The 144,179-nt window shown below is 40.1% G+C and overlaps 1 protein-coding gene across 1 annotated transcript; it reads left to right on the top strand.

Moving 5' to 3' along the window:
* Positions 1-13,511: 13,511 nt before the first annotated feature.
* Positions 13,512-82,368, top strand: prdm5 (PR domain containing 5). The gene is made up of 16 exons (XM_036591202.1): positions 13,512-13,751; positions 15,292-15,375; positions 18,478-18,600; positions 22,281-22,455; positions 23,099-23,276; positions 23,454-23,549; positions 24,171-24,292; positions 25,555-25,634; positions 31,668-31,752; positions 32,134-32,291; positions 33,380-33,473; positions 37,599-37,759; positions 42,617-42,710; positions 59,207-59,292; positions 70,770-70,874; positions 79,283-82,368. Exons 1-16 carry the CDS (start codon positions 13,653-13,655, stop codon positions 79,445-79,447), a joined length of 1,905 nt encoding a protein of 634 aa, XP_036447095.1. The 5' UTR covers positions 13,512-13,652; the 3' UTR covers positions 79,448-82,368.
* The last annotated feature ends 61,811 nt before the right edge of the window (positions 82,369-144,179 follow it).

The following is a 144,179-nucleotide window of genomic DNA, read 5'->3' on the forward strand; positions in this document are numbered from 1 at the left end:
AATTACCAGAGTCGTGATGCGGCAGGATTTACTGCCATCCTCCTTCGCCTGCCATGCCTGCAACCAATCAGACTCCGCCTCCTCAATTCCACGTACTGAATCCAGATGTCATTGCTGGGCTCATGATGGCTGGAGCTGACGAGACCAGGCTTACTGACACTTATACACAACTTTCCCCACAAATCTACTCCAACCTCAAACAAGCTAAAAGCATGCTTTCGGTTTACTCGTTTGTTTAAAGAAATCTGCAGAGTGGTGCAGAGCGCAGAAACTCTGGCTCTCGCACAACAAACAACCTGATTCATGGTGACCTTGCATTCACGATTAGATCCACGTGTGTAAGGAAATACGTACGCTCAAATAAATGGTGACATTCAATCCTGCATGTTAACAACCATGATATGTTATACAGTTATTCCTCACTTTTCCCTCTCCCTCTCTCTCTCTCTCTCTCTCTCTCTCTCACACACACACACACACACACACACACATTATACTGTGTAGAGACCCAGATGGGCCCTAAGATCTTCTTTGCCTTGGTATCCAATCCAACGGCCTTTAAAGCTGTGTCCCAATTGTATGCTAAACAGTAATACTACAAAATATCTGTAATAATGTAAGATTTTAACAGGTTAGTACGCAAAATATTAACAATAATGGATTTAGTTTTACTATCAGGACGTGAAGTGAAGCTTAAAGAGGACTTCCACCAATTTTTCAATATTTCTGCACATTTAAAGAGGAATTCCACCCTTTTTTCAAAATTTCTGAGTCATTCAGAGTGGTTTGATGTGAAGTGCTTCACTGTAGGCAAACTTACAGACTCAAATTTCCTTACACTGGTGGTGATGGGAACCAGGAGTCACAATGTGTACCACACAAATATACCTTTGTTATTTACTATCCAAAACTACCAGTGAAACTACACGTACCTTCAGAGTATTATATGTAATGTTGGTAAAATAGTGGAAAACCTGAAAAAAGTTTCCTTTGGGAATTATTTTGCCCTGTGTGTATCTCTCTGCCAAAATTAGATTAAAATAAATGGATTCAAATACGTTTTAAGCCAAAGCTTTATCACAAAACAATGGCTCAGGCATCAGGCAGCATATTCATAACCATTTCATGTAATAACTTTCTGTAAGGGAGCTTTCAAAGGTATTAAACTCTTCAGACGTCTGGTTCCTATCACCTCCACTTTGAACAATTATGAGTCTTAAGTTTCTCTAGAACCGAGCATTTCACACCAAACCACTCTGAATGACTTTGTTTACATCTTAACCATTTACTTGTGCAGACAGTTTGAACAGTCGGTGGAGTTGCCCTTTAAATCTTTAAAGTGAGGCTTGTTTAGACTGGTGGTGATGGGAACCAGACGTCTGAAATGTTTAATGTCTTTTAGAAGCTGCCTCACAGAAAATTATTACACTGAATTGTTATGAATATGCTTCCTGATGCCTGAGACAACAGCTTTGATATATATTTTTGCCCTAAAATGTATTTTTGTTTTAATCTATTCAGTGACATCCACTCTGAATGACTTTGTTTACATCTCAATGACTGAATTATGCAGAAACATTGAAGATTCAAATTCTAAGTAAAAATATACACAGTGATTTCATAAAAAGAGGTATATCTACCCTATCGTCAATGTACTGTTGCTGTTCATCATTGCTTTTCTGATAGATCATGAGTGGTGTAGTCCTATGAAAAAGCATGATTCTGGAGAGTAAAATATTTTTAAAAAATTCAAAACAAATTTATCGACCAGCAAACCCCACTTCTCAAAATCTTGATGTCAGTTTTTAGTGTTGAATCTTTTCACCTTCTTCTGAAGCCACAGTATTTGTTACAAGAGTAGTTGTTGAATACCATTTGCCCACTTAACCACACACTGGAAAAAGTACCGTAAAATTTACAGTAATTTACTGGCAGTGCAGTTGCCAGAGTGCTGTAAAATATTTACAGTAATAAACTCTGCTGCCAGCAAATTACTGTAAATTGCATTGTTTGGTATGTTACTATAAACCATTGCACCGCTCTAAATGCCCTGTTGAGTGAAGTCGCAGACATAGTTTAGGCAAAACGTAGAAACAGAACAAAAATAAAACAATCAAAATTCTTCAGTAATCCTAGGAAACTGGCCAATCAAATGATTTGAAACTCATGGAGAATGATTTTCCTCTCCCTGATTTTTGAGGCGAGTTTGAATATGGTAAAAAATGAGTTTACCAAGAGTTTTTTAAATCATCACCATTCAAAACATGTGAATAAGATTTTACGTTCAACCTTTAAAGCTTGAGCATTTTTTGAACATATCGCTGTTGTTGGAAGAAAACCTTGTATCTCCGTTTTTGATGTTATTCAGTTTTTGACATCATTTGAAGATACCTGTTGTCCTTTACATTGTATGTAAATTTCATGATGAATGGACTAAAAGAAATGACCTAAAATGACTTGAAAAAAAAGTCTGGTTCCATTGACTTACACTGAAAGTAAAGCAGGTTTTTTGCCTTCTACTGTAAAGTTATCATTTTGGAGATATGAGGTTTTCTTCCGACAACAGCGAGATATCATGTTTTAAAGAAAAGACAAGGTTATACTGTCAGGAAGACTACAGTTTCCAGTCGTGAGTAGCTCCTCCCATTCCACTTTGTGTTGCTCTGTAGGACAAGACCATCAGCGACCATCAGCACCAAACACAAACATGGACTGATTGTATGTGTGCATGTTGAATGGTTTTTGAGCTTGATAGTGCCCCATCTGTCAGTCAGACGGAGCCTGCGAGTGACACACAAGCACACCTTTGTTAGATTAGCCTCCATGCTGTTCCTGACTGATGTGGAAGAGCTCTGGAAGTGGCCTGGGATTGGTTCAGGAATCATGGCCTTGTAAGGAAAGAGGCTAATAAATGTGAGCCCTGCTGATCCCATCTTAATAAATATAATGTGGCCACAACTTACGTAAGTGTGGGAATGGGATCCTAATGCGTAGCCATGACTTAGTAAGGGGTGAGAATGAGATAGTTAAGTCCTGGATATGACTTGATAAAGTATGGGAATGAGATCATTAGGTCATAGTCATGATTAAGTTAGGCTTGGGAATAAGATCAGTAAGTCATTACCATGACTTAGTAAGGCATGAGAATGAGATAGTTTAGTTTTGGACATGACTCAGTATGGCACAAGAAAGAGATAGTTGTGGGCATGACTTAGTATGGCACGAGAATGAGATAGTTTAGTTGTGGACATGCCTTAGTATGGCATGTGAATGAGATAGTATAGTTGTGGACATGACTTAGTATGGCACGAGAATGAGATAGTTTACTTGTGGACATGCCTTAGTATGGCATGAGAATGAGATAGTTTAGTTTTGGACATGACTTAGTATGGCACAAGAATGAGATAGTTTAGTTGTGGACATGCCTTAGTATGGCATGTGAATGAGATAGTTTAGTTGTGGACATGACTTAGTATGGCACGAGAATGAGATAGTTTACTTGTGGACATGCCTTAGTATAGCATGTGAATGAAATAGTTTAGTTGTGGGGATGTCTTAGTATGGCATGAGAATGAGATAGTTTAGTTTTGGACATGACTTAGTATGGCACGAGAATGAGATAGTTTAGTTGTGGACATGACTTAGTAAGGCATGAGAATGAGATAGTTTAGTTGTGGACATGACTTAGTATGGCATGAGAATGAGATAGTTTAGTTGTGGACATGACTTAGTATGGCACGAGAATGAGACAGTTTAGTTGCGGGCATGACTTAGTATGGCACAAGAATGAGACAGTTTAGTTGCGGGCATGACTTAGTAAGGCATGAGAATAAGATAGTTTAGTTGTGGGCCTCACTTATTATAGCATGATATTATAGAATGAGCTGTCTCTACGTTGTGGCCATGACTAAACTATCACAACTTAATTATATCATTCCCACTCATTAAGTTGTGGCCAAGCATTAGGATCCTGTTCCCACCCCTTAGTAAGCCACTCATTATGTTCATTAAGAAGGGATGCCACCACAGGGGGCTCCGCCGGAAGCCAAACAAAGCTCATATGTGTGAATTTACACAGAGGGGTTCCCTTTTAGTCGCAGTAAGCGTTTTCAGACACATAATCTGTATCTCTGTCTCTCAGACACACACATACGCATGCACAGCATCCCTTTACCTCAGTTTATCCCTCGTCCTGGAACATTTGTTAACCACAGTTGCTTGCGGATTGCAGCCAACACTCACTCGGAGAGAAATGATAATAGTGCTATCAAAACAGGTCTTTTGCTGTAAAAGCAATTCACATTCGTGTCATAAAAAGTGGAAGAGGCTCAGATAGACTGAATAAACGCTCTCAAACTGCGCTGCAGCACTGCGGGACTGTAAAAGTAGAGGCTTTACATTTCGGAGGAGCGAAACTGGAAGAGCAGATCGATGGGAAGAAACGGCCAGGGAAAACAGAGAGCGCAATAAATATCCTACAGGAATATGCCGAATCCAAACGCCATGCTTTCAGCAATTATTGGTGAATTTTTACATTTGTTTGACTCTCATCTGGATTTCTTTGTTTTTGTACACTGTGAGGACAAAACTGTCTTTATTTTGTAGAGAATGAGAGAAAAAGACTAACAAGATGCATTAAAGCTATGTTTCACTGAGGCAACTGAGGTTGAGATTAGGGTCAGATAGCATTTTGTTCTGACAGCGACAAAATAACCTCCTTGTTTCTACGCTCATTGTCCATTTTATCAGTTCCAGTTACCATGTAGGAGCACTTTGTAGTTCTACAGTTACAGACTGTAGTCCATCTGTTTCTCTGCATACTTTGTTAGCCCCCTTTTACCCTGTTCTGGTCCCTGGTCAGGACCCCCACAGAACCACCACAGAACAGGTACTATTTGAGTGGTGGATCATTCTCAGCACTGCAGTAACACTGACGTGGTGGTGGTGTGTTAGTGTGTGTTGTGCTGGTCTGAGTGGATCAGACACAGCAGTGCTGCTGGAGTTTTTAAACACCTCAGTGTCACTGCTGGAATGAGAATAGTCCACCAACCAAAAATATCCAGCCAACAGCGTCCTGTGGGCAGCATCCTGTGACCTGTTTACATCTACAAGGTGGACTGACAAGGTAGGAGTGTCTAATAGAGTGGACAGTGAATGGACACTCAAAAACTCCAGCAGCACTGCTGTGTCTGATCCACTCGTACCAGCGTGTGACACTGTGTGTGTGTGTGTGTGTGTGTCCTAATTTTGAACTCAGATCTCAGTGACACTTTTAGAGAGCATTTGTGAAGAAGTCTCTGAAGTCAGAGTGGTGCACACACACACACACACACACACACACACACACACACACACACACACAGACTCCTACTCCAACCGCATAAACACACTAACATACCATTTCAGTTTGTGGCACTCGTGTGTGATTCTGTTCGTACGCAGACAGAAAAGGAAAGGTAAAAGTCGGCAGTGTCCAGGAGAGCAACCAGAAAAGCCACAAGACCTGGCCAGAGCTGTGGCTGACCGAGGCTGAGTTACTCTGATCTCGGGCTGACTCACTGACTTTACATACACTGCCAGTCAAAAATCTGGGGACATACACACACACACTCTTAATAAAGATGGTGCTTCAAGGGTTCTTTAGTAAAGAAAATGGTTCTATATAGAACCATGAACACTCAAAGGGTTCTTTGCATCATGAAAGGGTTCTTCAGGCTGATAGATGTTTCTATATAGAACCTTTTTGAAAATGGTTCTATATAGCACCCAAAAGAGTTCTTCTATTGTTACAATGTTAAGCTTGTAAAAATAGAAGAACCCTTTTGGGTGCTATAGAGAACCCTTTTCAAAAATGTTGCATGTAGAACCATCTATAGCACATTCATGCACATTCTCCATCAATCTGAAGAACCCTCTACAGCACCATTCTCTATCAGCCTGAAGAACCCTTTCATGATGCAAAGAACCCTTTGAGTGTTCATGGTTCTATATAGAACCATTTTCTTTACTAAAGAACCCTTGAAGCACCATCTTTTTTAGGAGTGGAGCTTTTAAACATGTTTTAGTACCTTTAAATGAGTTTAATTTCTTTGTTGGTTCGCAATTGTTCACATCCTTCTTTCTAAACACTGCATTACTGACAGACTAATTAATCAATTCATCCATCATCTTTACATATTTTACAAAAATATCTTTCTTACCATGTTTCACGACACTTTCCCACGGCCTTTGCACATCCACGGCCAAACAAACCAATAGCGGAACACAAAGAAATTGTTGGAGATATCAGAACAACTGACAGGCCTCCCCAGAGTCCAGACCTCAACATCACTGAATGTATTTTGGATTGTGAGAAGCAGAGGGAGCAACCAACATCTAACACTGAACTTTATGACCCATTTAATTCAGCATGTTTTTGAACTTAACCAATCAGGCCGCTCTCTGAAAGCACTGAACTATCACATGATTCCGTGTGCTGTCTTGATAGTAACGTATGCAGTGATACCAAAGTATGACGTGCAGTAAAATGATAATGGAGGGAGCAGATACCAGGCCACAGAATCATTCAGTGCTCTCTGCTTCTACACTCCACGCACACGGACAAACAAGAGCACACACATGCACGCAGTATGGTGGGGTTCAGTCCAAGTCAGGGTCACCGGAGAGGTCAGAAAGAGCAGTTCTGCTCCACCAGGAATGTGTGCAGCTTGCCTTTGGCTCTATGTTAGCTTTGGTGAACTCCTGAAAGCTTGCATCAGAATTCACTTCAGCTTCAAGTCTGTCACTTTTCCTTCTAGTGATCGATAACAGAACATTGCAAACATCTTTCTGCCACATTGTTTTAGCTCTCCTGAAAGTGTCTAACTCAGTGGTCAGCAAGAATGTGCATATGGGAACGTTGGTGCCCTCAAAATATATTTGTCATGTTTGTGGAATCTGGACAAATTGATGTTTTAATTTTTTATTAAATTACATTATAATCAATAGCGTTCACAATTTTTTCACAACTCAATAGTTGTGGGAAATGTTTATTGTAGAGAAATTTCATGTCTCAGATTTCTTTACAGTGGTGATGAAAGGAGTCACAATGTCTACAAATACATATATATATATATATATATATATATATATATATCCAAAACCACCAGTAAAACTACACTTGTCTTCTGAGTTTTTACGTAATGTTGATAATGATAAAATAGTGACAAAATCATTAAACAATATCCCAGACATCATGCAGCGTATTCAAACCATTTCATCATGTAAACCTTCCTTTTTCCCCATCTCTCAGTACAATTCTAGCTAATGCAAGTGTCTGTTAGGCTACCTTAACATAGTGAAACTTTACGCAACTAGAGGCATGTTCTAAGTTGCCTGCAGCATCCTTTGTCAGTTACATGAAGCAATTCAAAAACAAAGTTGCATGCCACAGCTTTTACTCCACTAGCAGCACATATTTTTGATTTTTGATACATTATATACGATACATGGCCTATGAGCTCATTTAACAGCTTCTGTTTTATTTTCTTGTACACTGACTTGGTGAAATCAGTCGTTTCGTAGTATGTCGTATGACTTATGGTGGTCATGTGACTTATTATCGCTTTTTTGATTGGCTGTTTCAGGTTCATGAAACTGGTTCCATCAAGTTGAGCCGCGGCTGAGTTTCAAATGAGTTGCAGGCACTTTACATTATGCAACTCAAGTGCAATTTAGTTTCATGTAGGTTTCAAGCAACTAAAGTTGCATGTGGGTTTCACCATGTAAAGCCAGCTAACGTAACAGTACTGGCAGTTAGCCTTCTCTTCCATGCATGTTTAGCTGTCCAGTGATGTGTTAAGCTTGTGTTAGCCTTCACGTGTTGGTAGTATTGTGTGATTGGAGGAGACCTAACCAGCAGGTGGAATTGGACAAGATGAAAACTGGGCAGTAAATGGTGTAATCTTACAACATTAACAGTGTAGACTCATTTAATGATTATGTCTGAAAATGGCTATGCTAGGCAGACCACTACAAACTGCCTATTAAATTAGATTACAGGTTATTAAGGACAGTAGTGCATGGTGACAAAAAGCCCTTCGTCCACCAGACGCAGATGAAAGCTGACAACATGACTGTAAAAATGTCGTATGGGCCACTGCTAAGATGTCTGTGTGAGACTTATTTTTTTCTTGTAGTTAAGGGGTGGTCGTGATTCCTCATCAGATGGCAGCAATTTTCTCACGCTTAATCTGCACAATGATCTCTGCCTTCTCCCGCTCTTCCCTCATCTCTGTATTCACTTCCTCTCTCGTTCGCTCACTCACTCTCTCTCTCTCTTCCCCTCCATTGTCCCCAGGGCCCCCCGATCCAACCAACTTTGTGTTCCAACAAAGTAAAACCATTAATTGCTAAGTCTGAACCCTGCAGGAGACGTGGAGTACCCGGCCACCCCCAGTGGGATTAAGAGTGGAGGAACAGGGGCTTCTTCTGAGGTTTTGACGTGAAAAGAAACACAAATTAAAAAAAGGCAGTCTGGCCTTGCTGAGATTGTTCAGTATCAGGCATTGGGTCCTGCAGAAATATGTGCGTTCAGAGGGAAAATCCTCAGCCGAGGGAGGCGTGCGTTGCCAAACTGAGGTTTCCCTGAAGAGAAAATATTTGCACAGAGAAAAAGAGGGCCTGCAGAGAGAGAAAGAGAACGAGAGATTCTGCCATGTTGTAAACCGAGTGTGGTTTTTCTGTCCGTTTTGGCTTGCAATTATTCTCTGGCCTGGTTCTTGGCAGCACTGACAGACAAGTACCTGGCTTCAGTGTTCTTCACACTGGTTCAGGAGGATTCTGGTTTCTGCTCTATTCTAGATTTCAAGGTTTGGTACGGTTCAGTCCTGATCGTTTTTATGATCCTATGGACCTGTATAAGCTGTTTTTGAATAATAATAAATGTTTTCAAGTGTATTCCTCTGTGTGCTGCTATATTTTTGTGCAACACCAGTGCTACCACCTAAAAAGCTCAGCTTATAGCCCTACATTAATGTTGCTTTTTCCTTCCTATGGCTAACCAGATATCTGTCTATGATCTCTTAGACTGGCTTTACACTGTGAAACATACATGCAACTTTAGTTTTATGAAATTAAATTGCACTTGAGTGTCCTGCAACTCACTTGAAACTCAGCCGCAACAGTTGCAATCATCTTAACTTCATGGAACAAGTCAATGTCAAAACTTCAATGACACATTACGTAATCACGTCAGACAACATATTTTAAAACATTTAATTTCACCTGATCAATGGAAAAGGAAATCTAAACAGAAGATGGTTTATTGGGTGATTGGAGGTTGGTCACTTTTCATTTTGCCAGTTTCTTGAGCCATAACAACAAACGTGAGTTTCTCAAAGCTGACGTTTCTGTATCTAACAGGATTAAATAGCCAGCTGACACTAATAGCTGTTTATATTGCTGCTTGTTCCAGCGTTTATTCTTCATACAATAAGAGATAAAAAGAACTCTAGATAGATAGATGAACGACCAAATATAGATATATAAAAAGAAAAACGGCAACGAGGGCTAGAAAAAATACGCAAAGATGATAAAAATGCTGCAAATACATAAATTACACCTCATGGATGACTTAGTAGTGAGAGGTTTACAGTGTATTAATAAACAGGAGCCGCTAATTTACCTAACTAGTGGAGCAACTGAATGTGTAGCATGCAGCTTTGTTTATGAATTGTTTCGTGTAACCGTCAGAAATGATGTTACAGGCAGATGTTTCAATATGTAAAGCCAAACTTACATCCAAATTATGTGGAATGCACACCCCTAATACTGAGGCCTTCACACATCCCTTTTCAAAAATGGTTCCTTCATCTATTAAAAAGTTTTTTAGGTGTTGTTCTTCTGTGATATCTCTCCAAAGAACCTTTTCTGGCACCTTTATTTTTAAGAGTGTGTGTGAGGACATGGTGATCTACTTCAGTAGCTCTGAGGCGACTGTGTCTTCAGCTAGTGAAAGTGTGTGTGTGTGTGTGTGAGTGTGTGATTGTGTGTAAGGGAGTCAGGTCTGGGGTCGCCGGGTCCTAATCGTTTCAGCCCTCCTTACAGCGGCCATGCTGACAGCGGGGTCACCAGAGGTCAGAGGTCACTGGGGTTGGGGGCAGGGGGCCACACAAAGACCACCATTAGAACTGCTGTCTTTCTCTGTCCATTACATACACACACACACACACACAAGTGAGCACAGCAAGACTCATGCATGCTCAACCACATATGCAAACACATAAGTCACACAGTTTGATAAGTTAAGATAAAATAATCATCAGGCTCAAGTTTAGACAAATTCATTCTACCCTCATCTCGGTTCTATGATCTGAGAGAACGTGAAGGGAAAGAGCTGGCAGCAAATTAGCATGTAGGACACAAAGACAAGGCAGTTAAAGGCAGCAGGTGAAGAGGTGACTGTAAACATGTGTTGTTGTATGTGCTTTAATTGACAAGGGAGCTTTGTGATGGCCTAAAAATGGTCCTTTTAGCAATACAGTGACTTACAAACATCAACTACACACACATAAACTTGTCTTTACACAAAGTTTGGGGGGGGGGGCATACATTTATCCCATATGTATATTGTCGCAGATGCATGAACTTTGCATGAACTTATATCTCCATTTTTTTCATTTTTTTGTACAACTTAAAAGTCTTATTCCCTTTATAAAGCCTTTAGAAAGTTTTACATTGTTTTAAAAATTCATGATAAATTTCATGATAATTAAAAATTCATGATAAAACATGTATCTCCGTACTTTTGTACATCATTTGAACACTGAAGCTGGCCTTTACATTGTGATGAATGGGGCAATGGAAATGCTTCAAAATTAGTTGGAATAAAATCTCTTTACTCACATTAAAAGTTGAGAGAGTCCCTAAATGTAATGTACCGTATGTACTATATGTACTATATGTGTATATATAAAGTATCTATATATAATAATAATGCCCCATATCTCATGTATATATATATATATATATATGTATGTAAGTATCTATATGGAACATGTTCCATGTAATACATGTAACATGTATAAGTATATAAGTTGATAAGTGTAAGTAATATGTTCCATATGTATTGTGTATATGTAGATGTAATAACATTCTATATGTATCATACAGTAACAATATGTTATAATAATATGTCCCATGTAAGTATCTGTGTGGAACAAGATATTCCTAATCCAAACCCTAATCCTAATCCTAATCTTAACCTGAGTAACCAAACAGGAATAGTTTTACTCCTTCATTTAATTTGTGGCCTCAGTATATTAATACATGGCCATGTCTTATTAAACAATAATCACCATGTCACCTTAGGGGCTCCGTATACTTGTGAGGAAAGCATCTACTTGTTTTTCCAGCAAAAGTCAGGATATGTTTGTCCTGAAAATGATAATAAACAAACTTTACTTATGAATCATTAAAATTAACCTTAATTTGGAAATGGCATGATTATGTTGAAAGAATATTTTTCTGAAATTTAAATGATCTGCTTAACTGATATTCACCTTTATTTCATTATAGAATAAAACTGCTTTTAACTTAGAAAATTAACTTTTCTAGCACAGTAACCTGCCTGTACACATAAGCTTGAGTAGTGGGCCATTATGTATAATATGTTTCTGGGTGTGCACTGTTGTAACCACTTAATCACCTTCAGCCTCTCTTCTCGTTCCGTCACATGGACGCACATCTATCGCGGGAGAATCAGAGTGTGATTTTGTGTTTACTCCGTTAGATCCACTCTCAAATAAACAAGCATATTGTTCCATCCTCTTTCAAGAAGCCAACAGTGTAACCAAGCCAACCAAACACAGTCACATGACTGTGGCCTCCACCAATCAGGACAGGCCGGACCTGAAGAAGTGGCTGGTCAGGAAGTGGCTGAGATAAACATGGGCGGCAAAGGGAGTAAACAAATTCGTGACTGCACTGACAGTGCACTGATTAGAGGAGAGAGGGGATTTGTGGATGGTGTGTGTTCAGTAACGCACTCTGATGTAAGCAAAAGCGTCATCAGAACACACATAGCACTTTCTCTGTGTTGATTACACAAAAGGCTTTCATGCAAACTAACATATAAGTAAATCAGAAGGAACAGGTTTATGTTTTCGGTCCAGGCTTAAAAGCCTGCACAGATGTGTGTTTACATGTGCGTTCATGAATGCCTGCATGTGCGTGTGCTTGTGTGCAGGCCTTCATCTCTTTCTCTCACGTGAGTTCATTTGGACAGCTGGTTGTCCACATGTTCTCTGATCTCTGGATAGCATATCCATTTCCCCTCACATCGCTCCTGGCAATAACCTGACTCCAATTATTCCTTGTTTGCTAGGCCTTTAGGTAGCTCCAATATGGAGAATCAGTATAGTACTGAGCTCACTGATGGAAGCTGCCTGTAATTTAGTCAGTGTTTAGTTTCTGTACAGTGTAGTAGAAGAATATTTAAAGGTTTTGGTGTCAGAAGTTGGAGGGTGCACCATAAAGTTGAAGACTGTACTGTAATATTCTATTATGTAAGTTAGGCTGCATTACAAGGACGTCTCGGTATTTGACAAAATTCGTCACCTCTTGCCACTGCTTTAAATAGCCATGTTTACACGCAAACAATAGTTTGGTTTCCTTCGTTCGGACCAACTCAGGAAATTATACATTTTTGAAAGACACATCAACATGTCAAATGTCAGAAATTCTATAAATTGAGACCAGACCATGAGAAACTTAACTTGTGGCCTCAATATATTAATTTGTGGCCACGCCTTTTAAAAAAATAATCATCATGTCACCTTAGCAGAGGAAGGTGTGAAGAAGGCATTTGTGAGAAAAGCATCTACTTTTTTGCGGCCTCAGTATAGTAATTTGTGGCCTCAGAATAGTAAATTGTGGCATCAATATAGTAGCCTGTGGCCTCAATATAGTCATTCATAACCTTAATATAGTAAATTTGGGCCTCAATATAGTAATTTGTGGCCTCAACATAGTAATTCATAACCTTAATACAGTAAATTGGGGCCTCAATAGAGTAATTCATGGTTTTAATCTAGCAATTTGTGGCCTCAGTATAGCAAATTGTGGCCTCAATATAGTAATTTGTGGCCTCAATATAGTAATTCATAACCTTAATATAGTAAACTGGGGCCTCAATACTGAAAACACAATTCAGTATATCAATTTGAGACCTCTCCTTAAAAAATCCTCGAGAATAGGTGTGAAATGCTCAGATAATTCCTAATGCAAAGTTGTATATAAGCGCATATAAACGAGCAAAGGTGAGACTGAAAGTCAACACATGATGCCAGAAGTTCTCAGTGCCTCATAAGCGCATCTTCAGTCCCGCCTCACTGAAGAATGCGTAGCCCCTGGTTACAAACTTCCCACCAATCACAGCGCCCGGAGCGCAAACTTCCCACCAATCGCGGCACCCTGAGCGCAAACTTCCCACCAATCACAGCGCGCTCTCCCCTCACAACTGGAGCAACATGGAAGCTCGAGCTGCGTCGGGATTCTGAGGTTGACGGTTGGCAGAAAACGGGCTCCGTTTCTGCGTGAAAACCGCCGAAACCCCCGCTCGCCCTCCGCTCGTTTCACAGTTTCTCCTCCCGTCAGGTCTTCGTCTGAAAGTAATGACAATGCTGGGCATGTACGTGCCAGACAGATTCGCTCTGAAGTCTTCCAAAGTTCAAGACGGAGTCGGGCTTTACACTGCGAGGCGAGTGAAGAAGGTTTGTTCATTTTAGACAGAGAAAAAAAAAACCAACGACAAAACCCACATCGACACAGGTCGCAGTGCTAGACAGCTGGGAGGACCAGAACCGTTCCGTCGGTGCATTTATTTGTATCATGTCGGCTTTTACTCAGCCTTCAAGCCAAGTTACTGCATTTTCTCAGTGACCGCTGACGTGAAGTGCCACGTATATGGTTATAGCGGACGGTAACCCTGGCTGAGATTTCTTCCCTTGCCGCTTGCTAACCTAGTTAGCTAAGAGGTGGCCTCCGTGCCCCTCTGACAGTCGTGTGCCTTTTCCACTACACACTTTCACAGACTTAACGCAGGAGTCACTCGTCGCGTCGACCACAACTCTACATTTTAAGGAGGCCGGACAGCGAATAAAACAGCTGAAAACGATACCTGTGAGGGGCAGCAGCAGTACAGTGGCCCAAACACTGACCTAGGTGTTCACCATAGGCTAAGAGTGGCTCCGTCTTCGCCAGTTTCTTATTCGAATTTTCCGCTCCACCTTAAATCGCACAGCAGTTACATTCTGGCGTTCGTAATGTAGCTAGCTGCTGCACCAATTAAAGGGGAACTCCACCAATTTTTCCAAAATTCTACATAAATAAGTGGTTAAGATGTAAACAAAGTTATTCAGAGTGGCTCCATTCTAGAGAAACTTACATAGTCAGAGTTGTTCACAGTGGTGGTGATAGGAACCAGACATCCACCTTCAGTCAAAATTGTTCACAGTGGTGGTGATAGGAACCAGACATCCACCTCTAAAAGCTCCCTCATAGAAAGTTGTTGCATGGAATGGTTAGATATCTGCTGCCTGATGTCTGAGACATTGTTTTATGATAGTGTTGTGATAAAGAATTGGCTTAAAATTCATGTGAATCCATTTATTTTAATCCATTTATGGCGGATGGGTACCCCCATCCGCCATAAATGGATTAAAATAAATGGATTCACATGAATTTTAAGCCAATTCTTTATGGTGTTGTGAGGCAAATAGTTCTCAAAGAAAATGTATTATTTTCAGATTTATCACCATTTTATCATCATCAACATTGAATATAACAATTCAGAAGATGTGTAGATTCACTGGTGGTTTTGGATGGTAAATAAAATGGCTGTGTTTGTGTTGTAGACTTTGTGACCCCTGGTTTCTATCGCCACCTCTGTAATGAGATCTGAGTCTTTACAATGAACCGTTTCCCACCAAACCACTCTGAATGACTATGTTTACACCTCATGGACTGAACTGTTGAGAAATTTTGAAAAATCATTTGAATTCCCCTTTAATATGGAGCGGAAAATTCGAATAAGAAGCTGGTGAATAAGAAACCCATTTCAGGCCCTTGTGTTCAGCTGAGAAACAAGCGTAAGGTTTTCCATTGACACGTTTTAGGCTTTACATCCCTCAATATGTCTTCACTTTCATTGATATAACAAGCAATACTTTTATGTTTGAAATTCCACAAACACTTAAATCCCAGGCAGCAGTGCCCTTCATGAGTAATTACCATCACGCTCTTGTGTTTCAGGGAGAGAAGTTTGGTCCGTTTGCTGGGGAGAAGAGAATGCCCAGTGATTTGGATGAGAGCATGGACCCAAGGCTGATGTGGGAGGTGGGTGGACTCAGAACGACATCCCATCAAATAACACCAGAGCCCATGCTTTGGAGCGTTTGTCAGTGGAAAAGCATGCTTACTGAAGATTTACATTCAGATTATTATTTATAGTACATGTCGTTGCTGTAGCAGGAAAACCACTCATCTCCAGAACAGCAGCTTTTCTGTGAAGGAGAAAATGTATGCACTTTCCACTGTTTGAGCTCAATTATCATAAAACTTTATTTACAGTTGTTTTTTTCAGTCTAAGGGCTTTATAAGGAGCCAGTTAGCATTCTGTATATCTGCTCATGTAATTTCAGATTTTGTAAGAATGGAAACAGCACTATTATCCTAAATTAGCCTGTCTCATTTGAACTTAAACAGAAATAGTTTAAGCACATTCATGTTGCATAATTGCTTTGGTAGAGTGCAAGTGCCATGCAGTTCATTGTCCTGCTTACAGATATCCTTACAAAAATCCAAATACCCAGTAGGTGCACGTGTTTTGGTACTTTATATATTATCTCCTCTTGTTAATTAATATCTCTAAACATACATTGGGTCTGCTCAGTACATCATTCCTTAATGATTATCCTGGTGTTGCCGTTTGCAGTGCTGATGTCGCAGAAGTCTGCAAAATGCAACCTCTAACCAGTGAATGTTTTATTATGAGCATCCTGATCTGTCTGAGATGTTCTTTGAACGTTGGGATGAATGAATATTTTACAGTTTGTAACTAAACCTACACAATGTACCAATATAGTAGGTGTTTCTGATGAAATGGCCAATGAGAATGAATATTTCATGTAGTATTTCTGTTTTTTTGTACACCCTGTGCCCTGTATGTCTGATCCCCAGTTCATCCCTGTATGTGCAGACTAGAATAGCATCGCTAAAATATAGATATTTGAAACTGGCCTCGCACTCATAAACTGTGCCAGCACAATACAGGGGTGCAGAGACGCTTGACTGGGTTTTTCTGGGCGATGGGTAATCAGAGCAGGCATGTAGACCAGGTTCCTTAAGCCATGCCTGTTGGCCTCCATCATCTCTGTAATAATGGCTCTGCTTGCCAAGCAGTTCCATGGGCGCATAGCACACAACCCCTCTGTCCTATGCACGCTGTCTCTAAGATGCCATCCGATATTTGCCCTGCGAGATTCAGGTTTTATTTTCAGCTATGTGACGTTTTAATTAGAGTCTAGATCATACCGGGCTTAGCCACATTACTCAGTGATTTATACATCTGCCTGTCTGAATGACACTCCGATGCAGTGCGTGCAGTACGTTTAAATCTTAAATTACAGTGCTGTGTGTGATTACTCTGATATATAGCCATGGCATGTAATCTTTTGCAGTACTGTCTTTCATGTGCTCGATGGTTTCACTGCAGCTGTGCAATTAAGAGAGACCGTCATTTCATAGTTTGTGAGAGCGAGACATCATTAGCCATCATTTCAGTCCATTAAAGCGGGGATAGTTGTGCAAAATAATCATTTGTATCCAAAAACAGAAGCTGGAAGAGCTTTGCTTAGCTTGTCAGAAGCAGCTGCTGAATGATATGTTATGTATTGTTAAATGTCTTAGTGTTGCTGTGTGCTACTGTACATGGGTTGCTATGGATGCAGTGATAACAGAAGTGAAGGCTGGTGTATTGCGAGTTTGGGTCCAAGAAACCTTTGAGATATTTTTTTCTGTTTTTAGAGAAAAAGTTTGTGATGAGGCTGATAAATAAGAATGGTTAGTATGGTAAAGGCATCTGTTGCTTATGTGGCGTTAGGGCTGCACAGTATATAGTTTGTAATATTGGCCTTTGCAGTACTGATATGACAGTACTGCAAAGGCCAATGCAGCAATTGCATTGCAAATGCCAATTGCATTTGCAAAGCAGCTTCACAAATCACAGTGGTTTTTTTTTTTTTACAGTATGCTCTCAGCATTTTCACCAATCACAGTTCCAGAAGAATTTTCATGGAATTTGATGAAGTTTTCATGTAATTCAACAAGTAAACATTTATCATGTTTGGTATCAGTGAACTGACTCTTCGCAGACTCCCTGTTTTTGAGGCAAAAGGTGTGAAGTGAAATGATGTATCTGGAGCAGTAGCATTAGCTGAGGCAAAAGCAGACAGAAGAGAGAGTGCTACTGGTAGGGAAATAAACACTCAAATATCAAAAGTGCTCTATGGAGTGAGGTTTAAAAGCTCGAGTAAAAAGGAATATCCGTGGAACTCTTTGAAAAGTTTGTAGTGTAGCTTGGCTATGGACACAAAATCTCCCACAAAAAGTCACAAAAAGTCTTCATCAAGGAGAGAAACTCTCAAAGTGTTGAGAGATTTTGTGTACATAGCCATGCGGTTAAAAACTTTTTAACTCAATGAAGAGGGCCATGGATATTTTTTTTCACGTCACCTACAATGGATTTGTGGCATGTGGATTTAATATAGTACAGTAACTGTAAGATACTGTGTCTAGTGGCGGCCAAAGGATGTGTCCAGTGTACAGTAGCCTGTAGCCTCTTACCCAAAAAATTGCAATACTAAGATGGTATCTTCATATTTTTCAAATATAGCATCATATTTATTTTTATATATAGTGCCAGATTTAATTTCATATATAGTGCCAGATTTGACTGAAATGCCCATCCTTACTTTTGGCCACTGAAGACTTGTATCCTTTATTACACCTGCTTTGAGAATCCGTTCTCCTTCCCTCAGTTCAAATTCCTACAGCTGCAGCTTTTTTCATAGCTCTTTTGACTAAATGCGCCTCTCAGTATGTATTTGGACGTTTCGGTCACAGTAATTTATTTACTCTTTTTGAACAGAATTTAGAATGGCTGTTAGTACTATAGGTTTTTCTCACAGTGGGGTTATTCATCCACCTACTCTAAATTAAGCATATTAATAAAGACGAGGTCATTTAATTTCAAAGGGACCATATCATGGAAATTTTTTCTTTACTTTTTTGAAGTAAGAATTTTGTGTTAGCATAAAGGACATACCATTCACTCCCCAGCACAAACAGTCCATATATATAGCTAAGTTGAAAATAAAATTTGAGTTCTTCTGTATTTTGATTAGCAGTGCTAAGCATCTTTCTGTCTGTGTGGTGCAGGTTCGAGGGAACAGAGGCGACGTGCTGTACATACTGGACGCCAGCAACCCCCGGCACGCGAACTGGCTCCGCTTCGTGCACCAGGCCCCATCTCAGGAGCAGAAGAACCTGGCTGCCATCCAGGTATGAGAGCCGAGATGAGCAGAGCTGGAAGACAGTAGTTCTCCAATACCTTATCCTACTGAAAACCTTATCTCTACTGAAAACATAGAGCCAGACTGATCCTGCTGATACAGTCCAGGACCCATATTTATCAACAGTCGTACAGAGCACTGGTCTAGGATCAGGGTCTGCTTTAGTTCGTGTTTTTGTGTTTACTACGGCAGAAAGAACAGACTCTGATCCCAGGCCAGTTTTCTGACTCTGAGAAGTCTGATAAGTATAGAGGACTTTGCATGTAAGACAAATATGGAAAATAGGCAGGGTGAATAAGTGAGGTAGAAAAAACAGAGTGAAAGTGTTGAAATGCCTGAGCTGAGTGTGTGGTTGAGTGGAATTCATGTATTTGTATATTGTATAATTTGGTGAGAAGCACTTAATGAGGACTTTTTTTTTGGTAACGCTTTCTATGAGTGATATATCTGTGAGAAACTACAAACACATTCATGACATGGCAGGAAATGAAATACTGGAAATACAAATTGTATTTTCGTCTAAAATACGCTTCACTTTACTTGTAGCTCACAAATACAATTTATATATTATAATATTACTATCAATTTTAATCTGTATCCGTAATGATGGGAAAATTTGAATTCTGTTTGAATACGTCATTATTCCATTCCCAACAAGAATAATTCATAAGTGGTTAACATCTTAAAATACCAGGCTTATTGCATTATTATATTATTTAGTACCTACATGGACTGGACTACAATGCAAACTGGCTAAGGTGGCGGGTGGTTGGGGGTGGGTTCAAAAGGAAGGTGGGTCTTCAGTGACGGTTGCAGACACTGAGTATCTGGAAAATTTTACAGATCAAAATTATCACAGCATATACAAAAATACTTTTTTTTAGTGTAGCTTGTTCTGCTAGCAGCACCACACTTGCTGGCGATCGCAAGGAAAAAGGCCAGACGTTTCTGCCTGTACATATTGAAACGATAGCTGTCTAACACAGCTGATTGACAGCTACGATGCTTCTGTTGCTTAGCCGCACAATGTGACTATATAGAACCATCTCCAGCACATCTGAAGAACCCTTTTATGATGCAAAGAACCCTTTAATCATGCAGAGGAGTCTTTGAGTGTTCAAGGTTCTGTATAGAACAATTTTCTTGACTAAAGAACCCTTGAAGAACCATCTTTAAGAGTGTACGGCCCCTACACAGAAAGGGGTTTTAATGCTGGTTTTGATTTCATTGCACAGAGCGATACAAGTTAGCAAAGTTGCTGTAACACAGTTTCTCAGCGTTTTTGTTCGGTACTCGGGCGCCGTGTGTTGGTAGTTGTGCGTACACAGAGCTGTGTGTATGGGCTGCGTTTCACGTGCAGCATGTCAGTTGGATGGAGCGTTTTGGTGCCTTGTGAACGTCATTAATGTGTTCATAGTTTGGTAAAAGCACAGCTTTCACTGTAAGTGTTTCCACTTTTTCATTTTGATCCTCCTGAGTCTTAGTTAGTGTTTGTCTGGGAGTAAGAAGGAAAAGGGGCAGCAGTTCCTGAGAAAAGAGAGAGACAGGCAGAGACAGCGCAGAGGAGAAAAGAGAGCAGGAGAGAGCGAGTGTGTTTGTTATGTCTGCTGTAGCAGTGTGTTGATGTAAAGAACTGTGTGTGTGTGACAGAGAGCTTTGAAGGTGTCTGTGATAAGGAGGTGTAATGAGGCCTGGACTGAGATAAGAGGAGAGAGACGCACATGCCTGCACACACCAACACACACAACACCTTTCATCTCTCTTTCTCTCTCTCTCTCCCTCTCTCTCTCTCTCTTTTGCTCTCTCTACCCCTCTCTATCTCTCTTTTCCCTCTCTGTCTTTCTGTTTCTCTCTATACTTATTTTTTCTCTCTGTTTCTTTCCTTTCTCTCTTCCTCTCTTTAACTCTCTCCCTCCATCTCTCTTTCTCCCCCTCTTTCTTTATATCTCTACTTATTCTCTCTCTCGTGCTTCATTCTCTCTCTTTTTCTCCCCGTCTTTAACTTTCCTTCTCTCTCTCTCTCTTCCCCTCTCTTTTTCTTTCTGTTTCTCTCTATATTTATTTTTCTCTCTTTCTGTCATTTCCCCCTCTCTCTCTCTCTCTCTCTCTCTCTCTCTCTATCTTTCCATCTGTCTCTCTCTCCCTCTCTTTTATCTCTATATTTAATCTTTCTCTCTTCTTTCGTCTTTCTCCCCATCTCTCTTTCCTCCTCCTCTCTCTCCCTGTCTTTTTCTTTTGTTTTCTCTATATTTTTCTTTTTCTCTCTCTCTTCCTTCACCTCTTTCTCACTCCATCTTTTTCTCTCTCCTTCTTTTTGTCTGTCCCTCTCACTCCCTTCGTCTGTCTCTCTCTCTCTCTCTTGTCTGTCTCTCTCCCTTCGTCTGTCTCTCTCCTTCTCTTTCTTTCTGCCTCTTGATATTTATTCTCTTTTTCTCCATTTTGTTCTCTGTCTTTCTCCCTCCCCATCTTTCTTTCTGTCTTTCTCTTCTTCCCCCTATTTCTTACGGTCTCTCATCTTTCTCTCCTTTCCCTTTCTTTCTCTCGCCTTCTTTTTCTATCTTTCTCTCTCACTCTCTGTCCCTCTTTCTTTCTCCCGCCACATCCATCATCCCTCCCATCATCATCCCAATTTTCTCTTTCATCTTCTTTCTTTCTGTTTCTCTTTAAGTTTTCTCTCTTTTCCCCTTTCCCTCGGTTTCTTTCTTTCTTTCTTTCTCTCTTTCTTTCTTTCTTTCTTTCCCTCTAAATTATTTTTTTCTTTCTTTTCCTTCTCTCTCCCTCTCTCTCTCTCTCCCTCCCTCTGTCTCTCTCTCTTCCTCTCCCTCACTCACACACACACACACACACACACACACACACACACACACACACACACACGTCATGACGTCATGAGTTGTTTTCTGCTTTCAGTCTAAAAGAGCAGTCTGCAGTAACATGCCTCAGTTTTGTCATTAACATTAAAGTGCTGACAGAAAGAATAAAGAAAGATGAGTGTTTTGTGGTGACTGCTTGACCTTTTCGGAGATGGAGATTTGATAATGGCAAATTTAGGATTTCCCAGAGCTTGACCTCTGACCTTAATCAAGAGAAACGGATGAGCTGCTTTCCTTCTCTCTCTGTGTGTGTTTCATTAGCTGTTCCTCTGTCATCTTGTCTGCACAGTATCACTTTGAAATGTAGAACCACAGTCACAGGAACAGATGGGTTTGATAATTATTATAATTATGTTCTCATTTCTGCTTTTGATCGAATGTGTGTGTGGTTATCTTCATTTGTGTCTTCATTTGAATAGTAAGCGCTGTGGTTAGTATTGCTGTAGGAAAGATCAGGGCCCGGTCATAGAGGAGGATTCCACCCAATACTCTTCTCATGTTTAGCTTAGATGTACGCTACACTGATGGAATGCAAAACGTTTCCTCTGTTGCTGCATACCTTCCTTGTTTTCACTTGCCAAACTTATCAAAACCTACTGACCATTTTATTCCAAGACAGTAAGTTGGAATGCAGTTTAAAAGGCCTTTTGTCTTTATCATGTTAATAACAGACCTGCAAGAGAAATTAATAAAAACAAGGTTTTTGTATTTAACCTTCTTATTTTTGTTCTTTTATATACCATGATGAAGTCCAAGGTCTCGGTTAGTTATGTAATGCATGTTTGTTGTTTGTTAGGATGGGGAGAACATCTTTTATCTGGCTGTGGACGACATCGAGACAGATACGGAGCTCCTGATTGGCTATCTGGATAGTGACATGGAGGAGGAAGAGGAGGATGAGGAAGAAGATGAGATCATCAAAGATGAAGACGAGAACAGCAAAGAGGCCAAGCTCCTCAGCACGGAGCCTGGTTTGTGGGCATTTTTGTGTTTTTTCACCAGGATAACAAACCTGATTGTGTATGTCAGTATGTTTGTCTTTGGACTAGACAGTGTGTTTATACACTGATGCTGCGTTTATGTGTTGGTGGTAGTCAGTCGCTGGTAAACTAGACATTCCATTGTTTTCAATGGAGCAATGATGGAAAATTCTGCCACCACCAGCAGCAACAACAGCATATCACAGCATACCGTACTGCGGCGATGGAATAAACAACATTTAGTTTTTGTGTGGACGCTGAATCTGAGTCCACACACAGCCAGTGTTATACATCCAGAAATTTAAAGGGTACAGAGCATCCTCCTGACTTGTCCAACTTAAGCCGCTACACAGTGTTTACCCCAGTTTAAACTAGGAATAAAGCAAAAATATAGGCTAATATAAAATATAAATGCAAGATATTAAAGGAAAGACTGTATCATTTAAAATGATAGAAAAGTAAAAATAAAAAATAAAACTGAAATAATTTAAAAATAAAATTATAAAAATGTAAAATACGTAAAATAAAAAGGGTCGATATAAATAAACGTAGCAGCTATGGTATTGCACACGAGAGTATTATTTCAGGTAATTATTTTAATAATTATTTGTAACTTGTGTGTGTGCGTGTATAGAGGCAGTAATAAAGAAGGAGGATCACCCGTGCCTGCTGTGTGAGAGCAGTTTCCCCAGTGAGGAAGTTCTGGCTGAGCACCTGCAGAGTCTGCACCAAAGGGGCAGTGCAGAGGAAAAGGAGTTCAAGTGCCGCAACTGTGGCAAAGAGTTCCCCATCAAACAAGCACTCCAGCGCCAGTGAGTACACACACAAAACTACATCATTAAAGACCAGCTCACACATCACTGATACCACTAAAAAGGATTTTCAGATTTACACCCTTTACTAGTTCTGTTCTTTATTTCTACAATAATTTGAGATGATTGAGACTCACAGTAGGGAGTAAGTTATATGAATGTCTTTGTGTTTTATAGCGTTCTCCACTGCACAGAGAGTCCGACTTCGACAGGAGATGCTTCTAAAGTTCACCAGTGTTCTCTCTGCCACAGCTCATTCTCCTCTGAGTCTAGGTACACACATGTGCACACAACTATATTATATATATATATTTTTCTTTTTAATTATACGCGTACATTGTATGCGTGTATGTTCAGGTTTGACCAGAGTGGAACATTTGATCACGAATACTGATTTTGAGGAGATATCAGTTCAAGCCAATATTATCATCATCAATCAGACTTCATGGTTAAAACAGTGCTTTTTGTCAGTTGTCACATATACGTCATGTCCTATGCAGACGTTTAAGCGGCTCTGGGCAAATTACATGTTTTGCTGATTTTTTAGGTGAATATAAGTTAACACATCTTCTACGGAGAACACACTTTTGCACGTTTTTAATGCACAGTGACTCTTTATTTGCTGACTTTAACATGTTGAGAAAAAATAAAACATAAATTGTAGCCTTTTTTATTTGGTTAATGAATTAATTATATGGATTTTACAATATGTTACACTCAGCAAATGAATAGAAATTGTGCAGTAACATTTGTGGAAAATGATTATATTTAAGTCTCTGTAACTTATTTTCACTTAGAATGTAGACAAAACATTCCATTTGACTGGGGGTGTTCAAACATTTGCGAACGACTGTACCTGTGTCTTCATGTGTCTGTATGGTTTTGCGTGTGTAGCTTTGAGCAGCACAAGGAAGCATGTAAAGGAGATGCCAGATTCATCTGTAAGGCAGAGAGCTGTGGGAAGAGATTCAAGAGCAAAGATGCTCTGAAAAAACACAAAGGCAACGTTCACACAGGTACACTCACTCACACACACAAACTTATAGCTTATGGCATTTGTTTCCCTGTAGCAGCATTTAGCCCTCACAAGTGTCTTTGCTCTGTGTGCGTGCGCTTCCCTCACTCTCTAATTACCCATAGCATATGACAGCTAATCTCAATTCTCCCAAACAGCCATGCTAATCTGTCCATTCAGCTTCAACAGAGAGCTGTTCTGCCTTGCTTTAGTGCAGGCAATAAATGCTAGAAGTCCTCTTAGTCCCTCTGTCTGTTTCCCTCTCTCTCTTTCATGTATTCTCTGTGAGCTGCCTCTCTCTCTCTCGTCCTCTTTTTATTGTTTGTCAAAGTTAAATAGAAATATCTGTGTTAATAGAGTAATTTAAAACAGCTTGAACTGAAGAGAGGGTCTTGATCGAAGAACCTGAGTCTAATCAAAGGGCCCTGAATCAGCAGTTTAGTGATACTATAGTTGTTTTTTAATGATGTGGTAATATCAAAGCAAATTAGTCATGCTGTTAATGCACACTTGAATAGGAACGGAATCAATTTACACAAATCCCTTAATAGAACTACTGCTGGGGAGTGCCTTTGGACGTAGTGAGGACCACACACGTATGCATGTGTGTCAGAGTATTAAACTGGTCTCCTGCAACCATTTAATAGGACATTTTATAGCCTTTAAAAATATTAGTGTAGCACAGAGGAGGCAGAAGTAAAAGAAATAAAGATCTTGTTATTGATGACGCACTTTTTCACTTCCAGCTCTTTAACTGAGGAAAAACAGTTAGTGATGGACCTTTGACCCCTGCTAAATGTTTGTGGCATTTTTCTGTCTTTTAACTGACCTAACTGGTCATATTTAACCATAGTTTGTTCACAGTACTGAACTGCAGTTACTGTGCATTTCTATAAACCAGAAATACAGGTTGTGACTGTGTTTTTTAAATTAACAGAATTTAACTGTTTTTACAGTAAGATGTTGTTGCACTGTACTGTAATTTCTGTTTTCAGAACAATACTGCAGTTACGTAATACAGTAGTCTTCTGTAGTTATCTTACTGCTGACAAAGGTTTCAGGGAAACATTACATACAGTTGCATTTCAGCTAAATACAACTATTTAAACCTAGACTCGACTCCTAGAATGCACTGTTGACACTGCTGTATTTAAGGAGTACAGTACATTACTGCAGGGTTTCTGGGTTCTGTACTGTGTTGCACACTGACCTCTAATTGTGTGTTTTTAAGTGTGTGTATTATGTATGTGTACACTTCTGCAGGTAGTGCTCGCAGGAAGCTCATATGCACCATCTGCAATAAGAAATGCTCATCCTCAGTCAACCTGCAGGAGCATCGCAAGGTCAGATACATCTCCTCCCCCTCCTGTCTCCATCCATCTCTCTCTTCTTCTATTCCCTCTATCACCTATCTCCATTTCCTTTCCCTGTGCTCATCTCTCCGCCTCGCTCTTCATTTTTCTTTCTACTCACTCCATCAATCTATCTCTTGTGTCTCTCTTGTGTTTTCATGCCCGTCTCCTATTCTTCTCTTCTCTGTCAGGCTTATGATTTTCACTGTCTCACATTCCAGCTTTCCAAATATATTTATCCCTCCCAGCATTTCTCTTGGACTTCGACAGTCACTCTCTGTCTCTCTCTCTGTCTCTCTCTCTGTATGTCTCTCTCACTCTCTCACACTATCTGCTTCTGCCTCTCTCTCTAGGAGGCGAGGTTTGTGTTGACGTTGTAACTTTTTTCCACTGGTGCAAGCGCGTGAAGAAAAGGTCGTCTTTTGTTTCACAAGCTCATCCCCACGGCCCCTATGAAATCTAAGAGTCAAAGAGAGCAGACTATCGGCTGTTAGCCCTGGCGTCAGGATTTCTGCTGCCTCCGAAAAGTCTTACGTAGTTCCCACAATGCAGGCTGAGACCAAACCTGCTTTTGAATAAGACCATAGACCAAGTCTTAAGGCCTTTACGCACCGAAATCAGGAATAAACAACACAGATTTGTTTTTTTCCTCAAAACCATGCCCATCATCCACAATGAACAACCACAAGCAAAATGGACAAAATGTATTCTTCACGGTAAAACATTTTCACATTTTGCTTCCCACAGAAAAGTGGAAAACATCCTGCTCTGGAAATGCCAAAGGGCAGGACTATTTCACAGCCTTGTTTGAGAACTGAAACTTTATAATTTCGCCCCTGCTTTTAGTCGTCCATTTGAGTTGCTTTTGGCTGCCGTCATGCCAAACAAAACAAGGTTTGGTCAACAATGCAAAAAATTAACAGGAAACACATAAAGTAATGTAATAATACTTGGCTATCAAAAAATTGTGTTTGGTGCGCAAGATATCAGTTATACATATATTTGAATAAATCTACTTGAAAAGCATGCGAATAAATTCAGACATTAAAACATTTATTCTTGGTTTAGTACACATAAATAGATAGAACTTAGTGCTAAACCAGCATGTTTAGGTTGAGATGCTTAATATGATTAAGCCCCTTTCACACATGCATTTTTAAGTGTATTTTGTACCTGACTGTAGTAGTTTTAGTAGTACTGCTGTGACAGTAGTCAGCTAAAAACACATGATATAAAATAGCTTGTTGTGCATCTTTGGCAAAACAGAGAATCAGTTCCTTAAGGGCATGATGTTTCCCCATTACAGGATACACTATCACAAGCTGCTGAATTCTCCCACAGCTCAGCCTGCTTTATGCTGATATATAGCAGCGGAGTGCAGCCTCGTCAGCAGCGGTTTATCCAAACAATGCGTTTCTGAGAACAGATTCGTTCTCCTTTACAGTCATCCTAATTCATCTGAAGCCTAAATGAGTTTACCACATGCATGCTGTGCTGGAACACATCTCGTTGTGGCCTAGTGGTTTGTCTTCCTCCATTGAGACAGCCCTGTAACATTCGTCCCATAGCTCACCCTAAATGACCAGATCCCGTCTGCTGCTTCTTTACCCAGGGGAGAATTAACTTGCTCTGATCGACATTAGTCTGCTCCAGAGTCTTCTCCTGATGACAGGGACAACATAACTCAGCATTATTAGAGTTACCTTCTGAAAGACTCTCTATAAGATGAGCTGTGCCCTTGATCTGTCCAACGTGCATAATTTGGCACTGAATGTTGCTCAGAGAAGTTTAGATGGAGTGACTCATTCAGACTAATCAGGCGCAAGCTTTGGGGTGAGAAACATACAGTTGTGAGACGTTTTTTGAAATCCTTGGAATCATTCAGATTTCTTCGTAAAAGCTTGCTAAAATGTGGTCCAATCGGTACATTTCACATTCCAGTAACTTTACTGTACGAGGTCAATGCAGGTGTTCCTCTATTGATTCTGACTGTTGCTCTGAGTTAACAACAGAGTGGCTTGAACACACAGTCCATATGTCATTGTACTGACTTCAGTCACAGGCCATTCAGGTAAGACATCCCAAAAATATATATGAATCCTGTAATCCTCCCGAGATGATCTTTTAGTCTGTGACCTTGATTGTTTAAAGATGATGTATATGACATTTTAAACATTAATATAGCAGCAAATAACTATTGTCTTTTTGAAGATACAGCGAAGTAACGATGTCCTAAGCAGAGAATGAAGTCACACCCCCTCTGTGTGTTCCATATTGAGCTTCTCTGTTTTTTGTTTTCATAGCTGGTCCGGCCGCGTGTGCACGTTAGTCCCGCCCTGTGAAAACGTTAGCCCTCCCTACGTTTTGTTTTGCCCTCCCCAGACAGTGACCACCCGCATAGCGTGCGTGCACAGTTTAAGGTGAAATGGGAAAATTCAAACAAGAAGCTGAGGCACCAGGATGTAGTGTTAACTGCTGTACCTTTTAAGGTGGAAACGGGCAAATTCAAACAAGAAGCTGACTTCAGCTTTATTGACTGTTGAAATGCATGGAAAGGGATGTAGATGTTCCCTCTGCTGGACAGGCAGGCAAGATTGACTCATTTTTGCTGTTTCACAGAATTAATAGGTCAGTGTTGTTTTGTCCTGTTTGCGAATGTTTGTGATAGCAACTGGTTAGCTTCACAGCAACAACTGCAGCGACAGGGTGCTAACCCACATCCTAGCTAATGTTTGTCACATTTCTTATTGTGTCATAACATTATGTCATGGTATTTGTCTGTACAACATTTGCAAAGGGTTTTATGGCCACAAAAATCTGAAAAAGCGTGTTAGCCTCCACAGTGCATGTTGATGAATTTGGGGGCAGAGCTTCTCAAGGAGAACTGAAGTGAGGGCTGTGTTTGTTTTGCTGTTGAGTTCAAATATCAGCGGTCGTTCTGCAGAACTGCATAGTGCACCTTTAAATAAATTGTTCAGGTTTTCCTTTTGTGCATTTCACTTGATTAGTTTATTGCAGGAGCTCTGTTCTAGAGCCCTGTTCACGCCTGACATTAGCATACGTCTTGGGTGATCTAATTATAAGTGGTCAGTACTAAGTACAGGAGTAAATGGGCTCCAGTGTGTCTTCAGTCTCTCCAGTCACCTTCAGAAGTGGTCAGGTGCATATATGACCACATAACGCATGTTGTGTGAACACTAAAGCGTATCAATGTGTCCCAGACCTCAATGAAGGACTGTCTGGTTAACTGCGTCTTGACAGCAGAGGTTAATGGAGCTGCATAGCAGAACGAACTGCAAATGACCTCAGTGCTTTTAATGCTCACAATGTAAGTGAACTATAAAGTGGACTCAGTTTTCTCTCTGGTCTTTTTTTAGCATTAATGAGATCTCAGACCAGTTCTTGTTCAGACCACAACTCCTCTAGAGCTCAGATCCTTTTCACACCACTCAGGCAGTGTTCTCTGATAAAACTAGCCTTTCGGGTGGTAAGTACCAGAGAAGTACCAGACATGCCTGCTGCTCTGCTATTGGCCGAGCTAAGGTGACTGGCTGAAGCGCATCACACAAAATTGGAAAAATGCATGTCTGCTGCCTCAAGTTCTGTTTTTTGCTGTGCTCATCACTGAGCTTCACCTGGCGAAAATCCATATGTGCAATAAAAAAATAATGTATTTAAAAGAGCGGATGTGAATTTTCATTCATTCAGGGTTCAGTGTGAAAGCAGCTTAAAACTCTGTGTTGTGTCTGCCAGTATTGGCCTTTACACACGGTAAAATCACACAGGCTCTCACATATTTTTGCTTTAATATGTCAGTGCTGCTGTCTTGTCACAACATCACTGGCAGGCTTTATCCCGGGTAGTACCCTATAAATGATACTTGGTGGTCTTGGTTTTCCCACTAAAGTGCTAGAAGATTTTGGCTGAGTGCGTACGGTATGCCTTGTGGTCCAAAAGTGGACTGGGGCCATTTTTTTTCACAGTGCCCAAATCAGACCACAAAACGAACTGCAAACGGACTAAACTGAGACCACTGAGAGGTGGTCCGAGTTCAGTTCATTTTTGGGGTCTTTTAGAGGCGTCGGAGTTCGTTTGTCATGTTCACATATGCTCAGAAAACCATCACTCAGTGGCTGCGTCCTTTTCGAGACACATGAAAATGTCAGGTCAGAATGGCTTTATGTCTCACTTTCCACTTGTGATCATATCACTCAGCATGGACGTTCGTGCCATGTGTGAACAGGGCCTTGGAGAAGGAGATATAACATTTATTATTGGATCTTAAGCAAAAGTTTAGAGTGTGTTCAGTCGACAGCTTCATTGGCAAAATCCATTGGCAAACGTCATGAATTTAATTAGAAATTGCTGAATGTAGAGCATCTCTTTGTGCTCGGAGGCCTAAAGATTTTCATTCCGTTTTTGTCCACTTAATAGAGTTCTGATCAGTCCTATTTCTGTCACCTCTTCCGCTCACTGCAGTTTTCACAGCCTCCATGTGGCTTTAACTGAGTGAAATGCATGTCTACATATGAAAGCTAATTTCAATGGGGCTGGCTAAAGCTGTCTAGCAAGTCTTTTCGCTTCTCAGATGGGTTTAGGCCCACATCCTCAGCCGGGAGGAGAGATTAGAGTGCTGCTATTTCAGCAAAGCTCTAGCAGAGTCCTGAACAGGAGGGTGAAAAGTGGAGCAAAAACAGGAGAAGCTGACGGTGGACTGTGCACCCTCAAAAAGACTTTAATTTCTGGGTTTTAACATCAAGAGACATTGTTTTAGCACTGAAACAATATGCTAAAGGAGTAGAAAGCCTATTATGGCTATAAAACCTGTTTTTGTTATCACACAAAAAGATGGTGCAGTCTTATAAATTGCAAAATAGCAATATGTTAATGCACTTAAAAGTTAACAGTTAAAGCTTGTGAAGTTTTGACAAGCTTTAACTGTCTTTTGTCCTCTTTGTTTGCCCACTAATTCAAAAAGCCCTCATTAGAGTGAAGAATAGAGCTCAAGAAATGTAGTATTTTTTGAAAGTATTATATTTCAGACTGTAATTGTGGAGACTCTAAGAAATCTTGTAATAATCTTAGATGTGGCTTCATTTTGCTGGAACTCCAAAATACATTCATCATATAAGGGTTCAAACATAAACCACTTCATTATACAAATATTACTCTATTGCAGATATATTTTCCCAAGTCTAAAGTGACACAGATTACTGACTACAAAAGCCCACCAGTCTTTTTATTATCCACTTAAATCATCATCTGTTGATTTTGAACCTAAAGTGTTTTTACTTAATTTTGCCTTTTAGTATTGAGAAAATATCACTTATTTTATCAGTTATATTCATGAAAGTCGTTTCATGAATTTGTGTGGTCCGTTGAAACCTGTGTTAATGTTCTTCAGCAGACATATTATCAACATTCTGAAGGATTATTGTTTTGGGCCGAGTTTCTGTTGAAACCGCTAAGATTTTGAATTATTTCTCCATCTGTAGAAATGTTTTTGTGTGTGTTCATGCTTGTGTATGTGTGTGGCTCTGAGGCACTTTCATGTCCTTCTGTGTCCTCCCTGGTGAATTGGTCTGAGGACATTTTCAAGGCTGTACACTATGAACGGGCAACTAAATCTCACTCAAGGGAAGCTCCGAAACAACCCTGAACCTGCAATTAAAATACCTCATACGTGCTCCAGTCATTATACACTTATGTCTCTCTAGACTCCAATGCTGCTGTATTTTTTGGCGATGTTCGATGAAATTTATTCTAGTTTTTGTTTTCTCAAGCTCATAGAGCCTGCGGATATTGTATTTTTTTAGGTGTTTGTCTGGTTCCTTGTACATTTTCTGACACTTTTTAGTGAGGAAAGTCTTAACCACAGCACTTGGAGCTCCTCTGCATTGCAAGTTCCCTACTTGCTGAGTTTATCAGGTGTGTTAGAGTAGGAAAGATTGGCAGACCGTTGGAATGAGGACCTTTACTCAAATGTGTGACTGACTGATGTAGTGAACTGTTGTCTGTCTGCAGGTCCATGAGATATTTGACTGTCCTGCCTGTGACAAGAAATTCATCTCAACCAATCAGCTGAAACGGCATATGATCACACATTCAGGTATCATGTTCCTATGGCCACACACAAATACAAGATAGCTGGGAAATGAGCAGTGGTGTAACTAGGATCTTATGGGCTCCTGGTTAGTTTACTCACAATTGCTGTGTCTCGTCCAAGTTGGTTTTCTAGTCAAGGCTAACGACTGGGGTATATTATTTATATTATTAAGTTTTCACATCTGCCAGTGGGTCGTGGATGTAGAATTGCATAGGTTATACAAGGGGTCCAATAAATATATTAGGGGCCTGGTTGCTGTGGGCCCCACTGCGACTGCCTCACCTGCACAGATGGTGGTTGTGTTGCTGGAATTAGCCATACACTATCTGTCTAGAATGTATGGAAATTGACATCTGAATGTTTTGATGTGTATGGTTTCTTCAGAGAAACGTCCCTACACTTGTGAGATCTGCAATCGCAGCTTTAAGCGCTTGGACCAGGTTACAGCTCACAAGATCATTCACAGTGAAGACAAACCATACAAGTGTAAGCTGTGTTGGAAAGCATTCGCCCACCGCAACGTCTACAAGAATCACAAAAAGGTACCTCACTTGTGCTACTACAGAACTTCAGATGCTGTATATGTTGCATTAATCTGGTCTCGTGGTTATCGTTATTGAGGTGCTTGAGCCTATCGTTGCGACCACTTATGGAGAGTTTAAAAATTACTATATATGTGTATCTATACAGCACCTTTACTGTATTGCTGCTACAGTTGCATCCTAAACTATAGATAGGCTGTTAGAATTACTGTGTTAAAAATCATGCGACACATTCAGTTCTTGTTGCAAAAGATAAACTTGTAGGGTATGTGTTGCAACAAGAGGAAACTATTATATGTTACCTATGTGCAAACTAGCACCACATTGCTGCTCAATAAGATTTTTGGCCACAATTATTTATTTAAATAAGGTCTTACTCCTTTACTTTTAAATAGTTTTATATAATTAGGTGTCCAGTTAGGCTAACACATGACCTCTGACTAAGAAGATCGTACTGGTGTGTGTCTGAAGTTCTCCAACAGGGAGATAAAGGAGAGGAATGGAAATGGGAGTGGAAAACAGAAGGTTGAATATACAAATGACAACCTGAAGAGATAAATAAACCTACAAGATGAGAGAGAGAACGAGGGAGAGAGGGAGAGACAGACCAACAGACAGACATAGAGGGTCAATGCAGTCAGACAGACAGATTGATGGGTAAATACGGAGCAGGATCTCTAAGCCTCTTATCTTAATGGAGATCGTCACTCCAATCAGCCACTGTGGAGCCTCAGCCAAAGCTGCTGGCGAACCCTGACCCCTGCTAACCCTAAAAGACCTTTGACCTTTAGTCCTACCGATAGTGCCCCAAAACCCTACACAGCTCAGTACTCAAAGCATTAGAGAGGAGGAGACAGAATAACAATTAAACATGTGGCCATCACATCACATCATACTACTACTATAATTATTGATATTTATTAACATTATTCTTATTGTTATATAGTAGTATATTGTCATCATGACCATACTACTACTACTACTACTTCTCTCTCTCTCTCTCTCTCTCTCTCTCTCTCTCTCTCTCTCTCTCTCTCTCTCTCTCTCTCTCTTCCCTGTGCTCCCTTTTTCTGTCTTCCCATCTACAGACTCACTCAGAGGAGAGGCCATTCCAGTGTGAGGAGTGTAAGGCTCTATTCCGCACTCCATTCTCCCTACAGCGCCATCTCCTCATCCACAACAGTAAGTCCCTCACCATAAATTGTGTATGTTTGTGTGTGTGTGTAAAATGTGTTTTATAGAATGTTATTGTGTTTTTGTTTACATATGTAAAGCGTCAGAGAGCTTCAGATTGACCTCTCAACAAATGTAGAATTTCCCCAAATTCCCACATATTCCCACTTTCCACATCAAGCCTGGGCTAATAGGTCACTTCAGCATTGCACCACATTCAATGACAATAATAACACAGTGCACAGCTGTGTTTTCTAGCAGGTTTTGTTACTTCCTTACCGTGAGGTGGATCAGAACAGGATTACTATTACTCAGGGAGCTCTGGGCTCAGCCAATTAGTCTGTTCACTCCACAGTTATTACTGTCAAGGCTGTAGCAATTGCACAGACTGTAGATTTATACTGGATTGATGTCACTCCACAATTATTACTGTCAGACTGTAAAAAGTAGACATACTTTAGATTCATACTGGATTAAAATCACTCCACAATTATTATTGTAGAAACTGCACATACTGTAGATTCATGCTGGATTAAAATAACTCTGCAATTATTGCTGTCAGACTGTAAAAACTAGACACACTGCAGATTTGTACTGGATAAAAATTACTCTACAATCAACTATAGGACCTCCCAAGATAAACTAGTCCAGCTCCAACAGGGATTTGGACTAACTGAAGAATCATCTCTGACAGTTTAATGTAGTCCACGATTAGACTAGATCTTAATCCTCACACCCACTTCTATTTTCTGTGTCAGTCCATTTTCCAGTCTGATTTCAGTAGTCACCTAGCCAACCACCCGCAAGCCCTCTCCCGCGGCCCAGGCCGTGGCATTGGGCGCTGGGGGGGGGCGTGCGCTTTCTGGGGTTACGTGGAGCCGCCTGGTCCAGGCAGGATGGAGCTGGCCTCTGCTCTGCCCAGTCTAGACTGATGACACAGAGATTATAGAGCTGCAGGCATTTCCTGCTGTCCTCCCCAGGGGCCTATCACTGCCCTCCCCAGTCACTGCAGGACCCGGTTATTGGGACTTATGCAGGGGTTCTCCATGAATGAGGGAGGGAGGTAGGAGGAGGAGGAGGGTGAGAAGATGAACACATATCTTGGCTGTACTAGACATCTCTGTGGGTGTATGTGGTTAGTGATGTACACACTCTTTACTGTGAGAAAATAACACACAGCTGTTGTGGTATTTTCTCATGAAGTTAAAGCTGCTGTTATGAGAATCACTTAAGTACTCTTTACTCTTTTAACAGGGTCAACTGGCTTACAGGGTCAGGCCTTCACATACGCCTCATAAACAGTTGTGTTGCAGACAAACTAATCAGTGAAACACAGATTTTATGTTTTAAATTTATGATTTCACTTTGGCAATCATTTTGAATCATAAAACACCCTTTGAAATGTATTCCTCTGTGTGATGCAAAAACACCAGTGCTGCCACCTTAAAAGATAAACATATTTTTTTTTACAAAAAATTACATTAATTGCAGTTTTTGTGTGAACAGGAGGCCGATTCGCAAATATTTGGATAAGTGTGGATGGGGCTTAGGCTATTGAGCTTTTGTGCACAAGCTAATAGGACAAGATCTTAATGAAAAGAGCTGCAAATCATGCAGAAGTGATGCTCACAGGCTTGCTTGTGCTCCCTGTGGCATCCAGGAGAAAGTAGCCATAGTGTAGCTATAGCATATGTACTAACTACTCTTTAGCTGGGATGCTTTGAAATACTGCCCTCTGAGGAGAAGTGGTATGTGTCCATACTATGCCTAAAGTAGTTGTACACTCATTCATTCATGCACCTATCATGCGAGCACCTGTTATTCCCACTTACTGAACACTTTATGAGCTCCACCTACTTTGTAGCTCTTCTCTATAGGTGTACAGTTACTGACTGTAGCCCATCTGTTAATACTCCATTTTTCCAGTCGCCACATCTCATTCATCACTGGTCAGTAAATGCAGGACTGCTGTTGACCATATATTAGTTAGGCAGTGATGACATGATAGTGCATGTGGGACTGGTACGAATGTATAAGACACAGCAGTGTTGTTAGAGTTGTAGGTTGAGAGTGGATTACCACCTAAAACACATCTAACCGAAACTGACCATCGAGGTCTAGCGGAGATTGCTGTACACCACCAAGGTGGGTGCGTGTAATAAAGCGGCACATGCAGCATTAAGACTCATTGTAATATTTGTTAAAGGGGATTATTGGAAAGTTGGAGATCTAAACTTTTATATATTTATTCCACTATTGTGAGACTCATTTACTTAATTGGAGCCATGATTTATAATTATAGCATAATGAACAATGTTTTTTGTACATTCTGGTTATATGATGTAATTTGTAAACCTAAACATTTGTAAATTTTTGTGTTTCTGAATAGTTTATTGGATGTGAGCCATGAAGGAAATGTTTCATTAACAGATGCCTTACACTAAGAGACAAGACCCTGGACGGTAGTAATAAGTGATCCAAGATGGTGATGTGTGCCTCTGATGGTTTTCAGAAATGGTCTGAGATCCAAACAGAACAACTTGATAAATGAAGGAAAACATTTTACAGATAACAGAATATTTGGTGTCTACTGTGTAGTAGAGGTGTCATGATACACATGTTAATACTAATTTTTTAATACAGGGCTGCAAGACTGGAAGTGCTGTGAATCGCATACAGTTAAATTTCATGCAATAAAATTTCAAGGGAGCTGCTAAGTGCGGATTCTGAAGAGGTGGAACAAACAACTTTCTCTATAGGGATGTTAATGGCCACCAACTTGTGCTTCTGTTTGGGTGTGGAGTCCACCTGTATTCGGTTGCAGTTTATTGGAAGAGATGGAGCCCTGTTAGAAGTTCCAATCTCACTCTTTTCCGCCAGAAGAGCCACGTTTTTATATAGAAACACAGGATCAGATTATGAAATAACTTGTAATGTTCAGTCCAAGTTTTGCCAATTATCCACCAAAACACTATTGTATTGTGAAATTTGTGTATTGTTACACCCCTAGTGTCTAGTCCTTTGTGTTGTTTGTCACAGAAGAGAATGTTATGTGATTAGCTGTGCCGATGACTGCTTTTTTAGTGCAATATATTATTTGGTTGTGTATTTTGTAGTGTTTAAGATGTATTTAAGACTAGTAGTAAGTCTGCTATTCTCAAAAAAAAAATTAGCTATTCTTATCTTACCTACACTTTTAAAAAAGATGGTTCTTCAGGGGTTCTTTAGTAAAGGCAATGGTCTGTTTAGAATCATGAGTTATATATAGAACCATTTCATGCTTAAATATGGTGAAATGGTTCTTCACATTAACGGAGAATGTTACAAGCTTGAGATTGCATCAGTAGAAGAACCCGTTTTGATGCTATATAGAACCATGTACAACACATTCTCCATCACTTTTAAGAACCATTTCACCATGCAAAGAACCTTTTAATGGTTCTATATAGAACTGATGGTTCTAAATAGAAGCATTCCCTTCACTAAAGAACCCTTGAAGAACCATCTTTTTAAGAGTCTCCTACATTATATGTTTGTACTGCACCACATATACTATGATGAAACATAGAAACAGGATTGAGACAGAGGTTTAAAAACAATTGGCTCTGTTTTTATTGTTTATAACTGAAAGCAGTGTTTTAGCAGACCTTTATGAGGGGCCTGCATGTTTTTCACCATCCACGTTTCGGTAAAAACTCCATTGTTGTGTGTCATTCTATAAAACTGAAAGGAGGGAGAAGCAGGCTTTTGAAGGGCACTGTGGCTTCTCTGCAGAGGTGGATGGACCCTTCATTCTTTATTTGTTTACCACCCCATTTTTCATTCCCTTTTTTTATTGGTCTCTATGATAGACGTGAGTGCAGACACCCATGTCCTTCACTCTGAAAAGAATAGTGTGTCTAAAAAAAAAAAGACAATAATAGAACAATTTCCAAAGCTAGACAGACACTTGGGGCAGCAAAGTGGCTGCCACAAAGCGGTCGGGACACAAAGTGGTACCCCCTGTCAAACGGCGAAGTTGAACGAAGCTTTCAGACGCAGAACAAAAGCAAGTCTCCCGCTCTTTGTGTGGAAAAAAGGGGAAATTGTCCTTTTGCGCTGACTCCTTGCGCCTTGTCTGTTCTTTCTGTCCAGGTGAGAGGACATTCAAGTGTGACCAGTGTGACGCCACGTTTAAGCGCAAGGACACACTGAACGTGCACATTCAGGTCGTACACGATGGACACAAAAAATACAAATGTGACCTGTGCGAGAAAGCCTTCGTCACTCCCTCTGTGCTCAAGAGTCACAAGAAGGTACTGTACATCCAAAGTAATATATGTAATATAAGAATTGTTATTAGCCAGGCATGTTTTCACATGGAATTTATGTGATCTGGTATGTAATTAAATAAATATTATTTCTGAATTTAATAAAATAAAAATATATACACAATGTAAAATGTACAATACAGATTTAGATTTAGATTAGTGTATATATAGCAGGAGGTGGTTTAAGTTCAGGTTTTACACTGAGATAAACAGTGTTTTACTTTATTTTGCACCTTAACAAGCATTGTTTGAGTGTTGCAAACAGAAGTGGACATTAGAAATTAATCCGCTTTTATTGCCACACCAGCTTAGTGGTTAGGGACTTTCTACAATGTGTTCTTAACAGAAAAGACAGTAAAAGAACACCACATACCTCTTAACTCATAAAAGACATATCGTTGCTGTCAGAACAAAACCTTGTATCTCCATTTTTGTCATTTTTCAGTTTTTGTTATAATTTGAAAATGCCTATTGTCCCTTTACACTGTGGATAAATTTAATGATGAATGAACCAAAATAAACAGCCCAAAATGACATGGAAAAAATTCTCGTTCCATTGACGTACATTAAAAGTAAAGTATGTTTTTTGTTTCTCCTGTAATGTTAGCATTTTGGAGACAACAGCGATATGTAAATCCATGAAGTACAAACAGGTTTTAAATAAATAAGACATTTAAGACATACAATGATCAAAAAAGCTGGAATTAAAAATGTAAAGTATAAAGTAACTTTCAAAATTTGCTTAGACAATACTCATCAGTTGGTGAAAGAAGGAGAAACAATTCAGCAGCTGAATTGTCTTGCAGTTGTTCTCACAAGAAGTGCAATAAACATTATGCACATGGGTATGAGTATTAGAGCAGTATGTATTCAGCTGGAAACTATTACTAGTAAAAAGATGTTAAGGAACTTCAGTTTCTTGACATTTCTGGACTTTGATACAAGTCTTAGCATTCGGATTAAATTACATTTATTCACATTTTTGTTAGCTAATGGCTAGCAATGACTGCTAGTTCTACTTGCTTATAGGACCTCTCCATTAGTCCATCAGTTAAGCTCAGTAATCATATGCATTCATTGGTTAGTAGGTCTGCTGTTGCTGCCCTTGAGTGGTCCCACACCCAGTATGGTTTCAGTTTTTACCCTTTAGCTTGTGATGAGTGTTTTGGATTCTTATCTCCAGGAGGCTTCATCTAAAACAACTGCCATTTCTGCTTGGTCTGTTTAAGTCTGTCTTTGTACTCCTTTACACTGATTGAATCGCCACAGCAGGTACAGTAATCCGGAACCCCACTGTAGCCTGGCTTCCTGTCATCTCTCGCTCCGAAGTGAAATACAGGCCGAGTTCAGACCAAAAGGCATGCAGTACATTAGCTGTGCAGAGCTTTCAAAGTATCAGACTGATCATGGAGATTAAAAGCGCTCAGTTTTGACTGTATCTGATCTGATTTTAGATCAGATGGAAATTAAACCCTTTCTTGGAAACCGACTAAAGGCTCTGGAGGAGTATTTTGTTATTATAAGAAGCAGCATAAAGATTAGGCTCATATTTAGGAGCATATTGTTGTTGTCAGAACAAAACCTTGGGTCCTTTTTTTTTAATCATCTGAAAATGCCTGCTGTTCTGTACATTATATAAATATTTAATCCAGAATGGACCAATAGAAATGGTCCAAAGTACATGGAATAAAATCTTGTTACATTAACTTACTAACTTACATTGGAAGTTAAAAGTTTTTTTTAAAGTTTTTTCCTTCTCCGGTACAGTTTTGAGATTGGAGGTTTTGCTATAGCGACGATATTCTGGTAGCATTGATTAGACGGTACTGCAGAGCTGCACAGTATAGGCAAAATATCATATTTTGATTATATTACTTCATCTTATAATTTTGTGATATGCTTAGTGATATTAAAATATGTTGTTGGCAATATATTATGGATTGTTTTCCTTTGTTGGAACTTCTAAATACCTTGATTCATCAAAATAATTACTGAACACTCTTCTGATCTTGTTGTGAATATGCTAATCAAAACAATCATAATGAAACAAAAATTTTACTTAATTGTTACGAACTTCTGCAGTTATCAGTATTGCAGTTACCAGTATTGCAATAACAGTGGACAGACTATATGTTGTGCAGTCCTACAGTATCGCCTTTTTTAGCTAACACGACTACACACACACTCACAGTCATGCGTACACATGTAAGCCTATTCATTTTTACAGTGTTCTTCAAAATCCTCTAAGCCTAACCTTAACCCTAAAACTCACCTTAATTTCAGTAAACAAAAAGATACTTTTCCCTTTCAGTTTTGAAGCTTAGAGCTTTTGTTTAGAAAAAGCAAATGAAACAAAACAAAAAACACTCACTATATTGGTAATTTAGCCCTCTATTTTTCCCCTCTGGATTTCTTACAAAGTCAGGGCATTTTTTTGTCCTGAAAATGTATGAAGTTAATTAATCACACACACATAGAGGGGGAGGGAGAGAGTTGTCGGTGAGATGCGGTATAATATTATCAGTTTGATTGAGCTGGTTTAAAAGGCTCTAAATGTTTCTCTTGCTGTGTCCAGCTCTGTTATCATCACTGCTTCTCTTTCTCTTACAAACAGCTTTCCAAACAAACTGTACACACTGCATCTGGTGGACATGTGTATATGTTTGGATCTGTTCAGGAGACTGTTTAGGGGGATGGGTTTTTATTGGGAGTCAGATGGACTTGATGAATGATGAAATCTCAAGCTGACCAGCCACACTTGGGCTTTATAAGGAAGAGATATTGTGAAGAGAGCTAGAAGAAAAACAGAAGGACAGTTTATTTGTTATTGGATCGATAAGAATATCGCTGTTGTCAGAAAAAAAACTCATATCTCCAAAATTCTAACTTTACAGGAGAAGGAAAAAACCTACTTTACTTTTAATGTAAGTCAATGGAACCAGACTTTCTTCCAAGTCATTTAGTCCATTCATCATGAAATTTACATACAATGGAAATGGCAACAGGTATTTTCAAATTATGTCAAAAACTGAAAGAAGACAAAAACGGATACAAGTTTTTCTCCTGAGAACAGCGATATTCTTATCTATCCAATAACAAATAAAGTGTCCGTCTGTTTTTCGTCTAGCTCTCTTCACTCTATCTCTTTCTTGTAAAGCCCAAGTGTGGCTGGTCATCTTGAGATTTCATTATTCATCAAGTCCCAATAAAAACCCATCCCCCTAAACAGTCTTCTGAACAGATCCAAACATGTACACATGTCCACCAGATGCAGTGTGTACAGTGCAGTGTTAGGTTTAGGGTTAGACTTATCACATGTAGATGTATGTAATTAAAATGGGACATATCATTACATACATGTACGTGTTATTTTCTTTTTTTTCATAATATACGTTGATGGTAGAGAGCTTTACACATACAAGAAATATCAAATAATAAAAATAAAAAATGTTCAGATTATACATCAGCTGTTGTTCTTTTCAGAAACTCGTTATATACAAAATTGTTACAAATAGATATCCAGCCATTATAGAATAAAACTCTTAATATGTACAATACATATGATAAATATTACTATAAGCAATGTAACTTAAATGTAATGTATACTTATGTCCTGACATGTATGTATGAAAACAAACCTCTGTGTTTGTGTGTGTCACAATAGCTGGGTTGAGGGAAGAGCGAGGGATGGAGGGAGGAGGGAGGAGGAGGGAGGGAAGTGGAGATGGGGTGGAGGAGATAAGGAGTGGGAAAGGAACTGAGTGGATAAGGGGAGGAAGAGAAGAAAAAGAAACTGAAAAAATGAGGGAGGGGAGGAAGGGTTGTACCCCTTTTTTTAGCTTTTATTCTTTACTCCCTCTCCCTCTCGCAGTCTTCTTTTGTGTTGGTTCATACTGGAAGCAGAACCACTCATTTTTAACCGGTTTTCATCTAGTAGGCTCCACTACCTTGTGTTAATTCTAACACAACAGTATACAAGTATATATTGGTGGTGCATAAAATTGATTTGATTTGCCGACAATATATTGTATTGTAGACAGCATGTTAGTTTACCCGCACAAATTGTAGCCTGTTGTCTGTCTGTGGTGATTTTAAAAAGGCGTGTGTTTCTGCTTTTGTTTTGTTTTGGATGACACCAAAACTACATTATTTCATTGAGGAAGGGAGATCAGCATGAAGTCATTATTGTGGTCCCATCTCTTTGTTTGATGGATGCTCAATTGGATTGAAATTGGAGTTTTAAGAAAGATTTACACACTTCCCTTTTTACTTGTCATATTGATAATTGTTTTTTCTTTCAATCAACTGGAGGATGTTTAAATATATTTTTTTTTCAATATTTCAAGTGTTTGGGGAACAGCAAGAACTTACTAAATGAAAAATAATACATTGTAATGATCTATTTACGGTAATTCCTGTATTATCTGTATTAAGATTTGATTACCACTTTCAACTTTGAGGCATTCTGAATATTAATTTTATTATAACTGCATTTTCCATGTTATATAGCTTTTTTTGGTCATTTCATTTACAAAATCATCTACAGCTCTGTTCATTGTGGATCTGGAGTGATTCTTCATTTTTACGGCTTTTTATGAATTAGTTGGAATCTCTGAAGTTGTAGAGTAGTAGCGTCATAATAGAATCAGTTTATACTTGTACCTATAACAAAATTGGTTTTATATGCATAAAAACAGTTAATTCGGTATCTTTAGGTTGGGCTCCAAAAAAAAAAAGTCAGTGATCTCAGGAGATTTCTCACACCAATACTAGACTGAACATCAGTAATTGTGTTAGTGTCTTTTTTCAGATGTCATTTCTTTTTTTCTGTTTGTCTGGCAGACACACACAGGAGAGAAGGAGAAAATTTGTCCGTACTGTGGTCAGAAATTTGCTAGCAACGGAACTCTGAGAGTGCACATCCGCAGCCACACAGGTCAGTAAAGCCCGTCCAAGCGTGTTTTTGCCCAAATACTGGGTCTCTTCACAGTACAGGGTACACCTAGACACTTAATAGATGTGTCCCTTTGTTGACTGTACATTAACAGTCAGATCTCCTTATTGTCAAGAACTTACGCACGCAAATGATATTATGCCAAGGATTTTGACATTTGAAAATGTAATATCTTCTTTAAAGTGATGGGTGAATAAACCAGTAGTTTAGTAGATCCGTGTTTTTCAAACAAGTAGTCTAATAGACCCTTAAGGCCAAATGACAGTCACAATGTATGCATAACTTTATCAACCAGCTTAATATAGCAGGTGTTAAATTATAGTATCTTGTCCAGTTTTGTTGACTTTATGGAAGTATGGCTCCCCCAAAGGGACACACGGAATGCTGCCGCCCTGTGAAGTTCTCAATGTAGAAAGAGTGACAGAGGGCCTTTATAATAGAGAGCCAGACATTCCTGTGTGCTGCCATAACAACCTGCTTCAGCCCAGGCCACACACACACACACATGCATATGTGTGTGAACTCACGCACACTTCTTGCCTTTCCCATCCCCCAGTTTAAGTTTTGTCTTGAAATATCTTTATATAACATCAACCATCTCGGTCTCTCTGGCCATATATTTTAACAGGTTAATACAATGATATAATCTTATATTAGGTTATATTATGCTATTAACCTGTTTTTCCACCTTTTGGCAGTCTCACATAGGGATGGGATGATGTGGATATTTCCTATCTTGATGTCAGTTGCCAAAATGAACTTTTGTTCATTATTGTTAAGATGAATTAATAATAATATTACCATATATATATATATATATATATATATATATATATATATATATATATATATATTGATAAAAGTATTGATGTTGGAAATTAGTTGTTGATTTTTAGTTACTCTTTTCCAAACTTGTGTTTTTGGTATAACACTTAGTCCTGTCAAGATTATAATATTGTAGCTGATCGTTAATTGGCATATAAATTGTTTTTAAATAAAAAATTATATTGTCTTTTTGTTCATTTTGCACAACTTCCCTTGAAATAAATATGATATTATCAGAGCAACCCACTTCTTACTGTTCAGACTATAACTATGTAAACCCGTTTTGCAGGGAGATGCAGCAGTAGGTTATTTACCTCCACTGTCACTTTTAAAAAGACAGTAATATGAATTATTAAAATGTGAAATAGTATGACTAGCATTGGGTTTTATACCATGGCATATAAATTAAACCAGTAACTGTTCCATTTATACTCACAGCTAAGGATTTCCTACAAGCTCTGCTCTTTTCTTTTTACAAATCTATCACAGACATCCCCATCAGAGGCTTAGAATTGAAGAATAAGCTGTAGATGTACGTCGTAGCTCCATCCTCTTTGATTTAAACCGCACAGGATTGTGTTTATTCCTTCAGACTCACCTAATTCATCTCAAGAACGGCTTGATCAATAGTTAGCATGCAGGAAAAGCAAGAACATTGTTGAATGCAGGTGGACTACAGCCTGAAAAAATACTGCTATAGACAGATGGATGGACTTAGGGTTGGAGAAGGTCAAGTCAAGCGATATCAAACAAAAAGAGCAACTAATAAATTCCCTCTCTTACTTTGGAATTTAACTCTATGAAAATATGGCAATTCTCAGTTTTCATGAAGCCTCAAAGCAAAACGTGGTTTTGAGAATGCTGAGAGTCCCCTCTCTGTGTTATTAGTCTCCTGTTTGACCACTGTAGACAGAATTAATGAGCTATATCAGACGCATTCTGGGCTTTTATGGGCCTAGAGGTCCTTTGTCTGTCCACAGACTAACACAGCCCACCCATTATTAACACTACAGCCCTTCACACGAAAACACACTCTTTCACGCACACATAAATGCATATAAACATGTCTGCTGTAAAAATGACAAATGAGAATGACAACAAGATAAATCTGTGGATGTTCGTATGTAGCGCACATGTAAGAATGTGTGTGTGCATGTTTGTGTTTTTATTTGTAAGTGTATAGAGCCTCAAACAAACTGTGTTTGTACAGATAAACAAAGAGAGGGGTGTTGGGGAATGCAGTGGGAGGGGTGGGAGAGAGGGATGCACCTCAGGAGAAGAAAAGAGGAGAGTAAAAAGAAGGGAAAGGAGAGAAAGGAGCACTCTAAAAAGGCATCCAGCAACAAGACCTCTGACCCTTCCTGCCTGTAAATCTGGCCCCCGTTTTTCTAGCCCAGGCTCCCTTTCACTTTTATTAGTGTTCCTCTCTCTCTCTCTCTCTCTCTCTCTCTCTCTCTCTCTCTCTCTCTCTCTCTCTCTGTCTCTGTCTCTCTCTCTCATAGTGTTTCACCCACTATGTGTGTCAACCTAGTCTCCTTTTCTCCCTTTGGAACCCAAATAAATAATAAACTATATAGGTTAAGCAGCTGCTGCACAAACCCTTACATGCAATGTTTAGGAGAATCTTACTCCACAAATTTGTGGTTCGGTAGAAGTGACAGAGCTTAGGAAGCTTTTAGAACTTTACTCGGGTCTGAAACTTTGATCCAAAACTGAATATAGGCCGAGAACATACTGCTTAAGTCTGACCTGACCCAACCCGACCCAGAGCAGCGAACTGTAGCATGACAACAGACAGAATCCCAACAAAATTCTGTCTGAACTTGACTGCAAGTTTTGTCTGACAAAATCTTGTCTGACAACCGTAGCCTGACAAAACACTGTTCCAACCTGACTGTAACCCAACATAATTCTGTCTAAATGTACCTCTAGCCTGAAAAATGGTTGGTGTAGTGTAGTGGGTAACACCTCTGCCTTCTACACTGTAGACTGGGGTTCAATCCCCCGCCTGGGCAAACACCCTACACTGTACCAATAAGAGTCCTTGGGCAAGACTCCTAACACTACCTTCACCTACCTGTGTAAAATGATCAAAGCGTAAGTCGCTCTGGGTAAGAGCGTCTGCCAAATGCCGTAAATGTAAAATATTTTGTACCAAGTTGTCTGACAAAAGTCTCCTGTGTAAATCTGTAGACTAACAAAATTTTGCCTGTGGCCTGACCAGACTGGAGCCTGGCAAAATTCTCAACTTGACATTAGCTTGACAGAATTCCCCCCAATCCAATTGTTGAAAAACAAACTCAATAAACTTTTTAAGATAGCAAAAAATCGGATCCTGACTGCAGACCAACAAAATTCTGTCTGAGCCTAACTGTGGCCAAGACATAATCTTGTCCTAACCTCACAATGTAACCCCCTACAAATTGTGTCTGAATGTGCCAGTAACCAGATAAAATTGTGTCTGAATGTGCCAGTAACCAGACATGATCCTGTCAGAATGTACCTGTAACCAGACAAAACTCTGTCTGAGTGTGCCTTTAGCCAGACAAAATTCTGTCCCAACCTGAATGTAGCCCAACAAAAATCTCTTAACCTGACTAAATTTTGTCCCAGCCTGACTGGAGCCATGCAAAATTCTGTCCCAACTCAACAAAATTCCATGTTAAAGTTACTGCAGTCTGTCAAAATTCTGTCCAAATCAGATTGTAGGCCAACAAAAGTCTGCCCAAACCCAACCACCACAACCCAACCAAGTTCTACTTGTGTTTTCTAAGAAAACACTAACGGTAGAAAAACTGAAGCAGACAGTAATGCAGACCAAAAACCATTAAAAGTGAGAGATGCACAAGGATAAACCCAAATGTGAAAGTTGAGCCTGACCTGAGCCCAACAAATATTTGAGAAACAATGTCCAAACCTGACTGAACCTGATGTGAATAGTGGGGTCCCATCGTTTTCGGACATATATTTCAAGCTCTAAAGCTTTAGCATTGTGTGGTGTTGTGGTTCTTATCTGAAGGACATCGCCGCTCAGGAAGTCAGTAAAGGATTAACGAGAAACACCATAGCGTTCTCCCTGAGCTCCCCTGCTGAAAGTGGTAAAGGCCAGTGCTGACAGACCTAAAGAGTTAATCCCTGAGTGTGTGTTTGATCAGTCTGCAGAGGAGTAGACTATAAACAGTGTTTGTTTCTTTAGCAAACACTCCCTCTAAAAGCTTAAAGCCAGGCTTATTCTTAAACCTGACTTCTTTAACTTATAGACACTCACCAATCTCTTCCAAAGCCCAGCTGTAGCTTTAATTGCAGGGAGATGCGTCCTAAAGAGTTCACATGCTAAAAACTCGCTGAACTTTGGTATCATGTACTTAAGAATAACTCCATCTATGATTGGACAAGTAAACCTGTCAGTAATTACCATGTTTAATTAGACAAACTGCATTTGTTAAATTAGTCTTATCAAAGTGAGGAAGAAACACGTTTAGAAATGCCATGTTTTTTTGTCTTTATTCTAAAGTGGCTGTTATAGCCGTAGCTTAAGCTTGAATACAAAGTTTACACAGATTTCCTCTTACCCCAAATTTATCAGCTAAGACTGAAGTTTGGAGTTGAAGTTGGCTTTTTTTGATTTTACACACATGCAGCTAACAAATAGCCAACAATGAACATAATTAATCCTCACTTTCTCGCCTCAAGTTGTTAAGTAATTTCCAGTAGGCTACTTTATGTGGTTTCTAACCCTGTATGGCATATTGTTATCTATAAAAATGCAAACTCAAATCAAACTTGACTGATCTTGACTGATCAGTTATTTGTGAGGTAAAAAGGGGAAGAAACATGCTATACAGCTGCTTCAGAAGGAAAGTAAACTCAAGCTCATCACAGATGGTTCTTGTTGTTTAAGGCTGTTTGTATAAGAAGTAGTCATATTCAAATTAGTGTATCAATAAATGTATATATTTTTGTGTATTCATCATGGGGACAAGCACCAGACATAGAATTTCCACTTTTGGCATCGATGTTCCTCTGTAGGTGAAGAAAAACTCATTTTAGCCACTGCGTCATGGACCGTACATGACAGTCACTGTATTAAGTGGTGGCGTAGGCTTTGGTTTAACAGATCCCAGAGCAGAGAGGATTTATTCACGAACACCTTGCCCATGTGCCAGCGGCCTGCCATGACTGTTCTTTTAGTCCAGTGTGTTGATGAAGTCATTCTTCGGCGCCACTAAGGATTGAGCTTGTTAAGACGGTCATTTGTTCTGCTAGAGTCAATCAGTCTTTCTTGCTGTGGACTCTTTTGCCAATGCTGTTCCCAGAATCTGTTTAATAGGCTGGTTCCCAAACCCAGATACTGGATGGCCACATCATTGCACTGCTTAGTTTTCCCTGATCTAATGCATCTGAAAGGAATCCAGCATTTTCAACCTAAAGCTAAAAGTGCACTAAGTGATTTTTAGCCTGATTTTAACCCCCATTTGCACCTTCCAACAAATATTCACATTCAGAAGCAAATTTCCAGCTTGATTGATGATGCTGATGATCTGGTGATGTGATACAGGAAAGTAGTCCATCCATTAGCCCTCTGTTCTAGCTCCCAGGTGATCAAAGGCCTTTGATTTTTTTTATTTTTACGGCTAAAAATATTAGACAGTTGACCTAACGGAACAATTTAGTGATTTAGACAACAGCTAATGAGAGAGCTAGCAGAGAGAAAATAAGCAAAGGAATATATCTGCGTGTTGATACAGGAGTTGCTTGGTAAGCTCTGCAGAAACGCCTCTTTTAACAATTAACAACAATTTAACAATTTCACGGCAGCTGCCCGTTTGTAGTAGAATGATTCTTCAGTTTTTGCTGCAGAACAGAATGATATCTGCATTTCCTAACTCCATATTTATCCATAGTTTGGATTTTTACTGCGTGTCTTGTGTGTACATGGAAGCACAAACAAATCCAATTTCAGCAATGCGCATGATAACAGCGAGATTTGGGATTTTGATGCTTATTTGTAGCCCAAACCCATTATGTGTTTGGTAATCTCTCTCTGCCTAATCATCTACTGTACCTGCCCTTGCCACAAAAAGACAAGAAAGACAAGCTCATTAGCTCTTCTGAAGAGGCAGCCTCCATTGCTGATCTGACTACCAAATCTACCGATTTTCCTCAGCTATTTCTAAAAGAATTTTTAAAATTTATTCTTCTGCATATTGCAGAAATTTTTGGGCTACTGTTTTCTAGCTTCTTAACACTGTGGTATATTAATCTCATAGCCCTTTTTCCCTCTCTGTGGTTAACCAAGTATCCGATTTTTAACTCTTACAGATACTTGAATATCAAAGTTAGTCAGAATGCATATTCCTAGTCAATTCCAGAACAGCATTTGATGCCTTACCCTGCCATATAATTTAAATCAGACTGGCTTAAGAAGACTTATTGAAGGACTGGATTTGGCCTTGTTTGATGATTCTGACAATAAATGTTTATATTAAACACATTTTTCTAGAACACTCCTGAATTTTTCAGAGTGTTTATTTCTGTTTATTCAAGAAAAACTGCTCAGTAGTTTCGAGTAAATGAATTTTCTGATCTTTTCTATATACAGGAAAATGTGAAAATTATTGTTCATGGCATCTGATATTATGATACAGAGGCCACAGATTATGTTTCTAGTGTATTCATTTAACTGATGAATTGCATCGGGTATGCTGAAGCAGGAAAGGCACTGTGCTGTGCAGAGCTATGGTCCGACAAGAAAGCTTTAGAACCATGTTTTAACTGTGGTAGAACTGGTCTTAGATCAGCGTCGAACAGCAGCATATTTAGACAGTGAAATATGGAGTGTGATGGAAAGGAGCAAGCGGAGGTTAGAATGTTTAAAGAGCCAAACTGGGGATGGGTGTTCCCCTTTAAATGCCCGTTCAGACACATCTGAGACTTCCAGTGTGAATGAATGTTTTGTTTGTCAGCCGGGGTCCAGCACTATGTCATAGGGCAGGTGTGTGTGTTTGTGTGTGTGTGTGCTTCTCCTTAAGCAGTAGGACATAGGAGCAGGGCTGTGTGTATGTGTGTTTGTGTTAAACTCACAAAACCGTGCACTGTCCTCATCAATGTGTGCGATGTAGCTTGCTAAAAAGCCGGCTTAGCAGGAGGACCTGAAGGAAATACTTACAGAATGCAGACACTGAAAATGACATCATAGGCCATGTCATGGCTGGGAAGAGACCCAGGTTTAGGTGTTTAGCCGGATTTGCATTTACATTACTCTAAAAATAAGACTAAAAGGCCTCTTGTAAGACAGAGATGTGTAGTGTGAGTGTGTGTACTAGGGCTGTCACAATACAAGAAATTTGCTTTTGATGCCGATACCAAAACATTTGGACAGTTTATTAAATTGAACACAGAAAAATATACACATTGTCACTTGTAACTTAATTTACATCTTTCATTTTCAAGTAGATTTATTTTATTTAATTTTAGGATTTATAATTCATTTTATTAATGTGAAACTCTTCAAATGTTAAATAAGTGACTATTAGTGCTGTAAAATAAATAAAATAGTGAATTGCAATAAATTGCAATTATGTACACAAAGTAAGTAAATTTCACAATTGCAAAGGTATGTTGTATTATGTTGCAAGAGTAACATTAAATTCCACAACACTAATAATCTGGCTGGCTATTTTCAGTAGCTAGCTAGCAAACAACCAACGTAACCGTCCAACAATAAAAAGCCAATCCAGCATCACTCCTGGGTCCCTTCAGGTCACAGAGCTGTCACCACCTTTGTACCAGAATGTAACTGCTGTACCATTTAAGGTGGAATGGGAAAATTCAAACAATAAGCTGATGGATGTCCTTATGGGAAAAAACGACCTTATCAGGTGGTGTAAGTAGTCATATTAAGCTGAGTCTGTACTGAATTAACATTAAAAGCACAATATATATATTTTTTTAAAAACACTGAGTTACTACGCTGTACTAATGATATGTGCATGCTCAGTAAGACCGCACAATGGGTAGGATAAATTGTTAGAGCACCAGCTCTCCTCAGTTCTGCGTTTCTTTGCTTTGATCACGGGCATTACCACAGCGGACGTCTGGGTTTGCTGTTTCAATGTCTCCATATTCAGCGATATCTTACTCCTTTCTTTCACTAACTTGAATAAAACACTGAATAAAACTCCTCACAGTTGTTTTATTTATATGCCAGTGGTCATGTCTCTGCCCATATCAGTCAAATTAGCATGCACAAATTGATTCACCTATAAACAAAATACAAGTCGTGTTAACTTATTTAATTAAAGAATTAGTCCTGAAAATTAGGCATGTGTGTTAAGTTTGTGTGTGTGGGTGATATCCCATTGTGTAGCTGGTAGAAATACATCAAGTAACATTATTTCAGCTCATTTTCTTATTAGGCACAGTGTTCCTTAAACTAGCTGTATAAGCTTACTGTCTTGCTCGGGTTAAAGGGGAATTACACTGATTACACTGTGTTATCACTTTTTTAACATTATCAACATAATATATAAAACTTAGAAGACACACATAGGTCTTGGACTTGGATAGTAAATAAAGTATATTAGCAATGTAGACATTGGGACCCCTGGTTCCTAAAACCACCACTGTAAAACCTCAGAGTTGTTAAGCTACAAAGAACCATTTGACACGTAAGATACCAAATAATATTTTTCAGATTATGGACACTTTCTTTTCTCTGACAGATGGTTTATGCAACAGTTAAATCCTAACAGGCAGAGACGTGAATCGGACACAATGATATTGGATGTCAGGACTGCAGTCTTGAAAGAGCACTTTATAACATCCATATGAGATACTGTATCAATATGAAATATTATAGTACAGTTAAGAAAGTTCTACATATGTGTTCAGTTTGGCTTAGATACAAAAAGGATGTGTGTGTGTGAGGGAGAGAAAGACCAACCATGTGTCTTTCTGTGTGTGTGTTGTGTACATGTGCGCGTATGTCTGATACTGTGTGCATGTACGTGTGTCTGATTATGGATAATTCCTCTGGATGTCCTCTCTGTAGGAATCTGTGTCCTCACAGTAGTCTTGGGTGTGCTGCAGTGTTCAGACATGACACATACTGTCTCTTACAGAGGGTCAGCACCAACATCTGCACATCTGAATCCTGAAACATCATCCTCCTTGCTCATGTGTGTGGTATTCTTGTATGGCCTCATCGATTCTGAGCTGGAATTTGGAACGTCATACGCAAGTAGTAGACTAGATGTAAACTGTGGTTATTTATGACCCCCAAGCTTCCAAGCTTTTCTATTGTATACAGTTCCACATTTAGTTGTGCTCTTTGTCGGTTTTCTCTGTGTGATCCAAATGTGTCCATGTGAGGACAGCTGTGAAGAGCCTTTGGAGCAGCTTTGTGCTGTATTAATGCAGTTCTTGTGTGTTTTGATGACTGGATGTTTTGATAGTTGGGGAAGGTCTTTGTAGTGTGGTTTTATGTGTGTACTGTGTGTGTGCACATATAGTAAAAGAAAATAAGTGGGGGAAAAAAAATATTTAGACAAAATGTGACACCTAAAAAAAACCATGCGAGCCCTGGTTGACCACCAAAAATGTTACCATCAGATAAACAGTGATTTCATCTTTGAGAGGTAGCATTCTTGCTTCAGATGTGAAAAAATCCAGTTTTTGATCATTGTGAGAAGACGTCTCAGCGCTACGGGTCTGAAAGGATATGTAGCTGTAAAGAAGACCTTACTGAGAAAAGGAAATAAAAATTTGTGAATCTAACAAAGAAGCTGCTGGAGTTCTCAGAACAATGGACTGCCAAAACCCAAAACCAAGGCCTCAACATAACTGAATATATTTAAGACTACTTGGGTCATGAAAAGCAGAAGAAGTAAATAAGGATGGCCCATGAATTTTGTACAGTACTGTGTGTACCTAGCAAAACGTTGATCTATGTAGCTTTTACCAGCTGCGTAGCATCGCTGACTCACTTTTATACTTTGAATTTATTCTTTGCCACTAGAAGTGCACACTTTCCACTTGTGACAGGTGAAAAACAAAAGTGGTGCAGTAATGTTAGGCTTTACTGGCTGCTTCAAGTACAAAACTGGCATAAATCATGCGTGCGTGATTAGACTATGAGTTGCTGATCGCTGATGATAAAATCATCAAATTAGTGAAATGTTAAGGCAGTATTATGAAAGCCTGCTGTGTCAGTTAGCAGGTCAAGTAGGGCATCACAGTGAGTGATCAAAAGCCACAGTTTATCTGCTAAAATGTTAATATTATGTCAATTCTTCATCCTACCACCTAACTCTTTCTGCGTGTGTAGACAGAAAAGTGTGTATAGATCTTTTCTATGTCTGGCTGAAGAGGAAGAAGCCAAGACTGAATCCCTGATGGACAAGGCTAATGTATATCAGACTGGAGCCATAGAGCTACAAAGCTCTGCGCATAACCCCAACGAAATGCTCAGCGGGCAAAGCATGCGACGGGGACAGCCATCTGTGCACCAGACACACACACACATGCTAGAGGGGTGCCAAATGTATCGATTGGCTGGCTGGGGCACTGGGGGCCACTAGGGACGGCTGGGGCTAAAGGTAGACTGTGGAGACACCCAGGGGTCACACACACATGGTGTCCCCTTACAGAGCATGTTAAATCAATTAGCCTCTCTCTTTCTTCATGCACACACAACTACACACATCAGCTAACACACATACTAATCCCTTAGTGACTACGCTAAATCAAAATAACAATAAGATGAAAATCCCATCATAACAGCATCGGGCTGAAACTGTCAAACTTCAGTTCGGCTGAATTAAATTGACTGTGTATTAAATTGGAATAGATTGTACTTTGAGACTAGTGTCTGGAGCCTTGCCTGATTCTGAGTTTCACATGGCCTAAGCTGTTAAGAGCTTGCATTGGTGCTCTGAGACAGGAAAGCCAGCAGTACAAATTAGCTATGTATATCCAAGCAGTAGAGCCTCAAATAGTCAAATGTGGCTTCAGTATTGTACCCCTGTTAGTCAATCCTAAGACCATCTGCTCCTAGCAAGACTGTGGGCTCTTTTTGGCTTAGCCTAATGCAGCTTTACAAGCTTTATAAAACTGCAAGTCTCCTCCACAGTCCCAGAATTCACTTCTGCACTGTGCCTCAATTGAATTGCCTCTCTAATGTCTTCCACAGAGCTGTTCTGGTACGAAATACAAGCTTGAACCCGATACACCACTTGTTACACAAAGGACAGCTTCTCTCTGATGTTCTCACAGCACATCTGGGGTTTAGATCGGCTTGTTTGTCAATAATCTGCTCTTTTAAGGATGGAGCAAGAATTCTGGAATGGCAGAAAGTTCAGGATAGAACTTGACCAAGGCCTGCTAAAGTGACTCTTTACAAACCTCAGTGCCAAAAAAGTTGGGAGAGTATGTTTTTTGCCATTCTTCCACTACACAAGTCCTCAGCTGCACAACTGTTGTATTTTGCACTTCGTAGGCCACACGTTTTCAAAGTTAGACAGGTCTGGATTGCATGGAAGCCTGTCTAGAACTGCACTTTGTTTACGCTACCATGCTGTTATAACATGTGCAGAACATGGCTTGCCATTGTCATGTTGGAATAAGCATGGATATGAAAAAGATGTTGGAGGCAGCAAAGGTTGTTCCAAAATGGGAGTGCATACACACCTACACGCCGTACCATTACAGACCCTGTGTTGCGACCCGTCTAGGGTAGGCCGCAGCATAAAAGTGTCTCCCCCAACTTCCCATTACCAACCCGCTAGACCAATCACACTCAAACTCATATTACAAGTCTCATGAGTTTTATTATGGGTTGTGGAAGCTTAAGCTTCAGAAGTGGTCTCAGCCAAAAGGAACAAAGAAAATTTTACCTCCCCTATCAACTAACTTACCTATACAAAGTAAAAGAAACAAAAATACAAAAACATAACCTAACTCCCTCAACAAAAACAAAGACAAACCCCAAAGAAAACAAGGCTACACCCCCTAGAGCTTCCAATCTAGAAGTCTGAGTCTTTTAACAAAATCCTTTTGACATCAGTTCATTTAAAATGAGCTTGAGTCTAGAGACGTTGGCTGTGTTTTGGAACCTTATTGGCAAATGCCTTATGCTGTGCACAGTCTTAACTTGCATTTAAGACAGTTTTTGCCTGTGTGATGCTGTCCATCGCAGAAGCATGCTGGTTTATAATGCAGTGCTGTCTTAGTGATTGAAGGTCTTGGGCATCCCATTGAGGTTTGTGGCCTTGCCCTTTGCACACAGAGATTTCTGCACGAATGTTTTCTTCCCTGAATGTTTTGATGATATGACGCACCATGAAGGGTGAAATACCTAAAATCTTTGCGGTCGCCCATTGAGGAACACTGGGCCTCGTTCAGTAATATCTTTCTGAGTTTTTTCTTAAGTTTGTTCTTGAGAAAGGTCCTAAGGAAAGGTCTAGGTCACATTTATGATGTGTCCTCAAACCGCAGAATTGTTCACACCTTTGTGCTCTTGAGTCTGCATAGATTCTGTTCTTGCCTAAGAATGTCATTATCTTTGTGAAAACTGTGTGCGTTTTAAGAAGATTTTTTTTCTTAAGAACAGTTGGTGAATGACGCTCATAGTTCTTAAACTTTTGGATTAGTCACCACACTTCAATTTTGAGGTGAAATAGAGCTGGAAATGGTGGGCAAGTGGAGTAGTGTGGTGCAGTGATGTTTTCTAAAACATTAGGTTTTTACTGTTGACATAGAGCTGCTTGGGCTCATATTAGGACTGCATGATAAGGACAAAATGCCATACTGTGATTGCTATAGGCCATGCTATATAACTCACCACGGTGGTGAGCCCTTGTTGTGACAAGGTGAAAGACTGGCCTGCATTATTTTGACCAAATTTGATTATTTGATGATGTGAATGCCTGGATTCATCAAAACACCCACAACAATTCCTTGTTGACATTTGAGACTCTAAAAAAAGCCATGTTATACAAAACCAACAACTCTTTTCTTTGTAATTAAAAGACAATATAGGCTAGTATTGTAACAATGATTAACAAACGGTATATTGTGCAGCCTCTACTTGAAATCTTGTGCATTTAGTTGAATTCTGTATTTTAATTACAGAGATAAAAAAGCAGTTTTTGAAACATTTACTGATTATGAAAAGATTATGTCTTATATTTATGCTAGGGCACAGCTAGTAAAGGAAAAAATGTGTCTTCCAGTTTTTCAGTTGCTTGGGGTCCAGTTTGCTGTAATTACACTGTCAATTTAAGAATAGAAATATGATCATGTTCCGCACAACTGATACTGAAGTATCTATATCAATAAGGCACTGAATTGAATTTAATTGAGCTGGAGATGAAACCATCAAAGTAATGTGAGAGGCAGAATGAGGGCTGCTGGGTTAAACTATCGCCATCATGTGTAGCTGGTAATTCCACCACAGATTTGCCTTGAGAGCAATCTTCAGCTTAATGAGGATCTTACCCTGTTAACTCCCCCGAAGCCGAGCTAATTAACCTTATTACTCACAGGAAAAAAAAACACATTTTTCAACAATCTCTCACTTTATCTAATTAAACAACATGTTTTTCTGTCCAACAATTAGTCCCTTAAGAGGTTACACTAACAACGTGAATTAGGAATTAGATTGTTGTGTAGTCAGCAGCGCACATACGCGGAACAGTTGGCATCTCTCTAAAGGCTGCATCTTATTAAGTTATGCTTTGCCATTTCGTGTTTCCTTGAGGATCTGTCCCAGTTGCCAGACGCATTACTTATTCCAAAGGGAGCCATTCTCCATCCAGCAAAGCCTTATTTCATTAGCCCAGAAAGAGCTGAAATTAGAATAAGGCTTTGTTTCATGGGCCTAGGTTCCTGTCCGCTTCCCAATGGTGACTGATACAGCCAGCGGAACAGAGGCCTGCGCAAGACAGAGATTTTCCGTCTTTCCCAAAAGCAGCAGAGTGATTCATTCCTTGCATGCCGCAACTGCAGTTTTTCGTACCTACCTTGCGTTAGATCCAGCACTTACTGGACACAGTAACACAGAGTTACAGGAACACTTTCACACAAGCACGCAAAAATGAATAATTAATTCAAGCTATGCAAGCGAATCTTATTTTCGACTTGTGTTAAAAAACTGAAACTGTGTGCACATTTCATAATTAATAGATAAATAGACGTAAAGTCCAGAATTACTTATATGTTACATTGTCAAACACTGAAGTTAAGATTGTTCGTTCTTTATTTCATAAAGTTGCCAGGGTTTTTTTTTTTTTTACCACAGCGGCAATATGTCGTCATGCTAACCGACCTCTTTTGGCTTTCAAATGAAATTGGCCACATAAGCATTTTTGTGTGAAATGCTAACATTGGTGTTTTTGTGTGGAGCATTTTAGTTAGAAACAGAATTTTATGTTCTGAATTTTCTTCACGTTTCTGTTGTGGCCCCTACAGATGTATATATGTCCATATAGCCTTTTGTACATGGTATAGTCAGCACAAAGCCATGCTTTACCTAACCAACAGCTCCTCTCTTTGTAATTAAAAGAAAGATGTTGAGTGCATGAGCATGCCCGTGCTCTTTTTGACCCCTGTGAAGTTTTTGCCAAGGCGAAAGTCATTTTTTAAGTTCGAGTTTCTATTAAATCAGGCATTACACCAGACATAGTCGCTAGCATCCGTAAGCAAACAAGCAAAATGACAAATTCTTGATGATTGTGAGGCGTCTGAGCTGAGTTAGCTCACAGTGCAGGCCTTCAGACCTCTAATCAGAGCTGCTTTTTGCTATCTGCTACCCAAATCAGCTTAATCTAAAACAGATCCACGTGTCCACCCCTCCTGTGATTGACAGCTTGTCATTCCCTGTTTGCAGCTCCATTGAGCGTGCTCAGATAGCATCTCTCCCAGTCAGAGCTGCAGGACTTTGATGTGCGATGGGGAGGGGCCTGGGTGACCCCGCCCACTGTGGGTCAGGCTAGGTGGAAATCAGGATGATAGAGGAAAGGATTAGTTTAGCAGTGCTGGCTCCATACAGAAAACGATTATGTATGTGTTTATATGCAATGTACTCAAAATATTGGTGAAACAGAGATAAGTATATTAAATACTGAAGCACATATTCTTTAATTAATCAGCCAACTGACAGCATGTCTGCTATAAGTTCTGGACAAATGTCATCTCTTTACTCACCCTAATTAATATATATATATTTTTTTTTTACCAGAGAGATATATGTGTGTTTGTCTACTTACGTAAAAACTGCTAGAATAATGGGCATCCTCCAATATCGGCCACCTCACTTCCGGTTAGAGATTGCCTGGCTTTCCCGTAACTCGTCTTTCTGCTTAAAGCAGCATGTTGTGTTTACAATGAGGTTAAGTTTGTCCGCCGTGGACACCTTTACTCTGTATAACACCATGGCCGAAAAGGTTTCACCTTAGATCAAAGAAAGCTAACCAGTAGGGACAAATATTTGTCAAAATGGTAACAGTGTTGTGTGTTCTGTGATTTTGTATATGCAGAACTACAGCCAAAACTGTTAGCAATGTTGTTTTCAAGTGATTTTTTTGTAAAAAATAAAGTTTGAATGCCCTACTAAGGCAGGATTAACTTTGTCAACTTTGCATTTCCTTACAGTGATTGGTGTACAGCGAGATAAGAATTACTAAATATGCGCAAATGACTGAAACTTTGGGGGGGGGGTTGCATGCTATGTATGTTAATTACCTGAACATGTTATTGTGATATCAGAACTATGATGAATTCAAAACAGCTGGCTTTGCAGCTTAGTTCCCATGTATGGACTAATTGACTGTAGAGAGAATATGTCTTTTATTTCAAACATGAAGAGAAATTCAGTTTTCTTTATGTCTTTATTATGGGTCCTTCAGTTTCGCTTGCCTTGACCATGCCTCAGTGCCTCACAACATGACTGTCCAGTTACAGTTTATAGCCACAGAGCACACATACTGTAGTTAACACTACAATACAGTGCTCCTTTCTGTTTTCAGTTATTCTGCTCTAGTTGAAGATGTTGAGTGCATTACAGAGTGCAAAAGCACCAGTTACAAGGCCCTGGGCAGTTGGACGTGTGTGTAAGCAGAGTGCCAACAGAAAATTGGCACATATTTTCTGCTTTGAAATGAAACTCAACTGAAATTAAATCTTTAAACTGGGGGTGAGAGATACAACACTATGTTGTCTTTATTGTGATACGATATGGTATACAGTACATATTTCTGAATATGTCAAGATTATCCTCCCTACTGATTGACAGAACAGGCAGAATTGTATTTTATCATTATTTTACCCATTTTTTTATTTTTGCCAAAAAACAACATTGTACTATTTTAAAATGTGGCACTACTGTATTTGTACATTCCAGCTTGTCTGCAAAAAATGAGAAATATTCTGATGCATATCATGTATTGAGAAAATGTCTTCAAGTGTCATGATTTGTGCCTTAGATTTTGCCATTCTCATACGCATCAAGTCCTCTCAGCTCACATCTTGGCTCTGATTAGATCCACTCCTGTCTGTGGGCTGACTGTCTGTAGGCTGACTGATGGCTTGACAGCTGTATTTAAACAAGGTGTGCTCCAGCGTTGTGATGATCATGATTATGTGTGTGTGTTTAGGTGAACGCCCTTATCAGTGCCCTTACTGTGACAAGGCCTTCAGCAAGAATGATGGGTTGAAGATGCACATCCGTACACACACTCGGGTAAGACCAAACAGTTCCGTCCACTTTCTCCCTCTCTCACACGGCCACAAATGCATAAACATTTGACCAACTGATGTTCCTGATGAGATGACCAACACATATGGACATTCATTCCCATGCACATATGTGCACACATGCACACTCTCGCTATGAGTATTTCTTTCTTTCTCTGTCTGTTCATCTGTCTCTCTGTCTGTGCTTGAGTGGTTCTGTTAATGTTTGGTTAAAGCAGAGGTTTAACCAAACATGCCTGAATGGATATGTTTTTCTGTCCTCTTGCCTTCCCACACTACCCTTAACTAACACCTTTATGTGTGTGAATCTGTTTAAATGTAACTCTTCATTTAATTTTGCCATTGGGCTTCAGGGTAGAACTACGAATGGTTCAGAGTCAGACTAGAAAATGGCATTAAAAACGAATAATTTAGCCTGTAAATACTTTATCAATGTGCTAACTTCGACAACACTAATATTAGCGCATATAAGAGTTTGTGTGTGAGCCTGATGGGGTTAGACTGAATGTAACAGCACTGTGTACAGCAGCAGGATTATAAAACTGGATATTTTTAGGCTCCACAGCATTTAGCTGGTTAGGAAAATGCCTCCTCACCGCAGGATGAGCTGTCTCAGAGTGTCTTTTCTCAAATACAAGCAAATGTACTTTTTTTTTACCAGATGGTGAAACAGGATTTGTACAGAACCCAGTTCAGTTTGAGGTAGGAGGCAAAGGGATGGCATTCCTCCAGGCAAAAAATACAGATAAAATATTACAGCTATCATTCTGCTATCCCCTCTGCCCATCTCCTTTAGATTAAAGGGGAATTCCAGTATTGAAAGATTTTTACATAATTCAATTGTTGTGGTAAACAAAGTCATTCAGTGTATTTTTTTTAATGCGAAATGGTGCACTGTAGCAAAACTTACCAACATTCTTTACAGTGGTAGTGATATATACTATCTATATATACTATAAATATATTTACTATCCAGTGACCCTACACGTGTCTTCAAAGTTTTATATATAACATTGATTATGGTAAAATAGTACTAAATCTGAAAAAAAAACTTGTGTAAAATAGTGCCTCAGGTATCAGATATCGTATCCGTAACCATTTCATGTAATAACTTTCTGTAATGTAGTTTAAGAGGCATTAAATGCTGTGGACGTCTGGTTCCTGTCACCACCACTGTGAACAGTTCTGACTGTACATTTTTCTAGAATGGCGCATTTCACTTCAAACCACTCTGCATGACTTTATTTACATCTAAACCATTGAGTTATGCAGAGATTTTAAAATATTTTATGGAATTCACCCCTTAAAGTGATATACCCTGATATAACTGTAAAACAGACCTGTTATGTGGTTTACACTGACATGTATATTAATGGTATTTCAGTCCATTATAGATATTCCATCCATATTAGAGATTTAAACTCCAAGTTGTCATGGATGTGTCAGGAGTATTCACGTTAAAAACACAACAGGGCAAAAAGATGTTTGCACCCAGGAGGTGCTTATGTAGAAAAATACATGCACTGTCATCAGAAAAAGTTTAATTATTTTAGAATTACAGCTTAAACTTATTTCTATATAAACAAATGCGCAGTTTAAAGACTATATAAGCCAAGGGATATCCGATAAGACTTTGGGATAAGACTTTGTCAGCGCTAAAAAAGTAAGTAAGGTACAGTTCCTGCCCTGTACTTTGAACCCACCATCTCCTTTGAATTTTTTTTACAATTCGACCACGGTGCATGCATGAGTGTCTGTGTGTTTGAAGGATATCCAAGAGTATGAAAAAGCTTATCTTCATACCCTTTGATTTGCTATGCTTCAGTAAGCTGGAGCTTACTGTGACTAAGCAAACATAGTCACACACGCTCTCTTGTGTGTAGGTAGTATCTCATCTTCAGCTCAGATGTGCTGTGTGTTCAGCAGGTGAAATGAGGACATGGCAACAGTTGTCCATCCCAGTTTGAACAAGGAAAGTGAAGATGCATTTGGATACAAAAGTGCCACGTTACACAGTATTACTAAATCAGTGCTCCACTCCATTGGTGGTGAAATGCATTATGATGCAAGGCTTCAGAGTAGGCACATTTACATGCAGCCTAATAATCCGTTAATAATCCGACTAATAGATTAATCGGAGTATAATACGTCCATGTATACACCTCAGTCGGAATAGACTAGTCCGATTGAGGCCATTCGGAATACAGCTTCTATCCGATTGAACGAGGTGGGTAATCCTGTAAATAATCTGTTAAATACATTTACATTTTACATTTACATCATTTAGCAGACGCTCTTATCCAGAGCGACTTACAAAAAGTGCTTTGTCTATCCAGAGAAAGAATCTTCGCTAGCTACCGATAGGTTAGAGAGAAAGTCAGTCCTAAGCTCAGATACTGGTAGAATCAGAAGGTTATTGACACCTAGTGAAAAAGGGACAGAGTTAAACACAGAACAGTGCAATACGATAAAATACATAAGTGCTGTACAATACATTACAATCAATACTTAATTTAGTGCTCATTTAAGTGCTGAATAAACAGGTGTGTCTTCAGTCTGCGTTTGAAGACAGCGAGAGACTCTGCTGTACGGACAGCCAGTGGGAGTTCGTTCCACCACCTGGGTGCCAGCACAGAGAACAGTCTAGTTGCTTGCCTTCCACGCGCCTTGAAGGATGGCGGGTCAAGCCGAGCTGTACTCGAAGCTCGAAGGGCTCGTGGTACAGTTCGAGATTTGACCATTGCCATCAAGTAGGGAGGGGCTGGTCCATTTTTGGCCTTGTGGGCAAGCATAAGGGTTTTAAATCTGATGCGTGCAGCTACAGGAAGCCAGTGAAGGGAGCGCAGCAGTGGGGTGACGTGGCTGAACTTTGGGAGATTGAAGATGAGTCTTGCTGCTGCATTCTGGATGAGTTGCAGAGGCCTGATGGCCTGCATCGGAAGACCAGCCAAGAGCGAGTTGCAGTAGTCAAGCCTTGAGATGACAAAAGACTGCACTAGCACCTGAGTGGCCTCTCTCGAGAGAAAGGGTCGGATCCTCCGGATGTTGAACAGCAGAAATCTGCATGACCGAGTTAGGTTCACAATGTGAGTCGAGAACGATAACTGGCCATCCAAAACCACACCAAGACTTCTTGCCTCTGCTGACGGGACAATCAGAGAGTTCTCGAATGAGATGGCAAGATCTTGATGAGGACCTGTAGTTGCAGGGATGAATAGTAGCTCAGTCTTGCTAGGATTGAGCTTCAGGTGGTGAGCTGCCATCCATGAAGAGATGTCAGACAGACATGCCGAGATCCGACTGGAAACCTGTGTGTCCGAGGGTGAGAAAGAAAGCATTAGTTGAGTGTCATCAGCATAACAGTGATAAGAGAAGCCATGAGATGATATTACATTGCCAAGAGAGCTAGTGTAAAGAGAAAAGAGAAGAGGACCTAGCACCGAGCCTTGTGGGACACCAGTGGAGAGCCTGCATGGAGAGGATATGGACCCTCTCCATGTTACCTGATAAGAGCGATCCTCCAGATAGGACTTGAACCACTTCCACGCAGAGCCAGTGATTCCAAGGTTGGTGAGGACATCCAGAAGGATTGTGTGGTTGACCGTGTCAAAAGCTGCTGAGAGGTCAAGAAGAATCAGGACAGATGACATACTGGCTGATCTTGCTGACTGGAGCTTCTCTGTCACTGCTATAAGAGCAGTTTCTGTTGAGTGCGCTGGTTTGAAGCCAGACTGGTTGGGGTCCTGGAGCTGGTTCTGCGTGAGAAAGAGAGACAGTTGATTATAGACTGCACGTTCAAGAATTTTTGAAAGGAAAGAAAGGAGTGATACCGGTCTGTAGTTGTTGACATCAGAGCTGTCAAGCGAGGGCTTCTTCAGGATGGGAAGTACTCTTGCAGTCTTCAAAGTTGATGGTACTTCACCTGATGACAAGGACTTGTTAATGAAAAAAAAAGTGATGAAGGGCAGTAGATCCTTGGAGATTGACTGGAACAATGCAGATGGAATGGGATCCAGTGGGCAGGTGGTTGGGTTACTGGATTTGATCAGTTGAAGGACAGCGTCTGTGGAAAGAGAAGAAAAACAGTTTAAGGGATTGAGAACGAGAGAAGGAGGTCTAGTGAAAGGAGTGGGGACAGAGGGAAAAGACTGGCGGATTCTATCAACCTTCTCCTCAAAGAAGGTGACAAAATCCTCAGGAGTGAGAGAAGAGGGTGGAGGGGGAGGAGGAGGGTTGAGGAGAGAGGAGAAAATGCTGAAAAGCTTGCGTGGATCAGATGCTGATGCTTCCAGTTTCCCTCTGTAGAAGGATGACTTTGCAGCAGTAACTTCGAGTGAGAACTTGGAAAGTAGAGATTGGTAGGAGTGAAGATCCGAGTCGAGCTGGGATTTCCGCCACCTTCTCTCAGCCTTCCTTAGTTCTTGCCGGTTGCTGCGCAGGACACCTGTCAGCCAGGGGGCAGGTGGGGAAGATCTTGCTGGCCTGGAGGAGAGAGGACACAGAAAATTAATTGCAGATGAGAGTGAAGAAAGGAAAGCATCTGTAGCTGTGTCCAGTGAGAAGGAAGAAAATGAATCAGGATGGGGAAGAGTGGTCAGGATAGTTGAGACGAAAGAGGAGGGAGGAGTGGAGTGCAGGTTGCGTCGAGAGGAGCGTGAAGGAGTGGAATGGACAGGAGCAGCAGGTAGGAGAAGTGAGAAAGATAGGAAGTGGTGATCAGAGCAGTGAAGGGGAGTTACTGTGACATCCAGCGTGGAGGTAGGTCTGGTGAAAATCAGGTCCAAAGTGTTGCCTGCTCTGTGCGTCGGAGAAGTCTGGTTGAGGGAGAGGTCGAAGGATGACAGCAGTGGTAACAGGCCGGATGACTGCAGTTTGTCCGATGGCAGGTTGAAGTCACCCAAGAGTATGAGTGGGGTTCCGTCGATGGGGAAGAGACTCAGAAGAGTGTCTAACTCATCAACGAAGTAGCCTAGAGGAGAAGGAGGACGATAAAGGACAATGATGTGGAGTTTAGTGGGGAAGGATACAGTGAAGAAATAGAAGAATTATAGCTGTGTAAATGCATTTATCCAATTACACTCCCAGTAGAAAAGTGTGAGTGTGCTTGTGTGACGCGTCATAACCAAAGTTTAGAACATCCAACATGGCGGGAGCAGAAACTGGTCTGCAGAGGAGACGAAGTTTATGCTTTGAACTTTAAAAGATGGCACTGGGACGGGCGTCCAGCTTATGTGTCTCAGAACATGAATTCTTCCTCTTGCCCCATCTTTAAGTACATGTGAAGTACATTTTTTCAGAGTCTGTCATAATTTTAAAGTAATAAAAAACACAAAAGCGCCAACTGAAAACTGATCTCACTCTGACTGGACTCAGGCGATGCTTGTTGCCATGGTAACGTCTACACTAAGCGGTACTCTACGCATGTGCATAATTTTGGATCGGATTGCTTGTAGTGTGCATGTAAACAGAGATTTTCCGTCAGATTGTTGAGAAGAGTGTGCATATAAACACCTTGTATTGAATCGTAAACACAGCCAGTGGTTCACTTAAGGCCTTTACACACTGAGCATGACTTACTCGCTGAATTTAACTGGAGAAAAATAAATGAATACATCAGGTCTGACCTTTTTTTTGTGAATTTTTGTGGCATTATTTTGTTCGCCCTCCATTTAATTCATTTTTTTTCAACACGATGAAAAAAAAAGTATTTTTTTTTTTTCGTGATGAAACATGATGGAATAGAAAAAAGTGCCATGTTTGATGTGTTTAGTTTTGATGCAGAAAAATTGTATATGAATATTCTGCATTTTTTTGTTGATTATTCACGTCACCTTCTGTGTGTAACAGCCTTTAGGGTTAGGGGTTATGATGGTAATAAGCTATTTAAAAATGATCACAATATTTCTAAATGATAACAGTATTTCTAAATTTTGTTTTAGCTAGTAAACAGCTAAATAACCACAATACACCTATTCACATGTCATGAAGGGGTAGGGTGTGAACCCTTCATCAAGATTTGCCTGAAAACGTTGTTAGAGATAGAAACGCGTCCAAATTAAGCACCTTCTAATCACTTCACATGCTGTCGACTGTAGAGCCAAGTTGTTGCCATGGCTGTATCGTAATAGTTATGATTTCTTTTTTATTGGATGTGTTTAAATGTGTGTAATTTGAACATCAGTTAGCTGGGACCGAACCTGTACTGCGGTGTACAGGTTACCTTGGGAACTAAACTGTCGTTAGCTTAGCTAACACACCAGAGCTCTAAACACCACAGAACAGGTACGATTTTGGCTTTCTGTCACTCCAACACCAACCCCTCGACTTTTGCTCTTTCAGACGTTTTTTTTTATTGTCTACACGTGTATCAGCAGAGCACCAGTTAAACAAAACCACACTGTGAGGCACTGATTAAATTTGTACCCTGCACGCTAAGGTAACGTTAGCTTAGCTAGTAGGCTACAAACATCAAAGAACAGATTTAATTTCACCTTCTTGTGCCTCCAACATCAGTCACTCAAATTCACTCCCTCAGATTTGAGTCATTTTCTTTTAAACTTGTGTCAGTGGTGCTTCAGTTGGTCAGGATTGAACCTGTTCTGTAGTGAGCGGAGCGTTAGCTAAACTAATGCTAATCAGCTCCTCTGTCCTAGTTTAGCAGCATGTTTAACATTTAACAGATGTTGTTAGATATATGTATTGACTTTTTTTGAATGATGTGCTGCATTCACTTATTTGGTGATGAGATAATTAAACGATGGTTAACTATAACCAATAGCTATAACCAATATCTTAATAACATCGTCATCTTTTTTACCTATGTGGACAAATTGATTAAAAAGGACAGTAATGTAGAATAAAAAGGAAGCTAATATAATGAAAACGAAAGTCTTAACAGTAGCATAAGTGCCCATTCAGATCCTAATGCAGTCTTTCCAACCATAGCAACTTAAGAAGACTAGGATCTTTTAATACTGCCTTATATATCAGAACTTACTAGGCTACTCTCCTCACGACCCAGTTAAAGTGAACAGAGCTGAATGTCTGACACTGGGAAAATTATTATTGTTACTGATGAAACAGTTGTGGTGTTTAATGCTATAATCCATAAATAAAGATCTTTCCTTTGTCAGATTCCAGTGTAACTAGTTTCAAGGCTTTGACCCATTCATCAAAAGCTGTGACGCTGGACTTTGCTACTTTTATCATTTATTAGAAAAACAGCATTTCCACAGCTAGTTGGATGGGAACCTGGGTAAGGAAACTTGGCCTTGTTTACTGTACCACAGGCACGCCCAGTGCTTCTGCATTACACACTGTCTTATACTGTACACTAATACATCATACTGACAGATAATAACTGCTGAACAGCACCTCGCCTACACACTTATGTAGGGAGAAATGTCCCCGTAATGACTGGACAATGAGAAAATTCAGACATTGTCATTTTTTTTGGTCTTCCTAAATACACATTTTACACAAAATGCAGCTTTCACTTGGGCAAAATATTTCTTTGTAATTACTACATTCAGCCCTCTATTATTGTTATTATTGTCACTGTGCTATGCTATTTAAATGCAATTACGTAATGGCTTACATAGTTACATGATGGATTATGTTTACTTTCTCTATCAGAGTCTGCAGTTCTGATTATTTTTCCTTTTCTTAGGGTAATATCAATGACAAATCAGAAACATTCATCTTTCTGCAACACACAGCAGTAGCTTTTAATCACATTAATATATTTTTTTTTAAATAAATCCCCTGGCCAGTATTCCTTGGCCACACCACCAAACCGCCCCCCCCCCACTCCTTTTATGGAGACATTCATTTTTCTTTTTTTGTTTCACTATTAATGTCATGCCTCATCATTTAATAATGTTCATACAGATGTAAGGTGATGTGGTACCACAACCACCCAACCCCCACCTCCACCTACAGTCACTCCCCCTCCCATCACACAGGTTCCAGTCTGTATGTCCTAGTTTTTTTATTATAATGTCATATAACAAGAAAACATTGTGAAAGTTTTCATTAAATTCAAATCGTGGCATAATTTGTCTAACGATACAAATGCAAATAACAGAAACATGTTATTGACTGAACGTTTAGAATCTGCCCTTTTTGACATAATTTTGCCAGCAGTAAATTTGACTTGTAAGGACTAATAGGTAGAGTTTAGTCCTTAGTAGCAGAAATTACACATTTCCAGCTCAGACTAGAGCTGTACCGCAGTGCAATCAGACCAGGCTGTACCACCATGAAGCTCGGTGGCTACAGAATCAGTGCAGAGTCCTCACAGAGTGCTGAGAGGCTGCCAGGCGCTCTTTACTGGAAAAGTTATGAGCTGACGTCTGACACACAGCAGAGAGAGAGAGAGCAGCGTTGGTGATAGCATAATGAGAACGATGCTTTGATGATGTCATAGAAAATGAAGAAAGACAACCAAGCCGAATCTGCAGTTTTACTTACATTTTCGTCTGAATCAAACCATTAAAAATCGTACAGGTGTTAAATATTGACCGTTAACACTCTGTTAGTAGTTACTTTGCCCCAAAACATTTTGTTTTCCTTGCCTTCCTGACGGACTGTTTAAAAAAAAAAAAACAAGACTGGACATCCATGTGCAGCTCTATCTCATGGTCATCATAGGTCAGAAAAAGTAAAGATGGACAGCTGCTGCAGATGTGATGGTTTACCACAGTCCTCCGCTACACGTCAGTGTTTGTGTCTTTGTCCGTTAACCTTGACCTTTCGCATTTTTGCGAGTGTGTCGTATGGCTGAAACTCCAGCCCAGTATTTTTATGACTGATCTGATACTTGTTAAACTGACAGATTCAACAATACGCTCTTCCAGTAATTCATTTGGCATGATGGAGTCTAAACACCAGAGACACCGTCTCCCCCTCACTCCCCCTCTCTCTCTCCCTCTCTCTCTCTCGCTGTTTCTTTCTCCCTGTCTTTCTCGTTATTTCTGTCTGCCTCTCACTGTGTCTCTCACACTGTTTCTCTAATTCTTCTCTTTCTCTGTCATTCACACTCTTGCTTTCTTTCTCTCTTTTTCTCTTTGACTCTCACTCTCTCTTGCTTTCTCTCTTGTTTTCTTACTCTGTTTCTTCTCTCTTCTGTTTCTCACTAACACACTTTTATTTTCCTTTTTCCTTCTCTGTCTCTTTTTATTTCTCTCTTTTTCTCTGTATCTATGTCTCTATCTCTCTGCTTTCCCCTCTCTCACACTCTCTCACTTAAGGCTGAACAATTAATTATGTTTATATCAATGTGTGTTTAGATCACAACAGCTGGTTTAAATAATATCCTACATAATTTAATGTTGTCATTATAAATGGGGAAATTTCAGCCTTTAACACAGAGGTTGTGCACTGGCAGTGTGGCACACTACTTTCAGCATTCAAGCCTCAAGCCTGAAAAAATGCTGATGTTCTTAGAGATTAAAAAAAGCCAGGAGCTTCATTTATAGGAAATATTTGCTTTTAAATCAGACTTGTAATATTAGTCAGAAAACTAACAATTACATATTTAGATGTATAGAAATCATTCAGCACTACTCTAAATCTTGCTTGCTTTCTGTCTCTCTGTATCTCTTGCTTTCTCTCCCTCTCTCAATCTGTTTCTTTCTCTTTCTCATGCTTTCTTTCTCTCTTTATGTCATTCTCTCTCTCAGTATCTCCTGTCTCTGCCCCTCTCTGCCCCCCATCTCTTTCTGCCAAGTCTTTTGACAAGCACACATACACACACTCACCCTTGATCTTCAGCACTTTGTGTGGGTGTGGGTGTGTGTGCTCAGACCATAAGATAACTCAGTTTCCCAGGATCCTTTCTTCCTGTGTCCACCTGTTCCCATGACAACTAAACCTGCTAGATCAGGGCCAGGTCTGTGCTATCTGAGTGTCCAGCACCCTGTCACATAAGAGCTTTTTTACTGAAGCGTTAAAGCACAGAGTTGAAGTTGACATTGTCCAGGGAGTATCCAGAATGAAGCATGTTGATGGGCTTGTGCTGCACAGAAGAAGAGATAATGCAGTGTGTGTATTAGGGTCACACAGTACAGATAAAATACAAGTACTGTGATAATAATGCTACATACTGCAATTGTAATATGACTTGAAATATATTATGGATACAAATATATCATAAATATATAAACTGTATCAGTTGCTTGAACATATTTGTCCATTCAGAAGCAATTTTCTCAAAACGAGTAACACATAATACTAAAGTGATGCCTGCTAGCCAAATGTGCAAATTTAGCAGAATAGTCTGACCCCCATAAAATACTAAACACGTGCCACAAAAGAAATTTCTCCATGAAACAGTACAGCTTAGAAGGTTAGTAAATTGAGTACATTCCTTCAAGCACTCAGTAAACACAAAATGCAGGTTTCAGTTTAAAACTATTCAGCCTTCATTAGTGCTGCATGTCTATGCTTTTCTCTGGGTAGTTTTTAGATAAATTCCAGTGCAAAACACTGTAACTAAACATAGAAAAATCACCCAAAATGTTCAGAAACAAACATTTTTTAAGTTTTTGTCTTTTTCCCATATTCTTGAAAGACAGGCAAGAGCATACCATACTGAACTGAAATTTCCCATAAAATTCAGACAAAACAACTGTAGGCCAGATCATCAGTCATAGTTTAGAAGAAGGGTCCAACCCACTCAAGCATCCATTTTACGTTTAAAAAATTGTCGATCGGCAAGTCTGCACTTTATATACATCATCATTACAAAATAACAGACTTACCTATTACACATCCCTCTACTGACAAATAATGTGTCCGGCCTCTGGTTTCACATCATTTGGTAAAATTTAGCTTTGTGCTACTCACACATTTTTCACATGTTTACACCCACAGCAACTCTTCTTTGATACTGGGATTGGTTAAAAAAACGCTGATTGGTTAGCAGGTTCATTTACTCAATACAGTCTTCTGTGGTATCAGTATTTCAAAAGCCAATATTGAATGACTGTCTATCTGTTTATCTGTGTGTCTGTCTGTCTGTGTATGTAAGAGCAGGCTGGCTGGCACTCTTCTCATTTCCTCTTCTTATTTCAAACTTTAAACCACACTGTGTGGCAACATGGGTGTGTGTGCAGGTCAGTTTCACACAAGCTAGATAACAATCACATATACAAGAATGAAGTGTGTGTGTGTGTGTGTGGGGGGGGGGTGTTGCTGGGGGGGTGGATTGCAGTGGGAGTCTCTCTTTGGCCTGTGAAATTTGTTCCAGGTGTATTTCCAGAAAAGACACTTAATTTGTTTACATCACAGAATCTTCAGTTATATAACAGTCTGTGTGTGTTTTCTTTAATGTGTGTGGGTGTGTTGTTTTTTAATAAAATAATGTTATTTTGTATTTTTCATGAAGACATTGCTTTTGCAATTTGTATTTGTTAATGGTCTCTCTGTCTGTCTGTCTGTTTCTCTCTCTCCTCCCTACAGGAGAAGCCATATAAGTGCAGTGAGTGTAACAAGGCCTTTAGTCAGAAGCGAGGTTTGGATGAGCACATGCGCACACACACCGGAGAGAAGCCCTTCCAGTGTGACGTTAGTACTGCACCACATTGCACACACACACTCACACAACCTTACCACAGTCCACAGGCTCTTGCAGAAGGAGAAGAGACAGCAGTGGGTTGTGGGTGCTGTATGACGTTGGTCAGGTTGAACCCTCAGACCGCTGAAGTTAGGCTGGCCTTAACTCTGTACAATCCTGGGGCTGGAGCCATGATTGTATTTAACCTTGTACTGGCGTGGGACCGCCCACTAGCACTCCATACTAAAACCTTTGAGCTACACTTTAAGAATGCTGTTCACAACTATATTGTTTATTACTGTTTTACAGAAACCTAGTAACAGACAAACTGGAACTTCAGGATCAATTAATCAGTGTATTGTTTTTGTTGAATGTATTCCACTACTGTGTAATAGTTCCTCCAGTCACCTTTGTGTATTCAGTGTTTAATATAATTATTCATGTGTAGTTATATCATTATTTTTAAATTGAATTCTGAATCATACCAAAACAATCAAGTCCTGGGAAAATCTGAAATTTAATACTGCATGTTTGCGTTTATGGGTACATGTACAGTACTGAGCCAAAATCAGAGACCACCCTTCATTTTTTTATTGTACAGTCAAAACGACCATTACGTACACTTTATTCATTTTTCAGAATTAGAAAAAAAAGCAGAAAACACATATTTAACAGAAAATTATACAGATGCCTCAAAAGCTCAATATATGCCTCCGTCCTTTGCTTTTATTCTTGTTGGGAGACTTGCTTTCAGTCTTTCAAAGGATTTGCAGGGATATTTTTTCTACACCTCCAGACTTCAGGTTTAGAAGTTGGTTTTACAGGTAATCCTGCATTTATTGATGTTGAGGTCTGGACTCTGAGATGGTCATTTCATTGTTCTGAGAACACCAGCAGCTTCTTTGTTAGATTATTAGATTGTTAGATCTTCTTTTTTTGTATTTCTTTTTCTCAGTACGAGCTTCTTGACAGCTACACATCCTTTCAGACTCATAGTGTTGAGTTGTCTTCTCACGGTGGAAGGATGGATAGAAACTCCTGTGGATGTTTTCAGATCTGAAGCACCTTGATTTTTCTCCTCTCTCTCAAAGATAAGGTTTTAAGTATGGTTCATCTGATGGGGACAGTTCTTGAAAAATTAATAACTTCTACTTAATGGCCATTTTGACTGGAAATGACATAAATGAAGGGTAGTCTCTGACTTTATGTTCTCTGGCAGAGTGTGAGAGAGAGAGAATTTGTTTATTTTTGTTTGTGTGTGTGTGTGAGAGAGAGAGAGAGAGAGAGTTGGAGTGGATATGACTACATTGATGGAGTGTTGCTATGCTGTTGGAGCCACAGAGGAAGGATGTCCTGCCAGACGGACACAAGGCCGAAACCGCCCTGCAAAAACTGACCCCTGTCTGACCTCTACACATACATACACACACATCAGCTGGACCTCACACCCGGAGCAGCCCAGTTCCAAACCACACCGTTAAAATAACACAAGGCCCTCTCGTCTCCTCTCTGTCAGTGAGGGGACAGCAGACTGTCTTGCTGAGAATAAGCCAGACTAGTTGGCCAGGACCAAAAATAATGATCTTTCTTATGTAGCAGTGAATTTGAGGATATGTAGCACAGTCTGTTAGTGTTTGAATAGTGACACATTTCACTGTGCACCAATATAGAATGCCTGAGCTGTGAAAGATAAGCTGCAATTACTACGTTGTTGTGGCTGATAGCAAGAAAAATAACAGTTCATTTTAATTTTTTGACAAGATCCCAAGCACTCAAAAATGTGTTTTTGGTTAACTCTGCTTGGATTATTATTATTATAGACTATTTGTATCAGATGCGTTACTGTAGGGCAGGGTTCACATTAGTACATTGAAAACACGTACTTTCTCAGTGCATTCAAAAGAAGTAATACATGGGGCATTAAATAGCAGCTTGGTTTTGTATGTCACGAATGAGCTTGAAGCTATCATGGTCCAATAAACGGGAAGTGATGTGAACCTGCACTGCCAATGTAAAACCAGCATCAGTTGGCTCTCGTTAAGGGAAGCACGAGTGCCTGAGCAGAAAATGTGTTGCTCAACCCCCCTTCGCCTCAGCCCTCACGTCCCATGGCAGTGCCACCTGACTCGAACGTGAGGCTAGGCTCGTCAGGGCTTGGACCCTGGCCTCCCACCGTCGCTTAGCACTGTTCTAGCTTAGCATGCAAAAGTCTCACCACAGCACATGTCCGTTCGGCCTCTCCGAAGACTCAAATCTGAGTGAGTTCTGTGTATTTGTGTGTGGTGCTGTTAGCCTAAGCTATTTTTACTTCATGTTTGCTGGAAGCTAGCATTAGCCTGGTGAGGAGGCCTGAGCATTACACACAACACAGGTTCATTCTTTAGAGGATAAAGACTCAAATCCGGGTGGATAAACTTGTTATTGATGTGTGAAGCTGTTAGCTTAAGCCACTTTTTGATTATATCCTTGCAGGGTAGTGGGGGAAGGGGCGAGGTTTAAAAACAGGGCAGCAAGGGGATGTTTACAATTTGCATAATCAAAATCAGAATCAGGCTTTATTGGTCCAGACATAAAAGGAATTTGGTTTTGATTACAGCAGCTCAGTGCATAACTGTGCAGATTCATAGCTCTTTGCATTCTTAATGAGTGCTGAGGTTTAGGGATGCTTTTATGCCATTTTTAATAGTTTCTCGGGCATAAAAATAGCATTAAAAATATATAACACTGTTATTCACTGTAGTTGCTTTTTTTAGTTTTAATCTATGACTTTAGGGGTACTTTAAAACAATGCTATAGTCACGCCATAGTCAGTAGATAAAGTGCAGTGGGTATAATATGTAAAATGGATCATTGTTTGATTTTACATAGCTCTGATGTAGCTAAATTAGACATGACAACGCTTGTAAACTTTTACACTACTTATGTGCAAATATTTTGTTATTTTGCAGACGCTATCCAGAGCCTCTTACAAAGGTGAAAGGTACTACATTGTGATTACAGGACAGAGAACTGAACCTCTAATCTTCCATGTGTAGAGTAGTAATGTTATCCATAATGCTATCCACTTGAGTGAAAATAATGGAAATGCCCACCACTAATGACTACGTGTGCAAGTGCATGCAAGCTAAGAGCAGAGTGCAAAGTTATCGATTGTAATTTCGGTACTGCACTGATAAAAATGTGTTTTTCCATTTATCCTTGAATAATGTCTCGGCCACCAGTCAGTATATTTGTTGTCTTTTAAATAAAACAATAATTTTCAGGTTGCCAAATGTCAGTTGTAATTCAAGGGAATTTATATCTGTATTGGTTGAATCGTGTTGAAATTACATCCTCTTTCATACATACTCCTCCCATTGTGTGGGACCAGAAATAATTAGACACTCGACTTTTGAGTTGATCCTTAGGCAGCTGGGTGTCTTAGCACAACAAGAGCACTAACAAAAAGTCTAAAGTTGCATCTGGAGTCTGTTAATGTTGTGTCTCAACATGAGGACCAAAGAAGTATCAGTGCCAGTAAAGCAGGCATGATGAGGCTTGAAAAAACATTAGAATATATCAATCATCAGCGTAGTTAAACATTATGGGGCAAAAACTGTTGTACATTATTAAGAAGCAAGAATTCATTGGTTGCTTAGCAAATAACCTGGCAGAACACAGAAGAGCAGAGAGTACATTCAGTCAGGAAGAAAAATTGTTGAACAAATCAAGAACAGGGTTTATTGCAAGATACAAACCACTCAAAATAGAAAGGTCATGCTGTAGGATGATGAAGCTAATGGAATTCTGGGACAGTAGTGTGAAGCAATGAAATGAACCTGTACCAAAGTGATAAAATGAGGATGGTGTGGAGAAAGAAGGGAACTTCTCATGATCCAAAAGACCATCTCTGTAAAACATTATGGCATGGGCATGAATGGCTGCCAAATGCCTCAAAACTCAGGGGACAGCATCAGAACACTACTGATACCCAGCATCTAGTCATGTTGAGTTCACACAGTCATTGATTACAAGGTCTTGCAAGCAGGACATCTATCGAACGTGAAAAAGAACCACCTACTTTGACAGGAAGGCGATGTTTGATACACATGCAAACAGACTGATCACAGATTATTGTTTTTGTGCAGAAGCAGATGATTGTCAGAGCAGCACTTTGACACATGGGAAACAATATAATGTCGATAACGTCTCACCGGTCACTGCGAAATGAGAATAAACTGTCTAGTCCTGACCAGCTTGACTCCAGAGTTAGCAGTACTTGGCACCGTGCCAGCAGTGGGTAACCCCAATAGATAAGGATCTTCTGTAAATCCACATACACATGCACGTGATTCCAGACACTTCCTAAGTAATACCTACACAGTGAAACAGGAGAGAAACGCTCAGTAGGAGACTCAGTAGAAGAATCTTCTCACACACAGAAAGGACACATGGCAATCTCACTGATCTCACCAAACCAAATGAAAAACACTTGCACTGTTTTTATTTGATTCTGCCAGCAAGCCGCAAGCATTTCTTGAAGTTAGCTGTTTTTTCTTCCTTTCTACATCCAGAAGCCAGAGAAATTGGCTGTTTCCTCCAGTCTTTCTCTCCCCTGAAGTGACGGGTCTTTTAAGCCGTGAAGTGGTTTGCTCTGAAAACTCCTACAAAACTTCCTAGAACAGCCGTCATCTGTGGCAATTTAGTCACGTAATTCTTTCATGTAAAGCAGAAACCGACCTAATCCAACTTCATTTTGATTCTGCTTTATATATATATATTTTACCTCATTTAAAGGTATTTATGGTGATTAAGACCTTCCCTCATGCCTAGTTTAGAGAAATGCTATGATGCAGTGGTATTAATCACATAACCTCTTTAATATATAACCAAGGAGGGGCACAAGCCCTAAAAAGCAGTTCTTAAACCTGTAAGCAGTGATGAGGCTTAACTCTGTCCACACTGATATTTCTAAACACTAACCAGAAGGCAGAAGCATGTCTACTTCTCATGTTTTTTGAGTCTTTGGTCGAGTAGCGGTTTTAGTGGAATTAGTGAAAAAAGAAAATGCTATAATGTGGTTCATGTTTGTTACGTGTTTTTTGCGAATGATGACATGAGAAACAACAGTTATGTTCTGCTGTCTGTAAACTTAGACTACAGCAGGAGACCTTGAGCTTCAAGAAATAATGCAGCTTTCATTGTTTGAATTCTTTTGGGAATGAATTTCATTGATTCTGATCTTTTGATTCTCTTAAACCATCCTGCCTATTTGGGGAGGCCTATTTGGAGCTCTAGGTGAAATTCTCCCTGCTACCACCCCAACCCAACACCATCCTTGTAGCCTACTCATACCATCAGAATCCAAGCAATAACAAATGTTGCTGTTATACTATTTAATTTGATCCAGTTTGACCTTTGTTGAAGTTATTGTTATAAGTTATTGTTATTATTATAGACACTTTTTTTTTTCTTTTTTTAATTTTGATTTGCTTGCAAAGTATTCTTTATGGGGGACTACAACGTATAATTTATATAGTACACAATGTGCCAATTTCATGAATGCCTATATAGCACGCAATGTGCCAATTTCACAAGTGCCTGTATAGAACACAGTGTGCACGATTTCACCAGCGCCTACATAGAACACAAAGTGCACGATTTCACCAGTGCCTATATAGAACACAATGTGCACGATTTCACAAGCACCTATATAGAACACAATGTGCGCAATTTCATCAGCATCTGTATAGAACACAATGTGCACGATTTCACAAGCTCCTATATAGAACACAATGTGCACGATTTCATCAGCATCTGTATAGAACACAATGTGCACAATTTCAAAAGCACCTATATAGAACAAATTGTGCACATTGTGTTCTATACAGACGCTGATGAAATCATGCACATTGTGTTCTTGTGAAATCGTGCATTGTTCTATACAGGCGCTGGTGAAATCGTGCACAATCCAAGGGTTATTTTCCTCTCCTCTAAAGTCTTAGAAGTTGGTTGTATTTTCTGCTTGTCATGATTCCAGTTATACCAGAAACATTCAGTGATGTTGTCTGGACTCTGGGGTTGTCAGTCCATTTTTGTGAGAACAACAGCAGCTGTTTTGTTTGATTGGCAGAATTTCTTTGGGTTATTTCCTTTTCTCATTACAAGCTTCTTGACAGCTACACATCCTTTCAGTCTCATAGCACTGAGTTGTCTTCACACAGTGAAAGAATGGACAGAAACACCTGTGGATTTTTTCCTGAAGCAAGAGTGGAGCTTATTGGGGACAGTTTTGCACGGTTGTGTTTGTGCACTTATATCTCAGAAATATCTGCTGAAAATGCACTGTTCTGCACATAAAACGCAATGTACAAGATTCCACGAGTGCTTACATGGGGCCTATACGATGTGCTGGTGCCCTGCTGCCCTCGGTTGTAGCTTATGTTGTGTGTCGCATGATCTGCTACTGTACGTAGAGAGTACAACAGAACTTCTAAAGGCTAGAACTTGCAGGGTGGTACAGTCGTTTTCTGAAGGAAGCTGACGCATACACGTTATCTGTAATCCGCGTGAAATTGTGGAGCATGCACGTGTCCCTAATGGGAGTTGTGAGGGGATGCAAGATGTTTTCCACGCTGTGTGTTTGGATAGAGGGATTACGTTCATTACAGTGTGGAAAGAACAGCTGGATTGACCCCCAACTCGCCCTCCCTCCCCAACGTTTATCTCTGTCTGTCTGTCTTAGTCTGTGTGTCTCTGTTTCCCTTCAACTCCTCATATTCTATAAGTTTTAGCAGCTTTATAAAGATGATCGACTGGGTGTGATTTAAAATGGTTCTCTTTGCTTGTGCATTTGTGTGTGTGTACGTTAGCTGCACCTTGGCACCGGGCTGTTGCTCTGAGGGTTCTAAGTGTGAGTGATTTATTGCATGGCTTGGCTGATGTTTCTGAACTGGTGCTTTTTGACTTTTGTTGGCAGTGCTGTTTCAAGTGGTTTTGGTTTTGTGTGTAAGTGTTGGGGTTAGGGATTCTCAGTAGGGAGCATCTGGTACTGAAAGCGTTTTTGTCTTGCTATTGCTGTTGTAATAATGATACAGATTCAGCTCCACTCTCTACCGATCCTTCTGTCATCCATATCTTAACAATAGAAGAACCATAAAGACATGCAAACTGACAGTGGGCAATATAATAATGTTCATTATTGTATGGTTATCATTATTGTGATACAATTTTTCACCAAAGACAAATGTAGACCAATTATAAAGAACCTGCAAACAACCACCAGTGTATAGTAACTGCATTAACTGTCAAGGAACAAGTAGGCTATGTATGCCAATGTGTTTACATGCCTCTGCTTGTGTCATCCCAGTATTACTTGTGGTTATCATTCAGCATCTGGTTTATGCTAATCAGTACTTTATATTAAAGTGTGCTACTAATGAAATCAGTTATAAATCAGTTGGCTAGGGGCCTCATGGAGGAATCTGGAACCAAGCTTTTTTCTTCAAACTAACTTTGAAAAAAAAAATCTTGTTACTTTTTGCTGCAGTAGTGTTTATTTGCATCTGTTATATTAGCACATGGCGATTTTGCAAGCATAAATATACTTAATGTCAAGATCAGTGATGTGCTTAGGTGCATAAGACTTTACTGTCTGTAAATGTGTCGTTTTTTGTGACATCATGAATTCAAAATCAGATGTTTTTGCTGTTTTGTTTCCGTATCTGGACTGTATAGCCTAGGAAGTGAACACCTTGAATATTTAACAGTGTTTACATATTACATCAATCTCATTATTTCAGAAAAGAGAGAAATCTGTTTTCCACGATATTAATTTTTTTTAGATAGCATTTTCTGAATGTGTCTGCTGTTTTGCTGGTGCATTCTGTCCATGTTTCCAATCTCAGAAAAACAAAACATTGTGATACACATTGTGTATCATGAAAATGTTTTAAAGAACCTCCTCTCATCTACAGTGTCTGGTCAGTGGCTGTATGCTTGGTGAGTGTTATATAATCCAGATGTTGTAATAGGTACCAGACCTCCCTGTCTCCCTCTCCCTGAGGCCATGCTCTTGCACCACCAGAATAATTCTCAATAGGCTCTCACAGTACAGCAGGTGTGTTAGCCATCAGTGCTAACACTCTCAGACACTGAAGTAAACATATATACACAAAGACACAAAGGCAGAGATTCACCCCAAGACAAACACAAACATGCTTACGTGCTGAAGCAATGAACAGATAAACAGTGGATGTGCTTTATATTACACCAGACAAACACACCGACAAATGTATGTTCCTCATTTCTCTATGGAAACGTTACACTTGTTGACCTGTTCTGATTTTGTGTAAAAAGCTAGCTTAAGCTATCTGTCAGTACACTATAGACTTGTCTAACATGGCCTTTCTTTATTTTTCTGTTCTGTGATTGGTTGTAGGTTTGTGACCTGTCATTCAGTCTGAAGAAGATGTTGATCAGACACAAGCTCACCCACAACCCCAACCGGCCAATGGCAGAGTGCTCACTCTGCCACAAGAAGTTCACCCGCAATGACTACCTCAAAGTGCACATGGAAAACGTCCATGGAGAGACAGAAGGGTAGAGCGCTGTTTACCTGTACCGTGTGTTCCCTGTTTGTTAGGTACACTTACCTTGTATCTACACCAGCAGAGGGGAACTGAGGGCCGGAGTCCAGCATAGTCACCTAATTTCCATGCTAAGACACCAGCTAAACTTGCCAATTAAATCAGATGTTATTGAGCAGGACAATCGCCAAACTGCAGGAATCCTGCACTCCACTCCTGATCTACACACATTGGCCATTTTATCAGAAACACACAGAAAACATGCATTTTGTAGATACACAATTTCAGACTGTAGCCCATCAGTTGTTGCACAATTTATCAGACACTCTCTTCACTATCCATTAGTCGAAAGGGACCACCATCTGACCAGAAAACAGTGGCCCTGTTGTCAACAATGGACAACTGATGAAGGGCTAGAGGATCATTAACACAAGATCTGTGTGGAAAAAAATGAGCTGTAGTCTATAACTGTACATCTGCAAGGTGGACCGATAAGGTAGGTGTGTCTAAGACTGGAAAGTAAGTGGAGTAAGTGTTTAAAACCCCCAGCAACACTTCTGTGCCTGATGCACTCATACCAGAACTACTCACTTGCAATCCACTATCATGTCTGTATTGGTCCAGGATCCAAATAATATCTGCTCAGTGGTGGTCCTGTGGCATTCCCTTTTCATTAATGGATGTGGTAGAGGGGGGTGATAAATTGTTCAGCAGAAGATGGGATACAGTCTGTAATTACAAATCTGCACCTGCACCTATATACTCATACTGGCTACTTTATTAGGTACTAATGTCTACACTTGTATCTACACTCATTACCCATTTTATCAGAGTCAGTTACAAGTGCCACTGACTGTAGTCAGTCTGTTTTTCTGCATGCTTTCTTAGCCCCGTTTTACCTTTAGTGGTCAGGGGTATTATTCATGTGTTGGATCATTCTCAGCACTGCAGTGACACTGATAGTGAACCTTAAAATAAAAATGGACAGCAAGTGCAGATACAAGGTAGGTGTGCTTAGTAAAGTGGTAACTCACTGTATGCAATCATATTCAAAAGTTTGGACGCCCCTGGTCAGATTACATGCTTTGTTGTGTTTCTAAGTGACAATAACACATTCTTTACAGATAAACTTTTTAATCCAAAATTATTTGCTGAATTTAACATATTAGGGAAAGAAGTAAAACATACAGCGTGATCTGTGCAAATGTAATGACACATTTATTGTTTTGTGTTTTATTTGTCTTCCAGTTTGTTTAACTCGGCAAATTAATAGAAACAGGACACAAAAAATGGCATATTTAAGTCTGTTTCCTGTACTGTAGTAATTACCAAAACACGTAATTTGACCAGGTGTGTTCAAACCTTTGCATACTTTGCATCCAACTATACATACAACCACACATACACAATCAGGAATAGGTGAACAAATTGAGAATACATACATTCCATGTTAAACCACAGACATTCACCCAAAGTCACCCTCTCAGTCTGACTGACACACACACTAACACATACTGCAGTATTCAGCAATGCTGCAGTACTGCAGTAATTCAATACTGAATGCTGCTTTTCTCAGTGCAATCCTAGCCTCATTATCTATCTATCTATCTCAACTATGCATGACTCTGCTGAATAGCCAGTATATAGAGGGAGCCATATCAAAGCACACAGCCTGCATTTACTGTATGCAAAGAACATAATTGATATCACAGTTAAACTGCACAAGCAAGTCTCCAAACAGAAACATACACACACGGACACGGATAGTTCTGCGGCAGAGGCGGCTTCCGTTTCCATTAAACAGAGTGATGTTTCTCCTATTGGATGTATATTGAGTAGTGCAGATGGGAGCGATGCAATAATAAAAATATAATGTTTTATAAAATTCACACTTTTCAGCAGGAATAAAAATGTTAAAATTATTACAAATATATTACATGTATGTTAAGTGTAGTCAACATACTTTTGCCAGTGTTTTTGTTATACTTATTGCCATCAGGAGTTACATTTGCTATTATTTGTGGGACCAAAGAAAGAGCTCAATGTTGATTGACTTCCCGTTGTTCGTCATTTACTGTTACCATCGTTTTTTGGAATATTGAAGTTGAAATCAAAGTTTGTAATTCTGTTGACTCTTTTACACATATCTATATCTTTCTATAATTATGCTTTGTAAGTTCACTGCTTCAGTTTATTCAATCTGTATTGAACTCTGTAAGTAATATATTTACTGTAACGACTGTTACTGTTTTGGCATAGCAAGTCTGTGAATGTATGAAAGTGCTGGAATGGAAAGGAAGATTGAATGAAAAAGAAAGAAAGCGTTTATGTGAGTGAGATAATGTGTATCTAGTACTTCTTCAGACTGAGTTGTTTCACTGAAGTGTCCTCATCAGCACTTTATGAAAATCCCTGATTCCCAGGCAGCTGTTTGCTTTTGCTAATTATAAACCTTTGAGCCTGGGTAAACTGTTGATGGCAGGCTAATCATATGTACTTTGAGCGTTGATTACAAGTGTTCTTTCTACAGTCATTAACTAAAGCCCGGCTCCAAGCATGGTAACTGCGGGTTAGAGCCTGATTAAAGCTTTAGCTTGGCTTGAGCCGCCACTGACTTGTCAAAGACAACACCTAGTAGTCCTGTTGCACTACATATAGGCACAGTGCACACACCTTAAAATTTCACACACTTTATCAATCCTGTGATCTGCACTTCATGCACATTCAGCGTTTAAAGGATGCAATGAGTCGATCAGCAAAACTGGGCCTTAAATTTTAGTACTTGAGCAGATGTATCAGGTTTAAATCCATACTTTTCTTGAACATTGATTTCTATTTGTGTCCTGTTATTCAAAGTCCATAAAGAGTAAATGGTAATAATGAATTTGCTAATAAAATGACAGTGTTTACATTTTACTCTCCAAATTGTGCACGTTTAAACTGTGAGACGTGTTGTGCTCTCTTGGATACCTGGCCACGGATGGCTGTGGCATCGCTGTTTAGCGTTATCGTGACTTTGCCCAAAAGTAGGATTACTTAGTCATGTTTAAAATTGTAATATATTTTAATGTGTTACATTTTGTATGAGTTTATTTTTATTCAGAATTTTAAAAAGGGCTGCTCAGCTTGTGTTGTTGAATGGCTGAAGTGATTATTTTTCAGTTTATGCCAGGAACTAGGGCAGAGGTCAGCAACCCAAATGTTAAGAAGAGCCATTTTGTCATTTAGATTTAAAAATCAAACCACCTTGGGAGCCACAACATTTTTATGTCCATTTTACCATCTTGGCTGTAAATATGTCTCAGTATGTGCTGATGTCCTAGTATAGGCTAAAAATATAATATTAACGAAAACGCAGACTTTTCTCGCATCTCCGTCAGGAAACTTCTCCTCAGAAGTGGATACGTTTCTTGTAAAATGTATCTTAATGTTCGACTTTCTTCGAGGCTGATGTCAGCTTTTCACTCCCCAGCATCATGATGGAATTTTTCTGTTCCACCTTAAATGGTGCCTGAGACGCCAAAATGTAACTTCTGCACCGTTTAGGGTAGAATGGGAAAATTTGAACGAGAAGCTGACTTCAGCTTCGCGACTTTTTAGTGTTTGACAGTTTCTCGTTGCAGATTAAACGTATCAGGAAACCATCTGAAGAGCTTATAAATGCAAATACGCTCATTCGTCTCTAAATAATCGATGCTCGTCTTAAATCTTTTTCTTTGCCTTTTCGTTGCTACTAGCTAGGTGAGACTGTTGTCTGTGTTTCAATGACCAGCAGTCTGCGCGCCAATCTTCAGGGTTAAAGGGTGAATTCGCAGTTATTGGTTACATTACCTTTAGCGTTTAAGACCATTTGTTGTTAAAACTGTATTAGAACGATCAGCAGAGCTTTATTTTACTGTAAAGGAGGATTATTTTATTTTTTCCTAAAAATCTAATTCTGCTGTGGAGCCGCAACAGGGCAGTAAAAGAGCTGCGTGCGGCTCTGGAACCGAATGTTGCTGAACCCTGAACTAGAGTACTGTGGATATTGTCATTGAATAGAGAGCATAATCAGTCTTGTTTAATTGAATTTGGTGCAGTGCAGTATGTAAAACGTTGAAGAAATATCCTACTCAGAGGTTTTAATAGCATTTTGAAATGCTACTGGTGCATTGTGTCTATCTGAACTTTGAAAAAGAAATACTGTGATATATATTGTGTACAGTTTATTTCTCGTAAGTATAGTGGTATATTTTTGTCCTATTGCCCACTCCTAACCTACTGTATAGATTCATTTTCTCTTTTCCTATTTTATGCTTGACTTTTGGATTAATGAGACCTCTACGCTGCTCTTGGCTTTCTTATTCATTATTTTTTTTTGTGAGTTTTCATATGGTTTTCCTCTCTCTATATGTCTGTTTTCTCTCCATTCCTTTTTCTCCTCAGTTGATCTCTTTGTCTCAAGACAAACCTTTATGTCAGGTAACTGCTAGTGTTAATTCTCTGTTCCGTGTTGGTGTGGGTGGTCAAGCTATGTGATCAAGTTCCAAGATCCAGCTGCTGCTCAACACATTACTGCGTTACTTTGCTCGTTCATCTTCTTCAGTCTTCATTGGAAGCCATTCTTTAGCCTCAGCATGAGTTCTCAAGTTCTCCTGTAAAACGGTCTCTTTCGCAACTCCCAGGAGTTGCTGGCTTTTCTCAAGAGCCTCCTTTCCCCCGCTTCAGAATATGGGAAACCCAAGCTGGGCTGAGCAGACACTCTTCAACCAGATGTGCACTGTGTTCCCATGCAGCTGTATTAATAGTTGCCACTTCTAGCAGTGTAAACAGGCCGGTGAGTGATGGCTCCACACCCCAGCTACTCTACAGTCCCTTACTGTCTGTCCGCAAATCACACAGAAATGCTTCATCCAAGCCCAACTGCATCTGTATCAGAACAAACATCGCTCTGATCTATATATGTACCTGTGTGTACATGTGCATATGTTCGCTTGAGAAGAACTTTTCCAGTTGGCTTTCCCACAGCTAGAGCATTCACAGTCTGTATGTGTTTATGTGCAGAACATCTGTCTGATCTATATACGTTCCTATGTGTGCGTGAGCCACTTCCCTAAGTGTGTCTGCATTCCCGCGGGAAAAGGGTCACCACGGCAACCCCCCCACGCCTCAGACATCAGGCGCGGCCCCGACAACAGTGCCCGTGCCGTCCCACGCTGGCAGCTGTGCCCACTAACCGCAACACACGTATGGTGGTGAGGCTGCAGATTGGAAAAAAGAGGTCTGTGGTCGTGTTTTTTTTATATGCTCTAACAGTTAATGGCACACGAGTGGTCCAGTGGCACTGGAATACACTCAGTACACTAACACTCTCACGTCTGAGGAGTCTTCAGTGCTCAAGGGTTCGAATTGGTATTTCAGATGTGTGAGGGTTTTTCCTGATGCGTGCGTGGTTGAGTAGAGGCATGTGTATGTCATTGCTTTTGAGTGCTTTGCTGTGATTTTATGAAGTGTCTACTGTACATGTAGCTGAGGGAAGTGATTTTAAAGTGGCTGTTTAAGAGAACTCAATTAGCCATAATCAGTAGCACTGGAATAGCCCCTTTTTTGGGTAGAGCTTTAACCCCTTTTCACAGTAGCTATAATGGGCACTTTCTGCCTGTTTTGGAGGAGGTCTCTCAGTTGAACCTCAGTTGAGCAATGGTTTTATTCTTCAGTAACATCTATGGGATGTATTTTTAAGGAAATGTATATGATTTACAAAAAATGGAAGCAAATTGCGTTTTTGTTTTAGTAGGATGAACAAATAAGTCAACGTGTAAGGGGAAAAAATGGCAATTTTTATTGTAGCAGTTGGGTCTGACTCAGGAACAGTGTTCTTTGGCTATTATCAGGTTCGGCCAAAATTTTAGGCCCAATTAAACCAGAATTCCACTAAAATAGCGCTGGTAAAATAGCACTAAACCTGAAAAAACAAGCTTTCTTTTGGGACTATTGGGACTATTTGGGACTTAAAACACTCCATGTACACTGCATGTACCTCCTCTCCATGAATGGATTTAAAAAATATATTTTAAGCCAGAAATCTCAAAACTCATAAAACAATGTCTTAGACATCAGGCAGCATATTCATAACCATTTCATGTAATAACTTTCCATCCTAACCATTTAATAATGCAGCAATTTAGAAAAATTAGTGCATTCTTTTTTAATTGGGCCAAACCTGATAATAGCCCAAGAACATTTTGCCTGAGTTAGACCCAACCTAACATGTGGCACCAAGGTTCAAATCTGAACCCAACCTAAGCACAACAAATTTGTGTCCGAACCCAGTAACCCAATAACAACCAAACAGAGGCTGAATAAAACAAATAAAGCTCCACATTTCTAGTGATTCTGCAAGGTAAATTACCTTAGCAACAATCTTTGATAAACATAGAAAAACGATCTGCTATCCAAAATTAAATTCCACTTTAGCTAATTTATTCATCAATGCCTTTGAACGATATTCCAAAAGTTTGTAGTCTGAAAAAAGTTTACATAAGACGTTATCATGCCTCTCTACAACAACATGAGTGAGTCCAGATTAACCATATCAGATTAAAAACTGTTAAAAGTAGAGGAAGCTAAAGCAAAGGTAACTGCAAATCATAAAGTAGTATCTGTAGGAGGATCCAGAATGTTAAATTTGAACCTGACCCAAGCCCAGAAGTATCTGAGAAGTGATGTCCAAACCTGACATGAAAACCCGACATCAGGTCCCATTGGGTTTGCGCTTTAATCTACAAATGAGCTGACATAGGTCTTTCCTTAATGGAGCTCTAGCATTTGTCAAAGCCTAAATGAATTGCTTTTACTGGAGGCCAGACAGCTACAGTTGATATATTTCTGAAATTCCTTCTGAAGTTCAGTTTTTCAGAATCTGTGTTTCCAGAATGTACCATACTTTATTTCTCCAGTTCCTGCCAATATCTGAGCTGCTGGTTAGAGCGGAATGTCTTGGGGCTGAAGTTGATGTGTTGCTAAACTGGAGGAAGGACAAGTGAATCAGTTTTGGAAACTATTGTCTGTACCAGCCACTTACAACAGAACTGATTCCACTCAGTTCCACAGAGAAATCAACAAGTCTTGGCAGACCTCAGGATGGCTGACTGCAAGTTAGTTTTCAATAAAATTTCAATTAAATTCAGTTTAGTTTCCATTCTGCAGTAAAAACGAAACATTATACTGATTGTGTATGCTGGGTTGTCAGTTTACAGGTCCACTTACACCTATTGGACCTTATATCATGTACACCTTTCTGATAGGTATCTATGGAAAGGGGCAGTAATAAGCTGACCTGATTATTTGAGTGGAGGGCAATTCTCTGAAACTGACCACTAATGAGGGTTTTACACAAGTTGTACCAAGAACTGTGTGTAAGAGCTAACACAAATAAGTATGTATAATAAAGTGGCTGGTAAGTGTAGTGAATATTACAATGTACTACATACTGCAACAGGTGCATTAGCAAAGGACAGCAACTTACAACTTTAAATAACAGATAAAAGTGTAGTGAGTACAGGATCAGAAAAACAGTCTAAACATTTATATTTGTCAAAGGAAGACATCATGGACTATATTGTATCTTGCATCTATACAGTCAAGTCAATCATAGCCTATATTTAGGTACTTTTCATTAAAATGCTGAAATAATTGCAAATATCGCACACCTAGGTAGTTTGTAATGTAGAATTGCTACAAATCAGTATAGCGTAGCACATGCTGACCTGTTTATCACTAGAAGGAATGACAGCCCTACGGGAATGATAATTCACTACAATTAATAAAATATATTAATGAAAAAACAATATTGACCTAGCAACCAGTCGTACTTCAACTCTGCATTCTAATTTTTGGAAGATATTTCTCTGTCCCTTCATGATCTTAATGTTAGGCTAGTTAAAAGATGTGTTTGTTAATTGGATACTGAATGTGGAGAACACAGCAGTGACCTGTTTTTCCCAGTTATCTAATCTTATTTCAAACATGCTAGAAAAAGAAAACTTTTTTCTGCATGTTTTTCTGTTTGAATGCATTGTTGGTATTAGGACCGTTGTAGTTGTGTTTTCAGCACAGTGATGTGCAAAGTGTCACATTGAACATCATATCAGCAGACTAGGCTAACGTGAGCTTGTTTTATACCAGAAATCAAGCGTATTGGTGGAATGTTTCTGCAGCCCAGTCACTCATGAGTGGACGAGTGAAATGTCGGGGAGGCAAAAAATAAATGCTGCAGGTCTTGTGTTAATGCCATTTGCCATTTGAAAAATTTTCTTTCTTATTATTAAGTCAATTTTTTAATGTTTTTTATAAGATAAGGTTCCGTCAGTATAGGTCCCAGGACAACCAGAGGGTGCTTCGCCCAGTGGCTGAGAAACCCTGGTGCAGCATACTTGCATTCATACATCAGTCACAGGGTGTATCACACCCATCGTTGGCCTTGAGTGTGTTTGTTTCTAATTATGCTTTTTAACTTTTTTACTGGGTGCACTGGTTTCCTGTCAACGTCCATATGTGTGCATGTGCATGCAGGCAGACACGGGTCCCCACCCTGGGTCCAGGAGTGTCATTAACTCCTCACCGCATAAACCACCCAATCAATCCGCCTCACCATCACTACGGCAACAGGTAGCGTGGGATGTTTCCCTGAGCCGCAGAATGCAAAGTATGTCCCGAAACAGCATTGTGCACAACGCAACCAATGTGCGTCTGTGTGTGTGCGTGTACTTCTTTTTCTATACTTCTGAGGACCCGATGGAAAAAGTCCACTTACTGAGGACATGTTGCTTAGTGTAATCTTGATCATCTTAATCAACCATGAAGTACTTAATAACTTACTGTATTTGTTTAAATATTTATCATGTTTATTCTTAGGCCACATAGCCATAGCTTGATGGACTGCTATGACAGTTCTAAGCTGTGAAGTGTGTGAATCAAAATTCTTTGGGATTTGGAACCACTGGGATAACGCTGACCAGATATTATTTAGCTGGATGGTCTTTCTCAAGTTGACCAGTGATCGACTGTTTCGACTTCTGCTTTAAACGTGGCTCAGCCAATCAGATCTGTTTTATAATGTACAAAAAGGTGGCTGCTTTTAGGGTTTGAGGGTTAACATTACTCTTAAGACAATTTACTAGTTTAGGCCTAAGTTTTAGTTTTTGGGTTAGTGATTTTTAGTTACACTAAGTTGTAGGCCCTCCCAAGTGTCTGAGTAGTAGTGGAGATGCCAGAGCTATCCTTGCCCTTATCCAGCAGCCTGTTCAAAGTGTGTGTGTGTGTGTGTGTGTGTCCTGTACCATGGAAACAAAGGGAGGGGTACCAGCAGAAGGAAGCAGGCCGCAAACCACAGTGTGGTCAGCCTACCGACAAGAGAGATGGAAAAATGGAGGAACAGACAGAAAAAAGGTAAATAGGAACAGAGGATGAGAAGTGTGTGAATGTTTAGGGGAGGGGGTGTTAACCATAGATATGTGTTCTATTCAGATTGAATATGTTGTTTGATGTTTGATGAGCAAGTAGTTTACAGTTAAGCCCCTTAGTGGCTGTCGTGAGAATTGCAGTGATGCATCCTGTTGACTGGGGGAATTAAATTCAACTTTATTGTACAGTCAGGGAAGAAAAATCTTTACGTCCTTCCACTGAAGTAACTAGGAAAGCTGACGATCCCGCCATGTACCAAGGCTGAAGAGCATGTGTGCATCCATCACTGAGGCCCAAATTCACAAATTCTTAAGGGAATGGTTTGGCAAAACATCTAATTTTACACAGTTTTTGACATTTTTGGTGTCCAAACTTTGCTTCTTTACTTCAGTGCTGGACCTGTCAGGCTAACTGTGCTAGAAGTCAATGGTCACCCAAATCTTTTCTGTAAAAACATGCCCAAAACATGTTCTCTTAACAGGTTTAAACCTCCTTCGGCACTTCCTTAAGGTCACACAGATTTGTGGATGTGCCTTAGAACACAGTATGACTTATGGTCAAATATAAAAATCTACAGAACTGTGCTGCTAAACGCAGGTTGCCATTTTTGAGTGTTTGCAAGTGTTATGCAAAATTCTGATTCCCTTCTATGACATCAGTATTGCCAAGGCCTACATTGTGATAGTAGTTGACCAATCTCTGCTCTGCCCACAAAAGTGTTCTGTTGCTGTGAGGTTGAAAGATTTACAAATTGTTAGCAACAATTCCATTCAACTTATTGAGATTTCAGTCTAAGAAACTAAAAGTCTTGGTCACTACAGTTTCTTATTAGTTAGAATGAGATTTTTTCCAATGTCCTGTAAATCTTGTCCAGCCTAGCAAAGAACCTGTGTAGGTGGCGCATAAACAGGTGAATTAACATGCGATATATTGGGCAGCCCTATGTTAGTGGCAGATTCTGAAACATACAGTGTGTGTTCTCCCCCAGTAGAGTACTAGGTGGTGAAGCCATTCTCCCCCAGTAGAGTACTAGGTGGTGAAGCCATTCTCCCCCAGTAGAGTACTAGGTGGTGAAGCCATTCTCCCCCAGTAGAGCACTAGGTGGTGAAGCCATTCTCCCCAGTAGAGTACTAGGTGGTGAAGCCATTCTCCCCCCAGTAGAGTACTAGGTGGTGAAGCCATTCTATCCACGCCCCGTCAAACGTACACACATGCCCCTGTGCTTTATCAAGCCCATTCTGCGATCACGTTTGTCTAGAGATCCAATCTGGTCCAAAGAAAACATTTCCCCTGCCATCTTTCTATTGCTGGGAGCTGATAGAGTCTTCCAGTCTGGCCAGGCATTGTGGGATTCCTGAATTCCTCCTCTGAGCTCCTTTTCCTTCCATTTAGACACTAAGGCTTGGTCTGGGCCTGGTGTGAAATACGGTCCGCTTGAGTAATTTGTTCGAATTGTTCATAATTTTATCTCTCAGGAACTTTGACGCCGCTATAAGCAGATAATCCTTGTGTCTGAATTCCATTCAGGGGATTCTTTAGCAAAAGCAAACATTCCGCAGTGCTGCTCTCTCTCCTCCGGCCCCGTGGCAGTGGCCTGCCGTTTGGAGAGTTATTAGCGGTTTCTGGAATGCCTCGCCTTCCCCTTTCTGAGGGGATTCCAGCTGAAAAAGAGCAACAATTTAATTCCACTTTATTCTGTTTGAATTGGGGAGCAGGGGTAATTTCCAGTGAATATGCGGCGAAGATGAGGAGGGTGGGGCTTAAGCCTACAAAAAAGCCAATAATGCTTTCCCACAATCCAGAGTAAAGAGAGGGAGAGACGGAAAGAGCATAAGAAAAAAGAGAGGAAAAAGAGAGCAAGAGGGTGAGAACAAAACAGAGGGAACAAGAGAGAGAGAGTGAAAATGAGATAATAGGGGAAAAAGAGCAAAAGACAGAACAAGATAATAGGAAAATGATGTTCAGGGAGAAAGAAAGAACAGAGAGGCTTAGAGAGTTAACAGGACAATGAGAGAGAGAAAGAAAAAGCTAGAGAAAAAAAATAAAGGATAGGAGAAATAAGAACAAGAAGAAAAAGCAGACAAAAATGGAGCAAGACAAAAATGGAGAGAACAAGAAAAAACAAAAATATGAAAAAGGGAAACGAAACAGAAAGTGAGAATAGGAAAAAGAGGAAGGAGCACAGAAAAAAACAAGACAATAGGAAAACAGAAAAAAACAGCAGAAAGCAAGAATGTCAGAAAACGAGATAATTAAGAAAAAAAGAGAAAGTAGGAATGAGAGGGACAGACAGAAGGAGATTATAGGAAATTCAGAAAGAAAGAGGGAAGAACAGCATAAGTTAAAAGTGAGCTAGAGGGAAAGAACAAGAGAATAGGAGCAAGAGTGAGAACAAGAGAAAAAGGAAAGAAAGCAAGAAAATGAAAAAAGATCGAGAGGGAGAGAGCAGGAAAGAATAAGAGTGGAAGAGAGAATGAGGAAAAAAAAGCAAGAGCAGGAGAGGGAGAAAAAGAAGGGGAGAACAGGAGAAAAAGAGCATGAGAAAAAGAGAAAGACAAGGCTACAGAGAAAATTAAAAAGAGAATAAGAAAAAGAAAGTGACAGAGAGCGAGAGAATGCGAGAATAGTATAAAGAAAGAAAAGAGGGCAAATGAGCGAGAAAGAGGAAAAGACCAAGAATAAGAAGAGGATAAAGCAAGATCAAAAGAAAGAGAGAATGAGAAGATATGAAAAAGGAAAAAGAGAGAAACAAAGACCAAAAAAAAAAAGAAAATGTGAGATGAGAAAGATAAAGAGAATAAGGAGAAAGAAAGCAAAAGAGAGAGAGAGAGGTCATTACAATAGTTAAAGAAAGAGTGAAAAAATGATATAACAGTGGGATGAGTGGAAGAAACGTTTTATGAGTGAAAGAGTTTGGAGAAAGAGAAATGTTTGTTTTTTAAGTGGGTTGACCATTAGAGAGAGAGAGAGGGAGAGAGAGAGAGAGAGAGTGTGTCCATCAGCAGTGGGTGATCATTAAATAAACCCACAAAAATGAAAGTGTTCTTCAGTGCTGTCAGCGCACACATCACTGACATCAAGTGTTGTATTACCGCCACAAACCTGTCCACACTTAACACACGCACACAAAGCCTCACTCACGTACACACTGCCGTGCGCATTCAGCCTTCTTCAAGCACGCACACCACACACACACAGTCCGCATGCTGTCCTCACTCCGCACGCCGATGTTGACGGAGACACACAAGGGGAATGATGTCAGTCGTGTTTCGCTGAAAGAAAAGAGCGGAGAAGAAAAGAGCCGAAGATGAAAAACAAGGAGGAAATCCCACTCCTGACCACTTCATTTATTTTCTCTCTCCCACAGAGGTTTCCTACGGCCTAGAGCTCGTACTCCGAGGGAGGTATGAGGCCTGAAGCTCAAACCAGCTCCATTGTAAGGCTGGTTGGCTAGTCTAGCTAGCTAGGTTGACTAGTCATCCAAAACCACAGTGGAGCTGGTTTGAGCTTTAGGCCGTGTGCTTTTCAGCACGAGCTCTTCTGTGAATAATCACCAAAGAGATCAACAACATCAGTTTTTTGGAGTTTCATTGACACTCATCTTGAGTTTCCATTTCTCAGTGCTACACAGACTGACTTGGTTAGCATTAGCATTGGTGAGTGGGCTGTGGTGGAGGTGGTTAATGCTTTTAGACTGAAACGTTGTTTGCAGCAGCCTCTTGTATAGTTGTTGAGAATAAACTTTTTTGGGGGATATTTTTGGCCCCAAAATGTTCAGTAAGGGTATTTTTGCCCTTTCCCCTCATTATTTCTGATGCTCCTGTCAACAAGCAAAGAGGACATCATAATGTCCTCATTGCTGTAAGACAGTTTGTATTTCCAAACTGTATCAGTAAATTTAGTGTGAAAGCTGTTTTTGAGCCTAGGAGCGGTCCAGAGAACTGACCTCTAGTCCAACCTGAAATCGGTGGTCTGGGATTTGCTTCCAGTGAACTCAGGTGTGATCGGCTGCATGAGTAGAAGCTATTTGTGTGACACTGCGTATGGGGTTGTGTGATTGGTTCATTTTCTAGCATGACTGCTTCAACTTCTTGTGTCATTTCTTTGTGATGACTAGGAACGGGCAGTTGAGGACAGCGGAGGAAGCTAGTTCCTACCATTTTGCAAACCTGTGTGCAGAAAAGTGATGTATTGAATTCTACAATCGATCCATAGTCTGGATGGAATTCTTGTGTGTAAAAGCAAACCAGCAATAATGAGCCCCTCCCCAAATGAGCCCTGAACTGGTCCTGGATTGGAAGTGTTCCTTAGTCTTGGACAGTTCCCCTCCATAAGCTAGATCTCTCTGTATCACACGATGCTACCAAGTTGGGAGCATGAAGGCTAGCACATGGTTCCTCCCAGGCGCATGGAGCTCCACCACATCTTTCTGAACTGCTGCTAGATCAACGTCAGTGGCCAACTCAGTGTGCTTAGAGGAGGATACTAAGTGCCAGTTCTCTTATGTAAGCCAACAGACGCCCCTGCAAACATCGTGCTGAGGAGAAGGGACATCATACACACCCAGAGAGATCAGTTGTGCTCTCTTGGCCATGGATGACTGTGGCATCACGATGGACTGAACCTTGGATCTGCTGAGGATAAGGCCAGTGCTTAGACGGATGAGCCGTTCGGGAGCCAAAAAGTTTCTTAACATCTGTTTGTTTAAGGTTTTCTGAAACTTTAAGAGTTCCTGTTCCAAATTTCTATTGGCCCATTTCTTTTGACCCATTCCTAACACGATGTAAAGTGAACAAAGTTATGTTATGTTGAGTTATGAGGACTTTTCAACAGTATCCCTTATGCAGGGAATGGGTAGATACTTCAGGCCCAGTGGTGGGAACCATTGTTTTAGGAGAAAGGCAACAAATACAAAAAACAAGCGTGAAAAAACTGCATCAGGCCTTTGAGCGTATTCCTTGAAACTAGTTCAAACAAAAACAAATGAAATTAACAAGGAACTTGCACTTTTGAGGTAGACATGGTGACAGTGGCTCTGTCATGTGAAAATGCACAAACAAATGTAAACAAACTAAAAGACAGTAAAGCTGTCACCAAAAGCTAACTCTCGCAGTCCCTGCCTTAAAAAAAACTCAAACCAAATGTGGAAAAGAGTCTTCCAAGCTAATCAAACATGTTTATATCATAAAGCAGTTAAATCTGAACAAGATTTTTAGAATCCTGTAGTCTTTTTAGCGCTGTGGGTAAAATAGTCCTCTAAACACTGTTATAGAGAACAGGAACGGTCTCTAATCACTGTTCCCTACATTAGAGCACTATATAGAACACCATTATAGAGAACAGGAACGGTCTCTAATCACTGTTCCCTACATTAGAGCACTATATAGAACACTATTATAGAGAACAGGAACGGTCTCTAATCACTGTTCCCTACATCAGCGCGCTATATAGAACACTATTATAGAGAACAGAAACGGTCTCTAATCACTGTTCCCTACATCAGCGCGCTATATAGAACACTGTTATAGAGAACAGAAACGGTCTCTAATCACTGTTCCCTACATCAGCGCGCTATATAGAACACTATTATAGAGAACAGAAACGGTCTCTAATCACCATTCTCGATATTAGAGCGCTATATAGAACACTATTATAGAGAACAGAAACGGTCTCTAATCACTGTTCCCTACATTAGAGCGCTATATAGAACACTATTATAGAGAACAGAAACGGTCTCTAATCACCATTCTCGATATTAGAGCGCTATATAGAACACTACTATTGAGAACAGAAACGGTCTCTAATCACTGTTCCCTACATTAGAGCGCTATATAGAACACTATTATAGAGAACAGAAACGGTCTCTAATCACTGTTCCCTACATTAGAGCGCTATATAGAACACTACTATTGAGAACAGAAACGGTCTCTAATCACTGTTCCCTACATTAGAGCGCTATATAGAACACTACTATAGAGAACAGAAACGGTCCCTAATCACCGTTCCCTACATCAGAGCGCTATATAGAACACTATTATAGAGAACAGAAATGGTCTCTAATCACCGTTCTCGATATTAGAGCGCTATATAGAACACTATTATAGAGAACAGAAACGGTCTCTAATCACCGTTCTCGATATTAGAGCGCTATATAGAACACTACTATTGAGAACAGAAACGGTCTCTAATCACTGTTCCCTACATTAGAGCACTATATAGAACACTATTATAGAGAACAGAAACGGTCTCTAATCACTGTTCTCGATATTAGAGCATGTACATGTTCTGGATATGTTCCAGTAGTGTTTTCAGAGACGACAGGCCAGCCTTGCAAACTAGTTCCCTTATGTATAGTGAATAGATTCAGACACAGTCCAGGTCTTTCTGTGAGGAGAGAAGGCCATGTTGGATTTAGGGGCGGTGAAAGGGTGATGATAGACGAGTCTGAAGCAGCCCAGTCTAAACAGCCAGAGGGACGCGAGGAGAGATGGGGGCTTTATTCTCCTCCGCAGAGGCCAACAGGGCAGCACCCCTGATCCCTCACTCCCTCTTCAAATCTCCCTGTCAGCTCGCTCTTTTTCTTTCTCCTCCTCTCTTTCGCTCTTGTCCTCTCTTTCTGTCTTTTGTTCTTTGTTTCTCTTATTCTCACTTCCACTCACTTTCTTCTTCTTCTTCTTGTCCTTTTCTTCTTTTTTCTACTTCTTTTCTCTCTCTCTCTTTATTGGGGACACATATTTTTCTAAATAGGGTTTTTCATATAAAAAACTTTCTGTCTATTCTCTCTTTCTCTCTCTCTTTCTTCCTCTTTCTCTCTCTCCCTCACTTTCTACCACTTTGTTTCTCCTTGTCTCACTTTGTTGCTCCATCTTTCTTTGTCTGTCTCTCATTCTCCCTGGGGCACTTCTTTCTTCTTCTTCTTCTTCTTCTTCTTCCTCCTCCTCCTCCTCTTCTTCTTCTTCTTCTTCTTCTTCTTCTTCTTCCTCCTCCTCGTCCTCCTCCTCCTCATCTTCTTTTTCTTCTTCTTCTTCCTTCTACTCATCCTCCTCCCCCTCCTCCTCTTCTTCTCTTTCTCCTCTTCTTCTTCCTCCTCCTCCTCCTCTTCTTCTTCTTCTTCTTCTTCTCCTCCTCCTCCTCCTCCTCCTCCTCTTCTTCTTCTTCCTCCTCGTCCTCCTCCTCCTCATCTTCTTTTTCTTCTTCTTCTTCTTCTTCTTCTCCTCCTCCTCCCCCTCTTCTTCTTCTTCTTCTTCTTCTTCTCCTTCTCTCTTACTCACTTTCTCTTGCCCCCTCTCAGGTTCCTCTCTCCATCTCTCACTTTGTCTGTTTGTCTGTCTCTCTCTCTCTCTCTCTCTCTCTCTCTCTCTCTCTCTCTCTCTCTCTCTCTCTCTCTGATTCTCTGTTTCTTTTACTTTTTTCTCTCACTCACTTGCTTTCTCTCTTCTTGTCTGCCTTGCTCTCTCTCTCTCTCTCTCTCTCTCTCCCTCTCTCTCTCTCCTTTCTCCTTTCACCCTTTCTCCCTCTCTCCTTGTCTGCCTACCCCCCCAGTGGTTCTCAGTGTTCTTCATTGTGTAAACTGTAAACACTGTGTTTGCAGGTTTAGTTTGATCCTGTAAAGGCAGCAGGTAATCACACTGACAGCAGTAGTGTTTAAGGAATAATTACCTAATAGACCGCCCTCGGACCACCACTCACACATGTGCATGCATGCACACACACGCACACACACACACACATGCTGTAACTCTGTGTAACCTCACAGTCGTAGACACAGAACACACAGAGTGCATGTCCTCTGCTCTCCCCTGTGTAATGACTTTTAACATAATGGCCTGTGGTGGGTATAAGAGCCTCTAGTGTCTGCCATGTGTGAGTGTGTGTCTAATGGAGGGTGAGACGGGGCCCATCTAAGCCCCCCTCAATTAGTCTCGCTGAACCTGTTACCCCATGGACCACACATGCACACTCACCCGCTCTCACAGACACACACTACTGTGCAAACGTCCGAGACCACCCTTCATTTATTTCATTTCTATTCGTTTTTCAGTGTCAGGAAAAAGCACAAAACATATCATTGCACAGAAACCTTAACAACCAAATGTAATATCAAATAGAGTATTTATTTATTTTTTTTCCGAGAGCAAACTATGAAACAATGTTGACTCAATGTTTGAATCCACATAGATCTCTGATGTTGAATTTGCATTGATCTTACTTGTTGTATTGGCCATTGATTCAACGCTGGAATAGCAAACAAGTTGAATATTGATCCAATGTTGATTCAGTAGATTCATTGAATCAACACCACAAAATCATAGAACAAAAACTGTTCCAACATTAAAGCAACATCAGTACTGAGATTAGGTCATCAATGGCCAACACAACAAGATCAATGCAAAGTCACGTTCAGAGATCTATGTTGATTTAATAGCTTCAACATTGTTTCAGTCAAAGTTTGCTATCTGCTTAATACACTGTGGACAAAAGTACTGGGACACCCCTCCTAATCATTGAGTTCAGGTGTTTCAGCCACACTCATTGCTAACAGTTGTGTAAAATTAAGCACATAGCCATGCAGTCTCGATAGACAAACACTGGCAGTATAATGGGTCGTACTGAAGAGCTCAGTGACTTTAAACGTGGCACTGTCATAGGATGCCACCTCTGCCACAAGTCAGTGTGTGAAGTTTCTGTCCTGCTAGATCTGCCCCAGACAACTGTAAGTGCTATTATTGTGAAATGGAAGCACCTAGGAGCATGCAAGCCTTACATCACCAAGCTTGCCATCACTGGACTCTGGAGCAGTGGAAATGTATTCTGTGGAGTGACGAATCATGCTTCTCTATCTGGCAGTCTGATTGACAAGTCTGGGTTTGGTGAACATCAGGAGAACGTTACCTGCCTGACTGCACTGTGCCAACTGTAAAGTTTGGTGGAGGAGGGATGATGCTATGGGGTTGTTTTTCAGGGGTTGGCCTAGAACCCTTAGTTCCAGTGAAGGGAAATCTTAATGTTTCAGTATACCAAGACATTTTGGACAATTTTATGCTTCTAACCTTTTGGGAACAGTTTGGGGAAGAACTTTGACTGAGCCCCAATGCATAAAGCAAGGTCCATAAAGGCATGGCTGGGTGAGTTAAGTGTGGAAGAACTTATAAACTAGAACTGAGATTGCGAGCCAGGACCTCTCATCCTACATCAGTGTCTGACCTTACAAAAGCTCTTCTGGATGAATGGGCAAAAAATCCCACAGACACACTCCAAAATCTTGTAGAAAGAGTGGACGATGTTATAGATGCAAAGAGGAGACCAACTCCATATTACTGCCTATGGATTTAGAATGTCAGGATGTCATAAAAGCTCATGTATGTGAAATGTGTATGTGTCCTAATACTTTTGTTTCTACTCTTTGCCTTTATTACAGCTTCCATTCTTTTCAGGAGACTGGCTTTCAGTTTTTTCAAAGAAATCTACAGGGGGGTTTTGCTTGTACTGAATGGCTGTTTTGCCTGGCAGTTAAAGAAATGAAGAGGCTTTTGTACAGTACTGTATATGTGTACATATAGACACCGTAACACACTCACATAGTTTCATAGTGATAAAGGCCTTGGTGTCAGTGTGCTCTCACAACACATATATCTCTCACAGGAAGCCAAAGCTCAAACATCGCCATCAATCCTGCACACACACACTTACGCACGCTGTCCCCAAGGCCGCATCCTGTAGCAGGATCGTAAATGATAGCACCCTCGTTGTCATTGCTCTATCACTCATGCGCACACAAGGATGTCCTCACTTTACAAACAACAAACAGCTCCGCTTATAACCCGCTCCCTCAACATCCGGCCGCACAGGCTGTGAGCAGGACAGGTGGTTACTGGAAAGGAAATGTCTCTCCATGCTCTCTCTCTCCCGCTGTGGCCCTGTATCGGCTGGACGCTGACTGACATGACAATAATTTTATGCAGAAAGTCTTCTTCAAAAAATGTGTCCAATGCAACATTTCAGGTATCAATAAACAATTTTCTGCTGAAATTCAGCATAAAAAAAGTTTCACTGACATTCCTAGAATATTATCAACGATTTCCGTTTCCATAGCATGCATAGGCAAATCTTTTAAAAACTAACAAAAGTGGCTACCAAAACTGCCAAAGCTCTGAAATAATAAACTTATACATACATCAAGCTCATTTCAGCTTCTTATTACCCAGCTTCTTATTTGAATTTTCCATTCCACCTTAAATGGTGCTGCAGTTACACTGAGAAGCCTTAAACGTAGAACGAATTTCGAAAGTTGGCGAATACAAAGCCAACATCAGCTTACCTCAATAAATGCATTCATTTACCTCAATAAAAGCATGATTAATCGATAAATACCTCAATCTTTCCCTTGGAGTTGTTTACTGAACAGCCAACAAGCAGCACAGTGAAGCTATAATCAGCCATTGGAGCTGTTGAACTCATCTCACTGGCTGATCTATCGCTGCGTCCCAAACCACACACTCCTGTACTTCACCTACTACACTAATGAGTGCACTTCTAATGGTGTATGCACTATTTTTGCATACTGTTTAGTGTGCTAGTATGTAGTTTGGGACACGAAAGTAATAATGCAGTGGGAAACTGCAGTTTTAGCTTTAGTTTGTTATGACTACAGCAACCAATCAAATGAAATCAAGCCAATACACTCAAATACATGGGTTAATATGCTTTAAAATGAAAAAAAGTGTTTAAAAATGTGGGTTTATTATTGGGGAATGGATAACTGCTCAGCTGGCAACTAGCGTGACATCTGCATTTACATCTATGGGAAAAACATTAGTAAATAGGGTTGGAAGTTGTACTAGAAAGCACATATTCAATGACTGATGTTTGGATGACTTCAGACTGTCAGCATGAACAGTCCATCCACAACTACATAGAAAAAGAAATTATAGTAGGGTTGCAGTGCATAAACCCCTCATTAGGAAGACGAATGACCATTTTAGAGTTCAATAGTGTAAAAACCATCAGCACTCGTCTACAGAGATGTGTAAAAAAGTGAAATGGTCAGATGGGTCATCCTTCACCGTATTCTCCACAAGTGGGAGAGTGCATGTGCAAAATGTACCAAGAGAACAATACAGGCCTGAATGCTTGACCTCTACAGTGATGAGTCCAGTGGTTTTGTTGTAGTCCACTTGTCCCCTTCGAGGGAAGGATCACTGCAAATCAACACAAAATCATTCTGATTGATCACCTTTATTCTATGATATAACATTCCGATCCTGATGGGTGTGGTCTCTTCCAGAATTACAGCTCCCCCATTCGCAAGGCATGACAGGTCACCTAATGGTCTATGGGAGATTTGCTGCACAGCACTGTCCATCATCTCCACCACCAGCTGAGGAAATGTCTTTTGGAAGAGGGGTCTTCTATCCCTCCAGCACAGATCTAGACACTTGTAGAATCCATGCTAAAGTGGATTGAAGCTATCCTGGCAAATCATAGTGGTCCAACACCTTACTAAGACACTTTAACTGCAACACAACAACAATAACTGTTCCAAGGCCTAAATGCACTACTTAACAATGCATTGAGCAGTGATTTATACAGCGCCCCCTATGTGTAATAAACAACATATCTTCACTGAATGGTATGTTTTGATAGCTTTGACTAGGTTTTAAGGAATTTAGTGACACCATTAGATCCCCTAGCAGCAGTTTAGAAGAAGGAAACAAATCCTACAGAGTTTCTTTCCCACAGAATCTCAGTGGGCCGCTGTGCATGTGTGCAGATGGTCTGCTGTGTGTTAGCGAGAGCGCAGTGTTGGTTTGTGGTCTGTGATGCTTGTTGAAAGCCCCCCTTGGTCCAAACCTCCCTCAGACTTCATGGGTGGAAGCAGACAATAGAGTCAGAGACGGAGCTGAAGGACAGAACGAGTAAAACAGACACCAGCTTAGAACAGACATCAGAGCCGTCGAGATTACTCACACTGAGTCATCGAACCAAGCAGCGTTTTATGCAGACAACGACCTGTCAGTATAAGCAGTGGAGAGGATTTGGTGGGGAGCTTAGGTAAGCTTCGTCTTCAGGATGTTTGAAAATGATGCTTTGGAACTTTACACAGTTTTAACCTTTCCCCAAATGAAGTCGATCAGTCAAGACGTGTTTGGTGTCAGAAGTTTGCTTCTGTAGTTTTGCACTGGAGCTACAAGTACAGCGTATGTACATAATGGGTCCCGATGTACATATGAGCACAGGCACAGTGCAGTGTGCCTCAGTGCAACCACAAGGACTGAGAGTAGATCCCAAAAAGAATTCATTCCTCAATTACAGGGATTTGGGAGTCAAGAGTCGACTTCAAAGCTTTGGATTTGACTCTGATTGAACAAAGTTCGCCTGCACTTATGTGCCCCCCGAGTGAAAGATTGAGTGACAGTGCTGTCACTGTCTAAAACAGGGGTGCTGAATCCTGGTCCTGGAGATCTACCAACCTGGAGAGTTCAGATCCAACACACCTGGCTCTAATATTCAGATGCCCCCTGAAGACCTTCATTACTTGAATCAGGTGTGCTAGATAAGGGTTGGAGCTAAACACTGCAGGGTGGTAGATCTCCAAGATCAGGATTGAGCACCTCTAGAAAGATTGTCTGAAAAACACCACCCTCATTAGTTATTCAAGTCAATTTAGCTAACGTTAGTTTTAACTTTCCTTGCCAAGTCAAATATCATTAATATAGTTTTCATTTATTTTTAGATGTGCTACTCTGTATCTTGTTTTTTGGAATTGAGATTGTTGTGTAGACTCCATCGATTCCCTTCAAACTGGAATCGAAGTTAACTCTAAATTTTTTGGAGACAAACAGCCCTAACACTTACAATTAAATGTTTGATTTACTGCGACGGCAGACTGCATGTAGCCCCTCCCACTAACTGCTTGTTTATGATGCGCAGGGTTTAAAAGAGGTGGTTTAAGTTAAATATGTAAACATTTGTACATGAGACTCAAAAGACATATTATAGACTGGGCTCTGTATGACCAGAGGTATCCAGACACCCATTGCTGTACAATTCTGCACACACAGCTTGTATAATGTCCATAGAAAAACACTGCTAATAGAATGGAACGCTCAGAAGCAGCTGCACATGAGCCTAAGGTCACTATGTCTAATGCCAAGATTTAGCTAGAAGGGTTGCATTGGGCCGTAGAGCAGTGGAACTGTGTTCCCCAGAGTGATGGAACTCCATCCAATACCATCCATTGGAATGAGTTTTAGTGATTGTTTGTTATCATTTATGGAGCCCTGCTGGTGACATCCTGTATAAATAAAAATAATGCGTGGCCATGACTTAGTAAGTCATGGGAATGAGATAATTAAGTTGTGGCCATGACTTAGTAAGGCATGGGATTGAGATCCTAATGTGACCATGACTTAGTAAGGTGTGAGAATGAGATAATAAAGCTTTGACCACAGCTTAATAAGGCATGATCTCATTCCCACGCCTTACTAAGTCATGGCCACCACTTAATTATCTCGTTTCCACACCTTACTAGGTTGTGGCCATGCATTAGGATCTCGTTTCCATGCCTTACTAAGTATGGAATCATCGTAATCATCTATCATGACCTCACTGAGTGCAATCAAATCTTCACAGCAATGTTCCCACATCTAGTATAAAGCCTTTTTTAAAGGGTAGAGGCTGTTACAGCAGCAAAAGAGGATAAACTCCCTATTAATACCCTGGATTTAAGAAGAAAAGTTGGGAGGGCAGGTGTCTGCAAACTTTTGGCCACATAGTGGAGCTAACAAGTAATAGAAGTTAGCTCCACAATTAGCATTGTGCAAACTGCATGGCTTAAGTATTGATCTGTTAAGTAATCTAAAATATGCTTACTTATTTACTTATGTGGTTTTGGACACTGTATGTCATCCTGTTATTTAAAAAATGGCTAAAGTACAGACAACATTCATGCTTCTTGATGGCTTCTACTACTGTTTTCAGCTATTCAGTGACTTTTGTTCACTTTTATAGATAACAGTATGTCATACAGTGACAGAAACCACATAAGCAAGTCTATTTGAGATTACTTTTCAATGTAATGTAGTTGGAAAAGATGTGTACTGATTTAAGCATACAGTTTTAAAGATGCTAATAAGCTTCCACTGCTTGTGAGCTAGTAGCTCCAGTTCAAAACTGAAGAAGCAAACTGAGCTGGGGTATAGGGGGAAATTATGTACATTTTTAGCTGAACTACTGCTTTAAACTCTTGCAAAACGTCCCGTCTGAGACAGACAGAGGGAGGTGCTAGCAGAGGGCTATTTGATGTTCTGCAGTTGACCACATGAGAAAGCCCTCCAGAGGCCTGAATGAGGCTTTTGTCGGCTCGTTCGCGAAGAAGCCTGGAAAGTAGATCAGTTCAGTCGTAAAGAGCAAATGAACCATGAGTTAAATCTTAGAAGTTTTTCGCCAGTGCAGAATGCGTTCTCAAACATGCTATCCCTTACACGCTCTACATAAACACCAGCAGGCCCTTTTATCTCTATCTGAAGCATGATGAGTGTAGCAATGGGGGTTTATTCACAACACTGGAACTTCACAGATCACACAATAAGGTTTTTTTTCCTCGCTCGCTGACAACGCCACCTCATCAAGCTCATCTTGATGAAAAGCAATTCATTTGATGAACAAGACGCTATCATTGTCTTCAGTTGTATTCCATTGTGCTGAGTCGCTCTGACTCAACCACATTGATCTCAATCTAAACCTTGTCTGAATTGAATCAGAGGGAACAAATGAAAGGAACTCTGTTAAGCATTACAATGGAGATAAGGAATCATAAAGCATTATGAAGCTTGATTAGACTTCCTAGGAGTCTGTGTCCAGATGAGAGGGTTATGGTTTTGGCGAATGAGCTGCATGAGACAGGAAAACACATGTTCTGCACAGAGAAGCCGTAGCGATTCATTATACAGGATAGTGAATCTCGTAATAGAGTTTAATTCTTAAACACTGAAGGGAGAGTTTGGTGAAACACCAAATTAAGACCCTCAGCAGGTGAGACAGTAGCAGGCGACCAGTTATTTCCTATGGAAGTAGGTGATTCTTAGCTGTGATTTAGCCACAAGAGACAAAATGAGTTGATATTTTCTCAACTTTATGCAAATGAATTATGACATGCCAAAGCATGAAATTCCTCAGACTAATTGTAAACATGGGGGTCCGAGGTCCCAGGCCTCTACTGTCCGAACTTTTTGGTCCTACTGGCATTCACTGTTCCTATTAGTATCATGCAAGAAAAAGAAACTTAAAATCTTGTAAACTTGACTGTGGTTTCTATTTGAAACAAAACAGCAGCACATATGCAGCCCTGTTCACATGACATGCTTTGTTGACTTTCTTAGAGAAAATAAATTAACACATCCTCTACCGGGAACAAACTCAAATATGCCAATTTTCTGCTAATGTTGGCACCCAATTTCTGTTTATTTACGGACTTTAACATTTTGGAAAAAGCATAGCATATAAAATGTCCATTAACTTTTGCATGGACCACATTATATGGTTTATTGTCCCCCCAGTATCTTAATTCAGCAACTGAAAAGCAATTGTGCATTAAATAGTGCAAATCCTCTTTAGAGAATATTAACAAAAAATTGACAAAAATGTCAGTAGATCAGGGGCGCCCAAACTTTTGCATACAACTGACGAGCTTTACAACCTTTTTACCTGACATTATATGAACCAAGTCTTCCGCCCAATGACAGCTGGGATAGGCTCCAGCACCCCACCGCGACCCAGAAGGATAAGCGGTTTAGATGATGTATGTATGTATGTATATGAACCAAAATAAACAGTGAATAGTGAGAGGCTGTATCAAACACTGGTAAATTGACTTTTGATCACAAAGTAGGAGAGCTAATATCAGCACAATAAAACCGAACTATATTTTCTTTAAATGACGTCAGTCAGTTTTTAATGACTCTCTGCAAAACTTAACAGCAGAGCCTAACTGTTTTGAATTCAGATGGGAGGGAAATGGAGTCCTCTCTTTGTTTATTTGGGGACACTTAATTGTAACAGTGTGTTAAAACCACCTCCGCCATGTGGAGGCTGTACTTTAGGTGGCTAGCTCTCACTGTGAGTTGTATATTTGCTTCAAAATGGTGCTGTATTACAGCCAAGGTGATTAAAATAAGACAGATGTGCATTCTGTGACTTATACACATAACCCAGTAATTGATGAAAAAATGTTTGTGGTATTAAAGCAGTTTTTATGGTGAATATCAGAAAAAAACATTTGCAAATGCTCTGAAAATTCACAGATGAGGTAGCTATGGGCAAACATGGAGATGTCCAAAAGCATGTTCTAGCCTGCTTGAACCTGTCTGACTACATTAAAAGTCCATGTTACATTTTACCTTCAAGAATTAGCAGCTTCAAGATGGCGGTTACTGTTTTTAGCTATCCAACATGCTTTTATCCATTTTTATCCATAACAGTATATCATACAGTGTCAGAAACCACATAAGCAAGCCTATTTGAGATTCCTCAACAACTGCTTGTGTTTTAAAGGGAGTGTGTGATGATTTAGGATGCAGCTTATACAGTGTTACTTAGCCTGTTAGCTTGTTAGCTACATTAGCCTCCAGTGCAGGGGTGGATTTGGTAGTTCTAAAGCTCCTGAGTGGATTTCTAGTGCTCTAAACCTTAGTTTACTAGTATCTCTGTGTGTGTGGGGGCTGCCTGCGTTTGCCCCTTCATTCCTCTAGCTCTCTGTGGCTTTGTTGAAGCGTGCTATTTAGACTGATAGCATCTCAGCAGTACTTCAGCATGTAGGCACACTAAGTTACTGAGACTATTTAAGAAAGGCATGGCCTGCGTGTGCGTGTGCATGTTTAGTTGTGTGTATGTGTGTATTAAGTGCGCGTTTGTTATGTTTGTGTCTGTGTGCTGCTGTAATGCTGCTTCACGGCCGTTTGAGCCACAGCTTCTCTTTACAGGCTCCATTAAGACTCAGTGGACTGCTGGTTATCAGCACGCAGCACAGGTGCAGATGCTGGTGAAGACTGAGTGTGTATTTGTATGTTTGTGTGTGTGAGGTACAGAGATTTGGGAGGTACAGAGCTTTGCCTGTTGTGATACTGACCTCAGGTTAGGAGGGGTCAGTGTTACAGCTGTGAGCAGGAAGAAACAAAAATGTGAAACTGCGACTGCTTGCACTACATTCGAAACAATGACTGGTAAAGAAATACTCCTGCCTTTTTCAACCCGATCTCTATCTGCCGTATCTGTAGTGCACCATCATACAATCATTTCAATGTGTTTCTCTGTCCTTAGAAAAGAAAACAAAACCTGTTTACTCAAAACATTCTCAAAATAGAAACCAATGCAGCCTCATAAAATGAGTTTCCAAGGCTGAGAATATGCACAAAAGCTTAAGGCCACTATGCACAATGCCAAGTGTCAGCCGGAGTGGTGTATAGTGTGCCACCACTGGACTCTAGAGCAGTGGAAACGTGCTTTCTGGAGTGATGAATCACAATTCACTATCTGACATGCTACCTACCTGAATGTATAGTGCCAGCAGTAAAGTTTGGTGGAGGAGGGATAATGATCTGGGATGTTTTTTAGGGTTTGGGCCCTTAGTTCCAGTGAGGGCTAATGTTAATGCTACAGCATAAAAAGACATTTTAGACAATTATATGCTACAAACTTTGTGGCAACAGTTTGCAGAAGGCCCTTTCCTGCTCCAGCAGGAAGCTGTCCCTGTGCCCAAAAGACATGGTTTGATGAGATGCATGGAGGAACTCCAGTGGCCTGGACAAAACCCTGACCTCAACTCCACTAAACCCCTTTAGGATGAATTGGAACGTCGATTGAAAACCAGGCCTTTTCACCAAACATCAGTGTCTGACCTCACAAATGCTCTTTAACTGAATGGCCAGAAATTCCCACAGACACACACCAAAATCTTGTGGAAAATCATCCCAGAAGAGTGAAGGCTGTTATAGTTGCAAGGACCGGGGCAACTCCACATTAATGCTCATGGTTTTGGAATGGGATAATCAACCAGCTCATATAGGTGTTATGGTCTGGTGTCCACATACTTTTGGCCATATGTGTAGTTTTCACCAGCTCCTGACTGATCACCCAGGATACCAGAAATGCTTAGGGAAAGTGAAAGTAAGAATGGATAAAACTCCATAAACAGAGCCGCAGTACAACACTCTCTTAAGTCTGTTTCCACACTGTTGAAGTATAATGGTTGTAGGTTTAAATTTGCATTTTATTTGCATTATATAATCATACAGTTCAAACATTCATTCACTGAATTCAGCAACTACCTGATAGTGTCTGTAACAAGTTACTTTCAAGTCAACAGAGTTTTCTATTCTTTTCTAAGCACAGGCAAATTCAACAAATTACTGGAGCATTCAATTAGGATTATATAGCTAGCACAGTTATATTAATATATTCATTTCTGTAAATATTTGCCTACATTGATGTTCCTTTTTCTGGGAATGGCAGTGTTAATCGGGCGTTCTCCTATATAACGAGAAAGTCTTTTAGTGATTTACGACAGTCAGCAGAGACGTTTCATTCCCAATAAATCTCTGGCTGTGTTGCTCTGGACAGTAACACAAGCATGTTTCAAATGAAGCTGTAAAGGCCTTGTTTCAAAGCTGCTGAAAAGCCATAACTTATACATGGAGGACGGCCCATCCTTTTCATGTGCTCTCCGGGCCCAGGGTGAGCCGCAGGAGGAGCACACTGAGGACCATTTGTTCGGGATTACCGCTCATTTAACAGATTTCCAAAATAGTTTCTTGTCTTCAAAGCAGTGCCGGAGATTCAGTAGCCCCTCTGCTCCTTAGTTCTCAGCTGGGGCCCGATCTGTCTTAATGGTAGCGTATATTATTGTCAAAGCAGATTAAAAACTATAGGTAACTGTAGAGTTCTTTCCCAAGAACAAAACCCTTTAGAACTACACCTCTATAAGGAAAAAAAAACAAGTTTAGCTTTTCTCTAAATGTTTGATATGTTTAGCATTTAACGTTGTTTTGCTGTAACATTTTGGCATATGGCCTATTTTATGTATTATTTTTTTTATTAATATTTTTCTGAATTAAAAGCTAATCATTCTTAACAAAGCAATCCAGCTCAGGCCTGCTATCTTTAGCCTGTGTTTTTTTAGATTAAAAAATAAATTCTAAGAAACATATTAAATATCAGTGAACAGAGAAACTATTTTGCTTATTGTTTTGAAAAAAATACATACAACCCAATTCCAAAAAAGTTGAGACACTTTGCAGAATGTACATAAAAATAGAATACAATGACATGCAAATCATGTAAATGTCCATTTTAAATTGGATGCCAATAACATTCCAAAAAAGGTGGGACGGGAACATGTTTACCACTGTGCTGCATCATCTCCTCTTTTATCAAAACTCTGTAAGAGTTTGGGAACTGAGGAGACCAATTGCTGTAGTTTTGAAAGTGAAATGTTTTCACATTCTTGCTTGACAGGATTTCAGCTGCTCATCAGTTTGGGTCTCCTTTGTCATATTTTTCATTTCATAATTTGCCAAATGTTTTCAGTGGTGACAGGTCTGGACTGCAGGCAGGCCAGTTTAGCACCCCAACTCTTTTAATACAGAGCTATGCTGTTGTAATATGTGCAGAATGTGGTTTGGCATTGTCTTGCTGAAATAATCAAGGCCTTCATCTGGATGACAGCATATGTTGCCAAACCATGTATATATCGTTCAGCATTAATGGTGCCTTCACAGATGTGCACGTCACCCATGCCATGTGCACTAATGCACCTCTATACCATCATGAATACTGGCTTTTGAACTGTGCACTGATAACAAGCTGAGTGGTCTTTAGCCCGGAGAACACAGTGTCCATTTTTTCCAAAAAGAATTATAAATGTTAATTTGTCACACCACAGGACACTTTTCCACTTCACCTCAGTTTTAAGTGAGCTCGGGCCCAGAGAAGGTGGCAGCGTTTCTTTTTTAGAGTTTTAACTTGCATTTGTGGATGCAGTGCCGAACTGTTTTCACAGACAATGGTTTTCAGAAGTGTTTCAGAGCCCATGCAGTGATTTACACTACAGAATCTTGATAATGTTTAATGCAGTGCCACCTGAAGGCCCAAAGATCACGACCAGAAAATACTGGTTTTTGGCCTTGTCCCTTGTGTAAAGAGATTTCTCCAGATTCTCTGAATCTTTTAATGTTATTATGTACCGTAGATGATGAAAAGCAAAAGTTCTTTGCTATTTTATGTTGAGAAACGTTATTCTTGATTTGTTGCACTATTTGATCGTGCAGTCTATCACATAGTGGTGAACCTCTCCCCATCTTTACTTCTGAAAGACTCAGCCTCTCTGGGATGCTTTTTTTATACCCAGTCATGTTACCAACCTGTTGCCAATTAACCTCTAGGTGTTTTTTTCAGTATTACACAACTTTACCAGCCTTTTGTTGCCCCCGTCCCAACTTTTTTGGAACGTGTTGTTGGCATCAAATTCAAAATGGGCATATATTTTTCAAAAAAACAATAATATTTGAAATGTTGTCTTTGTAGTATTTTCAAATAAATATAAGGTTTAAAATTATTTGCACATAATTGCATGTTTTTTATTTACATTTTGCACAGCATCCCAACCTTTTTGGAGATGGGGTTGTACATTCATGAGATCCCCCTTGGTGAGGAGAAGACAAGATGTGTTCTTGTAACAAGATCATATGGTTACTCAAATTTAAGAGCTGAGTGTAAAATTTCTAAACTAATCCGAAGCCTCATGAAGACGGAGCTGAGAGTAGAGGTCAATGATGAGCTTGTCAACGTTGTCTGACAGACAACAAGCTTGTCATTAGCACATGGTTGTAATGTAAGTTAGCATGGCTGAAAAGTTTCCCCAGAAAACTCCAATTAACCATGTTAATTTGTGTTGCATGTGCGGAAAAGACATTACCTGTGATAAAAATAAATAATCAACTCTTGTAAAAGAAAAATATCTAGCTAATGATAGTGTTTCGCTAGCTAGCTTGATTTGCTTGTGTTATTGATTTACTCTGAAGCTTAAAAGAGCACGGACTGGAGGAATTTGGGAATAACAAGATCATGAGACTATGAGATTCCCTCCTTACAATGATGCACACAAAAGTGTGCTATCGGTTCCCCCTTGTGGAGAAACTTCAGCCTTATAAACATGACTGAGTGAGTTAAATAGTAAAGTTTATGTTTGACTTGCACAAACAACTTCCTTCTTCTTTTCTTCATTTTAGTGAAGGCACTCTGGAATTTAACTATAGAAAACAATGAGTTATTATAATTTTGCAATTTTATAACAAACTCGTGAATTGCCAGGGCGCTTAAGCAGTATTGATAATGCTTTGAATTTTCCTCAGTCAGTATGTCGTAATTTGAGAAACTCGCAATAGAGACAAAATAGAGTGCAAACTTTGGATTTGGGGTCATGGACAACAATAGTAGGGTCCAAAGTAAAATGTAATATAAGGTGCAAAAGGACCACCATATAAACAATGATATTATTAGTGCATTATAGTAAAGCAGAGTGCTTTTATGTGCCCACCTGTATAGTGACTGGTATGGAAACACAAGGCACAGCGAAGAAACATGTTTTGGATTGCACACCCACTGCACGGTTTTCCCTGTTTTCCAGTCTTGGGGATTGAGCGGCGGTCTTTGTTCTCTGTTCTGAAGTGGGGTCCGGGTTTGAACATGATTAGAAGCATGTTGGGGAATTGGCTCCATCCTCTTTTCAGGAACAACAGCTCCAGCTGGATCAGGCACAAGTCTAAGTAAGACCAGACCCTTTGATAAGCACTGTTATATAATTGTGTCTGTGTGTGTGTGTGTGTGTGTGTGTGTGTGTGTGTGTGTGTGTGTGTGTGTGTGTTTTACACTGGAACTTCACTGTGGTGGGTTTTCCCAAAAGCATCGCAGCTTTTATCCCTGCCGTTATAGACAGTGTTCTTGCTACAGTGGATTTAGGACCAGTTTTGCCTGTGCTGTGCTGTGCCTGACCATAAAACTAATGTCTTAACAGGGGATAGACGTACCTCAGAAGAAAGTATTAGGTGCTTATTTTCATCCAAGCTTTTGCAGTTGGCCCAGACATGGATCAAGCATAGTCTTTAACAGGGATAGACTGTCTGGGGAGATTACTGGGAGAGTTCCCATGGGCAGCTCTATCTGTTGTCCATGCAGAGAAGGAGAGAGACAGTGGCTAAGTGGCACTCATGCTGTATCCTCAACACACCTACCCAAACATATAATCTGACAATAAGCTCTTCCCCCAAAATGTGCTTAAGCATTAGCTGTATCTTCAGAGTTTAATCCCTGGTGATGCCACAGCCATCCGTAGCTGAAAGTCCAAAAGAGAGCAATGAGCCTTGCAGTCTCTGAGTGAATAGGATGGTCCATCCTTTCCCCCACTCAGTGTGATGCTAGCCAACATGGGCGTCTGTTAGCTGACATAACAGAGTGATCAGTTAGCATTCTCCTGCAAGCGTGTTGAACAGTTGAACGATGTTGCGTTAATGGCAGCTTGAAAAGATACAATGGCTGGCTTGGTGTGACTTGCTAGTATGTTAGCCTCCCCCCTCCCAGCACTGATATCATCATGTGATAAGGGGAAGCCATTTAGTCATTCACATGAAGTGGTTAATCAATTACAAAAACAACAGTGGACAGTGATGTGACACAAAAATGAAATTCGTCAACTATTTGAACAAAACTAAAGTTTCACTTTTTAGCATACTGCGCAAACCAAGAACGTTTACTAGTTAACAGCCACGCTGATTTGTTAACAGTGAGTCAAATGTTTTAGGTATATGGATCCTTGACCAGCTAATCTGACCATATTTGGTTATGTAGCTACTTACTTCATAATAGTAACCTTACTGAGTTGGGTGATGTTAGCAACATAATCAAGGGTGACACGTGAGACTTATGTGGGGGGTCAAGCCATCTCAGTCAACTATATAAGAAGAATTAAACCTGTATTTTGCAAATAACCCATATTTATCAAAGTATAAACCGTGTCCTACCTTAGTGAAGTGCAAGACGGCACCCACTGAGCAAGTCGTCAAATGCACTGATTGTTTTTTCCAAGTCCACTTGAATGGTCAATATTCAACACTGCAAAGTTTTCAGTCAACGTAAACAAGTTCCTTTCGCATGATGCACTGCTCATTCGCGTGGTCAGGTACAACTTGAAGAGGTTACTGATGTTTACTAGGCTATCGCTTAGATCTGACGCTTTAAAAAATGCTAATCTTTGACGGAGGCCGATTTCTTCTGATGGCACAGTGTTGAAGAGGACAGCTCTGCACTCGTCTCTAACAACGACAAACAAACGCCAGGTCTGCTTCGGTGTGTGTTCTAGAGCCGAGAATGTTGTTAAGTGTGATTAGGCTTTCCACGTCATTTTCCTGAAACTGATCACGGATTTGTTGAACGGTTTTGTCCAGTACACCAAAATACAATTCCTTGTAGTAACCCATTGCTGGGTCAGCCGGACCTCCTCCCTGGATGCTGTGGGCTTCAGTAGTTGTTTTGTGCTTCCAGAGTTTTTTAAAGTTGCTAGCTGTTCCCATTGCTAGCAGAGTAGAGACTGTGCTACTAGCTAGGCCCTTGACCGCAGCATAATTTAAACTTGGTGACTGCAGTGCTTTCGTTAGTACATTGCATTGCATGAAAACTCGTTGCATTAGAATGCAGGCTGCCCTCTAGTGTTGTGGAGATCAGTCTCTACATAGTCTACATAGTACATAGTAGATCGTTTTTACAAATGTCAACATTCCATAATTAAAGTGAGTTGATGAATATTTTAGCAGGGGTGAATGACCCCCCTTGCCCCCCCAAATGTTGCTAATGAATATGATTGTTCATTAGCTGAAGCAAATTCAGAATCAGAAAATGACAAAGCAGAACCAGAATCAAATAACAGTAAAACACAGGGAACTATAAACACAGACGAGGGCTTAGAAATGCACATGGAAATGTCAAGATGTCTCATACCCTACCTGTAAGGCAGCCTGTTAGCAAGCTAGCGATTTATTCCAGTCTGCGTGATCAGTCAGGGTACACTGACAAAGTCTTAAGACCTTTTGATGCTACCAACAGCTATTTCAAGCTTTGTCATTCTTCACATACTCGTCTGCGTACCTTTTTCTCTATCTGGAGAATTAAAAGCACTACAGGGCAGGTCACAGCCGAAACATCCCCTGCCAGCACAAGAATGCCTTCCTTGATTACTTCTTCTGATTAGCACCCCCTTCTAGAAAAACCAGCGTAGACCGGCATGACTGGTCACCAGCATGACCAAATACTGCTTTATATGTTGTTGAGACAGCCATTTATATTTAATCATTAGCTGCACGACTCTGTATCTAACATTAAAAGCAGCATTGCAGTGTAGAAGCCATAGATTCATGACCTATGCAGTGCACTTTATAGTAGAAAGGGAGTAGAGAGATATTTGAGGTTCAGCCTAAATGATCTAGATATGTATCTAAATAGGCAGTTAACTGTTTTAGTTATGGTGCTGTATGCTAGCTAGGCTTGCCGTGCTAAATGACCTATACAGTGCACTTCATAGTACGTAGGGAGATATTTCAGATTCAGCCTAAATGATCCAGGTATCTAGAATCTAAATAGTAGTGCCTAAATATGCAGTTAGCTGTTTTAGTTATGTTGCTGTGTGCTAGCTTAGCATGTCTTGCTAACAGCTAATCACAGTATAGGCCTACCCACAGTTTCAAACTATGCTAACAAGACCAACAGCATTTGAGACTCTTCATGTTTGTAAAGAGTGGATTCCCTGGAGCAGGAGCACATCGGGAATGGCAGAATTCCGGGAGGAGTTTCCAGACACAGGCAGTGAGGTAGATGAGCTGCTGACTGACTCCCGGACTGAGTGAAGAGAGACGCTGCTGAGACTCAGTGGAAATAAACGCTGCTCAATGCCAACCTGTTGCAGAGTGTTGTTGTAGAATGTGTGTATTGTGTGTGTGATTAGCTGAGAACAGAAAAAGGGTCTCGTGAGTCACTTTTGGTATTTGTTTTAATGGTGTGCTACCTCAGTGGGCATGTTGTAGGAGACTTTGTTTGTGTCTGTATGCGAATACATAATTATATATGACTGCAAATGAATGTGCTTCGCAATATTGCAAGTTTGAGCATGTTGGTGCCAATTTATATACCTGTGTGTGTGTGTGCATGTGCCAGCTCTCATATGGAATGTATATCAGTGAGGGGAACTCCAGGCTGCTGCTGTACATTCCAGACTGCAGCACTGCAGGTCCAGACACTCATTCCTTATGGAGAAACAGCACCATTCCGTCTCAGAGCAGCCCATTAGCACCTCACTTTCCTGCTGAGTCCACCGTTTATCATCTGTTCAGGTCAACACGCCCCCGTCCAGGTTAAAAGAGCGACGGATAGTGGATTAGAGACCCTGGGGTTTCACAGAGGGCATGCAACTCATCATCACACTCAGGTCAACACATGTCCATATAAAAGACCCAGTGAGACTGTGAAATGCTCAATATACGCCTGCCTACGGCTGCCTCGCAACAATTGAATTCTGCATCAATGTGACGTTTTGTTGCTTGCATGAGGAACTGAGCATAGTGACAGGATGAGGCTTCAACATATATACAAAACAGCCTGAAATAGTACTAAATATACAAAACATAAACGTCACTTACATGTCTTACAAGCTTCAAATTCCCTCGTTGTTGGTGAGCAGTGTGTAGGAAAATGTGTGACACTGTTAGTTTGATGTTAACATAACATAGAGATCACATAGAGGACCTAGCAGAACTTAGAATGATGAATTGCAGTGGTAATTTGATAAGAGCACACTGCCATATTATGATGTGTTTAAGCTTATATGACACCTGTGAACTATGAACTGTAAAAGGATCATGAAATGATACCTGCATAGAGCAATGGTGGACATATTTCTTGTCTTTGTTCAGTGATCTAGTTGCTTGGGAACTCTAAACAAACTACATTTCTTGCCAGAAGTATTGTTAATTGTGGTTATTGTTAATAAGAAATGAAATTATTTATTGGACATTTGTGAATTTTATCATATTGTATGTTCTTGCCATTTTATAAAAGCAGTCAGCCAATCAAGGTCATGCATTACAGTGATTTTCCACAGGTAACAGGACTGTAAAGCCCTCCTGTGGCTTGTTGTTTTAATATTACATCACTCGTGCAAAAACCTTGTATTACCACTTTTGTTATTTTTTACTTTTTTCATAATTTGAAAAGTCCAGTTACCAGCATTGTGTTAAAATTTCATGATGAACAGACCAACAGAAAAGGTCTAAAATTACTTGTAAAAAAACACTTGTTACATTCCAACTTGTATACAAGTTAAGAATGTCTTGGAACAACTTGGAATAAAATAAATAAATAAATTAAATAAATTATAAAATTATTACATTAGTTACATTTTGTTACTCAACAAACTCAAATTTACAAGCTTTTTTAAACAGAATTCTTCAGTCCAAAATGCTAACATGGCTACGAATGAATGAATGCAAAAGGCAACGGATTAGTGTTATGCAGATGACTGAGAATAAGCTCAAGGGGAGGCTCAAAGGGCAGTGTGGAGTGGATTAGCCGGGCTGTGGATTCCCACTGGGCGCAGAGTCACTCCCTCAGAGGTTCTCCATTAGTACGGCTGCTGGACTGTGGGCTGGATGTGGGCCAGATGTGGGCCAGATGCTGACCGCCTCCATGTTTTTCTTCAAAGAAACAATTAGGGACAATTATCGCAACATATAAATGAATTTTGTTCATGATTGTAATGTTTGGAAAGGGATGGAAGGGCAGTGCAGGTGGTTGCAATCTATGAGTAGTTTCAGTGGTGTTTCAGAACAGAGAGAGAGAAGAAAGAGATCTTAACTAGCTGTTTGTTTAGGCACTTGTACATCTGGACAAGTGCTGCCACTCACTGCCCTGCCCCACCATGCTATACACATGAGGATACAGACACATGTTGACTTATGTGCTCTAATCACTAACACTGATTTAATAGCAGTCATTGCTTTTAATGGTGGCTCATTTTCCAAATGCAACAATTAAAGGTGGCCTTAGAGTGGGTGGTCACAGAGCAGTCTGACCAAACAAAACCCCGCCCACACTAACCCTAACCCTAGAACCACACCCCACACACCTAATGCAACGGTCCAGGTCGTGGCAAAGCCCAGCTTAGGGTTTTTATTTGTGTGCGGATTTGGAAGAGACTAAAGTTAGAAGTTAGATGACAAGTGAATTAAGGAAAGTGCAGGAAGGACAGTAATGATTTAGTCTCTGACGGTATGTTTGTATGTGTGGGGAACAGGCATGTTCACAAACAGACCCTAAGGGGGGGCTTGACCCCCAGGCCCATTTACTCTCAGAGTGTCCTCTTGATCGGTGTGCATAATAATTGCATTTTAGGCTGGCTTTACTAATGTATAATGCAACTTTGGTTGCTTGAAACTTACATGAAACAATATCTCACTTGAGTTGTTGAAGTTAAAATTATAGTTGGGTTTAATGTGTGTGAAAAACAGAGACAGCAGAGGCCTCACAAAAGCCCTACAACACTCTGATGTCTGATGTTTTTCAGAGCTTTAAACAGATCTGTTTCAGTGTGTGTGTGTTTGTGTGTGTTTGTGTGTGTGTGTGTGTGTGTGTGTGTGTGTGGTAGATTGGCACCTCATGTGTCTGTGTGGGAGTTTGTTTATGTGAGAGACGCTTTCAGCTACTCTTCATCAGCTTCACACAGTGAGTGTCTGTGTGGCCCTGTAGCTGCTGATGACTGAAGATCTGACTTAGTCACTACTGTAGATATACCACATGGTAAAACAGAGAGAGAGAGAGAGAGAGAGAGAGAGATAGAGAGAGGAAGTGAGAGAAAAGGTGAAGGAGAGAGAGAGAGAGGAGAGAGAGAGAGAGAGAGAGAGAGAGAAAGAGAGAGAGGAAGTGAGAGAAAAGGTGAAGGAGAGGAAGAGAGAGAGATAGAGTGAGGGAGTGAGAGAGAGGGAGAGAAGAGAGAGAGGAAGTGAGAGAAAAGGTGAAGGAGAGGAAGAGAGAGAGATAGAGTGAGGGAGAGTGAGAGAGAGGGAGAGAAAGTAGAAGAGAGAGAGAGAGTGAGGGAGAGGAAGAGAGAGATGGACAGGGAGAGGAAGAGAAAGATAGACAGGTAGAGGAAGGGGGAGATAGACAGGGAGGGGAAGAGAGAGAGATAGACAGGTAGAGGAAGAGGGAGGTAGACAGGTAGAGGAAGAGAAAGACAGGGAGAGGAAGAAAAAGATAGGGTGAGTGAGGGAGAGAGAGAAAACAAGTGAGGGAGAGGGAGAGTAAGAGAGAAACAGTGAGGGAGAGGAAGAGTGTGAGTGGAGGAGTGTGAGAGTGAAAGAGAGATAGACAAAAAGAGAGACAGAGGGAGAAGAAGAGAGAGAAATTGCAGAGAGGGAGAGAGAGAGACAAACAAAGAAAAAGAGAGAGAGGGACAGACAGTAGTGTAGTGACTTTTAGTGACCTCTAAAACGTCTAATTGTTCAAAGAAACAATTAGGGACAATCGGGGAAACATAACTGAATTTTCTTTATATTTTTGATTACATCACCATGCACCCTTTTTTGTTTACTGCACTGTCAGTGTTGAATGTACAGGGTTTGTGTTTACATTTGTGTGTTTCAGGCCTTTTACTTCATACACTGAATGTATTTTGACCTCATTTCATTCAAATGTGTATAACTTTACACAGGGCTATATTACATTAAAACGTATTTTAGCTCTCAGTTTACTTCTTTTTCCTTTCTAATTTAACACAGAGTTTCTATTATCAGCATAACAGTTTGAGTGAAAAGTAGAATATTTGAAATTTTAAAATGAATTTCAGAATTTTAGTATTTAGTATTTAGTATACAGTGTGCACTCGAGCTGCATGGACTCTCTGATGAGCTGATCAAATCCACCTGAGAGTCTGAACGTGAGCTTCAATAGAATATCCCAGTCTAAAAAATCTGACCTCAACATGGTCAGTGTCACAGCTGCTTAAATGTGAAGAGGGACCTAGAAACAGTGCAGACTCTTGAATATTTCTTCTTCATTTTAATTGTCATAACGTCATTATTCTTTTCGTTATTCAAGACTCTAAAACTTCATGTTGTTTATTTCCAGGTTGAAATGACCCAGATTATGAATGTGATCTCAGATTTTTTGACTGTACTCTTGGCAAGAATTGCGTTGATGTATTATATATTATTATTTGTGTGGAATTGTGTGGACAAAAAGTGCTTTCTTTTAAATCGAGCGTATTTAATGCATTGCATTTTCAATTTATATACACAATTAGTGACAAACACAGGGCATTTGTGATACTGATGTGGGTTCATGCTGGTTTTCTCCTGTTCCGTGATGCACTCTGCTTATTCATTTATTTATTTATTTAGTTTGATGTGGAATGTAAACACTATTAAAGCTTCAAAACATAGCATCCACTCTCCAGTCCATACAGCCCTTACACACACTCACACACGCATGCACTTTATAAGCCGCCTATCCTCCTGGGTCACGGGGGGGGGGAGCTGAAGCCTATCCTAGCATTCATTGGGCAGAAGGCAGGATACACCCTGGACAGGTCGCCAATCCATTGCAGGGCAGACTGACAGATACATACATTCACACCTAGGGGCAATTTAGCATGTCCAGTTGGCCTGACTACATGTGGGAGGAAGCTGGAGCACCCGGAGAAAACCCACGCAGACGCGGGGAGAACATGCAAACTCCACACAGAGAGGACGCTGATCATCTGGCCAAGAATTGAACCCAGGCCTTTCTTGCTGCAAGATGACAGTGCTACCCACTGCGCCACTGTACTGCCCTCCATACAATCTATGTGCAAAAACAATCTATTTTAAATTAATTGTTTTTGTGATGTCACAAAAACCGAAACATTTACATATACCCACCTACTGAGACAGTGTAGCCCTGCTCACTCCTAAGGAATTGTCAGCCCAGACTGCTTTTTGAAAGAGGTACAGTACAGGGCAGCCAATCAGATCAGAGCTGTTTAACATATGCATCCTAAAGCCACTACAAAACCTTCACAAATGTCATTAATGGACCTTTAGGGATTAAATGAAAAACAAAAAAAATACCGGATATGGGTCCGTAATTGCTCTTCATTAATTCATATGAAATCCAGTGCTTTTCATATAGAAAACTGCAATGTAATTGCATAGCCCCTGTTGTCTACTACAAAACATGTATGGATTAATTAATAAATGATTTAAAATCAGTTATCCTGACATTCCTTATAGCGCCATAAAACTTCTTCAGTTATTCTGTGTAAAATTGAAAATGGTCAGAACGACCTCTATGGCTATTCCAGTAGTCCTGGAATTCCGGCCTTTCTGCTGTTTCTCTCCATCACTGAGTGATTGCTGTTAAAACTGAGCAGGAGCTGCATGATTACGTTAGCAGATGAAGAGTGCTGTATCCTCACAAATACGTCCTGTCACTCTCGTCTGCCATACACACACACACACACACACACAGCGTGTCTGCTCCCTCCGGGACTCCTAAAGCTGACATACACTCGCTGTCACACTCAGCCTGTCTCTCCTCTGTCTGCTACCTGACGAGCCCCTGTGGGACGTCTCCTAAAGCTGCTGTACCAACGCAAACACACACACACACACACATCCGAGCTGTAGTGTGAACTCAGTAGATCGTATAATCCCACTTTAAACCACATCACACACCCTCTCAGTTCCTTTCACATAGCGGACTGTATAGCATCTTCTCCATCCTTACTGCTCAGTATACTTGTATATACATAAGACTCCTATCTGCAGTCATATGCAAAAGTTTGAACACCCCTGGTCAAATGACACATTATGTTGAGCTGATTTTCCATTGCTGAGTGGAGATTACACAAGTCTCAGAATCGCTGTACAGCTCTACACAACATTTATCGCTTACAACCATTTGTTCATCTATGTAGCAGTGTGCACATTACATGAGCGATCGCAGACACGTCTCACACACTACACAGTCTGGACAACAACATCCCACTGACTCACAGAAATACGTGCCAAACTGAGGACTGAGACACCTGCTGTCGTTGTTGTTTCTGCATAAAAAAACACTAGCCCTATCGCCCCGCCTCCTTTTCCTAGGTCCATACAGGCCACCCCCAGCAAAGAGGAGAACGCCACAGGTGGATATTCACTCAGTAGCTACTTCAAACCCAGCTGCAGTGGCAGAGCAGCAGCAGCCTCGGTCAATTTTTGCTGATTTTTTCTCCAGTAACTCCTCGGCCTCATTTGTTTTTGTTTTAGTGGCTCGCACTTCACTCCTTGAGAGTTTTCTCGCATTTTTATTGGCTACAGCTCATCACTACACCTGCTACTTGCCATAGGGGTCCTCACACTACAAGATCCATGATTGAGAATTTCATATATATTTGAAAATATCAGGGATTCTCCAACAGGGCGGGCAAAGCAATTCGTCACCAAGCTGGGGGAGGTTGTCATGGATCTCAGAAATGTGTCTGTGACTGGAAAATTGCGTGGTGTTAACTGAGCTTAAGTAAAAATAAGTTAACACATCTTCTTCAGTGAACAAACTTAAATATTTTATTGCAAGTGTTAGTGCAAAGTTAAGTTTAACATACCGGACAAATATAAGATGTACCATAGCTTTTGCATGGGCCACGTTTTATATTTTATTCTTTTACCCCAATGTGTTAAATTCAGCAAATAAACAGTCATTTTTCATTAAAATGTGCAGAAATAATGTAAAAATGATACAAAAAATAGAAGATCAACAAAACATGTCATTTGACCAGGGGCACCCAAACCTTTGCATGTGACTATACCTGAGCCAGAAACAATGTGAAAAATACATTTCTATTTGTGTTTGTATTATTTGAGTCAAAAGCATTGCTTAGACCTGCTGCTTTTAATACTACAATCAAATTTAGGGGCAAAAGAAACATAACCCTGGTGGGGGGATCTTGAGTGTTGCAACTGCCCAATTACTGGCCTATCATCAGGAGATCACAAGTCCAATCCTTGCTGATGCCACAGTCATCTGTAATTGGGAGTCCAAGAGAGTATAATTGGTTTCCCTCTCCCCCATCACTCAGAGAGATGCTAGCCAACTCAAGCATCTGTTAGCTGACATAACAGAATTAGCAGTTAGTGTTCTCCTCCGAGCGTGTTGAGCCGTTTAAAAAAGATGTGGTGGTGCTTCACATGACTTGGAGCATTTGGGGGCCTAAAGTGACATCCAACGGCCCTGGCATTCACCCTCCAAGCTTGGTGGTGTTGAGTAATACTGGGAGACTGAGCTAATACTGGGAGAACCAGCAACGTCTAAATTGGGGAGAAAAAAAAACACAGTCTGGACGTCCCTGCTCATCATGCACTACAGCTATAGTTCAGTGTTCTAGGCCTGCAGTTTGAGCTACTGGAACTTTAGGCCTCTCCTTCCTTCCCTCCACTCTGCGCTGCGTAGTGTCCTTTCCTTCCCTGGGTCATCCTCAGGTCTACCTAATGGTGATACATGAGCTGTGAAGCATGTGTGTGTGTTTTATCTGCTGCCGTGGCGACAGTGTGATGGCTGTGTTATCTGCTGTAGAACAGTGGAGGGGAGCAGAGAGACTGAACCCATCCTGATGAAAGAGTCACAACACCTCACACAGGACAGCGCGCATTAATCACACACACATACACACACACACACACTTATACACATCCTGGTGTGTGTGTGCTTACCCACATACAGTCACACATGTTTGCAGACATGTGTTCATGCACACAAGTACAAGACTGTACAAGAGGCACTTGTACTTGATAGACCCTTCAGTCCTCATCAGTCTACAGCCTCCACATTAAATGTGAGCTGGTATGTCCCACCTACCGTACTGTGCAGAGGTTTTAGGCAGTTGAGAAACTTAAGAAGCTATTTTTCTGGGCAGTAAACATTTATTTGTTCAGAAAAAACAGTAATATTACAATAAATGCAACACACATTATACAATAAGCAGTGATTTTTATGTCTGTCAATGTGTTTGTTTAACCATTTCCAGACCTCTCCTCAAGGAATCCTTTCATCCGACATTTGGTTTGGATAATCAATACTTCATTATGTTAAAGGGCCCATATCCTATACACTTCAAAAATGGTTCTTCAAGGGTTCTTAGTAAAGGTAATGGTTCTATTTGGACCCATGAGTTGTATATAGAACCATTTCATACTTAAATGGTTCTTTGCATGGTGAAATGGTTCATGCTGTAACATCTCCACCATGTTTGACAGATAACATGGTATGCTTCATCAGTCCTTCCTTTCCTTGTCTATACTCTTCTTTTCCCATCATTCTGGTAGTCTGGTAGTTAATCTTGGTTTCATCTGTCCAAAGAATCTTGTTCCAGAACTGGGCAGTCTTTTTTAGATGTTTTCTAGCAAAGTCTAATCTGGACTTTCTGTTCTTGAGCATTATCAGTGGTTTGCATCTTGAGGTAAACCCTCTGTGTTTACATTCATGAAGACTTTAACTTTAATGATAGGCCAATGTCCTATAGAATGTCCTTGACTTGACGTGATATTGTGAAGTCATTATTGATTTGGCCACTCCTAAAGTTTCTGCTATCTGTCTAATATTTATTTTTTTTTCAGCCCAATGACAACCTCACTTCACTGAGAGTTAAGCTACCAAATGTATATTCAACACTTAGAATCAACTCCAGACCTTTTATCTCCTTAATGTCATGAAATAAGGAGGGAACAGACCACATCTGGCCATAAAAGTGCTTATTGGTGGACTGTCCAAGTACTGAGCCCCTTGAATTAAAGCTGAAAGCCTGGAGTTCAATCACATTTTGACTACTTCATTTCAAATCCATCGTGGTGGTGTATCGAGGCAAAATTATACTGTCCAAACACTTATGGGCCTGACTGTACACATTTTTCATAATAATGCCAGACCTTACTCAGTTTTATCCCCTTGTAAAGATGTCAGCACTCACCAGCACTCAAACATTACAGGTGTTTGAACCAACTTTGAAGCAAAAGAGTTTTAATATGTACTTTTAACTATAGTTTGGAAAGAAATTGTCAAATTATTATTTAGACGAAAGCTGCTCTCAAGGAAGACACTTTGAAGAACATGTGAGTGTCACAAAGTACGCTAAACTTTGAAGGCATTTGTTATTATATAACTTAAAGCAATGAGAAGAAGGCATTTGCATGACATACAGCTGTCAAACTGTCAGTGTATGAAAGTACCCAAGGTGACTGTGTGAGTGTACGTGTTGTTGTTTCTTCGTCACCATAGGCCGCAGTCCAGTGGCGGCTGTGATGAAGCGAATAGGAGCTGACTGTTAGACACATGCTGAAGGGGCAAGTTCACACATACTAACACAATCAACACCCTGCGCTCACTCTGGCAGGCCCAGACACACATTAGCAAACCTTCATGTCTCCTCGGAGAAGTGTAGGATATGAATTAGCTGAACTTAATGGGCCTCCATGATGTAGCAAAGTCATCACCTGTTGAGTAGCTCCCAATTAAAATCAATTACTTTGTCAGATTTGCTTACATACAATTAGCTTGACCAAACATGCTAACATGGCTAACTATGAATACAAGCTAGTAGCCATCAGTTAGCATGATGTAGAATTTGAACTATATGGGCTCCGGTGAGGTTCAGATTTCCAATTTGGCTTCTCACAGCCCACCTCTCACAGGACCCCCCACAGAGCAGGTACTATTTGGGTGGTGGATCATTCTCAGCACTGCATTGACACTGATGTGGTGGTGGTGTGTTAATGTGTGTTGTGCTGGTACGAGTGGATCAGACACAGCAGTGCTGTTGGAGTTTTTAAACACTGTGTCCACTCACTGTCCACTTTATTAGACACTCCTACCTTGTCAGTCCACCTTGTAGATGTAAAGTCAGAGACGATAGCTCATCTGCTGCTGCACAGTTTGTGTTGGTCATCCTCTAGTCCTTCATCAGTTGTCACAGGACGCTGTTGGCTGGATATTTTTGGTTGGTGGACTATTCTCAGTCCAGCAGTGACACTGAGGTGTTTAAAAACTCCAGCAGCACTGCTGTGTCTGATCCAATCAGACCAGCGCAACACACACTAAAACACCACCACCACATCAGTGTTGCTGCAGTGCTGAGAATGATCCACCACTCAAATAATACCTGCTCTGTGGTGGTCCTTTGGGGGTCCTGACTTTTGAAGAACAGGGTAAAAGGGGGCTAACAAAGTATGCAGAGAAACAGATGGGCTATGGTAAGTGGAGCTGATAAAATTGACACAAAATGGACAGTGTATATATACAGGCTATAAAATAATGTCATACCCAAGTAATGGTAAAGCTAAAGACTGAACACAGCTACACTTTACACAATGATTCCACAGTATCACCCCTTTCCATTGAATGACTGAAGCAAAAGCTGAAATGACTGAAGCTGTGTAGGCCCAGCAGAGCAGTCAGACTGAGATAGCAGGCTAGCTAATCAGTTTAGCTGACTCTTATAACATATTAACAGACGTAAATCAATACTAATTTAGTATAAAACATTGACATGACTGGCGACACAGTGGTGCAGTGGGTAGCACTGTTGCCTCACAGCAACAAGGAGGATCCTAGGATGAGAAATGTTAGCAATGAATATGAACTTGGCTCCATTCAGTAAACCAGCTAAAGTGACCAGATTTGAAAAGATTTATGTTGTTATCTAGAAAAGAAAGTCAGACCCATACAGAAATCTGATATATGACCACATATGCACATATATATAAAGGGTCAGGCATATGTTGCAAAATATACGTACATATATGTAAGTATCAAATATTGGACATATATGCTTAATATCTGGAGCATACATATATGTCTGATAGGTGAGTGAACAGATTTATAGATTAAAATAATGTAAGATAATGAACAGCCATAGGGTTAATAAGGATTAATTTAATTAAAGTTTAATTATGAAATGTATGTACTTTTGTTTTTTTGGGTAGTACTGAGAACGAGTTATCCAGTACTCAGAGACACCAACAATATGTTTGTAGCCGGTAAAATACCGTTTGGGCCAGCCAACACAGGAAGTTATCTAGTGCTATCATTAGAAATATCCAGGTTTATTTGGCACTTTAGGCTATATTCTGGTCAAGGTCAGTTTTAGACAGGATTTTGTTTGGTTTCAGGCTTGATTACAGCTCTAACATGATGCTATTTCCAAAAAATGCTGATCAGTGGCCATTTGCTTTCTTTCACTGTTAGCACCATGAGATTTTTGACTTTAAAGAACTGCTTTTGATTAAGTAAAATTACTTTTAATGAAAGAAAGGTGTAAAAGCATCAAGTTAATCCCTAAGGTTTCTTTTTTGGGCTAGAGTACACAATATTTTATACTGCTATGCCGGTACATGTACGGACAGAGCACACATTCAAACTAAGAAAGAATAAACTGTGCTCAGTAAATCGAGCTAATTTTTGTACAGAAAAGGCCTTTTCTATTTAATCTGTCAACAGAAATGCATCAAAATCCAATCAAACTCATAAAATCTGTTGCTAGTATGAGCAGACCTCACAGATGGACTGCTGTTTCACTGATTAGGCTGGGACTTCAGACAGGACCATGTTTTAACAGTATGTGTGTGCTTTAAAGAGCATGTGCAGCACTCTCTGGCCTTCTCCCCAGTGCCCCACATTGTGCTAACACACACACACTGCTCACTAGCGTGCTCGCTAACACAGGTGTTTGTTTTTAATTGGCCAGTTGGCTGCGAGCAGCATAGTCTCATGTGATTGCATGTCTCTGGTGCGTGTCCACAGCAGATGAAGAGCAGAGCGGCCCATCAGAGAAGTGACACATTGTTAGCAATTAGTACAGTCATAGTGGCTGGTGATGCTAACATAGTGATGAAGTCTTTAGGGTCAGGAAGCCCTCGAGGGCCAAAGTACAGCAATGTTTAGTGATTTCTCTGCTCTAACACACAGCAGAGAAAGGATGTAATGTTTATTTCAAGGGAGCACTATGAAGTTGGAGCTAACATTAGCTACGTTACCCCATTTCATGATTTATCTGCCATCAGCTAGAAAGCTGGAAATTGGAGCTCACAGAATAGATTATCCCCTCATAAATTACTCATATTCTCCAGTCTTTTTCTTCTGTTCAATACGTTTTAATATTTCCAACACTTTTCTTTGCATCTTTACCTTAGCAGCCAACTAAGTGGGGAACCTTCAGTTCCTTCTAGGCCTTCAGATAAGGCCTAATGACTTCTGTGCATATTCAAACTCTGAAAGCATTAAAAAGTATTAAATTTTTGAAACACCTGATGAAAAAAATGACCAATCAGATTTTTTTCTCAGTTGTATTAAGGTAGATACTGCCAAGCTAGCTCTCTTATTGGTTAGGACTCCAGGAGCTGAACTGAAGGCCTAACCTGCACCACTTGCATTTTTAAAACTGACAATACTAATTAAGTTTTAATTTCCAGTGGGTGGGACCAGTTTTGTGTTGCGTGAGAAAAAACGTTCTAGAGGCGCTAGATACATCACCGACTGCAAGTATGTGTGGCAGCCTGACCAAAGTGCTTCACTCCGATCTTATAAATGGAAAACAGCAGCAGATCTATGTCAGGATTCTTTACTGATGAGCTGTTAAAACTGCTACATGGTAGAATATATGTTAACATCTATTACAAGCTTCAAATTAAACAAGGAACGTCTTTTACAAGCTTCAAATGTCTGTGTTTAATCTAGAACAGCCAAAAAGTGAGCATGTAAATTCCTGTCAGCTTAGTGCTGGCATACTAGTGGAGTCCCATAGAGACGCTAGCAGAAATTAGCATTATCGTAGATGTGTTTTTGTTTTTAATTTTGACAATTATGGCCCAAACCAAAGACCTACCTCTAAAGTCATGGTTTGACTGGAATGCAGGCAGTGTTAAGGCCAATTTATCCAGGTGGCTAGTGTCGCTCGACAAAAAAAAGACTGTGGTGGACAGATGTTGTAGGGGAAATCACACTGTCGCAGGATGTGTTTTCTGCTGGGACTACTTTTTAAAGTAAAATGTTTGAAAATGAAAATAAGTAATCTTATAAATGTATATTGATCTTAGTTCTGAACAGCTGGCAACCAAATTTTTTATGTATGCGACAAGCTCTGCGACACCATAGCAGACTCAGATTTTGTCTCTTTTACATCACGTTTTGTTGAGTGACACCTGCCACCTGGACTATAAATTGGCCTTCACATGTCTTCTCAGAAGTCATTACTAGCATAACACTAGGAGATGTAAAGGTGTAGCCCACTGATCCATTTATCAGTTATGTGTTCTGCATCAGATTTTTAACAGCCATCCCTATAATTCTATTTCTACCAACCGAGTTGTGATAGCTGGGCAGGAAGACCCACCTTCTTTAGCAGTAGCTAACTTTGAAAATGCAAAACTCTATTTTGAAAAGTGGAGAGATGTGTCCTCAGTGGAAAGCATTCGTATATCTTCACATGATGTGCAGAGACATATTTCACAAAGTAGCATATCTCAGTTTAGCTGGATAAGTCAAAAGCGAAGGTCACTCAATAGGAATGTTCCTCACATCTAGGCTTATTAGATTAGCTTGACTTGGTCTTGGCTATCTGGCAATTGCAGAAGTTCTGCTTTGTGTTTAGAAGGCGTGTCAGAGCAGTGAAATCACCAAACTGTGCTAGACTCCAAGTTTAGTGACCTTGCTTTAGGGAATGGTGTATGTGTTAGCCTAGCTGCTTCCCTGAAGGCACAAACAGTTTGATAATCAGCAGATTATCAGTCAGCAGGTGTACTGAATGACAACAGGCTTATGTAAACATCATCAAGCAACATCTGACATCATCATAAGAAAGAAAGAAAGAAAGAAAGAAAGAAAGGCATCTGTTGTCCACAATACAGGCTGGGAATTGTTTTCCAAAGCTAGCCGTTGTGCTAGCCATCCGGTATTTCCCTTCTGTCCGACCTGGGTGACATTTTCTTTTATCTGCTGCTCGCTATGCTGGCTGCCGGCTTGCAGAGCTTGTGATGTTTCATGTTTATTGAAGGGTAGAGTAGATTTGCTATGTGATGATATGAGGAACATGGTGACGTGAGGGGAAGCAGAGCTGATGCGGGTCTGAAATATCTCCGTTTTAGCACTTGTGATGTATTCCTGCAATGCATCATTTGCACCGAGACATGAAATCAGATATTTGTCAGAATGTTTATTATCCTTTGCTTCACAATCAAACGATTGAACTTTCAAAGACCTGTATTTTGGTCTGATAAGAGTTGAGTGACGTATTGATTTTGGATAACAAATCACTCATAGAAAAGACCTTATTTTTCTTTCCTATGGTAGATAATATATTATACAAACACCGTACACACTGCCTTCCAGTTTGGAAATAAGAGCCGAAGAGTCGTCCTGCCAAATGTCCAGCATGCATATATAATCCATGCCCCTATAAACACAGGCAAACAAAATTACTTGAACTTACACAAAGGTCAGCAATAGCCCTGATGTGGCCTCTGTGAACTACTGCTTATACATACAGACTGTTGGGCACTGGTAAAATAGACAAATGAAATTTATAAGAATCTATGAGCACATGCACATTCATGACATGTTATAATGCATTCATAAGGCATTGTAAACATAACTATGAATATTTATAAAAATGTATTACTCATCATAGCTTATTACAGTTTATTACATGTTATAATGTTGTTATTATAACGTCTTATAAGACGTGCTCATAATGTATGTCAAAGAAAAGCCCTGTCTAGTCATAAACACATGCATATTTTTAACATGTGAATTATACCCACGTCTTAAATAGTTGTTATTTAATGTATTGTAACATGCCTTCGCAAGCATCAAGTAAAGTGATGGAATGTATTTATTATGTCAAATATTATTATAAGCATATGATATTATGACCCCATTTTTAGAGGAGTTGTGTTTCTGAGCTATAAGGAAAGTTCATTTATAGGATTGTTATTCATAATACATAAAACAAGCTGGGACTGAGTTTTGTTGGCACTGACAATATAACATATTGTGAGTACTACCTATAATACATTATGTCGACATATGTTATATATATATATATATATATAAAGAATATGCCTAATAAAGCTCATAATAGCTCAGCCTTAGTATATAATAAGCCTGGGATTTTAAGGGCGTTAACAAGAAACATTACACCACTCAAACTACTTATCATATCAAATCTATCAATATTTACTTCATCCACTTTTGACTTTCATACTCTGTACTGCCACTTTAACTCCTTTATCCTTCCCATCTTAAAACCAGAAAGTTACAGCTGTGACCTCCCAACAAAAGCCATTGCCAAAGGAGTCACTGTCATGTTTGCCTTCATCCTTCCACTGTGAGAAGACAACTCAAAATTAAGGGTCTGAAAGGATGTGTAGCTGTCAAGAAGCCCTTCTTGGACACTAGAACACTAAAACTGGACATCTGAGGTGTGGACACCCACGATTTTATGGACTAAGCAGTCTAAAATTGTAACAGGCATAGAATGCTAAACCAATTACTACAATTGAAGTTATCTAGGCACTTGGGGCAAATTACATTTAAAAGCTATTTATCTTGGCAGCAAAACGCAAAGTTTGGCAATTCCACAAGAAAGCCCAGTATTATTGTAGTTATCATCCAATACCTGGTTTGGCTAATCACTATATTATTATTATATTAAATCAAGTGTGCTGGTGATGGAATTTTAAAAATCTAGGTGTTTGCTCTACACACTAGATTTTTACAGGATTTATGTGTTTATTTATATTTATTTTAAAGATGTATGGTGTTTTTACAAGGAAATCATACTTATTGCCATGACCAAAGGTTTAAAAACAATGAGCTAGGTTTTTTGCACATGACTATATGCAAATACTATTATAAGAATTTTCTAAGCCCAACCCTAACCTGAACCTCAGTAACCTTAACACACACACACACACACACAAACACACACACAATGCTAAAATAAAGCATTCTCTGTTTTCAGAAACAAAGTCCTGGTCAAGCACACAATGCTAAAGTAAAAATGAAGGGAAACATACTCAGAGGTCAGAAAGGTCAGAAGTGCACAAACACCTTTGTGTGTGATTCCCATCACCTCCTCTCAGAATGAGGCCTCTTTTACAGGCTTGTTCCACTCAGGACCCCACAGCTGGGTCAACCTGCTCGCTTCCTCTCATTCATTAAAACAGCTTTTACACCGTAGAGCTCAGACCAGCTCTTTTCCACGCTCTGGTCACACTCATAAATACAGCTCCTCTCATAGGACCCCTTTTACAACAGGAGCCAGTGTGTCAGGAGCCCAGACAGAAAAGAAAAATACAGTACACCTCCCAACATTTATTTAAGATGTAGTCAACACAGCCTTTAATTACTTATTCATTTTCCATTATATTTCTGGGGAGATTTAATATAAAATAATCCATTAGCAATAGGCAAGGGAAAGTCAGAGGAAAATGAATGAGAAACAACAAGAGTTATTTATTATTTTTATAAAAAATATTTAAAAATATGAAGAAAAACGGGACCCCTAACAACCGTGCAAAACCTGGTAGACCACCAGAACTGTCACCATCAGATGATCAGTATTTAAAGCTTTCATCTTTGAGAGAGAGAAGAAAATCAAGCTCCACTCTTGATTCAGATCTGAAACAATCCAAGGAACAACGGACTGTCCACTCCAGAGTCCAGACCTCAACACCACTAAATGTGTTTGGGATTATTTGAATTGTGAGAAGCAGAAAAACAACTTCTTCGACTGAACTTTGTGGAAAAATATCTCGGCAGATTTCTTTGAAAAACTGAAAGCAAGTCTCTCAATAAGAATGGAAGCGGTGATAAAGGCAAAGACACACTAAAAAGACACTAAATAACAAAAAGAATGTGTTTTTTTTTATTTTTGCTGAACTTGTACTTAATGTCTGTTTTGACTAGATATTATGAAAAATGGTGGGCAGTATCTGGGTTTTCCACATACTGTATGATTCACACCTAAGTCAGACTTTCCCGGCTCGAAACTAGGACAAATGCTCACAGTCCCTTTGCATAATTTTTTTTCCATCTGTTGATTTCTTTTCTGGCAAGGCAAGTTTATTTATTTAGCACCTTTCATACACTGCATTCATTCAAAGTGCTTTACAGATAAGAAAGTACAATGATAAGTCAAATTAAAGTTTAAAAGGTGGTCAGGGTTAAAGATATTATAAATACAAAATTTAACAAGGCAGCGTTAATGCAGGCCCTTTTAAGACGCTTCTGAAATGACACTACTGGCCAAACAAATATCGGTTTGCTGCAAGCATCTGTGTTTTATGCAAAAGTTTGAACCCCCTCAGTCAAATTACATTGTGTTGATTTTCTATGTGAAAATGATTTAACACATTCTCTACAGAGAACACACTTCAGTGAGGCATTTTATGAAAATTATAGTGCAATATTTCTATTTTTTTGCTGAGTTTAACACACTTTTGCACATGCCACATTTTATGTTTTGTTTTTGTCCCAATTTATCAAATAAACAGAAGTTGTGCATTAAAATGTGCAGAAATCTTTTATTTTATTCAACAAAATATGCAGTTTGACCAGGGGCACCCAAGCTTTTCTATACGACTGTATATAACAGAAGTGCTCACTTGCAAAGGACGTTTAAGTCTAAAATGGAACACTTGCAAGGAAGTAGCAGGAACAGATGTCCACCCTAAATGGAATCAACAAAATGTCATTTGACTGAGGGTGTTCAAACCTCTAGCAGAGCTAGCTCTACTAAACTTGATTACAATTAGGCTAACAAGCAGAACCCTCTGCTATCAGGTTAAGGCAACATTTAAAGAGCTTATAGTTATTTGAAATCATTTGCAATCAGCATCCAAATACAATGCTATCATGATGACACAAGCTAGCTAACCTTAGCTGAAAGTAATACCCTGTGTGGAGCTCCTTACCACTGGGTTTTGAGGAAACATTAAAAAACTGTAATTAAAAAATTCTGAATAAGTTCTGAACTGTTAAATCATTTCGATTTAAACAAAGCCATTTAAAAGAGATCAGTGTGAAATCGTTCGTTGTAGAGAAACGTACTGATTCAGATTTCTTTACAGTGGTGCTGATGGGAACCAGGGGTCACAATGTCTACAACACAAATCTAGCCATTTTATTTACTATCCAAAACCACCAGTGAACCTACACGTGTCTTCCGAGTTTGATATGCAGTGTTGATGATGGTAAAATAGTGCGAAATCCAAAAAAAGAAATTGTCTTTGGGGACTTTGCTTTACGACTCCCTGCATGTACCCCTCTGCCATGAATGGATTTTTACAATTTGTTTTACACCAAAATCTTATCTCAAAAGTAACATCAATGTCTCAGGCATCAGGTAACATATTTATAACCACTTAATAACGTTCTGTGATGTAGCCTTCAGAGCCATTAAATGCTTCAGACGTCTGGTTCCCATTGACAAGTTTCTCTAGAATGAAGCATTTCACATCATACCACTCCGAATGACTGTTCACATCTTGATGGTTTAATTATGCAGAGATTATGCAGAGCTCTTGCTCTTCCTCCAGTCATACAATCTCTTTTCATAATACACCTTATGAATCTTACTGTTCATTCATTTGGATCATAATCACGTACCTCATAAATACCAACTGACCCAAACCTGGCGAATGCCCGAGAGTCTCTTTCAGTAAGTCTTTTTCTAACAAACCTTACATGGTAGTCTCTCTCTCTCTCTCTCTCTCTCTCTCTCTCTCTCGCCCCTTCTCTGACCCCATTCATTTGCTTATGAAATATGCACATGTTAAGCATTAGCACCTACATGGGGCTACATTCCTGCTGAGTTCTGTTATGATACTGTATACACAACACTCCTGATCTTCAGAAACACACACTTCAGAAGCAGATTCATCATTAGAGGCTGAGGGTCTGAATACCGCTATGCAGTAATACCATCAGCCAAGCACAAATGGAGTTCACATGGACGCTCCACCTAACTCTGCACACTGAGCCCTTCATTAGTCTAGACACGGTATAATAATTTAGCCAGTGCTTGTTTGGGAAAATTGTGTGCAGTTGGGGGAACTGTTGTCGATCAGTCAAGATGTGTTTGGCGTCTGAAGTTTGCTTCTGTAGTTTTGTACTGGGGCTGTGAGGCTAATGTAGCTGACAAGTAGTGGAAGCTCGTATCTAGCTGTTAGCATTGTGGAAACTTAATGCCTAAATCTTCGCACACTTGCCTCAAACTGTGTTGAGTTCTTAAGTAATATCAAATAGACTTGCTTATGTGGTTTCTGACACTGTATGGTATGTTGTTATCTATAATAGTGGACAAAAATATGTCCCTTTTCAGGTACATTACAAGCCATTGGCTAAACACAGCAGTAAAGGCCTTGAAGCCTTGATTTTGGCTGTAATTTTATCCATGTTTATAGGTGACAGTATGTCATGCAGTGTCCAAAACTACATTCGCAAGTCTATTTGAGACAATCTGACATTGGCAATTTGTGTATATTTAATTTCTTTGCTAAACTATTGCTTTGAGGTTTTTCTCATCAGAGAACATGATCATTGTTGATAAGGATGGAAGAAGGATGGAGGTGGATGCTGATAAGAAAATGGATTATATATTAACAGATTCCAACATCTAAATAGAATGTCTTATAATCATTTAACAGTAAAGAACAAATTGATTGGGCATGTTATCTTGAAGACATTTTCCAACTCATCCAACTGGCTTCTGGAGTCGAAATGATCTTTGTAATTTTTTATTCTGAAGGTTCATACATGATGTCTGTGTATGTTTATGTACCAAAAATGGTCATTAAAGCAATGAGTCATGAGAAGCCGTGGGTTACTGCAATTTTAGCACTGGAAGGGTGGTCCTAAAATTCCCTTCCCTGTGATAAAATCGCAGTAAGGCATGGTCTCAAGTGGCTTAACGCTTTTATAAAACGGCGGCAAACATGAAATATGATAAAATACACAATTATTCAGAAAATAATTTGAGTTATTATTAATAATAATCGACATAAACAAGTATTCTGCCAAGAAATGTAGTTCCTTTAGAGTACAGTATCGTTGTCAAGCAACCATGGACTGCTGCATAATGAGAATGTTCGGTCGCCCTTTTCTCATGCTGGGGCTGAATCTCAAATGTCTCCCTGCTCTTTACTTAGTGCACTACGTTGCAATTTAAATACTGGATCCTGCAGCCCAACAGTGCAAAATATAGATAAGAAACGGTCATTTGGGACTCAGACACATCCACACTCGATAAATTATGCATTATTTGGCTGTAGAGGTTAGAATTTCTAAACTTCCATAGCTAGCACACTATTTAGGGAGTATGGAGCCGTTTGGGATTCAGCCTGGGTTTGACGTTACTTCTGACTGAAACACGGACATGTGAAGCGTGTAAGACATTCAGCTGACATTTTTTGGTTAACCATATTATAGATGCTTACTTCAATCCTGTGATATTAATGATGGAGCTGTTTAGGCTGTTTGCTATCTTTTAGCCTGTTAGCTAGCTGACCAGCCTAAGTCGAAGTTCAAACCAAAAAAAGAGGGTTCTTACTTTATCAATATACTTGGTGGTCCATGCGAGCAGCATTAGTGTCAAGGATTATTCCATCAACAGCACAAGGGTATTTTCATGCCGTGGTGCAGTAACACAGAGTTCAGTTGTTGTGAGGCGGTCATAGGTGTGCATATATTGTGGATTTTACAGCGGCTTAGAGCGCGGCTCAGCCAATCAGATTTTAGGACCGGAACTATCAGTTTTATATAGTGTATTTTTACATGACCGTTTTCCACCCCTAGATTCTTTAAAATGATCCTTGCAATGTTTATGTTCAAAAAAAGAGAAGAACATTTGGTTATGGGCCCTTTCAGCTCATTGCTGAAGATGAATTCATTCACAGATTTTAAACAGAATTGACCCCAACCCTGTTACTACAGTAACCTTATTACACAGTGTAAAGTGTTGTGTTTCTCTCCACTTGTGCGTTTCTCTTCATCCTGATGCAGCGATAGTGGAGTTCATTTAAAACAGCGGTGTGACAGCCGATACGGGCACAGGGCAGCGCACGCAGCGGAGGTGGATGTGAGGAAATACCCCACAATCCAGCCAAACCTCAGAGGTCATGACTTTCCTTTTCTTTTTCATCAGATTTAGCCAAAAAGGGCTATTATTAACACCTCTGTAATCACTAGAATGGGTTTTATTTTCTGGGATCTTTAGAGCAATTTTATGACTAACATGACCTTTGAAAAATAACAGATATGGATGAGTCAGAGTTTGGAAGGCAGAAAGTGGCCTAACAGATGCAGCACTGACCTCTGTGCAGGCTGTTTTCAGGCAGTAACATTCCACAAAATATTCAGTCAGGGGTGTAGCTACGGGTAGGCCTGGGTCCACCCAGACTGATCACAGGCCTACCCAATCAAATGAGCAAAGAATAAACTGAATTTTGTCAAGATAATGAAATTTGATTTGTTTTCAGTGAGTACAGTCATTGTATTATGGCCAGTCAAATCATTACACTCTCCACCAAGCTCTGCCTTATTTTCCTTAGCCCTCCTATCTTAGCTTAGCAATCATTGCTGTCTGACATTGTCTCAAGCCTTCGGTTTGCCATTAGCGCCCTATGTTTAAACTTGAAGCTCCAGTTGTGGTTTAATGCTGTAACCATGGATGTTTAAAAGATTCCATCCTATATATTATGTATTTTACCCATCCAAAGCCAAAAACTCATTTTAAAAAACGTTGTCAGTTTTTTATAGTATGAAAACATAAAAATCGCAGGTCAAACTTTTAAAAGTAACCTAGAGCAGCTGAAGGTAGACATGTTTTGAAGGGCTTATTATTCAGTAACTATAGGGACCTCAATGCAAACCAATGGAGCTATTCTTAGGTTATAGAAGTGTATAATAACACTTTATGCCCACCGGCAGACCCATGGCATGTTAAAGGGTTAAAGTGTGGACTGTTGGAGATGTAGTTTTGATGGCATCTAGTAGTAAGTAGTCTCTAATACAGTGTTTTAAATAGTCCAAGGCTTAAATATGTTAAAAGCCTTTACAGTAAATCAGTAGGGTCACCATTCGTGTATGAAAGGAACAATAAGCTGCAGTTTTACCACTTGCTTATCTGTCTGTTAGTCACTGTCTACATCAAGGCTGGACAAGGCCTTTCTTAGAATCAATACAACAAGCTCCACTGTCCACTCTGAGAGGAGAATTCACAATTTGATGTGTAATTGAAGGGCCACAGCACATGACTGTGGTTGCTCAGTGGTGAGAGAACCTAGCTATGACTAAGAACTCCAGGCTTTAGACCTAGCCATGTCCTGTAGCCATTGTCATGAGGAAAACATTCACCCCCCCTAAGTTGTTCTGGGATGAGAGTAACAGAGGCTAGTTGATGCTGTGGTTCTGCTCCTAAGAAACTAGAGATGTAGTCGACTGATTTGCAGGCATACATTGTATAACCACTAGGAAACCACCAGCATTTATACACACTTAAAAACAGAGAAAGATACAAAAGAGGGGTATCTGTATCTGTACAGCTATGTCAACTCATAATGAAAACAAAACGTTAAGGTGTTCTGGAAATGTGACTCAAATTGTAAAGCACTGCAGAGCAACTTACTGACTCCGATTTCTTTACAGTGGTGGTGATAGGAACCATAATAAATGTCTGCAAGTCCAAAATGAATGGGTTAAGGTGGAGCATTTGAGCAAAGTCATAGTCTATGAATGCTTAAACATTTTTAATATAAAAGAATACATTCATTTCCTGAACACAGAACAGCATAAAACATTTTAACACTGCTGTTATAGTTTTAAGAACTTTTGAACTCAAGACATAAGAGTTTAAAACGATGCCTCATGTACATTCATGATGTCAGCCAATGAGCTGCTCCGCTTGCCAACCACTCAGCACTCGGGAGCAGTAATGTTAGCGTCCTGCTGCCCAAAACCTGTTTACTATAGAAAAAGGAAACATATAAATAAAATAAAGTTATGGGCAAGTGTTTAGAAAATATTTTAACTTTTTGTTTTTAGCCATTTAACTCCATTTGTCCCCATTCATTGAGGACTTGCGAGTGAGCACCCTCTGGTATTTTGGAGTCATGTATTTGATATAACAGGGGAAATAGGAAGGGGCCAGGCTCCTCATAAACCAGGCTCTGGTTGTACCAACATAAACACAGCGAACAGGCTAACCCCGCCCTTCAAAATAAGAGTCCTTAGCAAAATAAACCCAGAGAACAACTGAGAATAAACATGTACACATTTCGTGAAAATGCTACAATACTAATGTGTGGAATTCCACTTTAACTAACCTTGTACTGAAGATTGTACTCAATGCTGCCTCATAACAAGTATTCATAGAAAACAGTTAACATAAGAATACTAAGTGAAAAACATTCAGGATTATACCTGAGTTGCAATTGCACCATCAATGTAATTAACAGGATATAGGCATTTATATAGGATATAGGAATTCAGGCAGTCTTAAAATTACACTATATATGTGCAAAAGTTTGTAGACACATGATCCAACATTTCCTCTGAAATCAGGGGTATTAATAGGGAGTTTGTCCCCCTTAGCTACAGTAACAGCCTCTACTTTTCTGAGAAGGCTTCACACTAGAAAGCTTCTTGTTGGAACATGTGAGGATATGAGTGAGGACATGAGGTCAGGTGCTGATCTTTTTAAACTGCTGCTAAAACATCACTGGACGCTTGGAGGAGACTGCTAACTGCCCATTCTGTTACATCAGCGAACAGAGACATGTGTTAATGGCAATTAGTCACCATTAATAAACAAATATAATTCATTCATAAACGCTTTATAAGGGTAGTCTTATTCTAAAGTGGTGCCCCATTTGTAAAGGGTGATGTTGCTCTGTGCTAGCTAGGCTAGTCGTGTGTGTGGTTGGTCCATTTCTAGATGCCCATATGATGGGTAAGGCTGGCAGCGGCACACACTGACCACACCCCCAACATCCCTCACACTACACACTTACCTAACACACACTCTCATGCAGACGCACATCTGGACACAGGACCTTCTCGCCACTCTTTGGCCAATTAGTGCTTCAAAAACAAAGGAAGAATGAAAGAAAAAAGCGAAATTCCGTCCACATGCCTCACTCGGAGCGCGCACATGAAAGGCCGGATTATAAAGGAGAACTAATCTCTGGCCTTTAAAACACGCTGAGTTTATTTTTACAGTCTCCAGCTGCACTTCCCTACACACGTCTATGTGTGCGTGTAAATAAAGGAGCGCAGCGGAGAGGGAGGTATATTAAGGTGTAGAGAGAGTGATGGAGAGAGACAGATGAACAGAGGGAAGGAATAAAAGGCACATGCACTGCAGATGCTCAGCAGTAGATGATCGGAGATAAACTCTGAAGAATAATGGAGTTTGTGGGAGAACGAGACAAAAGAGAGAGGAACAAGAGCTCTCAGCCTTCCATAGATTCACAAATGCGAGGTCTCTGCTGAAACTGGGGCGGAACATGTGCAGATCCTTTTCTCCAAATGTTAGTAGTTACTGCACCTTTCTTCTCCAAAAGCCTTCCACTGTATCCACTGTGTTTTTCACTCTGGTGGTCAAGGGCAGCTTCTAATGTAAAGTCGTCACAGATTGTTATACTCAGAGCTACATTATGTCTAAGAATAGGTATGAGTTTGTGCATGCATGCGCATACTTATACAACCATTCAAATGTTGGGAGTCACTGTTTTTGATAATATAAAATGTATTTTGTTGTAGATGATGCTACAACTCTGTAACTTCACAAGGTTCATAGAATCAGTTAGTACAGACCTGTAAAAACAACACTGAATAACTTCTGCTGATGTTTCAAGAATGAAGTTATAATGAAACGAACTTCCAGAAAGAATAATCAAATCTCAAGGCCGATAACCTCAGTTAAGCAACTTTAAATATACAATTACAGAATATAATTTAGCATTTAATAAATTATACTTGTTCAAAAATATGTAAAGTATTTAATAAAGCAGCAGCACTTTACATTATGTTGTTAATAAGTCATTGATTTCTCATTAACTATATACAAGTTAACTGTTCGTTAAGCATTAATCCCTTAAAATCTCAGGCTTATTACATACTAGGACTTATTATTCAGCAACTACAGGGACTTCAATGCAAACTGGTTGAGCTGTTCTTAGGTTGTAGCATTGTGTAATAAAACTTTGGGACCGCTGGCAGGCCCTGGCCATTTAAGGGGTCAAAGATCCTAAATCTGTGTTTTCATTCTAATTAGGTTAACCTTGTTCTTGCAGGCAAACTGTAAATGTGCACTATGTGTATTCCTTGAATAATGTTCCAGTGACCAAAGATTGACCGATATGTTTCACTACATTTCTCCCCTCTTGATGTGAACTGGGCGTCCTAATTTTGGGTAATGCTGTCATAAACATTCCTCTTACCAATCACAAGGCTGATGTCTCTTGCCCCGCCCACACAAAACAGTTTTAGAGTCGGAGAAACTGAGTGAGATAAAGCTAAACCAGCATAAGCAAAAGCTAGCAAGCTAGACCACCTGTCTGTAGCTGCCTGTCACCCGTTTATTCATTTATCCACACACAAACATTGTTTGTCCGTTTCTTTATTCATACTTTGCTTCGTCTGTCTGTTTGTTTGTTCTATTCATCTGCATGACTGTTCATTCATTCCTTTGCTCATTGCTTTGTCCATTCGTTTGTTTGTCCATCTTTCAGCACATCTGCTCCTCAGTGACTTTTGTCGTCCGGTTACTGTCATGTAAAAGATGGATAATGATTTTAGTTCTGTATGAGTGGCGGAGTAGGCCAGAAGTGTTGGACAGTGTTAGCCACGCCCACACTGATCTCAGAAATGTCCATTTAGAGGTGTATAAGCCATGTTTTATCATATCTATATCCTATAGTTTTCATAAGCTTTGTTGGATGTTTAATATGACACTCAAGTTTAGTATCATATAAACATTTTTAATATTTTACGCTGTGTTTAATCATTACTTTAATCATTACTTAGTAATTAGTAATGGTGTGCTCTATTAACTGATAGTTTGTAGCCTATTTACTCATTAGCTGTGTACTAACTGCTGCTTATTATACTGACAATCAACTGATAAGCATGTTGACACAAATGGTGAAGTAACATGAGAGCTAATCAACAAGTACTTACGTGCCTGGCCGTAACCAGCATGGGGACACAGAGGCCTGGACCTCGGGAGTTTTTATAGGGTTTTATGAGATTTAGTGTGGAAACTGATAATACAGAAAAGCTTCCTGATCAGCAGTGATTGGTTCTCAGCTGAGTCAGAACAGCGTTATTGGCCATACACTCAACTATGTTAATCTCTGTATGAGACGCTGCGCTAACGCTAGCCAGAGTGACTCACTTCTTGTCATACACATATAAAACACATACTATAGGTCAACATGCAACATAGCTACGATAAAAAATGTGAGTTTATGAAGGTAGTTAACAGATGCTAAAATGCAAATCCCATAAATCATTTTTAATTTGCACCACTTGTAACATTGCTAGCTAAATTAGCATACTTTAGTCTAGTTCCAGTAGCTGCTCTTAAGCACACAAGCTTGTTAGTGAGCTAAATTATTGATAAAATGAGAAATTAATAGTTCATGGTTGTTGCATTGTGTTACCTGCTCATAATATACCACAACTAGCATAAGAAAATTCACTGTTAACTAGCATATTGATGGTATCATGTAACATAATTAAGAAATCAGCTGACCGGCACACCAGCTGACCAGCATATTAACTTCCATTACTGATGACCATCATACCAGCATTAAAAACACAACATTTGCCGATTTTGCTGGTGACCAGTAATACTGGCCTATGCTGGTATTTCTAGCAGGGAAATGCTCAGACAAACTACAAATGTTACATTCAAGTGTGGTAATTTAGGGGTTAAACCAGCGGCACCCACTTCAGATGGTGCAGCCCCAGTTTGCTGATTGTAACTGAGTCTCATACAGTGGAAAGAGATTAGATGGAGCTGGGGTTAGCTTCTTACTCTCATTTCCCATTCCACCTTAAATGATATAGAAATAACATTCCGGCACCTGTAAGAGTGCTAGTGTGTAACCGCAGGACTATTTAAGGTGGAACAGAAAGTCAAATAAGAAGCTAACACCAGTCTTGAGAGATTAGCATATCAAGTTCAGCATGATGGTACTGGCTAATGCAACATCCAGTGCTCTACACTTCACAGTTCATTACTTTTTTTGCATTTTAGATGTGAAGATGGACAGCAGCGGCAAGAACTGCAGAAAAAAACGAGGTGACACCTAAAAGACAAGAATAAAAAAGCTCGGACTAAAAAGGAGGATGAGGACATATCAGAGCAGGCGGGCAGTGAGAAATGCTGACAGAACCATAATGGACTTAGCTGGCATTAGTTTGTAGCATATGGGAAGACATGGTCACTTTAAGGTTGTGGGGACACTTGCCTCCTCCCCTAATTATTATTCTGAGCATGAGTCCATATTATATTCATACATACATCAACCTGCTTTAACCACATTTTCTTAATAAGGTCATGCCACTGTGTGCAAACTGATGTGTGCATAGCTTTTCCATTTGTGTGCTGAGCACTTTCATCCCTCTCCCCAGTTTATCAGCAACCTCTGATTGCCATAAACTGTGTGCGTATGAGTGAATGTGTATAGGAGCTAAGTTTGAAATCACTTTCTCATGTTTAGAATTGTTGGTTCTGAATTCAATAATCACTTATACAGTAGATGGCATGATAGTAGTATACAGTAGCAGATATGATAGACACCAGAAGCTGTTTGATTCAACATTTCAAATATTTTGGAGACACCACAAAGTAAAATGATCAAATGATAAATAATGCACTGCAATTATTTATTTCTTGTTATCAGCTTTGAGATTTGATCAAAACAGAGGCATTGGCTTTCGCTATAGTACGTTTGTAGATGCAGCGGTGAATAGTGTTGTGAAAATATTTGCGAGTCCATGTGGTGATATTCATCACAGAAGCTTTTTAAACACTGTGTCCACTCACTGTCCACTCTATTAGACACTCCTACCTTGTCAGTCCACCTTGTAGATGTAAAGTCAGAGATGATAGCTCATCTGCTGCTGCACAGTTTGTGTTGGTCATCCTCCAGTCCTTCATCAGTGGTCACAGGATGCTGCCCACAGGACGATGTTGGCTGGATATTTTTGGTTGGTGGACTATTCTCAGTCCAGCAGTGACACTGAGGTGTTTAAAAACTCCAGCAGCACTGCTGTGTCTGATCCACTCAGACCAGCACAACACACACTAACACACCACCACCACATCAGTGTCACTGCAGTGCTGAGAATGATCCACCGCCCACATAATACCTGCTCTGTGGTGGTCCTGTGGGGGTCCTGACCATTGAAGAACAGGGTAAAAGGGGGCTAACAAAGTATGCAGAGAAACAGATGGACTACAGTCTGTAACTGTAGATCTACACAGTGCACCTATATAGTAAGAGGAGCTGGTAAAATGGACAGTGAGTGTAGAAACAAAGAGGTTTTAATGTCAAGGCTGATTGGTTTATATTTAAGTTGATAAGATAAAACATGAACTATCTTGTCTTTGTTTTAATGCAGGTTCATATGGGTTTGAGAATGACAAAGTTGTGTTGATATATTGATGCGCACATTTTCAGTGTGTGTGGTTTTGTGCAGGACTGCGTTTGGTGTGTGTTCCACACTGAAAGGTCTATCGGATCGTCTTTGATGAATTATCTCCTTCTTCTGTGAAGCTTCCTGCTCCTGGTTGATCATCCATCAAAGACTTCCTGCGGCCCCTCAGCTGGACGCTAATGCTTATCTGGACGTTTACCTGTGACGCAGGCCGGGCCGGTCACCCGGCGCTGGACGCTTTGGTGGTAAGCACCTTTGAACTGTGACGGACAAGAGTGGGCAGTGGCTCCCTCACACACACATGAACACACACACACATACACACACACTTGGCCTGCAGATCCAGTTTCCTTCAGGAATAATTTAACGCCTCTGGAATGCTTCACCTCCGACACATGGCCTGAAGTGGGGGTCCGCAGAGAGCGGGATTTTATTTCACAGCCCAAAATGCGCGATTGTGTGCATGTGTGTGTGTGTTTTCCTATTGCACTTCTCCTTGTCTGTTTTCGTTTGGGACCGGCCCGTGTGCCCGTGCATCAGTCTCCGTAGCTGGGCTGAAATCCGAGCGAAGGCTGTGTTCACTCTGGAGATTTTGGACATGGGCCTTGTTTTCCGGACCCAGATTAGGGCCTAAATCCACCGCTGGGCTAAATTACACTCTCCAGTGAAAACAATTTCAGGCCAAATCCACAAGACTCTGTCCGTAGATGCTGTGCTGGGATCCTTTTTACTGCGTATGGTTTTAAGCATTTTACTTGTGAGAACAGTGACATAAAATAATGGCTGTGATTGAGATGGATCCTCACAGTCGTGCGCAAAAGTTTGGTTAAATTCCATGTTTTGTTGAAGTGAAATAAGCCGACACATCCTCTACAGAGAACACACTGCACATTTTGAAGCACAATTACTGTTTCTTTGCTGAATTCAGCATATTGGAAAACTAATAAACCATAAAATGTGTTCTGTGCAAAAGTTATGGCACCCTTTCTCTTATGTTTTCTTTTTTTCGATTAGGTAAACTCATTCAATTAATGGAAATTGTGCACTAAAATTGGTAGACAATTGCTGCATTTAAGCGTGTTCTCTGTAGAGGATGTGTTAACGTATTTTCACTTACAAGCTCAACAAAACATGTCATTTGATGTTAGTCATCAAACTCAGGGCGTCAATGGTCTGATAATCATCTCCACTGTATCTGCTGAAAGAGTAACTACAGCTCCATCAATGAACAACGTCTATTAGACTACTAGACCCCCAGTGAGGGTCTCCTCCAGCTCAGCTATGATGAAGTGCAGTGAAGCTGCTCTGTTAGAGGGTTCATGCGCACACACACACACACACACACACACACACACACACACACACACACGCACACACACATTCACTCTCTCACTCTCTTTCTCTTGCTGTCTCTCCCTTTCTTTCTTTTTTTTTTCTTTTACTCTCTCCCTCATTTTGTCTCTCTCATCCTCTCTTTTT

The sequence above is a fragment of the Colossoma macropomum genome, unplaced genomic scaffold (genome assembly GCF_904425465.1).
Source record: "Colossoma macropomum unplaced genomic scaffold, Colossoma_macropomum, whole genome shotgun sequence".
NCBI lineage: Eukaryota > Metazoa > Chordata > Actinopteri > Characiformes > Serrasalmidae > Colossoma > Colossoma macropomum.

What these genes read in the sequence shown, in the direction of transcription:
- prdm5 (XM_036591202.1), top strand. Translation starts at nt 13,653, where the DNA reads ATGACAATGCTGGGCATGTACGTGCCAGACAGATTCGCTCTGAAGTCT. An exon ending in AAACAAGCACTCCAGCGCCA is followed by an intron (nt 23,277 to 23,453) that starts GTGAGTACACAC and finishes TGTGTTTTATAG; the next exon opens with CGTTCTCCACTGCACAGAGA. An exon ending in AGAAGCCCTTCCAGTGTGAC is followed by an intron (nt 70,875 to 79,282) that starts GTTAGTACTGCA and finishes GATTGGTTGTAG; the next exon opens with GTTTGTGACCTGTCATTCAG.